This window comes from Neoarius graeffei, chromosome 7, assembly GCF_027579695.1.
Source record: "Neoarius graeffei isolate fNeoGra1 chromosome 7, fNeoGra1.pri, whole genome shotgun sequence".
NCBI classification, from domain to species: domain Eukaryota; kingdom Metazoa; phylum Chordata; class Actinopteri; order Siluriformes; family Ariidae; genus Neoarius; species Neoarius graeffei.
In genome coordinates this window covers 60,264,481-60,374,712 of record NC_083575.1, presented here as the reverse complement: position 1 = coordinate 60,374,712, position 110,232 = coordinate 60,264,481, and the positions used below count along the sequence as shown (strand labels likewise).

Below are 110,232 nucleotides of genomic sequence, written 5' to 3'. Positions count from 1 at the left end.
CAAAGTGGCCTATATAACTCGTCAAAACTGCAGTACGAGTATATCATTTACAACTGGTTTATTGATATACGGACCAGATATTATGATTATATGAATATTGCAAAGTACATGTTTGGAACTGGAATTACAAATGATGCAGATGTGCTGAATTTAAGTTTTTTCCCCTTCTTCAGTGATTGAATTACTTGTATTGCTTGTCACGAGACAGGCCTCATGGTGGTTACTGCGCATGTGCTTTCCTGTGTACTTTTTTCTTTTCACTAATATCTTTTAGACGGGTTTATATATAACACACAGTCGGGCCACTAATCTCTAAATCGGTATTTCTGTGGTTATATAAGAGTTATTGTAAGAGCTGAATGTATCTATATAACTTGCATTTTAAGGCGAATCAAAATCTGGTTTGAACTGCAACAGCGCGGCCACTTTTCACCACGTCTTCTGTTTCACCCGAACTTTATTACGGACACACACAAGAAAGCACATCATGCTGAAGAGTTAGCTGATACTGTAGATTAAACGTTGCACAGATGTCTGAAAACCGAACCGACTCAGAAAGAGAAAGCGGGGTTGTGTTGGGCTTTTTAGAGGAGGCAGAGCCTTGGCAGTTCGTTAGCGCTCAGTTTCCCAGTAAAGTCGGCGGGAGGCCCGCCTGGCTAAGCCAGCTGAATCTACCAACCGTTGCCGAGCTCGTGTGTGAGAAATGTCAGCTTCCGACAGTGTTTCTTTTACAGGTTTATGCCCCTATTATCGGACAAGAGCGGAGTTTTCACAGGACACTGTACGTGTTCTGCTGCAAGACACCGGAGTGTTACACTGCAAACGACAACCAGTGTTTGAAAGGTAATGCTACTTTGACAGGGAAACCGGAACACGGCAGGTTGCTGCTGAAAACAGTGCCGGGAAATATTGTTTAAAGCAAAACCACAGAAGAACCAACCACCAGGTAGATGGTTCTTTTAATTAAACAATAATTTCGCACTAGTTAATGGAAATTCTGGCTTCTTCGTGTGTGGTTTATTTGGCAGACCATTTCGGCTCTTTTCAGTGAGTCAGATCATTTTCTTAGCTCACCGACATGAGTCGACTCTTTCGGATCCCAAAGGGCTCACTGCCATTGTCCTAACCATAAGAGAGCGATTTCAGGGTGGTGTAGTGGTTAGCACGGTCACAGCAAGAAGGTTCTGGGTTCGAACCCAGCGGCCGGCAAGGGCCTTTCTGTGTGGAGTTTGCATGTTCTCCCCGTGTCTGCGTGGGTTTCCTCTGGGTGCTCCGGTTTCCCCCACAGTCCATAGACATGCGGTTGGGTTAATATGGGACGGCCTTGGGCTGAAGTGCCCTTGAGCGAGGCACCGGACTCCCGACTGCTGCTAGCATGGCTGCCCACTGCTCTGGGTATGCGTGTTTTCACTGCTTCAGATGGATTAAATGCAGAGAGGAAATTTCACAAGTGTGTGATGAATAAAGTTGTGCTTTCTTTCTTTAACTGTTTAATTAAATCTCTACCATAACTGCGTTAATTAATCTGCAGACTGTTCAAATCCTTGTCAGTTTAAATCTGTACAGTAATAATGGATAGCTGGATAACTTTTGTATCCAAACTTTCCACTCAAACTTTTTTTTAAAATTATTGAAAAAAACTCATCTCTCATCTGTAGCCGCTTTATCCTGTTCTACAGGGTTGCAGGCAAGTTGGAGCCTATCCCAGCTGACTACGGGCGAAAGGCGGGGTACACCCTGGACAAGTCGCCAGGTCATCACAGGGCTGACACAGACAACCATTCACATTCACACCTACGGTCAATTTAGAGTCACCAGTTAACCTAACCTGCATGTCTTTGGACTGTGGGGGAAACCAGAGCACCCGGAGGAAACCCATGCGGACACGGGGAGAACATGCAAACTCCACACAGAAAGGCCCTCGTCGGCCACGGGGCTCGAACCCGGATCTTCTTGCCGTGAGGCGACAGCGCTAACCACTACACCACCGTGCCACCTTATTGAAAACTTTTAGACTTAATTTGAGGTGTGAATTAAGACCATGTAATTCAAATGACTACTCACAGGTTTATGAGCACTAACTCTAAAAGCTCACAAAACATCAAATATGAGTGATGAACTATTGCCATTTCCACCACTGTAATAAAATAAACACATGATCCCCTTAGTTATGCTTCCTGGACCTTCCTTTGAGAATCATGGCTATAAAGAATATTTAACACTTTTAAGTGTGTTAATTCATTTGAACCATTATCACTTTCTGATCTTGCATAGGTTGTCCTAATATAATGAATCACCTTTCTGCAGTGTATAGAAGCCAGTTACCAAGGAAAAATGACTTCTATCCCTATGATCCTCCCGCTGATGAAGAGCCTGCCACCAATGCAGATGATGAGCATATACTAGGATCAGGAGTGAAACTGTGCAGGCTATGTGGCTGCGCTGGACACAAAGCATGTTCTCGCTGTCATAGCGTCACATACTGCAGCAAAGAGCATCAAACCATTGACTGGAAACAGCGTCACAAGAAAGAATGCAGTAGTGAACGTGAGCACTGAAAGATGATCATATCCCAGGAATTCAGATCTTGTATTCATTGCATAGAGACAGCCATTATACTTAACCTTGTGTTCTTTTTCTTTATAACATTTTGACCAATAGCTTCTTCTGCTGTAAATATGTTTCTGTTTCCTGAGTGGGAGTTGGTAACAGAACCTGAAGAATTCTCAGTCATGGAGGACAAGCCACCCGATTCAAATTCTCTCGTGCAAGCAAATAGTGTTTCTTCAGGTAATTATTTATTTACAAACAAAATTTGGATAAGCGAGATATTTGGTTGCAGTGCTGACCTCTTCCACAGATTTGGAGGAGAGTGAGTTAGAGTCCATGGCTCTCCATGAATCACAGGACAGCAAAATGTTTCAGAAATTTAAGGAGCGCATAGCTACAGAGCCACATCAGGTCAGTAGTAATTAAGAATATAGCCTATAAATCCATATTTAATAAACGAAGCTGGGCTAGTTAAAGGTGGGCAGGACATATTTCAGCATAAAACAGGGGTATACTAGCCAACTAAGTTAACCCAATGTGCCCCCCCCAAAAAAGACAAATCGAGGCTTTTTTTTTTTTTAAAGGTCTTGCGATATTGCAGAGAAGGATCTCCACTTTGGGTGTCATCTGAACATGTGCCCAGCAAAGAAGACATTCCGAAATGCTCATGTGGCACCAACAGAATCTTTGAATTTCAGGTAACCCCCCCCAGAATTTATCATCCTTAGCTTAAGTGCGTGTCCTTGTCTTTGTTTATAGATAGCTTTAGCATTGTAAGAGCTAAATTTAACTTTGGATAATGTTAATTATTCATAAGAATATTAGTTGTGCCTTTATTACATCAGCTCCCTGAACAAGGATGCAATTATTATAAACCGTGAATCAAATTAGAATGTATTTTTCAGATCATGCCTCAGTTGCTTAACCACCTAAAGGTGGACAAACCAGATGCCAGCATAGACTGGGGGACACTGGCCATCTACACATGTGCTGCCAGCTGTGACCAAGGCAACAACTATTCAGCAGAGTTCATCTGGAAACAAGACTTCTCAAAGGATCAGGCAGTTTAACTACCACATAGTATATACACTAACTCTGGCAACAGTGTTACTTGTCATTTGTCACTGTGCTGAAAATAAAATCTCTTTACACCACAGAATTAAGCACATCAATTAAGGGATGCTGATGTATCACAGCACAAAGATCATCGATAAACGGTCGAGCAAGCATCACACTGAACACTCTCCTAGTTAAGATGCTCTTAGCAGTAAGAGGCTTTTGGGAAGCCCACCCCTGGTTGGTTCAAGTAGCAAGAAGAAAAAACAAGTATTAATGGTGGATGAACCAACTCAAAAAACAAAACCCACACCACAGACACAGTATACAAAGCAAAGAGATGGGAAATATTTATTTGCTTGTTTCAAAGCAAATTAACAACTGATGCAAAAAAGTTACGTTAGCAGGGCTTCAGAGGTTGAATATAACTCATATAATGAATATGTATATATCTCTACACCAAATCACAGTCCAGGCTCTCTGCCATTCAAAAAACTTTATGAATAGACAAAGGTCTACAGTGACTTGTGCACTTGGCTAAAAGTAGAGCAAAACTATTGGTTATCAATCTGCACCATGTATTTGGAGTGCCAACAGTAACATGGATGCAAACGTTATTATATTCATTATAAGAGTTAGGCGGAAGACTTGCAACACTTCAGTGAATTACAATGAAATTACAGAAGCAGCTCTCATCATACTGCACATCTGCTTTAACAAAATAAGCAAAGCCCAGCATATCAAAAAACTTCAAATGATCTGTGCACATTACCACATATAGCTTCCTTTGTGGACAAATGGACTTGAACTGATCCAGACACATTAATGGTGTAACATTTAACACTTTAAATCCAACACTCCCCCCATCTTGATAGTATGGTACTTCTAGAAATGAGCCTAAAATAACCTGCCTGCTCATTAAAGGAATGTGCATAATGTTTAAAAAAAATACAGATGGTAAAACCATTAAAAGATTCTGGTAAAATTGTGGACCAACAGCCACAAACCAGCTGAATTTAAAAAAGAAAGAAAAAAAAGAATAAAAGTAATTTCCATTCACTACCTGTGAATAAAATAGTATTTACATAAACAAAAACTAAGAGAATGGATGTCCTAGTAAACTCCGTTCCCTCAAACAAATACAATAAGAAAGTTGCAGGTAATCAGGATTATGGTGCCTTTCTGAATCCTTTTAAGATAGGGTATATATTTTCAAATGCTTCATAGATTTCACCCCTCACCTTTGCACCTGAGACAGAAAAGCATTACATTAACAGCTGCTAAGCATAGCTGTATCTTGATGTATATTTAAAAAAAAAAAAAACCTTACCTGTGAGTACAACTTTGCCTGAAACAAATATTAAAAGCACAATTCTGGGCTTAATCATTCTGTAGATTAAACCAGGGAATAACTCTGGCTCGTAACTGAAAAATAAGCATTTTGCAAGATATCAGTCACAAGCAGAAAAATGGGCTCACCAGAGAAAAATCAAGTACTCTAAAAAATTTACCACACAATACTTTTCATGACAATGAGACATACCTGCTGAACTGCTGATGGGTGAGAACCAGGCCCTCCAGTCGAATTGGGAACTTGACATCACAACTTCCAACCATGTTCTGAATCTTGAAGTCTAGAAACTTGGCTGGGAAACCGAGTTTTTGCACTACTCTTGCATATTTCCTGGCAGCCAGACGAGACTGCTCCTCACTGGGGGGACATGAAACAAACACACCTGTAGCTTTTCTGAGCCGTTGGCAGCAAGGTTTGATGGTAACAAGGTACATTTGCTAACATGCAATAAAATGTGTAGGAGGTTTATTAGGACAAAGTCATCCCTCCCCACCAGAATGAGAATCCTCAGGTTTGGTTGAAACTGTGGTCTATGGTGTTCCTATAAGATTAGGAACTTGAGGTCATAGAGCATGCTCAAATGCACTCATCATAAATCCAAATGTGCATCAAGTGTGTATAATTGGAGGTTTTAAAAATTCCCCCCCATTTACAGATATTTTTACAATACAGATTAAACAAATGCTTGCATACCATACAGGTGAGTGCAGAAGTTTGCAACCTGTAATACCTGGTTTGAAAACGGAAAATACAGACTACCTTCATTTTAAGATTTAGCTACAAAACTTGCATCCTGAAGAGAAAAAGAAATTCTAAATATATGGCAGAAAAACACGGTTTTTGCTTCTCTTTCCATTTGTCCTAAGGCATGGAAACTTTTGCCTTCAGCTGCATTAGCTATTCAACTCAGCAGCAGGACCTCCCTGTGCACTTGCATTCAATACACCCTTAGATAGACATAGATTGAAACAGATACTCTTAAGGAATTTCATTTTATTATTCTTTTTTTTTTTAAGATATTTTTTTGGGCTTTTTGCACCTTTATTGGATAGGACAGTGTAGAGACAGGAAATGAGCAGGAGAGAGAGAGACGGGGAGGGATCGGGAAATGACCTCGGGTCGGAATCGAACCCGGGTCCCCGGATCCATGGTATGACGCCCCATCCACCTGAGCCACGACGCCCCCTTCATTTTATTATTCTAGCCATACTCTTCAGTCCAGTACATCTTTTTCCACAAACAATATTTTCACTGTGTGTTAATGCTGAATGCAGGTTAAAGAAAAGAAGTGTGAAGTCAAGCCAACTTTATTGTCAAATATGCTATACATGCTTGACATACAGCACAGATGAAATTTCAGTCCTCTCTGACCCACGGCGCAAACAGGCAATGCAATAAATAAAAATAGAATAATTGAAAAACAATATATCAAGAGTATAAACACTAGATAAGAACTAGACAGACTAAACACATATATAGAGCAGGTAAACATGAAATAAGCAGTATAAAACAATAAATTAATAGCTGTTAAGGTGAGGTAGTGCGGAATAGTGCAAATGAGCGAAGCAAAGTGAAATGTGCAGACCCTGAGTTCAGTGTGTGAATGAACATTGAGAGAGTGCACGCGCGTGTTTGGGGGGGGGGGGGACAACTGTGAAGGTGACATGTCAGATGCTGAAGGGGGGGCAGGGGGGTGTGCGGGCAGAATCTGTGGCAGGGGGGAGGAGGGGCAGAACAGGGAGGGAGTTGAGCCTCCTGACCACCTGGTGAAAGAAACCATCCTTGAGCCTGCTGGTTTTGGCCCGGAGACTCCGCAGTCTCCTCCCCGACAGCAGCAGACTGAAGAGGCTGCGAGATGGGTGGGTAGGGTTACCTGCAATCCTGATGGCTTTGCGGGTGAGGCAGGAGTTATAGATTTCCATAAGAGAAAGGAGAGAGAGAGAGAGACACACCAATGATCCTCTCAGCTGCTCTCACGATGCGCTGCAGTCTTGCAGCAGGACACTGCAGGTGCCGTACCACACGGTGACGCAGCTGGTCAGGATGTTCTCGATGGTGCCTCTGTAGAGAGTGTGTGCATGATGGGGGCCGGGACTCTTGCTCTCCTCAGTTTGCAGAGGAAGTACAGACGCTGTTGGGCTTTTTTGGCCAGTGATGCGGTGTTGTTGCTCCAGGACAGGTCTTCAGAGATGTGCACACCCAGAAACTTGGTGCTGCTCACCCTCTCCACTGCAGCACCGTCGACAGTTAGTGGAGCATGCTGGGTGTGCGCTCTCCTGAAGTCCACAACAATCTCCTTCGTCTTCTCCATGTTCAGGCAGAGATTGTTGTCCTTGCACCACATAGCCAAGCGGCTCACCTCACTCCTGTAGATCGTCTCATTGCCATTGTTGAGACCCACCACAGTCATGTCATCCACAAACTTAATGAGATTAGAGTTGGATGTTGGTGTGCAGTCATGGGTCAGCAGAGTGAAGAGGAGGGGGCTCAGCACACATCCTTGGGGGGCCCCCCGTGTTCAATGTGATGGTGCTGGAGGAGTTGCTGCCGACCCGTACAGCCTGTGGTCTCCCTGTCAGGAAGTCCAGCAGCCAGTTGCACAGGGAGGTGTTGAGTCCCAGCTGGTCCAGTTTATGAATGAGCTGCTGAGGAATGATTGTGTTGAATGCTGAGCTAAAGTCTATGAACAGCATTCTGACATACGAGTCTTTTGTCTCCAGGTGGGTGAGGGCAGTGGAGATGGCATCATCGGTCGAACGGTTGGACAGATATGCAAACTGGAAAGGGTCCAGGGCAGGGGGGAGGGCAGACTTGATATGCTACATGACTAGCCACTCAAAGCACTTCATGAGGATGGGAGTGAGTGCGACAGGGCGGTAGTCATTGAAGCAGGAGGGAGACGGCTTCTTCGGGACCAGGATGATGGTGGCTTTGAGGCACGTGGGGACAACAGCCTGGCTGAACAAGATGTTGAAGATGTCTGTAAAGACATCTGTGAGCTCCTCGGCACAGTCTCTCAGGACACGAACAGGAATGTTATCAGGACCCGGGGCTTTCCATGCATTTGTCGTCCTGAGAGCTCTCCTCACGCTGTCTGGGGACAGCGTCAACACCTGGTCGCCAGGAGGTAGTGGGGTCTTCTGTGCCGTGGTGCTGTTATCTGCCTCAAAGCAAGCAAAGAAGTAGTTCAACTGATTCAGCAGAGAGGTGGAGTTATCACAGGTCTGCGGCGAGGGCTTGTAGTCCGTGATGGTCTGAATCCCCCACCACAGGTTCCTGGTGTCTCTGCTGTCATTGAAGTAGTCAGCAATGTTCCTGGAATACTGTCTCTTGTAGGCCGACGTAGATTATTATGGTAAAGTGCCTCATAAATAACGTGAAGAGTATATCTCTACATGATAAAAAAGATCAATGTTTTTTTGCTATAAAATGAAAATGTTCTACTAAAAATACACTTTTGCTAGTTAGTAAATTGAACTTGAAAGTGGTCGATTTCATTTACGGTTGCCATAGCGATGAACACGCTTTAGCCAATCAAATTGCGCCTAAGCCATCAGCTCGGTACATCCAAGATGGCAGCGCCCAACTCTGGGTGTGCGTGCCATGTTATCAACTTGGACAACGAGCCCATCATATCCTTTTCAGATACCTCATGGAAAAAATTATCCGAATGTATGGATACTTGGGCAGCTCTAGATGGCCCTGAAAAATTGTTAGCAGTCAATTTCGACAGCCTTTCACGTACCAGTGCTGGCTATCATCGCCGCTGTTACCAAAAGTTTACCGACAAGAGACGACTTGAACAAGCAATAAGAAGACGAGAAAAAGGCTGCTCGCGGACAATACAAGATCATGAAGCTCCCATGCCTTCTCCTCCGAAACTATTAAGATCGGTATTAAAATCATCAGCCGAGAGACGTTCAAAACACGTTCTACCACACGAATGCATAATCTGTTGTAAAAACAAAACTACTCTGGACAAAACAAGTCGAAAATGGAAGAAAGAAAAGTTGGTAATGTGTGAGACCGACGCTGCAAAACTTTTGCAGGCGGCCAAACTGAAGAAAGACAAAAGAATATTAATACAGGTAAATATTTTTTGTTATCATCGAGTCATTCCACGCCTATACGTATGCAATAAGTCTTTTGAAATGAGTTCAAATATCAGTTTTAATATTGGTAAATGTGAAGTGAGTCTTGCAGTGTGTCAGTTGCAAATGTAAAAAGTCTTTTTGTGACTCTGCCAGATGTTCTTGCAGGAAGGCTGAAATTGAATGTTCCGATCTGTGTCACTGTGAAAGTTGCAGCAATCGTCATGTTACTCAGTGTGACAGTGATGATAGTGAGGAGGAGTCATAAACCAAATGAGAAACATTGTGCAGAAAGTTATGTAGACTCATTTATGAATGTACAAAGGATTTAATAATGCAAATCCCTGTGTTAGGGATCAGTGTTTTGTACATCATTGAACTTTGAGCATGGTTTCATTTAAACTGGTTCAAAATTTGCAAGTGTTAATAATGTTTTATATTGCAGTGTAATTTAAAATGTAAAACATAATTAACTGTTTCAAGAAAAACAGTTGTAGTTGTTCATTATCACTGTATGTTTTGTAAATGAGAATTTCTTTCCATACTGATGGAATACCTTTTCTCATAAATTTCATTTTTACACAGACGGTATTCATTTTTAAATCTATTTTATTGCATAGTGAAAGGCAGTTGTGAGGAGAACATTTTATTTTTAGAAAGAGGAAGGTCTGCTGATTAAATTGATATATAGATATTGTAGTCACCAAAAAAATGAGGCCATTGAAAAATTTAGGCACAAATACAGCTTCGGCCCACGGTCTATTGGCCACCCTGATGCCTCGTGACAGGTTGGCCCTAGCTGTCTTCAGGCCCACCTCGTCCCCAGCTCTGAAGGCGGCGTTCCGAGCCCTCAGGAGCCTGTGGACTTCCCCTGTCAACCATGGCTTCTGACTGGCCCGAATAGAGATAGTTTTGGTGACTAATGTCGTCCATGCACTTCCTCATGTAGGCAGTGACGGTCTCCGTGTACTCCTGGAGATCTGTGATGGTGTTGTAGGTGGCCGCCTGTCTGAACATGCTCCAGTCAGTGGTGGAAAAACAGTCCTGGAGTGCCTCTGAGGACCCCTCTGGCCACACACATCTGCTTTGTAGCTGGTTTGGTGACTTTAACCAGCGGCCTGTATGCTGGCATTAGCATAACAGTGGAGTGATCCGAGGCCCCAAGGTGGGGGAGGGCTTTGTAGGCATCTTTATGCATGGTGTAAACATTGTCCAGAGTATTGTTTCCACATGTGGGAAAGTTGATATGTCCATAGGAGTTTTGGAAACACACTCTTGGGGTTTGCATGGTTGAAATCCCCAGCCAGGATGAGGAAAGCATCTGGGTGGGCTGTCTGCTGCTCACTGACGCTTCACTCCTGTTATTGGAGCTGGGAGGGATGTATATTGCTACCAGCAAGATGGCTGTAAATTCCCTCAGCAGGTAGAATGGCCAGCACTTAATTATAAACTCCACCAGTGGTGAGCAGTGTTTGCAGACCACGACAGCGTCACGGCACCAGGCATCACTGATGTAAACACAGAGTCCTCAGCCGCGAGTCTCCCCCCCGACTAGTGCTCTGTCTGACCGGTAGCATGTTAGCTGGGCTAGCTGAATGGCACAGTCCGGGACGGTATCGTTCAGCCATGTTTCCACAAACATGAGGATACAACACTCACAGACCTAGATGAGCGGAGCAGGCGGACATAATCCAGCTTGTTGTCCAGCGAGCGTACGTTGCCCAGAGTGATGGTAGGGATAGCCGGCCGGTGAGGGCTAGCCGCTAGCCTAGCCCGGATACCTCCGCGCTTGCCCCTCTTCTGCTTCCGCATGTTCTGCCTGTGGCACCTCCACTATAGGCTGGATGCAGGAATGGGGGTCAGTGGTTGAGCAGGCCTCCGGAGCAAACCGTAGTCGCATAGCACTTCCGTGTCCGCTGGATTTATATCCGTGAATATAATTCTGCGGATGTCGAGCAGAAACTCACGGGAGTATGTGCGCCTTAAGACTGATGGACGCAACAAAGATGAACAGATACACACTGTTTTAAAACACAAAAAAACCCACGAAAACACCGTTCTGTCGGGACGGAGAGGCGCTGCTGCGTGTACGCGCCGCCATCTTGCAGATATTTATGCAAAGGTCACTTTATGTACTGATAAGGTGGTGTGATGTCCCACTGACACATTTAACTATACGGAATTGGGACAAAACCCAACCAATGACATTGTTTTGGCCCTTCACTCAGCTTGATTTAAACCTGATGCGCATAGTTTGTTAGGGGTCCCCTAGGGGCCACAGAGTCCGTGGAATCACACATATAGAGGGACCCAGTAATTTGGCTTAAAATGATCATACATTATGTACTTTTGGCCATATAGGTACCTGACCATCTCATTCACACACGCTTGAACATCCCATTCAACACATAGTCCCTCTTTGCTGCTATAATAACCTCCCATCTTCTGGGAAGGCATTCCACTAGAGTTTGTAATGTGGCTGTGAGGATTTCAGTCACAAGTGCACTGGTGAAGTGAGGAGAGGAACTGATGTTCATGAAGAAAATTTAGCATGCATTCAGGAGTTCCAATATGTCTCAAAAGTGTTCAGTGGGGTTTAGCATCAGGGTTCTGTGCAGCTAACCAGAGTTCATCCACTCCAGCCTTGGCAAACCATGTCTTCATGGACCTTGGATTGCACATGTGTGCAGTGTCATGCTGGAACACGTCTGGGCTAGGTCCTTTAGTTCCAGTGAACAGAAATCTTAAATGCTAGAGTATACAAAAAGATTCTAGAAAATTGTGCGCCTTCAACTTTTTTTGGCAGCACGTTTGGGAAGACCCACATATACATGTATAATGATCAGGTGTCCATAAACTCTGTTACTAAGTAGTGCAGATTTTGTCATTGGTTTGAATAAATTCTGGGTGTTTCAAATCATATGAACTCACTCTATAACATAATTGGATAATATTTGATACAAAATTTCATCTTCACTTGTTAAAATACCCAAATGAACAAGATTTCATCCTTACCTCTTAGCTCCCGTGCAGACCATCTTGCCTGAACTGAAAATCAGAGCAGTAGTTCTGGGCTCTCGTATCCTCATGATGACGGCCGCAAAACGCTGAAAGTAAGAAATCACTTATTTTATGTAAAACCAGACATAACAGCATATTTTAGATATGGTAAGCCATCATTTAATATACTGTGAAATCATTTAATTTAAAAACAAAATGGTAATGCTCATTTCCACACCCTCAATTACAGTACAACGATTTTTCCCTGCTTCTAACGCAACCGACCCAAGAAACAGTACCTGCTGACTCGAAACTAAACAACTGCTCAAGGGCAGTTGTTAAAGTCAGTCAATTATTTTATACAATATGCAACATTTAGTTCCAAACTACAACAGTAACAATAAAAAGTGCAGAATGAGCAAGACAATTACATTTAACTATAGTTAAGTTTTATAATTGTGGCATCTCTAAAAGCATGAAATATAGATCTGGAGCTTAATTTACAAAAGCCACCTGTTACATATACATTACAGTACAAGGAAATCATTTTCCACATATCTTGGCTTGTTAGGTCAGAGTATAAGGTCAGCCATGATATGGCACCCATAGAGCAGATAGTAAACAAGTATGTGTGGGATAACTGACCATTACTTTAACAGTCAGTTTGTAAGATAGTGCAACAAACGGACTGGAGTTTTTGTTTTAACACAGAAAAGAGAAGGACGTAAAAGTGGGGAGAAAGTACTACCTTAGGATTATATTCAGCATTCCTGGCTCGCAGTGCTATTGTCTTCAGGTCGAGTTTGCATCCCAAGTTCACAGTTGACACAATATTTCTTTAGAATTAATAAAAACACAGGCGAAATGAATTACTACCAGTGAAGGAACAGACTAACAAGATCAGATACAACACACATGCTGTGTACATAAGACAAATTCCTAGTACAACGAGAACTCAAGAGGCAGAACTCACTGTAGTTGAGGAACGATGCCAGAGCTTTCTGAAGCAGGTGTGGCAGGAGTAATGGGGGTCATGGGTGTTAGAGGGGTTGTGTAGAGAGGGGTGTTTCCTGGAAGTGCTGTGGTGGTGGAAACTGCTTGTGAGTGATAAAGCTGAGGAGTCTGGCCTGATGTTCCCACTATCCCACCCTGCTGTTGAGAAGCCGCCTGCTGCTGTTGTTGTTGTTGCTGCTGCTGTTGTCTCTGTTGCTCCTCCAAGAGTGACAGGCTATTGGTGTTCTGTACTGGCTGTGGTGTAAGCCCTGTACCATATGGCATCATAGGGCTAAACATGGAGATACCAGGCGTCATAGCCCCCTACAAACAAAAGGAACAAAAGGCTTATCTGAGAAATAAGAAATGAGACATTTTTCCTCACTTTAAACAAATTGAGACAGTTATTTAGGAAAAAAGACATTTTGGAAATGGAAATTCAGAGATTTCAAGATTTTTTTTTTTAGGTAAACATTCCAGCATACTGCTCACCTGAGGTGATGCAAGGCTTTGCGGAAATGGAGGCAAGCTGTTGTTCTGCTCCATGTTGTCCAGTTATGAAGCCAACAACAGATGAACGATATCAGCGCAGGTGGAACCAGAGACTGAGTTTAGATGTCCAACAGCATTTAGTGAGGAGCCCTTCAAAAACCAGCACATTTATGAGTCATCAGCTCTAGCTAAAGGATCAACTAAAAATGTTTAAAACTATGCAGAACTACTATTGGATTGCCAAAAATCAGTCATCACTACCTTGTTAACCATAGCAGCGTAAATAGATTGGGTTAATATGGGATGGCCTTGGGCTAAGGTGCCCTTGTTAATATGGGATGGCCTTGGGCTAAGGTGCCACCTAACTCCCAACTGCTCCCCCTGGAGCTGTTAGCATGGCTGCCCACTGCTCTGGGTATGCGTGGGTGCTCATTGCTCACCTGTGTGCCTTCACTGCTTCAGATGGGTTAAATGCAGAGAGGAATTTCACAAGTATGTCATGAATTTAAAAAAAAAAATATATATATATATATATATATGCATGCTTTCTTTCTTTAAAAATACACAATACAAGAAGGGTTCGAGTAAACAACTTCCTATCACCGGAATCAGAGAGCCAAAACACTGGACCAGTAACAAGCCAGACTATTGTCTGTTGGACTATTTACAGATGAATGTGTGTGACAGACTCATAACACACATCTTGCATGTTAAGAAAGGACACAACTTGCCAAGCCAGCATCATGCTGATATTTCACATAGGACATTACTTTAAAAAAAAAAAAAAGCACAGACTCTACCAAGTTGATGTCAGTTGTTTTTGTGGCTACTGCCTCATATAGAGGCAGTAGCCACTGTCATTGTACTTTAAGACTGCAACAATTGCGGACTGTGCATAAGCATTACAAATAACCAGAACGGTGAATCGTGATCTCATGTTATCGTGTTGTAAGAATGAATGCGTGGCAGCGGGGGCATGGCCGAGTGTCAGTTTGTGAATGGAGGGCGGGGTCAGGGAAGGTGAGTGGCCAAGGTCGCCACACGTCAATTAATACTAATATTTATTTATATTGTGTGTGTGTGTGTGTGTGTGTGTGTGTGTGTATTTCTTGCAGTGATTGGGTATAAGAGGAGTAGGAGAGCAGAGGAGTGCTGGTTGGGACCAGAATACAACAGTGTGTCTGTATCCTAGAACGCCTGTTTCTAAGCTGAAAAGCAACCATAATAAACGTGTTTGAAGACAAGAAACTGCCTGCCGTACTTGTGTACTACACCCATATCAGGGAAACTTTCACAGTGGTGCTGAAACCCACGAGTACAGAAGGGAGCCCATCCATGGAGTCCTCGCTGTTCAAGGACCTTGTTCATGCCCTCGCCACAGCACAGCAGACCCAGCATCAAGCACTGATCGCCCTCCAGAAGGAGGGGGAACAACACTTCGAGGCCTTGATACTGGCCCAGCAAGAAGACCGCCAGGTGTCCTGACACCTGCTTGTGTCAGTGGGTCCTCGAGCGCCACCGCAGCAGACCCTCCCCACCTCACCCTAATAAAGATGGGTCCGCACAACGATCCAGAAGCCTTCCTCACCCTCTTCGAGCAACCAGCCGAAGTGTGGGGTTGGCTGGTCGAGCAGCGTCCCCACTTCCGCTACTGAACGGTGAGGCGCAGCTCACCGCACTGCAGCTCCCTGCCGACAGCTGGCTCATATACGCCGACTTAAAGCAAGCCATTCTACAGCGAGTCGGCTGCTCCCCAGAACAACAGTGTCAGCGCTTCTGGGCGCCGAGGTTGGAGGTGGTCAGCCGGCCATTCGCGTTCAGCCAACAACTCCGGGACACCTGCCGGCAGCGGCTGAGGGCAGACGACCGCGACGCCGAGGGAATTATTGACCTGGTGACAGTAGAACAGCTCATCATGCGACTTCTGGAAGGAATAGCAGAATAGGTCCAGTGTCATCACCCAGCATCGCTGGAACAAGCCCTCGAGCTGGAAGAGGACCACATGGCAGCAGTTCTGACGGCAGGAAGACACGTTTCCTCTTCTCCCCCCCCCCGTCCTCACCCTGTTCCACCACCGCAGAGATGGGGGCCAGCTCCCCCCCAGCCGGCCCGACGCACCCGTGGTGTCCTCCCGTTTTTCCCTTTTGTGTCTTCTCCCCCTCAGGTGAGTGACATCCATAACACTGGTGCAGAGGGAGAGCCTGGGCCGGCGTGCTGGTGCTGCGGGGAGCTGGGACATCTACAAAGTCAGTGCTCCACGATGGAGGTGGGAGCGGTGGTCCGGGTCCCCGACGTGCCAGAAACCGCCCTCGATCGGGCCAGAGCACATCATATACCGGTAAGTGTACAAGGGGATGCGCATCACACCTTGGTGGATTCCAGCTGTAACCAGACCTCCAGCCACCAAAGCCTGGTGCAAGGTGAGGCACTGGGGAGAGCACAAGTGGTGAAGGTATTGTGTGCGCACGGGGATGTTCACAACTACCCTTTAATGTCCATCCACATTCTATTGCGGGGAGAAAAGCATAGAGTAAAGGCGGCGGTTAATCCTTGTCTCACCCACTCACTGATTTTGGGGACTGATTGGCCAGGGTTTAAAGAATTAATGGAATGTGTAATAAGTGGGTCCTGCATCAACATGTCCCAGGAAGATCTTGGTCTGGCATTGGCTGGGGAAGCCGTCACAGAGCCATCTAGGTCAGCACCATGTCAGGGCAACACGAGGAGCAGCCCGCCCCCCTCTCTCAGGATTCCCTTGAGGATTTCCCGTTAGAGCAGTCTCAAGACAAGACTCTGCAGCATGCATTTGACCAAGTGAGAGTAACTGATAGTCAAATTCACCAGCCAAGCGCGACCCTGGCCTTCCCCTATTTTGCCACTGTTAAGGATAGATTGTACCGAGTGACGCAAGACACTCAAACTGATGAACAAACAACTCTGTTATTAATCCCAAAAGAGCCGTAGGGAACTTGTATTCCACGCGGCTCACTTTAATCCCACGGCAAGATAAAACACTAGCCCGAATAATGGCCTGGTTCTATTGGCCAGGGATTCGCAGGGATGTCCGTCAGTGGTGTGCGGCATGCCGCGAATGCCAATTAGTAAATCCCACGGCCACTCCAAAAGCGCCCTTGCACCGTCTCCCTCTAATCAAGACACCTTTTGAAAGAAATGAGATGGATCTCGTCAGGCCCTTAGACCAGGCAGCACGGGGATATCGCTTTATTTTAGTTCTGGTGGACTATGCAATGCGATATCTGAAAGCTGTGCCTCTCCGCAATATCTCAGCACACAGTATTGCGGAAGCACTCTTCCGTATTTTCTCCCGGGTCAGGATTCTGAAAGAAATCCTGACAGACCAAGGCACTACATTTGTGTCACACACACTGCGCGAACTGTACGGGTTACTGGGAATTCAGCCGCACCAGTGTCCATCACCCACAAACGGATGGCTTAGTGGAACGGTTTTATCAGACACTCAAAAACTTAATTTGGAAATTTGTAAGTGAGAATGCACGTAATTGCGATAAATGGCTCGAGCCCATTATTTGCAGTTCGAGAGGTCCCACAAGCCTCCACAGGTTTTTCACCATTTGAGTTATTATATAGGCGTAAGCCACGTGGCCTTTTGGACGTGCTACGTGAAAACCGGGAGGGAACTTTGCCTAGCAAGAATTAAATTCAATACGTTCTCAACCTGCACACAAAAAACTCCACACACTCACTCAACCCAGGAGAATTTGCGGCAGGCACAAGAAGGTCAAGTCTGACTGTATGACGGGGCACACGCCTTAGAGTTCACACAGGGAGACAAAACCCTCGTATTATTGCCCACATCAAGCTCCAAATTAAATCGCCAAGTGGCAAGGGCCTTTTGAGGTCACATGGTGAGTTGGAGACATCAACTATGAGGTGAGGCGAATGGACAGGGGTGGGGCATTGTAAATTTACCACCGCAATCTGTTAAAATGCTAGAATGAGGAGATCCCTGTGGCGTTGGTGTCAGTAGTCCCAAAGAAGGCGGAGCTGGGGCCAGAAGTACAAAAATAAATAAATAAAAATAATTTTAAAAAAAATCTCCAGCCACTCCGGTCCCTTGTGGAGACCACCTCTCACCAGCCCAACTCACAGAGGTGGCAAAGTTGCAGAGGGAATTTTCCGACATGTTCTCACCCCTGCCTGGCTGCACCCACCTCATAGAACACCACATTGAAATGTCCCCGGGGTGGTGGCGCGGAGCCACCCTTACCATTTGCCCGAACACATACCCAAAAAAAAAAAGGGTGGTCCAGGATGAACTCAAGGCCATGCTTGAAATGGGCATAATCAAGGATTCCCACAGTGACTGGAGCAGCCCGGTGGTCCTGGTTCCCAAGACTGATGGGTCAGTCCAGTTCTGTGTGGACTATAGAAAGGTCAATGCGGTGTCTAAATTTGACATATCCAATGCCTTGCATTGACGAGCTGCTCAATTGATTAGGTCCTGCTCATTTTTACTCGACACTGGATCTAACAAAGGGATATTGGCAGATCCCCTTGACTCCTATCCCGAGAGAAAACAGCCTTTTCCACACCATTTGGGTTACACCAACTCATCCTGCTTCCTTTTGGGTTATTTGGGGCTCCCACGACGTTCCAGCAGCTCATAGACAGAATTCTCCGCCCTCAAGCCGCCTACCTCAACGACATCATTATCTATAGCAATGATTGGCTACAGCGCCTATAACCCCGATTCCAAAAAAGTTGGGACAAAGTACAAATTGTAAATAAAAACGGAATGCAATAATTTACAAATCTCAAAAACTGATATTGTATTCACAATAGAACATAGACAACATATCAAATGTCGAAAGTGAGACATTTTGAAATTTCATGCCAAATATTGGCTCATTTGAAATTTCATGACAGCAACACATCTCAAAAAAGTTGGAATAGGGACAATAATGCCGCATTTCCACTACAAACGCGGCTGAGTCGGGCTGAGCCGTGCCGTGCTGAGTCGGGCTGAGCGGGGCTGTTGGAGTTGCATTTCGACTACAACCGCGCTGAACCGTGCTGGCTGGAAGTGGGTGGACACATTGGGTGGAGTTAGCGAAAGTGGGTGGACGTCACGTGATGTCATTAAGCAGCGCAAACAGTGACATCAGTGAGCTTTTAAGCGGTAGTCTCACGACCCGAATAGTAAACAATAAACATGGAGGACATGGAGTCGTTAGTGTTGCTGGTCTTGGTGCTGTGGCTTGTTGTCACCGACAACGCCAACAGATACTGGCAAGAGCGTATAGATGAGGCGAGGCGCATAAGGCTTCAGAAATTCTCGTAATTCGTAATTCTTCTCCTTCTTCCGGGTTTACGGTGTTTACAGATCCCAGCGCGCTCGCGGGGCGTGTGTGGGCATGTGAGGACACTCCTCCTCACCAATCAGTGCACAGGGGAGTGTCTGCTCACGCCCCTAGCCTCACTCGGCACGGTTTGGCTCGCTTCAGCCCCACTCCAAAACGGTGCGAGTTTTAGGGGCTAAGCAGGGCTGAAGCGAGCTGAGTCGTGCTGGTTTTTGGTAGTCGAAACGCGAGCCGTGTCGGGCTGAAGTGAGCTGAAGCGAGCTGAAAAAGGGTAGTGGAAAAGGGCCATATGAGGCTGGAAAAGTTAAAGGTACAAAAAAGGAACAGCTGGAGGACCAAATTGCAACTCATTAGGTCAATTGGCAATAGGTCATTAGCATGACTGGGTATAAAAAGAGCATCTTGGAGTGGCAGCGGCTCTCAGAAGTAAAGATGGGAAGAGGATCACCAATCCCCCTAATTCTGCGCCGACAAATAGTGGAGCAATATCAGAAAGGAGTTCGACAGTGTAAAATTGCAAAGAGTTTGAACATGTCATCTACAGTGCATAATATCAAAAGATTCAGAGAATCTGGAAGAATCTCTGTGCGTAAGGGTCAAGGCTGGAAAACCATACTGGGTGCCCATGATCTTCAGGCCCTTAGACGGCACTGCATCACATACAGGCATGCTTCTGTATTGGAAATCACAAAATGGGCTCAGGAATATTTCCAGAGAACATTATCTGTGAACACAATTCACCGTGCCATCCGCCATTGCCAGCTAAAACTCTATGGTTCAAAGAAGAAGCCGTATCTAAACATGATCCAGAAGCGCAGACGTCTTCTCTGGGCCAAGGCTCATTTAAAATGGACTGTGGCAAAGTGGAAAACTGTTCTGTGGTCAGACAAATCAAAATTTGAAGTTCTTTATGGAAATCAGGGACGCCGTGTCATTCGGACTAAAGAGGAGAAGGATGACCTGAGTTATTATCAGCGCTCAGTTCAGAAGCCTGCATCTCTGATGGTATGGGGTTGCATTAGTGCGTGTGGCATGGGCAGCTTATACATCTGGAAAGACACCATCAATGCTGAAAGGTATATCCAGGTTCTAGAGCAACATATGCTCCCATCCAGACGACGTCTCTTTCAGGGAAGACCTTGCATTTACCAACATGACAATGCCAAACCACATACTGCATCAATTACAGCATCATGGCTGCATAGAAGGAGGGTCCAGGTACTGAACTGGCCAGCCTGCAGTCCAGATCTTTCACCCATAGAAAACATTTGGCGCATTATAAAATGGAAGATACGACAAAAAAAAAAAAAAGACCCAAGAGAGTTGAGCAACCAGAATCCTACATTAGACAAGAATGGGTTAACATTCCTATCCCTAAACTTGAGCAACTTGTCTCCTCAGTCCCCAGACATTTACAGACTGTTGTAAAAAGAGGGGATGTCTCACAGTGGTAAACATGGCCTTGTCCCAACTTTGAGAGGTGTTGTCATGAAATTTAAAAATCACCTAATTTCTCTCTTTAAATGATACATTTTCTCAGTTTAAACATTTATGTCATCTATGTTCTTTTCTGAATAAAATATGGAATTTTGAAACTTCCACATCATTGCATTCCATTTTTATTTACAATTTGTACTTTGTCCCAACTTTTTTGGAATCGGGGTTGTAGAACACCTTAGGGCTGTCCTAAAGTTGGTGAGGGGTGCGGATCTCACTGCTAACCCGAGAAAGTGCGCAATTGGACGGGTGGAAGTTTGGTATCTGGGTTTCCACTTGGGTCATGGGCAGGTGCGTCCCCAAATTAACAAGACTGCAGCGATTGCAGCCTGCCCAAGACCAAAAAGGGGTTGAGACAGTTCCCGGGGCTGGCTGGCTGGCTACTATCATAGGTTCATACCTAATTATTCGGACGTCACCAGCCTGCTGACTGATCTCACTAAAAAGGGAGCACCAGATCTGGTCCAGTGGACAGAGCAATGCCAACAGACTTTCTCTAAAGGTAAAAGCTGCACTGTGTGGGGGGCCCACTTTTACATTCCCCTAACTTCTCTCCCCTTTATTTACAGACAGACACATCAGACAGGGGGCTGGGGGCCATTCTGTCCCAGAAGATGGAGGGCGAGGAACGACCTGTGTTGTACATTAGCCGCAAGCTGTCGATGCATGAAAGCAAAGCCAGCATGATCGGGAAGGAATGTCTGGCTATCAAGTGGGCGGTCCTCGCCCTCAGATACTACCTGCTGGGACGTCCTTTCACCCTCTGTTCCGACCACACGCCCCATGGCCTGAGTCGAGCAGTGGGGGTATGTGGCAGCAGTTTGTGAATGGAGGGCGGGGTCAGGGAAGGTGAGTGGCCAAGTCGTTACACCTGTCGTTAATTAACGTGTGTGTTTCTTGCAGTGATTGAGTACAAGAGGATTAGGAGAGCAGAGGAGTGTTGGTTGGGACCAGAACACAACTGTGTGTGTTTGTGTCCTAGAGTGCCTGTTTCTAAGCTGAAAAACAACCATAATAAATGTGTGGTTGAACACAAGCAACCGCCTGCTGTACTTCTGTACTCCACCTACATCAGGGAAACTTTCAGAGTGTAACAATAGCGCAATGCATATGCGCAGTAGCCACATGTACCCATAGGGTACCTACTTTTCATTTTTCAAGATAAATGTGAATGGAAAAAAAAAGTATATACTTAAAGGCAGGTTAGGTAATCTTGGAAAAAACAGCAAGAGTAAGATAGATTTTGAAAGTATCCAACCACCTCCCTTCAAAGCCATTCTTCCAAAACATGAACTGCCTGACTATTGCTGGTGGAAAGAGCACACGCGTTGGGGAGGAGCATAGCATTTTCATATCCAATTACCTCACGTCTCATTCAGATGCAATCGTGAGTTGGCCTAGTGGTTAGCATGTCCACCTCCTGCTCAGGAGATCGCGAGTTCTACTCACGGTCGGGTCATACCAAAAACCATTACAAAAATGGTACCTATTGCTGTCTGGCAAGGCACGCTGCAATACAGATGCGAGTGGGGAGTCAAACTCTCGTGGTTACCAGAGGACTAGCCCCCCACTATAACCCTGGCTGTATCCTTGACTTGCAAGTGACGTCGAAGCAAAATAAAGGGTATTCACACGGCAACTTTTACTCCGGTGTAGCACCGGGGCTGCCCCGGTAGAGCATTCACACGGTACAAAGTTATACCAGTGTAGCCCCTGAAAGCTGCAAATCTAACCCTGCTCGGGAGGTGGTTTAAGAAATTTACTCCGGAGTAAATGCTAGTTTGCAGGGCAGCACCGATATAAAATGGGACGTCTGAACACTACAGGGGTAAACTCACTACGCGTGAGGAGAGTTGATTACATACGGGCATTGCATAATTTGCATCCTGGTATTTTGCGCTTCCAAAATGGCAAATACCAACAACAGAACTGCGTGTCTTCCAGTGTTGCCAGGTTGGGCGGTTTTAAGTGCATTTTGGCAGATTTTAACATATTTTGGGCTGGAAAACGTCAGCAGTATCTGGCAACACTGGTGTCTTCATCCACGTTGTTTTCCCGGCGCTTGGTGATGCCGTGACAACCGGGAAAAGGAAGCACTTTTTTTTCTTTTTTTTCACCTTTATTGGATAGGACAGTGTAGAGACAGGAAATGAGTGGGAGAGAGAGACGGGGAGGGATCGGGAAATGACCTCAGGCCGGAACCGAACCCAGGTCCCCGGATTTATGGTATGGCACCTTATTCACCTGAGCCACGACGCCCCCCGAAAGGAAGCACATTTTCACGCATGCGCATATTTCATTTCCGCATTATTACTATCGGATAGCACGGTCGCAAAAACTGCCGTGTGAACGCAAGTGGGGCTGCACCGGTGCTAACACGCTTCTCTCTAGTAAGCAGGTTTGTGACGTGTGAACGCGCCACAAAATTTACACCGGTGTAAGACATATCGCAACAAAATGCATCGATGCAAATGTCTGCCGTGTGAACACCCCTATAGAAACCTGGATGTCGACCGGGTGGATTTACAAATACAGGGTCAAGTGACATTCCCTACAGCACAGTCACTGCTTTAAGCGTTCTTTTAGCTGTGTTGTATATGGTTGTGGTCACAATAGTACTCTTGACCGTGGCACATTTTGATTTTTTAGAATTCCATCCGTGATTCAGAAAGAGGGTGAGGAAACCCTGAGGCTTAGTACAGAGGAGACGAGGGGATCGGGACACTTCGTCCAATAGTTAAGACGTTTCATCCAAAGCCTTTTTCATATACACTATCAATTATTTTACATTTCAGGTATTCTGATGTTCGTGAACGAAAGCCCCGCGAGAGCACTGCTCAGCGCCTAAAGATTAAACGTGATCCAGCCAGCTTTAAAAGTTAATAACTTGGCCAACAGAGCTCACAGTGAAGACAAATTTTACAGGCACCTCCCTCCAAGCCTCCCTCTTCGAAAGAGCATGCTCTCAGGTCGGTAAGACCGTGCCTCAGCCCGGGATTCGCAAACGAAGCCCCCGTGAAAGCACTGCTCAGCACCTAAAGATTTAATATGATCCAGCCGGAAACACAGACATGCAAGCAAGCAGCCTGCAACAACAAGGGAGTTAACTCATCCCAGGGTCAGCAAGTGACACGGGCTGACGTGGTTACCCCCCCTTAGTACGCTCTTTAGTGTTGAAGCGCATGTACTACAGCACTCATTTGCTTCATAAAACTGTTTTACTTCAGTCAAATTCCATTAAGAATTCCTCCTTTTTTCAAACAAACAAATACCTGAAATATAAAATAATTGACAGTACGTATAAAAAAACGCTTTGGACAAAATTGACCTGTATTCTTACTCAATGGTCGGTAGAAGCGTCTTATTTTCAGAAAAGTCTGACTTTTTAAGTAATATGGGTCAAAACCACACAGCTATCTTTGTTCGATTGTTCAAATCATGGTAATACTCAGAAAATTCAGCATTGTTTACAGACATGCTTTCAGCGGCTGCCATCCTAGTTGCTTTGTATATCCACCATCATGACACACGCTCATGACGTAGCACATTTTGATCACGTGGTTGCAAGTCATCTATAGCTGTGAGGCCGAGAACTATGGAAACGGAGATTGGTACCGCTCAATGAGCCCGACTGCATGGCGTGGGACAGACTTAACTTTCATTCAGGTTGAAGAAAACACCTAGCATCATCATCATAATTAATGTAAACAATGGCTATTGTTAGTATTCACAGCTGTCCACAAGCTCGCTAGCTTTAGCAATACGCCTACCCAACCTTGAAGTCTCCAGTCATGCATATTTTCAGAATCATGTTTACTGGCCAAGAACATTAACACACGTACGGTATTTGGTTCCAGCAGCTCTATATCTATCTGTAATCTAAATATCTATAATAAACACTAATATACAATATCTAGATTATGCATAAAAATATCTATAATACACTAATACAGTATACATTATAAAAATGTATGCTATCAACAATATAAAAACAGTACACTCATTTTCATTCCAAATGAAACGATTGGACTTTTTACAGCCCTGTGACTGCCACAGATGACTTTTTTTTTTTAAATATTGCCAGCATTTGATTTATTCATTTCTGGTCAGGATGTAAAGAGAATTTCAAGAAAAAAAACCCAAATGTTTCGAAAAATGACCAACCTTGCTTTATAGACCCCTTCGCAGTAAACGTCATTCATACGTAAGCGGAAATTGCATGCGCACCCTGGACTCAAAAAAGACTCAGCGATGCCTAGTTGTGTTGTCGGGTGTCAGAATCGTAGCAGTGATGGGGTTAAAATGTACAGAATTCCAGCAGGATCTCACCCATTCCAAAAAAATTGCCGACGTCTATGACTACAAGCCATCAAACATGTAGACTGGGATGAAAGCACTATCAAAAATGTGCGGGTTTGCAGTGCCCACTTCATCACAGGTAAGATCAGGCTATTTATTAAATCTTTCTTTTTTATTCTTTCTAGTCTTCGTTTATTGATGTAGCAAAATACTCTGGTAACGTTTGTCTGATTAGCTGGGTCATAGTTACACAATGTAATGAATATTGTTAGCATGTTAACTTAGCTTTGCATGCAATTTTGTTTGTAGGAGAGGTCTCGCTTGACTCAAGCAGTCCAGATTTTGTGCCATCATTATTTGTGTATTCCGAAAATCACAATTTTAAAGCAAGGATGGAAAGGTAAAATTGTGTGTCCTCACTCTAAATGCCAACTTACGTTGACTGCTCTAACCTAGCTCCCGCCCCGTTCAGTTTCATTTCTGGTCTCTGCCTCTCGCTTTTTACGCAGCTCTGATTTCTCTTAGCTGCACTCTTTACACTATCATTCCTTTCATGCCATTACCTCCTGCAAATTGCTGTTTAGTGTTGGTATTTGCTGTTGTAGCTAAAGCCACATTGCCCTCACATCACTGGCATAATTTGATTACAACAAAATGAATATGAATGTCTCATTGTTAATCAAGTTGTACATGCCCGCACATAACAATCATATGCGTCTAAAGACTTGTAGGCACGAAGTTTTTCCTGGGTGTACACTGAAATCTTGTCAATAAGGTATGAGTATATATCTGGCCATTGTATACCAGGGAACTTACTAACATTGTCCGTCCACTCTTTAATTAAATACAGATCCGGTAGGCGATGTCCACTTGTTAGAGTTAACTTATTTATGTAGCATTCTCGATCTTGTAACGACAATTGTTTTGCATAATCTGACAGCTCATAATGCCGGTCTATGGGCAGCGCCATTGTTTCTGAGTCCAGGCTGCGTGCGCATCCTAGCAACGGTCGGTTTGTTTACAAACATGCGAAGGGGTCCATTTTTATATATATGTGATTCCACACTTATGGGTACTGAAATGGGGACATGAACTTATTTTTAAAAATTCACCTAAAACCATTTCTTTTTTTTACCATCAGGTCACAAAACATGTAATCTTTAATGAATGATATGTTAAAAGATAACTTTAATTTTCTGAGATGTAATAAAAACATTTATATGCCAAAGTCAGAACGTAACAGAAGTGTTGTGGACATATACATTCTCAATTTTAACAATGTAGAATTACTTTTTGAAACATAGGAAGGTGATGTTTTAGCAAATATAATTAATAAACATGTGTAGTAGAATAAACATACACATTGTTTCAATAAGATTAACATGGTATATAGCTAGATTGTAATTAATTTGTAACAGACGCGAGATGGACAATCGTAACAGAAGTAATGTAACAGACATCATTTTGGAACTCATAGGCTTGACTTTGGCATATAAATATGTTTTTATTACATCTCAGAAAATTAAAGTTATCTTTTAACATATCATTCATTAAAGATTACATGTTTTGCGACCTGATGGTAAAAAAAAAGAAATGGTTTTAGGTGAATTTTTAAAAATAAGTTCATGTCCCCATTTCAGTACCCATAAGCGTGGAATCACTCATTCATATATATATATATATATATATATATATATATATATATATATATATATATATATATATAAAAAAATGGACCCCTTCGCATGTTTGTAAACAAACCGACACACACACACCTCATTCCCTCTTCAATAAATACACAATAACAGACATTTATTCATTCACCGAGAGTGGAATAAGTATAGTGCTGTACAAGATATAATTTTACCCTGATGCTGGTGCTAACGGAGAAACGTAATCGTTGACTACGAACGAAACGAGAAAATCTGTCCATCGTTTGCTTCTTTTTTTTTTAAACCAGTTTAGACTGAAAAGTGAGAACAGGAATGTGAAGACAGTAAACTTATAAAAATCAACCAAAACGCGCAATGCACAGAAAAAAACTATTTCGCTTCCAAAAAAAAGAACCACTGATTTAGTCCAGAAACTGACTAAAATAAGCAATTACAACAGGATTAAATATTATACCCGCTATGCCTTAAAGTTAAATGTAGCGGCAGCAAACTGGAAATTAAGTGAATGATTACTACTGGCGCCCAGTATTCTGGTTTTAGCTAATGAGGGGGAGGGGAGAGAAGACAACGGTTCGCATCCGTTAACAAAAGCAAATCTGGCGGCAAATATATCAGTCTATGTGCTAATAACGCTAATGGTATAACGTCGTGAGACACCCAGCCTCAGGAAAATCTCACCGGTTTAAGTCAAATCTAGCTACCCTTAGCAAAAGCCCGCTATGCTAATATTAGCCTATCACCGCCAGCAACACGCGCCTTAATAAACATTCCCAGAAATATGTTATGCTGGAAAAAAAATGAATACACAATATACATGAACTACTCATATTAGTAATCTAAAATTACCTCGTCTCAGACTAGGCGCAAAACCATGAACCTTTACAACCAATTCCGCCTGCTCACTAAACTACTTCCGGCGCTTTAACTTCCCTGGGTCCCATGATACCTTGCACGGATTGGGAACACTTCCGGTAAAATGTAAACAATCGAAGTTTTACCTATAGTTTGCGACGAGTGTGCAACCTCTAAGGCAAGGATGAATATCAACCAATAAAATTAAGGATTATTTAATGAAATACTGGTACAGTAATAAACAAATATTAAATATTAAAATATAGCAAGAATTTGATACTTGAATGATTAGTAACCATATTCTTGATTAATGTCCAACTGTGCTCTATCTATTATTGAATTTTTAATATTTTTACATTAAAATTGTTATTATTATATTTGCAGATTCTGCTCGCAGATCGGGACTTTTCTCCACACTGAAGGTTAAAGGGTAAAATTGTTTTACACAATCATCTCTTTTTAATATATTTGTATATGTAAATACTTTATCTAGAAGTTTTCTAAGACTTAATTTATCTAGAAGTTCTCTCTTTTTTCTATTCTATTCTCTGTTTATCCTATAATGATGCTACTGGATTTTAATTTCCCTGAGGGAACCCTCCCAAAGGGATCAATAAAGTTCTATCTAATCTAATCTAAGACATGTTTCATGCCTGAATTTTGCTTCTTTACCATTGCATTGCAGCCATGAGACTGTAAATTATAGCTACCCGTTTGGTATTGTTAATATATGTATTATATTTTAAGTACACTCTCAAAACTGAATTATTTATTTTTAAAATATAGTAAGGTTATAAATGTCCACACCTGCTACATTTTTACATATAGATGTCCATCATGGTTGTGGTGTGTGTTTACAAACAACAACAATTTCACACCTGTAGGCTGTTTTTCAATATCTTTGCTCAGGTGTTGAGAGGTCACTCAGCCAACACTGAAAAGGGCAAACTGTGAAGCACATGCACAGAGACTGCATACAGCATGGCCGCTGTGGGCACTTGGTCCTTCTCCCTCCCTGCTGTAGAAAAAATGCGGTGCATGATTCTCGCTGGACAGAGTTCCACTGATGTTGTAGAGAATGCAATTGCAGGTAAATAAAATGCCACATATATGCATTTTAAGTATAGCATCAGAAGAAATGTAAGTCTCAGTCCATTCCCTTCTTGGAGTGAGAGATGTGGAGTCATTTTACTTGTGGATAGATAAAGTGAATATTAGTATTAAATTGTTTGAAAAACTTTTCACTAGTGCTGTTATGAAGTTTCTCAGAACAACTGAGGCTCACTTTATTTAACTGTAGAAAAATCACCATCTATATTGGGACAGTACATTATTATTTTTCAGATGTTGAGAATGACGTGCAGACAGGCCGTCATATAGTTGGAAGAGGAGGCTTCCCCAATAACCAGGGAATAGTTGAATGTGATGCAGCAATCATGGAAGGTGTGCCTGGGAGATTTGGGGCAGTAGCTGCATTGCGTGGGTAAAGAGAAACATGCTGAATCATATTTCAGGCTCAAATGGCTTTATGTACATCTGAATATATTATGTTTATTACACTTTGTCTGTTTTTTCTTCATGTAGGGTGTTTTGGCATACTATTAAAACATTGTTCATGCTACTGAAATGTAAAAGTAATTCTATCCATTGTTATTGCAGCAAAATTCTATTTTTTATTGCAATACATAAATGAACTTTATCGATCATGTGTGTTTTTTTGTTGTCAGGGTAGGGCAGCCATGTCGGGTAGCACGCCAAGTAATGGAGAGAAGTCCTCACAGCTTTTTAGTTGGTGAAGGAGCTGAAGCTTTTGCACAGGAACAGGGTTTTACCATTGAGCCCAACAACAATATGCTCTCAGACCAGACAGCCACTGCGTATCAGGTACTCACACACTGTCAGTTACAATGTCAGTGGATCTTGAGGTTAGGGACTGAGCCCAATGCTGTTCACCAATACAAAGGCCAATACTACAACCATTTTATTTTGTCCTTTTTGTTTATTTAATGTACACCTTAAGGAATTTCTTGAAAAGGGGAAACAAGTCAAAGGCCATGATACTATCAGTAAGTATGAATCAGAGCTCTTTTTATTTTTTCATGCTTCAGTCATTGAAGAGGCATACAAAGAGGCACAAATTGATTCGGTTGTTTTAGTTTAATATTAACTTTATTAATAGATTATTAATAGACTTTCATATTAATATTTATTAATAGATTATTATTATTATTATTATTATTATTATTATTATTATTATTGACGTCTCATAGACATCTGAATTCTACCTGTAAATAATTTGGACATGGTTTTATGCTTTACAGAGCTAATTATTGTAATATTTTGAGGATTTTATGATTTGTTGTGCTCATGCTGGTTCGTAGCAATAGATCATCTCCATTATCATAACCCATCATATCCTGCTCCATTCAGTTGCATTTTCTCCGTAGTACATTTGCAGTCAGAAGTTTACATGTACTCATCATGGACCTGAATGTCATGGAAATATTGTGCTTTCAATAATTTCTTTGAACTGTTCTTTTTCTGGGGAAGAATGATTGTACAACATATATCTTGAATAGAAAAAAAACAGAATTTGGTGCACAAGTTTTAATTGATTTGGGTTTTTTTTTTTAACTCAATACAGGGTCAAAATTATACATAGATGTTAAAAAATATACACACACCCACTTAGATTGATTTAATAGTACTGAAAGTCCCAAATTGTCTTTTAACTTGCCAAAGCCAATGCCACTTAACTTCCTGATAGTGATCATTACTGACTACAGCTGTTAGTTTCTCTGTGCCAACATAAACAGGGTTTGTTTGACAAGGACAAGTTATTGGGAGGTGTAGCCACTTTGCCAAGGTCTGGAAGAAGCCTCAAACTGTCTCCCTCAGCTGAGAAGAAATTGTTTCAGATGATCAGGAATAACCCAACAACCACCAAAGCACAGGCCTGCCATAAACTGGAAACTGCTGGAAAACCAGTGTCACTGTCTACAGTCAAGCGAGTTTTACATCACCATAGATTGAGGGGCTGCCATCCAAGACAGAAGCCCCTGCTCCAAAATTGACACCTTCAGGCTTGACTAAAGTTTGCATCTAACTACATGGACAAAGAAAAAACCTTCTGGAGGAAAGTTTTATGGTCAGATAAGACAAAGATTGAGTTGCTTGACCACAATGGCCAGAGAGAGATATGTTTGGAGGAATAAAGGTGAAGCATTGAACCCCAAGAACACTGAACCAACTTTTAAGTAACTGTGTTAAGCATGGTTAAACAAACTGGATGGAATTATGAAGGAGGACTGCCTCAGAATTCTTGAGCATAACCTCAAACCATCAGCTAGATGGGTTGAACTTGGACACAGTTGGGTGTTCCAACAGGACAATGACCCCAAACATATCAAAGCTGGTTGTGGAATGGATAAAGCAGGCTAACATTAAGCTTTTGGAATGACCTTCCCAAAGTGACCTCAACCCTATTGAACGTATTTGGACTGTGCTTAAAAGTCAGGTCCATGTCAGGAAACTAAAAAATTAATTTAACTTTACTATTTCTGCCAAGAGTATCCAACTAGAATTCTGCCAGAAGTTTGTTAATGGATACCAAAAGCATCTGGTGAAGGTGAAACGTGCTAAGAGACATTTAATCAAATATTAGGTGTGCTGTATGCATTGTTGAATGTTTGTATAATATATGGATGGATGGATGGATGGATGGATGGATGGATGGATGGATGGATGGATTATACACATATGTATGTACAAAGCTTGAACTTTGGACTTCAAATCAATAAAATGAAAACTGAAGTGCAAGTCATCAGCAAGGAACCTCAGCAGTTAAACATCAGTGTCAGTGGGGAAAAACTTACCCAGGTTGAGAGGTTCACCTATCTAGGAGGAACAATAATTCCATCTGGACCATGCACTGATGAAATACATATCCACATTGAAAAAGCCTTAGGAGCCTTCCAATCTCTCAATAAAATTTGGTCCTCTAAGGATGTATGTTGCTCAACAAAAATAGAGCTGTACAAAACACTAGTGCTATGTATCCTGCTATTTGGTGCAGAAACGGGCACTAAAAAAGATAGATGAAAACAGACTACCGTAAAATCCCAAATAATAGCCCGGGCGATTATTTGTCTCAATCACGTAAGAGACCCGGCGCGTATTAGAGACTAGGCGGCTATTTGGAACAGGCGATTAATTCCTTCTTCACAAACACCTTCCCCAAAATCTACCTCAAAACGGGGAAAAAAATCATTCTCAGATAGGCCTACTTTTAACCAGTATAACTTACAGTTTGTTTAGAGTTAGATTACAGATAGCACGGTGCCGACTTCGGGGAATTTTGAAGACGCAGAATGCATCTTCGCATGGCACAGTCGGGGTGGATAAAGGATAAATCACACACCTTTTCCTGTTAATGACTAGTTAAGCGCATGCTTTACAAAATAATCAAGAAACCACACCATTGTCTGTGCGCAGCACTGTGATTTAATTACTCTGCAAAGTTATGGTCACTTGCTATCACCCTCACCCATGCAGCCTCCACCCTTTGCGCTTCGCGATGTCTGTCAATCTGAAATTGCATGGAGGGCGCGACGTTGAAGCAACATAATTAGGGTGCGAAGTGTCAAACCAAAGGGTTTTTTCTTATGCTGAAAAATAAGTGACCTGCAGTGGCTACATACTGTCATCTTGCATCACGTTTCTCTCCAAGACGTCTCCCTATTTGGCGGATATGAGCCTATTCCCCGAGTGAGTTGGTACGGTGGCTCGACCCCGTAGAAAACTTAAAGTTCGGATGAAAGTTAGTTGAATAGGTTACTGACTTGTAGGCCTACATGTTGCCTGCCTGACGCGTGCTTCTGCCCAACTTGCACGACAGATTACTTGTTGAAAAGGCCCCTTGGATTAGATTGGCCGCGAGCAGACTGAAATGCATGTTAGAACGCTCTCACCTTTTTTGTAAAGCGTCTTCCAGATCCGAATGGGTAAGGGCAAGTGAAATGGTATAAGGTCTTTAATAAAACTCAGTGTGTGCTTTGACGCATGCATTCGGCAATTTAGGTCGTTTAACAGAAGCAGCAGTCCAACCTTGGAAACCCGCAGTCCTCAATGTCACCACACACGCTGGCTTTCGTTGGGTATACCCAAAGGGGTGGCTAAGACATCTGTCAAAAGTTACGGAGTTGCATTCCTCAAGAAATATTACGGTAGACCAAGATTATAACATTGAAATGGCATGTTTATTATCACATAACAAAATGTTGTAAACAGTATTATAGAAATAATTTCATTCATTCATTCATTCATTCATATTGTTTCGGTAGAAAACTATGCAATGCAAAATCGTTTAAACACCAGAAAACCAGAAAAGTGCTGGGCCTCAAGATTCTAGATAGAACGTTCGGACGCTTTTTTTTTTTTTTTTTAGACCCCGGCGAGTATTCGGAACCAGCCTTTATTTGTCACAACACACGCGTACACCCGGCCGTTAAAGGGAACTCGGCGGTTAATTGGAACTCGGCTATTATTTGGTATTTTACGGTACATACTTTTGAGATGACCTGCCTCAGAAAAATCATGGGGGTGACCAGACTTGACAGAATATGAAATATCACTATATGGAAATCCCTGAATATTGAACAGACAGTTATTGATAGAGTGGCTAATAAAAGACTGAGATATTTTGGCCACATTAACTGAATGCTACCAACTAGGTACCCAAAAATAGTGATGCTTGGCAGTATACATGGCAACCGGCCTAGAGGAAGACCAGCAAAGAAATAGATGAATTGTGTCAAGGCAGACTGTACCACCAGAAACCTTGACTCCCTTACCCAAGCTACAAGGCTAACTCAAGATAGGAAGACCTGGAAAACCATCGTGAGGCAAAAGCCATCACATATCCCAGCAATGGTGTGGACAGCTTAGTAAAGTAGTAAGTAGTAAAGTAAACATAATTTTGACCCTGTTTTGATTTCAGAAAACCCAAAATAAATTAAAACTTGTGCACCAAATTCTTATTTTTTATTTTCTATTAAAGATGTATGTTGTACAGTCATTCTGCCCCAGAATAAAAATAGACCAAGGAAATAACTGAAAGCCCGATATTGCCATGTCATCCATGCCCATGATGAGTCTATATAAACTTCTGACCACAACTGTACATTAACAAACTTTTATTTTACAGCATTTAGTTAATACTGATTCTGCTTCCAGAGACAAATGTGTGTGAGACCACAAAGCAGACCAGAGAAGAGTAAGGCTGTCTTGTATTTACCTGCAGGTCTTATTGCTTTGGATCTTACAGGAAACATAACTGTTGGTGAGAACAAGTTACCTTAATGTTTGTATTTTTTAAACTAGAATACAATCCTGAAGGAAACACACACTGCTTGCAATGACCTGAAAATAATGGCGGAATAAAAGAAGAAATGAAGGAAAAACAGGGAAGACTGAAGGAAAGAATTGAAAGAAATAAAGTGACAGAGGGACAGACAGAGAAGCAGAGAGAATGAGAGAAAATGAGAACAAATAATTAGTTTTTATTCTATTACAGTGAGCTGATATTGAGAGAACAAAATATAAAATGGTGCCTTGTTTAAGTGACCCAGTCAATTTCTGAAAAAGTAATAGATATGCAGATGAAAATACGAGTAATGTCTAATCTCAGCAGATGAAATGCATCCAAGTAGGACACAGGATGATACAATGGTCATTTTTTAATCCAAACTAGATCTGAGAATCAACTGTGTTACCTTAATTACCTTATTACTGAATTATTGGTTTATTGAGGTTGTAGAGGTCAGAAGAAAACCTGGATATCCTGGACAGCATATTTTTCATTGTGGACAATAAGGAATGGGACCATTTTTATGTGTGCATAATGTACTAATATGGTTCTAATAAATTGTTAAGGTGTTTCTACATCAGGAAAACCCTTCAAGGCTCCAGGGCGAGTGGGAGACTCTCCACTTCCTGGTTGTGGCCTCTATGCTGACTACACAGTAAGCCTTCCATCTTGCAGTGCTGCAGAAATATTACAATGCATTTTTATAGTGCATCATTTATTTTTATGGCAAGAGGTGGCTCCATCAACCAAGAACAAGCTAGTTAAATATCAACTTGCATTAGTGATATGTATATTACATCAATATAGTTTACAGTTTTGAGAATAAGAGAATTAAAATAATAAGTATGACTTTAATATTTCTTTCTATACTTTAGGTAGGTGCTGCAGCAGGTTGGTACTCTAATTCTTTATCTTTTCAGATTAATATACAGTATGACTATAATCATTCAAAATAATACACATCACTATATATTATCCAGGATTGTGTAAGAAGGCTACAAAAATGAATTAGATTGTTTTAGTATTGAGTATTGTACTAGAATGTTGAAGTTCTTTGTCTAACCCAGCTTCAGGTGATGGGGACAAAATCATGTGCTACTGTCCTAGCTTTCAAATTGTACAGTTGATGAGACAGGTATGTAATCAGTACTTTAAAAAATGTATTAGCTAATAATTAATTTATACTTTTATGTTTATCTTTATAAGGAATAATAGGTGAGAGATCTGTTGTAAACCCATAATATAATTTAATATAATATTAATATACATTGTGTCTTGCATGCCTATTTTTTTGTCTACTGCATTCATGTGTTGGTAGGAAAGGAAAATTTATTTAAAAGACCATGTCAGCACATTATTAATGTGTTTTTACCTGCAGAGACAGAAAAACTGTTGCAAATTCTCCAAAAAGCATGGAACAACACACCAGCTAATTTCTTTGAATCCTGCACCCAAGTGTCCCAAAGAGAATTTATGCAGTTTTAAACACAACCAATACATTTTTATTGGTTATTTTAATGTTTACTCAGTATGAGGATTATCTTGGTACTTATAAACTTTGCATTTCATTATTTTTGTCATCTTCATTTTGCAGAATTTCTTTAGGTGTGACTAGGACTTTTGCACAATACTGTATATTGGATGTACAGTAGATTGGTTCTAAAGCTCCCTTTGTTTCTTGTCCTTGCCTACAAGGGTTTGTCTCCTAAAGAAGCCTGTTGTTCTGTCCTTGCTGATATAAGAAAAAGAACAGGAGAAGACAAATGCTTTGAGATTGGGCTTATTGCCTTAAACCTAAAGGTAATTAATTATATTTTCTACCACAGTCTGCATCAGTTAGGTCCATAATTGGACATGTTTGTATGTTTTAAGGGAATGTTCCATAAGTATATCCCTTATTTTATATACAGATACAGAGCAGAAATATGATCACATAAGTACACACACATAAAAGCCTCTAACAACAATCTTACTACGTACGCTACTTACTACATAGCTTAATGGAAAACAAATAGGAAATATATTAGGGATTGTTATTGCTTGTCCTTGTAATTTGTCATATTTTTATGTGCCACCATACAGTGACATCTGTAAGGTGATATGTAATTGCTAAACAACAGTCGTGTTCTTGCAGGGAGAGGTTGGTGCAGCTTCCTCGGTGGAATTCCCATATACTTTCTGGAACCAGGGAATGGATTCGGTGGAAAAACATGTCCTTTCTTATTGACGTTCCTCTTCTTTCTCAGTAGTATAAACTTTCAAATATACAATTTCAAGAGATAAAAAAATCTTGAATTCGCATTATGTTTTGGACAGCAGTATGAATTATATCATTGTAATCTATATACATAATTGCTACTGTATTGAAGTATTTAGAAATGGATTTCATTGTATAATTTAATTTGTTAATATAATTTGGTATTTTATTATTATATGCCTTTTTTTGGTTTTTTATGTTATGGTTGTGGGCTATAGTTACAGGGGGTTACTCATCATAAAGATTAAGAATATTATTTGATTCTTATTGTAATATTAAAGGAATAATCTATCTGACTCAGGATTTCCTCTCTCATACATACACGCACATTATTGATCAGCGATTCATATTTACACCAGTCTATGCCACGTTTCACTAATGACGTAATTTTTACCTCTTATGATAGAGGGCAGGATTGCAGTAGGAGCGAGTGAGACGGCCTAACAACTATGAACTTATTACCAATTCTTTGCAGTGTAGGGAATTGTAGTTTTTAGGTTTTGCATTTTCGAACTGTATACGTTCTGATTCTTGTCAAATAGAACTACTACTTCCGGGAAGCCAGGCCAGCGGTGGGTGACGCAGTGTGTTTGAAGAGTCGCTATTTCCTGGTTGAACAGTCAGCCATTTTGGGTTTCAAACGAGGAGCCTCTGATCTGAGGGAGTAGCTAGCTGGGTTTTTTTTTTTAACCGGAGGAGGCTTATTGTTTCTACTTCGTTTAAACCCGACCGTAGTGTTATATAAGAAGAGGAGTTACTTTCACAGTACCAACTCCACGATGAATCCTGAATAGTAAGTGGATTAATCACGGAATAATCTGCTAGCTCTTACCCAGCTAGCGTTAGCAAATTTTTCACCAGTAGTCAGGTTTGACAGCTAGCCAGGTTGACTATCTACTAGTTCTCTGTCAGCAGAGGCGGTTTGCTTGGCCGTGTCAAAATGAGACCTTTTAGCTTGTTGATCGTTATATTATTGCTTTTATCTCTGGGGACGTTTACGTTTAGTTTTCTTCATTAACTAGCAGTCGATTATTAGCCGTTTGGGTTGACTAGCCGTTTAACCTCAACGTTTGGTAGCTAACTGTTCATGTATTCAGCTAACTGTTCCAGTGAAAGGCTTGGTGGTGTAATTTGATTCAATATGTAACGCTGGCTAGTTGTTCAGATAATCAAGACAATTAACTCAGTTTATATAATGGTTTATATTGTACATTTTCTGTTTCCACACTTTCACTGAATAACTTGTTTAACGCACTCCAGCTGGATAGTTACTTTTTGTAACCCTTTGACATACAGGGTTCATCTTAGGTTGCGTACAACTAAATGTAAACTTGTAGAGTTAAAAAAATGGTTATATGTCTCATACTTGATTTAAGTTGTTTATTGAAGCCAGACAGCAGAATATAGAGTTCTTACCCAGGATTGTGTAGCTTATACTTTCTCTGCACTTTTATCATCCATGCATTTGGGTCAGTTTATAAGGGAGCAACCTTAATTGCGGTTATGGATGTACCGAAATGATTAAGTAGAGCAGTAAATACAAACTATTGCAGACCAAATTCCTTGTGGTCTGTAGAATGAAGTAAAAAAAAAAAATTATTACTGATTAAACCACATTTTATGTTTCAGATATGAGTTGTTCCTACACTAGTGCTTAAATAAACATAAATGAAAAGAGTAGAGGCTGTGGGCTGTTGCTTCGTTTGCTGTAGACCACAGATTAGCCTTGTAGTGCTTTATGCTGCGTTTCATTATTTTTTTTTTTACACACACTCCTGTCATAACCATTGTCCCAGTTTTGTCTAGATATTGTTCCCAGTGTTTGTGAATCCATCAGTCTTTTATACAGCTTAGAAAAATAAGTGCAGGTTTAGGAACGGAAGTCGCCCTTCCTCTGCTCAGCTGTGTGTTAGTCATGCGCAGATCACGTGCCAGATGACGCGGCTCTTACAAACCTTTATGCTAAATGCTGAACAACTGGAAAGACACTTGCCTTCAGGATGTGCTGCCTACAGTTTGCACTGTACCACTGTCTAGTAACATCATTCAAATGAAAGATTTGAGCATGCATTTTGCTTGTATTACCACCACCGTCTTGCTTATCTCTTAGTTCTTTTGGCACGGTTTATTTGAAGAGGCATGCTTCCATAAAGTGTACAGTAGATATTACCCAGGATTGTGTAGCCTAGATATTTTTCTTTCCTCAGATCATCATGTAAACCACACGGTCTAATAAAGCTAGCTTGCATGGATCAAGCTAAGTTAATGTTGCCGTTTAGGGAGTAGGGATGCATCAAAATTCAATGCTAATGTTCCTTATCAGCAGACATTGTGCTAGTCTGGTATGTGCTTACAAAACTGTATACAAGTTCAGCGTTCATAGGACTTTGATTACTAGATGATTCCACAACAACAAATTGATTACCTCTGAGAACTGCTGTTGTACAGAATAGAAAGAGCAGGTTTACTGAATGTCAGACCTTTTTAAGAGTAATTTGTTAAATTTTCTCCAAATTTCCTATATTATGATGGGCTAATCATTCATTTTGAAATGTGACCGTAACATGCCTTGTGATGTAAAGATTTCTAAAATTCATTTTCAGAAAACTGCCTAAAATATACTGAGATGTTTTGTCCTGGTTGTCAGTGTAGAACACAGCAGCAGTTATCAGCTTTCGCCAGCCTAATGAGGAGAGTATGACTCAAATTTATTGCAAAAGATTGGGCAAGAACGTACTAGGCCTCTCAGCTAAACCAATGAAATATCCCAGAGCAGGAGGATGAGTGGATACAAGCATACTTCCTTTGCTTTGGTTTGTTGGGGCGCTGAAAAACAATTTCCAAACCACCGGCCCTCAGCACAGAAAACATTCTACAACCCAACGTTTCTAGTTTTCACAGATATTGACCATGTTTCACATACAGTTCCAGTCAGAAGTTTGGAGACACCTATTCACTCGTAGGCTTTTCTGTATTTTGACTTTTTTTAATATTGTAGGACAATACTGAAGACATCAAAACTATGAAATAACGTGGCACACATGGAATTATGTGGTAAACAAAAGTGTTAAGCAAAAATGTATTTTATATGCTAGATTCTTCAAAGTAGCTGCCGTTTACCTTGACACTGCGCACACTTGGCATTATCTTGACCAGCTTCATGAGGTAGTCACCTGGAATGCTTTTCAATTAACGTGTGTACCTCGTCAGAAGTTAATTAGTGCAATTTCTTGCCGCCTTATGTGTTTGAGATGAAATGGTAAGTAAACATGCAGTGAATAGCTCTATTTCACAACTGTAGTAATCCATATGTCAAGAACCGCTCAACTAAGTAAAGAGACATGACATCCATCATTACTTTAAGACATGAAGTGACTTTTTGTTTTGTTTTAAATAACTAATTAAAAAACAAACTTGAATTACGTGAGTCCAAACTTTTTACTGGTACTGTACCTCACTTTGCTGTTTTGAATGCAGGTGTGTATGGCTTATGTCCATCACAGAATATTTTATAAGCAAACGTACAAACCAAACACAATCTGAGAGCGGGTTGTTGGAGTACATACAGCACTGTGCAAAAATATGAGGCACATGAAGAGATGCTGTAGAGCAAAGATGCCTTTAAGTATAATGAAATTAAGCGTTTCTACATAAATACTATAAAGAGCAGTAAACAGTAATTATTGAAACCAAGTCAGTATTTGATGTGATGACTCTGCTTAAAAAAAAAAATTCCAGTAAAATGTGTGCAGTTTTATAATGAAATTATCTGATAAGATTCACTGAGCATGTTGCAGAACCAGTCGCAGTTTTTCTGGACACTTTTACGGTCTCATTTGCTTCTTATTTTTGCAGCAAAACCCAGCAGCCTTCATCATGTTTTTGTCTGAAAAGTGTGTCTTGCATAATATTCTGCTTTCTTTACTGATATACAAACATTTAATTTTGTGCTGGAAAACCAATGTTTAGAAATCTAAAATGTTTTTGCACTGACATGATAATGTAGAAGTCACAAAATTAAAATCTGAGTTTGTACTTAAAAGGGGGGGGGCTGAGACTTTTGCACAGTACTGTGTATATGTAGAGGATGTACAACAGCACGTGCCTAATATGTTCAGTAATATGCACAAAACTGTAAATTGTATTACTTTGATTAAATACTTTTGAGTCTGCAAGATTGTGCTCAACACATAATGGTAGTTAAAACAGGGAATAAAGTGATGGAAAAAGAATAATTGTGTGTATATAGTGATTTATATAGTGTTATTTTTATATATATTATATATGTTACATATATAATGAGATGTATATATGTGAGAGATATAACATTACACGCGCCCGTAATGACTGATATGGTTTGACTTGTGTATATACAAAATACTCTGTCAGAAATGAAGGCCACATCAAGGTTCATGATCTGTTTACAGGAAGTATAGTTAGGTTGGTGTTTTTGTTTATCATTTATCGCGAAGGAAGTGATGTTTGAGGACTGTGGAATTTTCACCAAGTTTGGTGCTTTAGTAAACTTTAACCTTACCTCAATTTCATTTTGATTTGCTTGTTTGTGCCTCAATTTAATTATCAATAACATGAACATTTAATTAGATATCTTGTGCAGAAACTGAGCATGCTGCATCTGTTTCTCATCATTCAGTTGCATCTCTCTCTCTTGTCTCATGAATACAAAGCAGGGGAAGCTAGCCAAGCACTCTACATCAAACACAAGAATGCAGATCCTTACACTGAAAGTGAACATGTGGCTCAGCCAATTATTCTGGCTGTCTCAATCAGATGGAAGTGGAAACACTATGAAGAAGTGTTTAGAGGCTTGAGCACGGCAAGCTTAAATTCCCCCTCTGAGGAATCCTTAATCTGCTTACTCAAGTTTCCCTCACATCAAACTCCACAAGCACTGAACCAGCCATTGTAACGCTGTATAAGTTGCTATAGTCACTATAAATAATGAAATTAGAGTATGTCATGCTTTAGTGTTTCTCTGAAGAGTCTAAACTTTAGTCCTTGCATTTCTCTCCAGATTTATTTTTCAAACCTGAGTAATCGTTATGGATTATGGGCAGCGTGTTTTGCAGTAATGGTGGAATAAATAGCAGATAATTATTTCTCATTTTGTATGAAATTGGCTAACTGCATCATAAATTAAGTAACATGACGATACAAGAAATTCAAAACCCTCATTAAGGCTAAACATTTAATAATTTTGGCACTCTCATCTGGCAGCATACAGTGGATATCAAGTGTACACGCCCCCTTAAAATGATTTTTTAAATTTTATTTATTTTTACATCAGAAAAGCTGAGACCACGATAGATTATTTTAAAACTTTTCCCACCTATAACCTGTACAATTCAATTGAAAAACAAACAAATCTGTCCGGGGGGGGGAATAAAAAATGTACAATAAGCTGGTTGCACAAGTGTGCACACCCTTAAACTAATACTTTGTTGAAGTAGCTTTTGATTTAATTACAGCATTCAGTCTTTTTGGGTACACCCCTGCCATCAATTAAAATGACTCTGATTACTGTATCTGAATGCTGTAATGAAATCAAAAGGTGCTTCAGCAAAGTATTAGTTTAAGGGTGTGCACGCTTATGCAACCATCTTATTGTACATTTATGTTTTCAATTGAATTGTACAGGTTATAGGTGTCACATTTAAAGGTGGAAAAAGTTTTGAAATTATTTATCATGGTCTCTGTTTTTTCTGGTGTGTGGGGTTTTTTTTTTTTTAAAAAGACATTTCAATGGGGTGTCGACACTTTTTTTTTTTTTTTTTTTTTTTTTTTTTAAATAATATCCACTGTAGTACGGCATATCTGACCTACTCATGAAATTATGCAATAACAGCTGTATTTATGCATCTTGAATCAAGGATATTTGACGAGTATCTGTACATCTGTGATTGTTTTTTAACCTGTGAAGATGCCTTCTTATTTCAACAGTAGATCCAAATCCAGACGTTCTTCTTAAAATAATACATTAATCATGTTAGATATTGGGCTCAGCGGTGCAGGGGTTAACATGGTCTCCTCACAGCAATCGGGGTCTGGGTGTGAGCCTACTGGTCGACTGGAGCCTTTCTGTGCTGAGTTTGCATGTTCTCCCTGTGCCTGTGTGGGTTTTCTCCATGTGTACCGGTCTCCTTCGACAGTCCAAAGACTTGCAGATTAGGTGAACTGGCTACTCTAAATTGCCCACCGGTGTGAATGCGAGCGTGAAAGGCTGTTTGTTATCCCAATGACAGGCTGGTGGCCTGTCCAAGGTATACCCCGCCTCTGCCGAAGTCAGCTGGGGTTGGCTCCAGCTCCCCAATTTCCCCTCAGTGGATAAGTGGTATAGATGACACTGAATGTTAAATAATTTGAGTTTATAATCCTGATATGATGTATTAATAATACTGATGTATGATCCTGTGAAGTAATTATTACAGCACTGATGTACTGTATTAAACCCCTGACTTGGTGATCCAGCAGGTAGTGTGCTGCTGTTTGGTTAATTGACACTAGTGTAGCTGAAAGGAAGTCTCACAGAGGCGTTTACATCAAGCCTTCCTATCACAAGGGCCACACCTAGACAATTCTCAGGCATGTCTAATCAGTCAGTTCAGCTGGTGTTTCGTACAGTGTTCTATCATGTGTATAAATTGTATTTTGTGTGTGGTTTTTTCTTTTTTTTTCTTCTCTACTATTTCTTAATCCTACATTCCCTGAGATGTTAACTACACTAGAAAGTGTCGTACCACAAGCCACTAACATTACCTGTTATCAAACCTTGCCAAAGAAGCAGCAATGTGATACACGCTGCATCTTTGTAACTTAATCCCGTTTAGCTGTAACTAAAGTATATCAAAATATCTCAGTCTTAGTGTCTAATTCTTTTTGTCGCTCTCTTCTCAATAGTGACTATTTATTCAAGCTGCTTTTGATTGGGGACTCCGGTGTTGGAAAGTCGTGTCTTCTCCTCCGATTTGCGGTAAGTGCTTACTTCTAGTTCAGGTATAAAACCGAAGTGATGTATTTGTCGGTGAGGCTCAGCTGAGTTTGATGTGTATTCACAGTATAAGGGACATTCACGTTACTGTTCAGTTCCAGTTTTTGTTGAGATCAAATTGTTCAATCCTGATGGTTTACACTGGTGTTTGGGAGTGACTTGTGTGCCATTAATGCTAATGGGCATCTGGCAGAAAGCCCCACATGAGCACTTTTTTTTTTTTTTTTTTAAACTCTGTCATGGCACATTCTCACATTTAACTGCTCTCCCTGAACCCTAACAGTCATATTTGGGATATAGTTATCATAGCAGTAAAACGAATGTGGCATTTCACTAGCTGTTTATGATTAGGGTGAGAAGGTGGTGTGTGTGTGTGGTTTTGTTTTGTTTTTAAAGGCCAGATGTGTATCTTTTGCTGTTGTTGCATCTATAACTGGCAGTAGTCCCATTTAAGCAGCAGCTGGCATATTGCTGATGTTTGGTGATAGACAGCCACATATACAGCGAAGTGTAATTTGGGAAGCAATGCATAAATCCCTGTTTGACTGTAAGCATAATGAGACAGTGTTATGTGATTGAGGACCACCTAACCACTTTTTAGACAGATGACCTAAATCGTTTGGTTTTTTTTGGGGGGGGGGAAGAGACATGATATTCTGTGGTCTAAAACTTTTCTGTATGTTGTCTCGTATCCTTTTTCATGTTGGTTTTTAAGTCATTTGGTGCACTGTTTGTTGATGTCAGGAATATGTGACAAGAACGTGGACAAAAAGCAGCATGACAACAGGTTGTGGTGATGAGTGGTCCTGGAGCAATGAAGACATGTTTTCTCCTCCCCCCCATCAGTTTTTGACGTTAACATCGCTGCCCTACTAAATATAGGCCTGTCGGCTTACTGGAAATGTGAATATGCAAGCAAATGTGACCAAATGTAACAATAGTCTGAACAAAGTCAGTCAGATGCCTTGCTGTGTGAAAAAAGGAGCTGAAATGTGTGTTCACTCAGCTCACCAATCTGTTACCTTTAGACAAAAATATGAAATGTGGTATGCTTGGATTATACTTCCTAATACTCATTTGTTTGTTTAATTATTTTCAATTTTTTTTTCCAGGATGACACATACACAGAAAGCTACATTAGCACTATTGGTGTGGACTTCAAAATAAGAACTATAGAATTAGATGGAAAGACCATCAAACTTCAAATTGTAAGTCTCCTTCAGATTACACTTATATTGACATGATTTAATTATTTATCCATGTATATGGTTTATATGCTGGAGTAGACAAAATGGTTACATATTACGATCTATGGATATTTTATGCAGAGCAGCTCTGATATCAGGTGTCTGTTTCTGCAGTGTATAGATTTCAAACACTTGTCTTCCTTCTTATTCTTGACCCCCCCCCCCCCCCCCCCCCCCGGTTCTTTACAGTGGGACACAGCAGGGCAGGAGAGGTTTCGCACAATCACGTCGAGCTACTACAGAGGAGCACACGGCATTATTGTAGTCTACGATGTTACAGACCAGGTAGTTACAACTGTTAAGACTGCCAGATGCTGTAGCTGTTTTCTAAAGTCTCTCCTTGTTTATGAAAAGCTGTAAGCTGATGCCAGTTGCCCTCTTCATAATGTTGATCTTTCTTTCTTTAGGAGTCCTTCAATAATGTTAAACAGTGGCTACAGGAGATAGATCGCTATGCCAGTGAAAATGTAAACAAGTTATTGGTTGGCAACAAGTGTGATTTAACAACAAAAAAAGTGGTGGACTACACAACGGCAAAGGTAAAAATGCCTTTTTTTTGGGGGGGGTCACTGTACATTAACACTTGTTTACGCTGTAAATTTATATTATACTACAGTGCTTTTGAATTTTCAGTTCTGGCTAGGAGTTGATTCTCAACATCAGCTATTCTATAATAAACTATTTAAATAATAAAAACAAATTAATATTTGTCATTATTTGACAAAGAAACATGGAATCATTGTGTTGAAAGTTTCTGTAAGGAGACATGTATTAATCATTTATGGAAAGAATCTCCAGTGTCGGTATTTTGTAACAGGTAACACTGTTCCTTTGTCTTCAGGACAGAGGACTGTTTTTTCCGGTTTCTTCAGTAACATGGCGAGCTGCGTCTTTTGCCTTCAAGAACAAGGAAAAGACTGTTAAAAGCTGCTAGAAATGAAAAATAATAACTGGAGCTAACTAGTCTCATGAACATGCCACATTAAATGTTAATGAAACACTCATCAGTTTAAGAAAAATAAATTGTTGACATTGCTGTGGTATAAAAGGAATAAAGCACTCCATGATATGCTGTTAAAGGAAGTCACTTGGATGTAACTCTCTAAATGACACCATCCTGTCATTATTTTCCTATAACAGCATGCCCCAAGTGGTGTTTGTTTTTTTAAAAACATATGCCCTTTTTTATTCAAGGACTTTTTAAAAACAAATCCACTATTCTATAGGTTACTGTGTAGGAACTAAAAGGTCTTTGTCTTTCTCCAGGAATTTGCAGACTCCCTTGGAATCCCTTTCCTGGAAACTAGTGCTAAGAACGCCACCAATGTGGAACAGGCCTTCATGACCATGGCTGCTGAGATCAAGAAGCGAATGGGACCTGGAGCAACAGCTGGAGGCACGGAGAAGTCCAACGTGAAGATTCAGAGCACTCCGGTGAAGCCTACGCCTTGGGGCTGCTGCTGAGGGCGCCATGCTTCTCTACCAAAAAGTCCCAGAATCCCAAACAAGAAGGCCCAAGAATACCAGAGAACTAGACCACTTATTTCCACAGAGACAAGGGTGAGATCAAGAGACAGGAAACAACTTAAGTTGCCTAAATTGTACTGTATGTAGCCGCACTACCAACAAAACCATAGAAGAATCAACAACCTTCCTGGGTCTCTCCCCCCTTCCCCCCTTAAACATGCTAACAGGTCAGATATTTGGTAATGGTCTGGGGCTACATTGAATCCCCCTCCCTAAAACCAGACAGATTTCATTTTCACACAGCTGTGTGTCTGTGTGCAGGTTTCTAAGGAATATTGTGTGTGTTTCTCACTGCATTTCACTGCATTCCTTCTCCAGGGCTACTGTGGTCAAAATACAATGACTCCATTTTTTTTCCCCCTCTCTTTTGGTTTCTTATATTTTCTGTGTCGATTACTTTACTGTTAATATCAGCATGTGTAGATTTTTGTCCCCATATACGGTGATTTGCCAATCTGCATTTTAACCAACTGCACAACAGTGGCTCTCCAATGTCAAAAATGTTTAGTGAAATATATGTACATATACATTATGTATATATATGTAAGATTGAATTGCCAGTTCTGTAGAAATTAAGACATTATCTGGGTAGATTTACTTTTAAATCTTTTGTATTTACTTTGTGGCTGCAGACTTGTACTTTTGTTGCGCTACATGTAACATTTAACAAACAAGTAAAAATAAATATTGTACCACCACACTGTACAATATCAGGTATGTTTGCAATTCTTGATAGAACATGTAGAGACCGTGTATGTGTTTTGATTATTTATTCAACATTCATATGGGAAAAGAAATATTGTTCCTAATGTAATCTAAAATCAGTTTCAAGTTAGCCGTTACCTGTGGAATATCTTGCAAGTGGCCCAACTGCATATAAAACACTGTTCTCATTTTTCATAATAAAAACAACTGAAGTCTGCTTTGATTGAGCGTATTAACAGTATATAGCACGTAGGTTTGTATTGCCTGATGCCCAAGTATACATTTTTGACCTTTGCTAGATTTTGACTTAGCGTTGTGTGGGAACATGTATAGCCTATGAAAAGGGTTGTTTTGCGGTTATTAGAGATAGTATCTTGGGTATTCTTTAAGAACTGGATATATGCTCCAAACAAGATATCGTACCTTTTGAAACTCCTCAAAATGTTTCATTTTATTCAGTATCAATTGTTTTTAAATTAACATTTAAAATCCTTATACTGCCAAACGAACATGGTTTTAAAAAGTAGAAAAAAAATCAGGTATAGTCAAATTTTATATATACCACATGCCATTTAAAAGCACAAGAACAGAAAAATTGGTTGTACAAATTCTCTTTTTGATAGAAAACTTCAACCAAGACAATTCTTAAAGTCCATAATCTAAAACAGTTATTCTTTATTTGAAAAGTGTCTATTAAAAAAAGTTCTAAAGAGACTGCAAGTTGTAATATCATACATAATATTATTTAGGACTTGGATCACAGAGCTTAAAAAGGCACACACTGCAGCTTGGACAGCAGTGTACGGTGTCCCTTTTTTGCTTGAGTAGAAATTAAAGCTGCAGGGCTGCTACTGAGAACCAGAGAGCTCTTATTAAAACTTAATGAATAACCCTAATAACCTGAGATCCTGATGTGTACCAGGACAGAAGAGCACTTCACTGTAATATAAAGTGTTGCAAAATAATACCATCATGACATGGAGTGACCTTTTTGGTAATATCAGAGCAATATATAGTACATGTAACTGAACATATGAGACGAATGTGCAAAATTAAAAGTGCATCTGTGGTAATAGTATAACATGATAGTGCTTCAAAGTAAATATTTAAAAGTGTAAAGCACAACAAACCATAAATGCAATTATGGTGAGATGTCATGTACAATTAGTGATCTGTATTATTAACCATAACTGTACAATACCTGAAGTGTTAAATACCTCAACCACTTAGAATTACTGCTTTGCTTCAGATTTTTTACACAACTCATGCTGTAGCATCTGCACATAAAAGTCCTGTAAGGCATTTGAGGACACATGTACGCTGAACTTTACTGATCCTGACTGCTGAATGATGTCTCTTCTGTTGGGAAAGAAAATTAAGGTTTGTAGTACAATATCCCAGTAAAAGCAGGTAATGGCTTTCTATAATGGCATCCATTTAACATGTAAATTAATACCAAATAAACATTCCGTATAAAAAGACGCACTTTATAATTGTCACAATATAATTTTTCTGATATATTTGAGCACATTCTGCAGTGATTCGTCAAGGCAAACAAACATTTAACAAACGTTTCAATATTTTGAGTTCAGGTCTAACAAAAGTTTAAGTAAGTATTTCTTACCCGTGTCATCCTGAGAGCTTGGTTCAGTGAGACAATCCATGGTGGATAGGATTGAGGAAAAGAGGTGCTCTGAATGAGTCTCCAGTGCATGGGACTGCCTTTCTATCAATGTCAGTGTATCCTTCAGAACTGGATACACAAAGGAGTAAAAGAATATATGACAAGTTATTATTTAAACAGAATGATAGGTGGATGTACTGTAATAACAATGCTAGCTTTAATATACTGTATGTACATATTTGCAGTGCAAAGTTACAACAGATTGGTGGCGATATGAAATTACAAGGGAATGGAACAAAAACAGTACTGCCTTTATATTATGCGTTCATGGTCTTATTTTCCACAAGGGAATGGAACAAAAACAGTACTGCCTTTATATTATGCGTTCATGGTCTTATTTTCCAACTAGATTGCTGTGGTATTGGGTTACAGTGTACTACAGTATTTGTTCACAACACAGGAAAAATGAGCCAGTGTTTTTGAAAAGTAAAGAAGAAAGTGCTTTAACAGCACTTTGAACCTTCTGAAGGCTCAGTAACATGATACGGCTCTTCTTTCCAGGTAAAAAAAAAAACGTCCATGATGAACAATTTTGGGAAGTGAATGATGACGTAGAGGCATGCATTCCATTTGATAACCTTTAGGACTTTTTTTTTAAAGACATGCCCATTAGGGCAAGCTATTAACTATCAATAACACTTGTTTGTTACAACAGTCAGACTGTCCAGCCTATGACACAGTAGCTAAATGAATTCTAATGAAATATTTCAATTATAAAATGCGCTAATAATCAGTGGTACATTGGTAATAGCACCTAGTCCATTATATGATCAAAATGTTAAATGTTTGATAATGTTATTTTATTGCAAAGATGTTGTACTAGCCCCTCCTTGAATCACCACCTTAACGTGGTGGAGGGGTTTGAGTGCCTCAGGGATTCTAGGAGCTATGTTGTCGGGGCATCTGCCCCTGGTAGGGTCTCCCAAGGCAAACAGGTCCTAAATGAGAGGTCAGAGCGGTTCAAAATTACCCTTATGAAAGGAAAAACAGGTATCCGAGTACCCTCGCCTGGACCAGGGATACCGGGGCCCCACCCTGGAGCCAGGCCTGGGGGAGGGGCTTGTCGGCAAACACCTGGTGGCTGGGTCTATGTCCGTGAGGCCCGGCCGGGCCCAGCCCGAATGAGCGACACGGAACCATTCTCCTGTGGACCCATCACCCGCAGGAGGTGCCGTAAGGGTCCGGTACACTGTGGATCGGGTGGCAGCCAAAGGCGGAGGCGCTGGCATACTGAGCCCCAGCTGACAAAATTGGCTTTTGGGACATGGAATGTCATCTCTCTGGTGGGAAAGGAGCCTGGGCTTGTGCGTGAGGTTGAGCAGTACCGACTAGACATAGTTGGGCTCACCTCAACGCATAGCTTGGGATCTGGAACCAATTTCCTGGAGAGGGGTTGGACTCTCTTCTATGCTGGAGTTGCCAAGGGTGAGCAGCGCCGGGCAGGGGTGGGGCTATTGGTAGCCCCTCAGTTCAGCGCGCTAACATCGGAGTTCTCCCCAGTGAATGAGAGGGTCGTTTCCCAGCGCCTTTGGGTCAGGGAACGGTCTCTGACTGTCATTTGCGCTTATGCGCCAAATAGTAGTTCAGAGTACCCAGCCTTCTTGGAGTCCTTCAGTGGAGTGCTAGACAGTGCACTACAAGGGGACTCCATTGTTTTACTGGGGGACTTCAATGCTCACGTGGGCAATGACGGTGAGACCTGGAGGGGTGTGATTGGGAGGAACGGCCTGCCCAATCTGAACCCAAGTGGTGTTCAGTTATTGGACTTCTGTGCCATGCATGGTTTGGCCATAACGAACACCATGTTTGAGCATAAGGGTGTCCATAAGTGCACGTGGCACAAGGACACCCTAGGTTGTAGATCGATGATTGACTTTATCATCATTTCATCTGATCTACGACCGTACAGTATGTCTTGGACACTTGGGCGAAGAGAGGAGCAGAGCTGTCAACTGATCACTACCTGATGGCGAGCTGGATCAGATGGTGGGGTAGGAGGCCGGACAGACCTGGCAGGCCCAAACGTGTAGTGAGGGTATGCTGGGAACGTCTGGCGGAGGCTCCTATCCATCAGATCTTCAACTGCCACATCCAGCAGGGATTCAACTGCATACCGGGGGAGGATGGGGACATTGAGTCTGAGTGGACCATGTTCCAGACCTCTGTTGCTGAGGTGGCTGTGCAGAGCTGTGGCTGCAAGGTTGTTGGTGCCTGTCATGGTGGTAATCCCCGAACCCGGTGGTGGACACCTGCAGTGAGGGGAGCCATCAAGCTGAAGGAGGAGTCCTATCGGGCTTGAAGGAGTCCTGGCCGGGCTCCGGGGGTGGATGAGATTCGTCTTGAGTTCCTGAAGGCACTGGATGTTGCTGTCTCCAGAGGCAGCTGACAGATACCGACAGGCCAAGCGGAATGCGGCTCTGGCAGTCACTGAAGCAAAAACTCGGGTGTGGGAGGAGTTCGATGAGGCCATGGAAAGTGACTTTCAGTTGGTCTCGAAGAGATTCTGGCAAACCGTCCAGCACCTCAGGAAGGGGAAGCAGTGCTCTGTCCCTACTGTTTACAGTGAGGATGGAATGCTGTTGACCTCAACTGGGGACATCATCCGACTGTGGAAGGAATATTTTGAGTATCTCCTCAATCCCACCTTCATGTTGTCCGAGGAGGATGCAGAGTCTGAGGGTGCTTAGGAGGACTCGCCCATCACAGGGGCTGAGGTTGCCGAGGTGGTTAAAAAGCTCCTCGTTGGCCGGGCTCCGGGGGTGGATGAGATTCGTCTTGAGTTCCTGAAGGCACTGGATGTTGCTGGGCTGTCTTGGCTGACACACCTCTTCAACATTACGTGGAGGTCGGGGACAGTGCCTCTGGATTGGCAGACTGGGGTGGTGGTCACCCTTTTTAAAAAGGGGGACTGGAGAGTGTGTTCCAACTATAGGGGGATCACACTTCTCAGCCTCCCTGTGAAAGCCTATGCTGGGGTGCTGGAGAGGAGAGTCTGGTCAATAGTCGAACCTCGGATTCAGGAAGAACAATGCGGTTTTCGTCCTGGTCGTGGAACACTGGACCAGCTCTTTACCCTTGCAAGGGTACTGGAGGGTGCATGGGAGCTTGCCCAACCAGTCTACATGTGTTTTGTGGACCTGGAAAAGGCTAACAATCATGTCCCTCGTGGTGCCCTGTGGGGGGTGCTTCGGCAGTATGGGGTTCAGGGCTCACTACTGCAGGCCATTCAGATCCTATGTGACTGGAGTAGGAGTTTGGTTCGCATTGCTGGCAGTAAGTCGGACTCGTTCCCGGTGCATGCTGGACTCTGCCAGGGCTGTCCTTTGTCGCCGGTTCTGTTCATAACTTTTATGGACAGAATTTCTAGCCGCAGCCAAGGGGCGGAGGGTGTCTGGTTTGGTGGCATCAGGATCACGTCTCTGCTTTTTGCAGATGATGTGGTCCTGTTGGCTTCATCAATCTGTGACTTACAGCATGTGCTGGGATGGTCTGCAGCCGAGTGTGAAGTGGCTGGGATGGGATCAGCACCTCCAAGTCCGTGGCCATGGCGCTCAGCCGGAAACAGGTGGAGTGCCTACTCCGGGTCAGGGGGGAGTTGCTACCTCAAGTGGAGGAGTTTAAGTATCTTGGGGTTTTGTTCACGAGTGAGGGGGAGCGGGAGTTGGACAGACGGATCGGGGCAGCGTCAGCAGTGATGCGGACACTAAACCGGTCTGTTGTGGTAAAGACAGAGCTGAGCCAAAAGGCAAAGCTCTCAATTTACTGGTCCATCTACGTTCCCACTCTCACCTATGGTCACGAGCTATAGGTAGTGACTGAAAGAATGAGATTGCGAATACAAGCGGTAGAAATGAGTTTTCTCTGCAGGGTGGCTGGGCTCTCCCTTAGAGACAAGGTGAGAAGCTTGGTCATTCGGGAGAGACTCAGAGTAGAACCGCTGCTCCTCCACATCGAAGGACTCAGTTGAGGTGGTTTGGGCACCTTATGAGGATTCCCCCTGGACGCCTCCCAAGGGAGGTTTTCTGGGCATGCCCCACTGGGAGGAGACCCCGGGGCAGACCCAGGACACACTGGAGAGATTACATCTCTCGGCTGGCCTGGGAATGCTTCAGTATTCCCCTGGAAGAGCTAGTGGAGGTGGCCGGGGAGAGGGAAGTCTGGGCTGCTCTGCTTAGGCTGCTACCCCCGCAACCCAGATCCGGATAAGCGGTCGAAGATGGATGGATGTTGCACTAGTGTGATAATTCAATATGCAAATTCTAAACTGACTATGGATTTATACATGTCCAGCTTTACTGAAAATCACTGGTTAATTTAATTTTCTATGCAAGGAATTTCAAGATAATTTATATATTTTTCAGTTTACTGAAGTGACTAATGTAAGTAGGATCATATTCAAAAAGTCACTGATGCTTAAAAAAGTGATGTTTTAAATTATTTACAAGGTCATAATACAGACTTGTTTTAGGGAAAAAAAACTCGGAAAAACAAGACTCATGGAAAAAAAAACCTTAAACTTTTGTGAAAATCAGAGTATGGCTACCCAAGTCTGTGCTTTAAACATGACCACACAATATATACACATTTAATCCATGATCCATAATTTAGGCACATCTTTGAGCAAGCAAATATACCTACAGGGTGTAACAAACATAAGGTGAAAGGTGGAGACAGTAAAAGTGTCATATTTGGTAACTGAACAAATTCTGAAAAAATAAATGAATGAATGAATGAATAAATAAAATAAGTGTAATAAATGCCTAATAACATATATATTAACAAAACAAGGGACAGACATAAAACATGCAATTACACATTTAATTAGTCTCTTAAAACATATAAGTAATAATGAATATTAATAGAATATTATGTCACTACCAGGGATTATATCCATCATAGAGACTCACAGGGAGAGGCTGAGTTCATATAGCACAAAAGCATCTCTCCAGTCTGGAGGACAGATGCAGTAAGTGGCTTGTGGGCTTGGATATCCTCCTGAAAACTCTGGAAATAATTTATTTGTTGATAGTAAAAATTATTATTCGGAATTGTTTGCAATAAATCAGACAATGCATACATCCAGGTATCTTATACACTGTTCCCTTACACACTTGAGCAAGGCACCTAACCCCCATCTGCTCCCCAGGCTACTCTGGGTATGTTGTACGTCGCTCTGGAAAAGAGCGTCTGCTAAATGCCTGGAATGTAATGTTCATAGTACTGACCTTACAGTCAGCCAGAGATGCTTTAACACTCTCAATTTCCAATGAAGGAGGGGAAAGAACATCCATTTTCTTCACCACCTTGTGCAACCACTGAATCAGTTTTTCTAAATTTAAGCAGAAAGTCTAACAAGAAATAATAGAAGTTACATTAGCTTTCATGTCACGGAGTAAATTCAGTCCATCAGAAAGTTTCAACTCACTTGTAAGTGCTGCAAGAGGGATTCCTGGGTCTCTTCCGCCCCCTCATTAGTCCCTGTCTTCCTCTTAAACTCATACAAAGACATTCCACTCAGCTGATCCATAATGGCTTCCACATGCCTCAGGTTGTCTCTTGTTACCTGATGGGTGATTACCTGCACTCCAGTATCTACTCCCTTCATCTTCTCTGTGAGAGGAAGTTCTTCAGCAGACTTTTGCACACAAGAGACCTCAGCTGCCTGTTTCTCCACTTGTACTGATGAAGATCTAACAGAGATACTCTCCCTCTGCAGAGACTCCCAGTTGGAGGGGACTGGCTGACTTATCTGTGCTGTGATGTCTTTTAGTTTCTGAGAAAGTTCCTGAATCTCATGTAGCTGTTCAGGCAACTGGAGAAACTCCTCATCCCACTTGCCAAGTGACCCCGGACGGGGTAAGATACTTGTGGACCTGATAAAGGTCGGAGCAGACCTGGATGTGGAAAAGACGCCAGATTTCTTATAGTGAAAGCTGTCTTTCCCCTCACAATCCAGACTTTCCAATGATAAACCCATCTGCTCCAGTGAGGAATTCAGGCTTTTGATATCTGATGACTTGGAATGTTCCAGTTTCCTCAGATTCGGACTTTGAAATCCAAACGTTTGACTAGAAGCTGGACCAGATCTATCCTGCCTCATTCCAGAAACAGGTTGGTCCAAAAAAGAAAGACTAGAAGAGCTGAGAAAGCTGTCCACTTCAATGCCAGAGTCTTGTAAAGGTTGGTCAGTTCTCAAGCTGTGTTTGTTTGAACTCCATGCATTGGTCATGTTGGGCCTTAGAGGGTATGTATAATCCAGAAGGGTCTGATAATCCTTGTCAGGATCCCAGCTGGGAGACTTGCGGTCTGGAGAGGGTGGTAAGGTACTGGGGATAGCACAGGCCCAGTAAGTGGTTTGATAATGGGACATTCGTTTAGGTTCAGACGAGCAGCTCTTGTTGTTACTCAATGCGAAACCAGTATTAAGAAGAGAGTGTCTCTCTTGCTTGTATGCTCTTGTGTTTGCCCTTTGGGAGGTATGAGTTTGGGAAGTGTACGAGTGAGGAAAAATCCGCTGGGTGGAAGTCCACTTAGGGCTTAATGGTACTGTAAGGCTCAAATCATCTAAAGGGGAACTACAAAGGCTCCTAGTTTCAACTTTGCTTGCTGAAAGAACAGGGCTGAAATTAGGTTCCTCATGAGAAGAACATAGCCTGAGCTCTGACAAATTCAAAGAGGCATTAAGGTCTTCTTTGGTTGCTGAAAGAGAAGAAGCAACGATCTGGGGATCACTTGTGCTGTCCAACATGTTAGAATCCGTCCCTTCATCTTGTGTTTGACAATTGGCCACATTGCTCGTTTGAACCTGTGAAATTAAATAAAATAAGATTTTAATACGTTGCTGTAAAATTATAATTTACACAGAATTCCTATGCTATATCAGTGCACTATAATACTGTGTGCATAAATGTCATTTTCTCCTCAGCTTTTAGTCACAATGTTTCTCCATAACAATACACATACCAAGTTGCAAATTTCTAGATATACACAATCGGGTCAATAATTCTTAGCAACATAAAAAAACAAATCCACAAGCATTAGATCCTTGCTTAATCAACTTTAAAACCATTATCAACTTACCCTTTCTGAGTACTCATGTGCGAGAGGATTCTTCAGGATTGAAATCTGGTGATCTGTTGAGATCAGTGGCTTTCGGGCAGTATACAAGCGTCTGCTTGTCATGTACCTAGAAGCAGGTGCCATGGTAACAGTTTTTTTGCTAGCAGCATTCTCTCTGCCAAAGTCCTTAGCATCCTGTCCATGCAGTGATCTTGATCTGCCACTGGCTTCATGTATGAGGTGTCTTGTGTAGCCACTGCGAATAAATGCTGGGATCCTGCTTTTACGCCTCTCATAGCTCCTCTGCTCCATCTGAGACAAGGTGTCTGATAAAGCTCAGTCAATTCCCAGAGACAAAGGAACACATCGAAACCCTGGTATGCCCCATTTGTACTGATGAACTGTCAAAATAAGGTTATCAAAAGTAAAGAGTCAACGTCACCTGTCAACGTCATCTGTATGCTTCAAAAGTACCATTATGCAGAAGCACAGAGTGAAGTTGTAAATCCACAGGACATTGTGTGTGAAATGCAAAATGAGTTTAGTTAAATGTAATGACGCGGCTGCTACTTGATATGGCTCAGTAAACTCAGAGAGTACATGTTCAGGCTTGCATGTTATTCAAGATTAACTTTGCTTTTTGTACACTGCCAGAATCTACCAATAATGTTCCAGGAAACCAAAGCAGAAGACAATATAAAGAGAAAGTCTGAAGACAAATATAAATTAACAACTATAAAACATAAACATTAAAAATAATAAATTTCATGCAGAATCAATCAAATGCATATATCCACTGTAAGTACTGCATATATCTATCTCCATCAAATCCAACTTCGGTACATATAGATTGAATTAAAACCCTGTAGCAGATAGAAATGCTTGTGGAAGACTACTCTTGCCATTTTCCTGCTTGTTTGGCTGTCATTTCAAGTACTTCTGGTTTCCATGGTGAACGACAGAAGATGGCTTGTCTAAAAAGCTGCTCACATACTGAGTGCAACACATTGCTTAAAACTCCAGTGTACATCGATTCAAAACCTCACTGTGTTTTTCAGGACCAAGTGCTGCCAAAAGACAAATGGAACCTGGCATTACTGTACTTTATGTTTTAACATACAGTGGTCGTTTTGCACTAAATAAAATTTTATTTTTTTTAATATATATATATATATATATATATATATATATATACACACACACACACACGGTGGTGTAGTGGTTAGCGCTGTCGCCTCACAGCAAGAAGGTCCGGGTTCGATCCCCGTGGCCGGCGAGGGCCTTTCTGTGCGGAGTTTGCATGTTCTGCCCGTGTCCGCGTGGGTTTCCTCCGGGTGCTCCGGTTTCCCCCACAGTCCAAAGACATGCAGGTTAGGTTAACTGGTGACTCTAAATTGACCGTAGGTGTGAGTGTGAATGGTTGTCTGTGTCTATGTGTCAGCCCTGTGATGACCTGGCGACTTGTCCAGGGTGTACCCCGCCTCTCGCCCGTAGTCAGCTGGGATAGGCTCCAGCTTGCCTGCGACCCTGTAGAAGGATAAAGCGGCTAGAGATAATGAGATGAGATATATATACACACACTTTTGGTAGTCAGTCTGCTGTAAAATAATGTGTCGGATTTATTGTAATCGTCACACAGTGAGTAAGACTGCTGCATTGTATGTTCAATTCTGAGCTACCTGTGTGGAATTTCTGTGCATGTTCTCCCCGTGTCCATGTTGGTTTCCTCTGTGTTCTCTAGCTCCCTCCCACATCACAAAAACAAGGTGTTAGGTGGATCGGCTATGATAAATTTTTAGTAGTTGTGAACGAACATGTGAATGTGTGTGTATACTGTTATTCCATCCCAGCTTTCTTTGTGCTCAGTGTTCCTGGGATAGGCTCCGTTTCCACTGTGACCAGGATAAAATGGCTGCAGAAGATGAATGAATGAATCTTTCCTATGTACAATACTGGCGCTTGCACTACACCCCCTCCCCACACTACCCCCCTGAGACAATGCATGCACTTCTCTTTATTATTTCTATTTTCACTTTAATTTTACTTCCATTTTTATATTTAGGACTTTGAATCTTTTTTACTGCTAATCTGTTAAACTCCTGTAGGGCTCCAATGCTGAGAGACTTGTTTCTGGTTCTTATCTCGTCCAACACATTTCACTGTAAGTAGACCCTGTATTAACATACATCTCATCTCATCTCATCTCATAATCTCTAGCTGCTTTATCCTTCTACAGGGTTGCAGGCAAGCTGGAGCCTATCCCAGCTGACTACGGGCGAAAGGCGGGGTTCACCCTGGACAAGTCGCCAGGTCATCACAGGGCTGACACATAGACACAGACAACCATTCACACTCACATTCACACCTATGGTCAATTTAGAGTCACCAGTTAACCTAACCTGCATGTCTTTGGACTGTGGGGGAAACCGGAGCACCCGGGGGAAACCCACGCGGACACGGGGAGAACATGCAAACTCCACACAGAAATGCCCTCGTCGGCCATGGGGCTCGAACCCAGACCTTCTTGCTGTGAGGTGACAGTGTTAACCACTACGCCACCGTGCCGCCCTGTATTAACATACATATGACCAATAAAACTGAACTGAACTGAATGGAATAGATATTTGGTAAAATTTAAAATGGCCTACAAGTATGTCAAAGAGTGAGACCCTGATTTGACTCTGTGAGACCCTAACAGTGGAAACATAAATGTGAAACTTTAATCGCGGTATGTTGGTTGTAATAACTCTCATGATGATGCTGTGAGATGTTTCTGTAGAGTATACACACCTACCACAAGCTACTCTTTCACATATGCCGCTTTTCCACTACAAACGCGGCTGAGTCGGGCTGAGCCGTGCCGTGCTGAGTCGAGCTGAGCGGGGCTGTTGGTGTTGCATTTCGACTACAACCGCGCTGAACCGTGCTGGCTGGAAGTGGGTGGACACATTGGGTGGAGTTAGCGAAAGTGGGTGGACGTCAGGTGATGTCGTTAAGCAGCGCAAACAGTGACATCAGTGGTTTATAGTAGAGATAGTTTACACCCAGACTCACACTCCATTTCGGTAGGTGGCGGTAATGCTTCCAAAAAGTTGTTTGCCAACCGCCAATTAAAAGAAGAAGAAGAAGAAGAAGAAGTGACATCAGTGAGCTTCTAAGCGGTAGTCTCACGACCCGAATAGTAAACAATAAACATGGAGGACATGAAGTCGTTAGTGTTGCTGGTCTTGGTGCTGTGGCTTGTTGTCACCGACAACGCGGACAGATACTGGCAAGAGCGTATAGATGAGGCGAGGCGCATAAGGCTTCAGAAATTCTCGTAATTCGGAATTCTTCTCCTTCCGGGTTTGCGGTGTTTACAGATCCCGGCGCGCTCGCGGGGCGTGTGTGGGCATGTGAGGACACTCCTCCTCACCAATCAGTGCACAGGGGAGTGTCTGCTCATGCCCCCAACCTCACTCGGCTCGCTTTGGCTCGCTTCAGCCCTACTCCAAAACGGTGCGAGTTTTAGGGGCTAAGCAGGGCTGAAGCGAGCTGAGTCGTGCTGGTTTTTGGTAGTCGAAACGCGAGCCGTGTCGGGCTGAAGTGAGCTGAAGCGAGCTGAAGTGAGCTGAAAAAGGGTAGTGGAAAAGGGCCAATAGAGGCCTGAGTGTTTGAACACCACCACATAGCAACTATGGACTGACAGCACTGAACTAAAATGCAGGGCAGCAAGAATACAGCAAAATCCCCTGCGCTGTATTACCTCTTACAGTGTTTATATGTGTGTTCTCTTGGACTTAATCCAGCACGGTGTCTCCCATAACCCAGTACGGAAAGAATGAACCAGAACGGGACGGTACATTACAATAACGTTACGTTTTCTAAATATTCAGAGGTTTCATACTTAACATCTTGTACTCGCACGTATCACTGTCATGTATTCTTTCATTATCCAGTATTATTATATCCCATCACATTGTATTAACGTTATATTCACAATATTTTCAATCGAAATTTATCTAAAAGCCCGGAACTCTAATGCCGCTTTTCCACTACAAACGCGGCTGAGTCGGGCTGAGCCGTGCCGTGCTGAGTCGGGCTGAGCGGGGCTGTTGGAGTTGCATTTCGACTACAACCGTGCTGAACCGTGCTGGCTGGAAGTGGGTGGACACATTGGGTGGAGTTAGCGAAAGTGGGTGGACGTCAGGTGATGTCGTTAAGCAGCGCAAACAGTGACATCAGTGATCTTTTAAGCGGTAGTCTCACGCCCCGAATAGTAAACAATAAACATGGAGGACATGGAGTCGTTAGTGTTGCTGGTCTTGGTTCTGTGGCTTGTTGTCACCGACAACGCCAACAGATACTGGCAAGAGCGTATAGATGAGGCGAGGCGCATAAGGCTTCAGAAATTCTCGTAATTCGTAATTCTTCTCCTTCCGGGTTTGCGGTGTTTACAGATCCCAGCGCGCTCGCGGGGCGTGTGTGGGCATGTGAGGACACTCCTCCTCACCAATCAGTGCACAGGGGAGTGTCTGCTCACGCCCCCAGCCTCACTCGGCTCGGTTTGGCTCGCTTCAGCCCCACTCCAAAACGGTGCGAGTTTTAGGGGCTAAGCAGGGCTGAAGCGAGCTGAGTCGTGCTGGTTTTTGGTAGTCGAAACGCGAGCCGTGTCGGGCTGAAGTGAGCTGAAGCGAGCTGAAGTGAGCTGAAAAAGGGTAGTGGAAAAGGGCCATAAAAGCCCGGAACTCCAATTACGGAATATACCTCGGAGTGACATCAAAAAGAAGTCCTGTGTGGCGGAACGAGCGCCATCCTGTTGGGATGGGTTCTCACTGGATAGTTGTCTCCACTTTTCACTGTCACGATGGAGATGTTGATGTGTTAGACAGTGGAGGAGGCAACTATCTCAGGCTAACATGTTTAAGAAGTGTGGCTCAGTTTGCAAGACCAGTGTCATCAATGTCACTAGTTTTGAAATTTGTAAATGTTCAATCCCAACCTGATACTAATTCCTGTGGTGTATTTGCCATAGCAAACTGTGTCAGTATTTTACATGCCATTGACCCATGTACTGTCGAGTATGATGTTAGATCATGAGAGAGCACTTACATACTTGTATGCAAAACAAACTCTTTACCATTTGTATTTTATGTGCAATGAATGTAAAATGTGGTTTCACACTGATTGTGAAAACGTGGGTCATAAAACAGAAGCACAGATCAAAAAAGATAAAAACTTGAAATGGATACAATGTCAGCTGAAGAAACGAAAAGGTAGCGGTAGGGGAAGAGGAAAGAAATTGTAAAATAGATGATAAATAGTAGTTAAGTTGTATGTTTTGACAATAAAACAACTAAACAATATATTTGGTTTTTCTTCTAACTTTATTTATCATATGTGACAGGACGGGTTCATTTATAAAGGCGGGATGACTAATGTAAGTACCGATTAATAAACTGGTAGACGTGACGGATGTCTCTGTGAAACTGGAACAAAAAAGGTAAGATTATGCATTATGTAAATAAATGTCACAAAAATGGTATTGCAGGACGGAACACTTGTTATACATGGGACGGAACAGCATATAAAAACCCGGAAGGCAAATATAAGAACGGTGGTGTAATGGTTAGCACTGTCGCCTCACAGCAAGAAGGTTTGGGGTTCGAGCCCATCGGCCCTCTCTGCGTGGAGTTTGCATGTTCTCCCCGTGTCTGCGTGGGTTTCCTCTGGGAGCTCCGGTTTCCCCCACAGTTCAAAGACATGCAATTAGGTTAACATGGGGCAGCCTTGGACTGAAGTGTCCTTGAGCAAGGTACCTAACCTGTAACTGCTCCCCGGGCGCTGTAGTATGGCTGCCCACTGCTCTGGGTATGTATGTGTGCTCACTTGTATGTGCTCACTGCTTCAGATAGGTTAAATGCAGAGGATGAATTTCACTGTGCTTGAGTGTGCATGTCACAAATAAAGGCTTCTTCTAAGAAAATACATGACACTACATTAAAATACGTGACGGTACTGTTCCGTCCCGTACCGGGTTATGGGAGATCCAATCCAGCACTTAGATTTTGCAGTGCATAAATCAGTGCAGGATAACTCAATGGCTTAGACACTGACCAATCAAAGCAGTTGTAAAAATCAGTATTTCAGATCAATGAATTTGTTCAGTAGGTCTAGCTATGACCTGTATTTATAACGAATTAGTCCTGAAGCTCCTACATGCCCACTGGTTTGAGTAGAATAGTTTGGAAACTTTTAAACACTTAACCAATCAGACATTCATCATTTAGACCTGATACAAGCTTTTCAACATAAAGCATAAAGAAGCAGAAAGGCAAAAGCTTTCTGAGACCAGTAATAGCTCTGAAGCTGGCAGTGGTACACTACCGTTCAAAAGTTTGGGGTCACCCAGACAATTTTGTGTTTTCTATGAAAAGTCACACTTTTATTTACCACCATAAGTTGTAAAATGAATAGAAAATATAGTCAAGACATTTTTCTGGCCATTTTGAGCATTTAATCGACCCCACAAATGTGATGCTCCAGAAACTCAATCTGCTCAAAGGAAGGTCAGTTTTATAGCTTCTCTAAAGAGCTCAACTGTTTTCAGCTGTGCTAACATGATTGTACAAGGGTTTTCTAATCATCCATTAGCCTTCTGAGGCAATGAGCAAACACATTGTACCATTAGAACACTGGAGTGAGAGTTGCTGGAAATGGGCCTCTATACACCTATGGAGATATTGCACCAAAAACCAGACATTTAGTAGAATTTAGCTAGAATAGTCATTTACCACATTAGCAATGTATAGAGTGTATTTCTGATTAGTTTAAAGTGATCTTCATTGAAAAGAACAGTGCTTTTTTTTCAAAAATAAGGACATTTCAAAGTGACCCCAAACTTTTGAACGGTAGTGTACATCATAAATAGACGGAGTTGATGAAATTGAAATGCAATTTAATTGTAGATATTATCTGTAAAGGACAAATGACTAAAGGGTTAACAAAGGAACATCTTTTGTACCTTTATGTAACCGAGAAAAGCTGTCATTTCTCACCACCAGCAACGAACTACTGAGTTATTGGTGTCGACAGCTAGGTTTTGGGTTGTTTTACAATCAGGGCACAAAGTTTGTGTCACAGGGGTCCAAAATTCAAATTGATTCATACTGGTTCTTGTACCAGTTTTTAAGTGAAGGACAAGTTAAAGAACAGATTTCAGGTAATTTTTTGATATGTGTGTATGGTAGTTTTGTGTAATCTGCTATAAGATGAGAGAAACAAATGAAGTGATTCTTGGAGAGGACTTTTTTTTTTTTTGACAATTCATAATCCACTACTTCCATAGTGCTTTTAAATACAAGGCTGTAAGCTTTGTGTTAGTTGTCTCTAATATTTATGTCCCAATATCTTGACCACATTTTAGGATGAAAATAATCATTTTAGATATGTTATTTTATATTGAAAAATTAGCTGTCTCGGAGAGGACTTTTTTTTTGACACAATTACATACTAATTTGATCAAAATAGTCTGAAAACTTACTGGCATTCAACATTAAAACTTAACTATGTTTCCAATGATATGGAACCAAATATGTGTTTTATGGTATAAAGAATGATTTAAGTGCATCCCTTTTGGAGCTACCTGTGGTCAAAAAAGCACTTTTTCTAAATGACACGAGTAATTTTGCTAAATATGACACATATTGCCATACATTCACCAAAAATAACGTTATCACCAAATTTTTTTTTTTTTTGCATGGTAAATAGAGCTATCACAGGGCTACAATAAACAACCAAGTTTATTTAGTCAAGCCTTTTGATATTGAAGATAATAAGTGTTACATGTGATTTTTAGCTTGCGTACCCTGATTGTAAAACAACCTTCTTATATAACGTAGCCTCATTTGAATGAGTGTAAACTTGCACCGAGTCTAAATGTTAAAATCACAAAGACAATCTTCGATGTTAGTAGGCAGCCATTTTATGTCGGCTTATAATTCAGTGTAAATACCTTTTTCCCCAGATGTAGCGCAGAAGCTGTTTAAAAAGCTTGGTGTATATTAAATTCACACATATATATAGTGCAGAGTGAAATGCTGAGCGGTGAAAATACGGTTAAGTCCGAGAGTAAAACGGTTTCTATTAAAGGCAAAGCGGAAGAGCCCGAGGCAGGCAGCCAATGGGAAGCTGATGTTCAGCCTTCTCCACCGGGCGGCTACAGCAGAGCAACCGCAGAAGTTCCTCTTCTGTATTATTATACAGTGGTGCTTGAAAGTTTGTGAACCCTTTAGAATTTTCTATATTTCTGCATAAATATGACCTAAAACATCATCAGATTTTCACACAAGTCCTGAAAGTAGATGAAGAGAACCCAGTTAAACAAATGAGACCAAAATATTATACTTGGTCATTTATTTATTGAGGAAAATGATCCAATATCTGTGAGTGGCAAAAGTATGTGAACCTCTAGGATTAGCAGTTAATCTGAAGGTGAAATTAGAGTCAGGTGTTTTCAATCAATGGGATGACAATCAGGTGTGAGTGGGCACCCTGTTTTATTTAAAGAACAGGGATCTATCAAAGTCTGATCTTCACAACACATGTTTGTGGAAGTGTATCATGGCACGAACAATGGAGATTTCTGGGAACCTCAGAAAAAGCGTTGTTGATGCTCATCAGGCTGGAAAAGGTTACAAAACCATCTCTAAAGAGTTTGGACTCCACCAATCCACAGTCAGACAGATTGTGTACAAATGGAGGAAATTCAAGACCATTGTTACCCTGCCCAGGAGTGGTCAACCAACAAAGATCACTCCAAGAGCAAGGCGTGTAATAGTCAGCGAGGTCACAAAGGACCCCAGGGTAACTTCTAAGCAACTGAAGGCCTCTCTCACATTGGCTAATGTTAATGTTCATGAGTCCACCATCAGGAGAACACTGAACAACAATGGTGTGCATGGCAGGGTTACAAAAAGAAAGCCACTGCTCTCCAAAAAGAACATTGCTGCTCATCTGCAGTTTGCTAAAGATCATGTGGACAAGCCAGAAGGCTATTGGAAAAATGTTTTGTGGACAGATGAGACCAAAATAGAATTTTTTGGTTTAAATGAGAAGCATTATATTTGGAGAAAGGAAAACACTGGATTCCAGCATAAGAACCTTATCCCACCTGTGAAACATGGTGGTGGTAGTTTCATGGTTTGGGCCTGTTTTGCTGCTGGGCCAGGACAGCTTGCCATCATTGATGGAACAATGAATTATGAATTATACCAGCAAATTCTAAAGGAAAATGTCAGGACATCTGTCCATGAACTGAACCTCAAGAGAAGGTGGGTCATGCAGCAAGACAACGACCCTAAGCTCACAAGTTGTTCTACTAAAGAATGGTTAAAGAAGAATAAAGTTAATGTTTTGGAATGGCCAAGTCAAAGTCCTGACCTTAATCCAATCAAAATGTTGTGGAAGGACCTGAAGCGAGCAGTTCATGTGAGGAAACCCACCAACATCCCAGAGTTGAAGCTGTTCTGTACAGAGGAATGGGCTAAAATTCCTCCAAGCTGGTGTGCAGGACTGATCAACAGTTACCGGAAATGTTTAGTTGCAGTTATTGCTGCACCAGATCCTGAAAGCAAAGGTTCACATACTTTTGCCACTCACAGATATGTAATATTGGATCATTTTCCTCAATAAATAAATGACCAAATATAATATTTTTGTCTCATTTGTTTAACTGGGTTCTCTTTATCTACTTTTAGGACTTGTGTGAAAATCTGATGATGTTTTGGGTCATATTTATGCAGAAATATAGAAAATTCTAAAGGGTTCTCAAACTTTCAAGCACCACTGTATGCCAGTAAGGTGCAGTGGCCTGCATAAACTTGTGTGCGATCTGTGTGAGAACACAGAGAAAGTCTGAATATTAATATGAATTCATATTTTAAAACCCCATACTGAATATCATAAATAGAATTTCACCCAGAGGCGGCACAGTGGTGTAGTGGTTACTATCGCCTCACAGCAAGAAGGTCCTCGGTTTGAGTCCAGCATCCGGCGAGGGCCTTTCTGTGTGGAGTTTGCATGTTCTCCTTGGGTTTGCGTAGGTTTCCTCCGGGTGCTCCGGTTTCCCCCAAAGACATGCTTGTTAGGCTAATTGGTGGCTCTAAATTGACCGTAGGTGTGAATGGTTGTTTGTCTCTGTGTCAGCCCTGCGATGACCTGGTGACTTGTCCAGGGTGTACCCCACCTCTCGCCCATAGTCACCTGGGATAGGCTCCAGCTTGCCTGCGACCCTGTAGAACAGGATAAGCGGCTACAGATAATGGATGGACGGATGTGCATTTAGTGTAGCCAACCTTTAAACAAGCTCTAAGGTACATAACTGGAACATAATTTACTTTTAGAGTAAAGCTACACTACAGAGGGTGTACCTTAGAGTAAAGAAAAGATAGGGGAGAAAAGATAGGGGACAGCAGGGAGACTTGGAACAGTTTGTATTCCCATAAATTAATTTTAACCAGTCAGGTTTTAGATTACATCAGAAGTTAGATGTTGCACCTCAGAGTAACCTACGTCCTTTGGAGCCACAAAGCTGGACACTGCAGTAAGGTTTGTGCCATTAAATATTTCTGTCAACCAAAACTTGTATTTTCTATTTCGCCTATACATCCATTCTGTGGTGTAATGTACGCTGCTGAATTCTGGATTTGTTAGGAATTGAAGTATGTAGCCTATTGTAACCATATACAGTATTATTTATTCTATTTAAATTCTGCCGGGGAAACATTTAAGGATTTGTTTTCAAAATGGCCGAATGGGGAGAGTTGGGACAGTTCATGTTACAGTTTTTTTTTCTTGTGATTTATAAATATAAAATTGCTTCATGGGGTGGCGTAGTGGTTAGCGCTGTCGCCTCACAGCAAGAAGGTCCTGGGTTCGAGCCCTGTGGCCGGCGAGGGCCTTTCTGTGCGGAGTTTGCATGTTGTCCATGTGGGTTTCCCCCACAGTCCAAAGACATGCAGGTTAGGTTAACTGGTGACTCTAAATTGACTGTAGGTGTGAATGGTTGTCTGTGTCTATGTGTCAGCCCTGTGATGACCTGGTGACTTGTCCAGGGTGTACCCCGCCTTTTGCCCGTAGTCAGCTGGGATAGGCTCCAGCTTGCCTGCGACCCTGTAGAAGGATAAAGCGGCTAGAGATAATGAGATGAAAAATGTGGGAGTGTACCTGCATGAGAATTCAGCTTATTTCATTCCTTCTTAAGAACAGAACTGTTTGGTCTAGGCAGATTTTGGGTAAACTGACATTTTTCTATTGCTGTACCAGCACTTTGTTCATACAGTTCATGTTACAAGTTTTGATCATAAATAAAAATTTAACATGTAGGCCTAGGCATTTTACTTTTGTTCCATGTCTCCCCACAAAAAATAATGACAGAAAAAGTGAAACCTGAAGGCCAGTATATGTGACAAGCTGAGAAACTAATGTTGTGGTAAAAGGGTATAGTAAATACTATCGAATGCAATATGAATGTGACACTGCAAAGAATTTCACACAATATACAAAAGCTTAAAACATGTCCCAAGTCTCCCCGCTCTCCCCTACTAATGTTACAACAGGTGTCTGCTTGAGCATACCACTCCAGAGACAAGGAATGGTACTTTTTCCCTTGAGAATGTGTCTATCCACACATGAACTGCATTATATTTATACTGACATACTGGGACATACAAACACATTTCATGTTTTTATGGTTTCCACATATGAAAATCTGAAACCACTTATCAAAGCTTTTTTTTTTTTTTTAAACTGTTAGGGAATATTCAACCTGTTTGCAACACCATAAAAAAGGCAGGCCACTTTGCTCTTCATTTAATGACAGACATATCACAGCAGAGAAATCAATAGTAGTCACAAAGTCACAGTTTTAAGACTAATTATTGTATGTACCGTTAATGTTGTACTGGTCTCAATAATGCAATATTAACATATACACTGGTGTTAACTTGTATTAACCAGCCAATATCAGTCTTTAACAATTTGGCAGCCAGTGTCATTAGCATGTAGATTAAAGTAAATATTTAACAAATTTTGTATAAAATTAACAAAAAATTATGTAAAATCACAATTTCAGTTATCTTCTCAATACATTTAAAATTAATAGCTCAATGACCCTTTAAACTTAATTACTTCACAGTTAGTTGCAAATCAGTACTGAAATGTAAACAAATAACAGATTTTATTTTGGCTATCAGTGGTTTTAAAACTGAATGTTTAAGTCAATGGTAACATCTGAACCTAAGTGTAAGGGAAAACGGAGACTGAGATTTATTGAGACTGACAGTACTTTCACATTTATACCACTGGGAGTCACTACAGTATCGTACTATTGTACCATTTCTGTAACATATAATAATTACGTAAAGTGCATAATTATGCTTATTTCCCCAGAAATCAGTGAAATCATGCACCAGAAGTCATATTCAGATCATTTGCAAAGCAGTCCCCATCAAATCTCTGTCTCTAGACCGGAACTTAATTGGCCTGTGACAAGACATTAAGCCATCAGGGAAACAAATATTTACAGCACATGTTTTCTTATCCATCTTCAAAATAGTTAATGTTTCACAGGTGAAATAAAGACACAGCAAATACATAGAGCCAGTCAAAGAGGTCAGTCTGTAAATGATTCTCTTCACTATCTTTAACAACAACTCAAAACAGGAAATATTCACCCTTTTAGACATGTATAAAAATGGAAATTTTTTCACAAAAGAGAGATTAATTAATTAAAAAAAAACCTTTTGGCACAATAAAAATGATATGAATGTAACCTCACTGATCATTTCATTCTCATTCATTCTATTATGCTAATACCACAAAACAAATACAAAGTAAGTTTCAACACTTCTATACGGGAGATACGGCACATATTCCCAGATTTTAGAAAGGAATATGCAAGGATCGAGTGGAAATGCTTTAAATCGATAAACTGCTTTCACTGGTTAGAAGATAGCAATTTTAGAACACGGACTCCATGCCATCCTTTTCATCAGCAGAGCTATTTGAGCAGTCATCGCCCAGCTTTTGGTGGGTGACTAGAGGCGAGGTCTCCTCTTCAGCCTGGACATTAGCCACAGCTTCCACTTGAACCTCCTTTAGCTCTTCCTCTTCCTGCTGCATGTCAAAATGTATTTGCTTTTTTATCTCCTGCTCATTTATATGGTGCAAGATCCCAGCACCCAAGGCATCACCTTCCACATTTACCACAGTGGTGGTACGGTCCCTGGAAAAAAATATGCACGCACACCAATATATAAATAACTTGCTACTAAATTCTCAAGCATGTGTTATGTCACATGATATTTAAAGGTCATAAGACATCACACTGAAAAATCTCACACATAAATCAGTCTGTAAAATAAGAAAATTGTGTATATTGCAAATGTATTTTCAGATGTGATATGGTTAACAATAAATTATAATTAGAAAAAAAAGTCACTGCAGTCAATCAGAGAGAATAATGAGAAGTAGAGAATAATTAACTTTATGTAATACACTATAGCTTACACAATCCAATCCACAGCCAGCATTAGTGACAGGTCATTGGTAGGCAGGCCAATTGCTTCCAAAATAATCGCGATGGTGATTATTCCTCCTGCTGGAATACCCGCTGCTCCAACACTGGATGCTGTAGCTGTCACGCTGTAAGAAGGATAGAAAAATCTCTTTTACTTTCATTCTCTCCATGGAGGAGCAACGGTTAAGATTCTGTCCTACTGACTGGCAACTTGAGTTCAAAAATCCTAGGACTGCTGATGAGCCACTGTTGGGTCCTTAAGCCTCAGCTGCTTGGACTGTATCCTATCTCAATTTTAATCCACTTTTGGAATAAATAAATAAATAAGAATAAATATAAATCAATGCCGGCGGCACGGTGGTGTAGTGGTTAGCGCTGTCGCCTCACAGCAAGAAGGTCCTGGGTTCGAGCCCCGGGGCCGGCGAGGGCCTTTCTGTGTGGAGTTTGCATGTTCTCCCCGTGTCCGCGTGGGTTTCCTCCGGGTGCTCCGGTTTCCCCCACAGTCCAAAGACATGCAGGTTAGGTTAACTGGTGACTCTAAATTGACCGTAGGTGTGAATGTGAGTGTGAATGGCTGTCTGTGTCTATGTGTCAGCCCTGTGATGACCTGGCGACTTGTCCAGGGTGTACCCCGCCTTTCGCCCGTAGTCAGCTGGGATAGGCTCCAGCTTGCCTGCGACCCTGTGGAACAGGATAAAGCGGCTAGAGATAATGAGATGAGATGAGATAAATCAATGCCTATCTTCCCTTTTCATTGTAGCTCTCTGACAGATAGCAGGAGTTAAAGAAACTGAGAAGCATGAGGGTTCCTGTGCTAGTAAATTTAGATCACTCTTAATAGCACTGGGTTGGCATAAGACGGAGTCTGCATGGGTTGTTTTAACTCCCGGGATAGGAATGCTGCCTAGAACACATTCTCCGTCTATTAATATGCCTGGTTACTCTGTCAGAAGCTGTGACTACAGTAATGTACTCACAGAATAGTGAAGATCTGGCCTGCATTGAGCTCCACATTGTTGAGTTGGGCAATGAACACAGCAGCAACACACTGGAAGACAGCGGCTCCATCCATGTTTACAGTAGCTCCGATTGGCAGGATAAAACGGCTGATCCTTTTGTCCACACCATTGTTCTCCTCAACACATTTAATCATCGAGGGCAGTGTTGCTGAGCTGGGAAAGCAGGAATAACAAGTCAAAATGAAAAGAAGGCCAGATGAGAGATGAGTAGTACTTTATCAGAAATAGAGAAATAGAGTATATGGTCAAATAAACTTACAATGCTACCTTATAATTAGATAGAAGTTTTCTATTTAGATTAAACATTTAAAGGAAGTATTTAATGCAACAGGACCTAGAGCACAACACGGAATAACTACAATAGTTAAAACAGCTCTGTCCTCTGCAAACAGATCAAGTACACATTGTAGGGAATTACCTGGAGCAGGTAGCGAAGGCTGTGGTGAAAGGTGTGATTAGACCAGAGAGGAAGGTGAAGGGATTTTTGCGGGTGAGACCAAAGTAGATAAGAGGTAAGATAATGCCACCATGGATAACATGGCCCAGGACTGAGGCAAAGATGTATTTTCCTAAGCTGGTAACAAGCAGAACCACATCCTCCATCTCCACAATCTTACTGCCTACCAGGAACATAATGCCAACTGGTACATACCTGTAAGACACAATATTATACTGCATGTAACAGGACAGGATGTACAAAACCAAATCCAAAAACATGTCTGAAGATTCTCAGTCATCCAGGTCATAGTAAACTGTGGGTGGTAAAAGAGAGCAACTGGACTTGCTTGAAGATTCTTGAAGACGTTTCACCTCTCATCCGAAAGGCTTCTTCAGTTCTGTCTGACTAATAGGGAGTATCAGGTATTTATCCTCTCATGGATGAAAAGCATTCCTAAGGTGTCGTTGAGTCATCCTTAGGAACATAACGGACAAGGAGGATAACAGGAACAAACGCAAGAACATTGTCATTCCCTACATTTCTGGTCTATCTGAGAAACTCAGGAGGATCTTCTACAAACACAACATTCTGGTACATTTCAGACCCAGTAACACCCTGAAGCAGAAACTGGTCCACCCTAAGGACAGAATAGCCAGACACAAACAGGACAGCGTAGTGTATGCAATTCAGTGCAGTGAGGATTGCACGGACTCGTATATTGGGGAAACAAAACAACTGCTTCACAGGTGCATGGCTCAACACAGGAGAGCCAGTTCCTCAGGCCAGGACTCTGCTGTCTATCTTCATCTTAACATCAAAGGACACTCATTTCAGGATTGCAATGTACACATTTTAGCCAGAGAGGATCGTTGGTATGAGCGAGGAGTTAAAGAAGCCATTTTTGTCAACCTGGAATGGCCATCACTGAACAGAGGTGGGGGTCTAAGGCCCTGTCCACACGGCAATGGATTCAGGTGACTCCGATACAATTGCTTATCATTTAGGCCTGGCGTCCACACGGCACGGGCGTTTTGGGTGCCCAAAACGCAATCTTTTTGAGAACGGGTTCCAGAGTGAAAAGATCTGGCAACGTTGCCGTTGTGAAGTCGTCCGGATGAGTAGAACGGATTTGTTTACGATGACGTCACAACCACATGACTGTGAGTGCTTCACGCCGGGTAGAAGTGTAACGAACTCGATGCGAGTTGTCAACAAATCCTATAACTTGGTTCATGAAACACGCTTACAAAATATTTTCACTGTGAATATTTATTGTGTAATGGTGCAAAGTGAGAGAGAGAGAGACTCTGCCCTTAGGGCAGAGTCAATCCCGCCAGCAAAAATAGGGAAAAAAAGGAGCGATCTCACCTCTTCAGATGTTGGTTTAAGTCCGACAATACATTCCTCAAAAAGGGCGTAGAAGAGCAAATTAATCCATCAACGTGTAGCATTCAATTTATTCCGGACCATTAAAGACGCCGCCTTCCGCGTAGAATCATACGTCATCCTCGCCGCCATATTGGATAGGTCAAAGCGGAGAATAAAGATTCATGTGCTGCGTTTAACTGTACCAACAGGTTTACCGTCCAAACGAGATCACATGGGATTACCTTTCACAGGTGAGAAACAACAAATTAATCCATCAACGTATAGCATTCAATTTATTCCGGACCATTAAAGACGTCGCCTGGTCCAGGGCAGCAGCCTGGTGAGGGGACAAGGGGGGAAGCCCCCCGAAGCTCCTGGGTTCTGGGGTTTTCTGACTTAAAAATTGTACTAAAATGGCAAGCAAACACACAAGAAAAAACTTGTCATGATTAACAAATTCAAGCCAATTTAATGGTCAACATGCAACTCTGACACACACTCTCTCGCTCACTCTCACACACACACACACTCTCGCTCACACACTCTCTCTCGCTCACACACTCTCTCTCGCTCACACACTCTCTCTCGCTCACACACTCTCTCTCGCTCACACACTCTCACTCTCGCTCACACACTCTCACTCTCGCTCACACACTCTCACTCTCGCTCACACACTCTCACTCTCGCTCACACACTCTCACTCTCGCTCACACACTCTCACTCTCGCTCACACACTCTCACTCTCGCTCACACACTCTCACTCTCGCTCACACACTCTCACTCTCGCTCACACACTCTCACTCTCGCTCACACACTCTCTCACACACACACACTCACACACACACACTCTCTCACACACACACACACACTCTCTCACACACACACACACTCTCTCACACACACACACACACACACTCTCTCACACACACACACACTCTCGCTCACTCACACACACTCTCGCTCACTCACACACACTCTCGCTCACTCACACACACTCTCGCTCACTCACACACACACTCTCTCTCACTCACACACACACTCTCTCTCACTCACACACTCTCTCTCTCACTCACACACTCTCTCTCTCACTCACACACTCTCTCTCTCACTCACACTCTCTCTCTCACTCACTCACACACTCTCTCTCTCACTCACACACTCTCTCTCTCTCTCACACACACTCTCTCTCTCTCTCTCTCTCACACACACTCTCTCTCTCACACACACACACTCTCTCTCTCACCCCAAAGAACCAGCACAAGCAGGGCCCGCTAGCCCCGCGCCTTGTGACGTAATTCGCCCCGAGGCGAGTCGCGGTTTTTCTCCAACCATTCCCAGCAGAACTTTTTTTTCACTATTCTGTCGATTTCTTTAACTCGATTTGCATCTTTACGCTCGATCACGGAGGCTGCCATCTTTCAACTCTTTGTTTGAAGCGAGCTTACGTACAGCTATCTAACAAGCGCGTTCATTGGTTGTTACAGAGCGATGAGCCAATCACGTACCTCGTTTCATCTCATTGACGTAATTACGTCATTTACGCAATTACGTCATTGAGATGAAACGAGGTACGTGATTGGCTCATCGCTCTGTAACAACCAATGAACGCGCTTGTTAGATAGCTGTACGTAAGCTCGCTTCAAACAAAGAGTTGAAAGATGGCAGCCTCCGTGATCGAGGCGGAAAGATGCAAATCCAAGGCTGCCATCTTTCAAACAAAGTCGGAACGAATAGGATACGAATGTGGATGAGGGAAAAATCGGAAAAAACATTTTTCATCAAGTTTTGAGGTGAAAAAAGCGGAATTCCGCGAATTCATGGAAAAATCACATCCCTGTTAGCTGCGTTTAACTGTACCAACAGGTTTGCCGTCCAAACGAGATCACATGGGATTACCTTTCACAGGTGAGACTGGAAAAATACTTTTCATTGTATTTGGTCATTATAATGTAATTTTACAAACAGATTTTCCTGACTTTGTGGCTAATATGAAGTCTCGCGCATAATAGTTTATGCGCATGCGTCCTTACTTCTTCTATTGTTCTGGTGTCTCCGAAGGGACCGTCTTACAGCGCCCCTAGAGGTGTGGCATGTGTATTGCATCGTTTTCAGCAAGCGTTGCGTTGCCATATGGACCTGATATTTTACTGATCGTTGCCCATTTGGACGCGATATATTTTTAAATAACATCTCGTTGCCGTTGTCGTGTGGATGTAGCCTAAGACACCATTTATCAGCCACCTACAATGCAGTCCTTGACAAACTTCCCAGACAACTGAATGCTAGGGCTGGGAATCGATCCAGATTTCCTGGATCGATTTGATTCCGATTCATAAGGTCACGATCCGATTCGATATTGATCTACTTAGATATTGCTGGATTGTCACTTTAAAGTAAAAACTGTCCCTACTGACAGGAACAGCCCGTGTGTTTGTGCATGTATCTGTGTATGTGTAAGAGGGACACAGAGAGAGAGAAGAGTCAAGGATTTAAAGGATTTATTTTGGAATGAGGCGGCACGGTGGTGTAGTGGTTAGCGCTGTCGCCTCACAGCAAGAAGGTCCTGGGTTCGAGCCCCGGGGCCGGCGAGGGCCTTTCTGTGTGGAGTTTGCATGTTGTCCGCGTGGGTTTCCTCTGGGTGCTCCGGTTTCCCCCACAGTCCAAAGACATGCAGGTTAGGTTAACTGGTGACTCTAAATTGACCGTAGGTGTGAATGGTTGTCTGTGTCTATGTGTCAGCCCTGTGATGACCTGGCGACTTGTTCAGGGTGTACCCTGCCTTTTGCCCATAGTCAGCTGGGATAGGCTCCAGCTTGCCTGCGACCCTGTAGAACAGGGGTGTCAAACCTGATCCATAAAGGGCCTTGTGGCTGCAGGTTTTCATTCCAGCCATGCAGCAGCACACCTGACTTAGCTCATTCAATCAACTGAACTGTCTTCACACAGTCAAATACTTGCAGCCACACCCACCCTTGATTAAAGGGTGGGTGTGTCAGTTGATTGAATAAGCCAAATCAGGGTGCTGCTGCATGGCTGGAATGAAAACCTGCAGCCACACGGCCCTTTATGGATCAGGTTTGACACCCCTGCTGTAGAAGGATAAAGCGGCTAGAGATGATGAGATGAGATTTTGGAATGAAAAAAAATCCAGGTTTTATTTGAATTCTAAATCAAAACCATGACATTCGGTGGCCCTCTTTTGGTTGAATAACATACCCATGGCAGGGTTTCTGACCACAAAGAAAAAAAAGCACCTCAGCAACCACAGCAATTGTGTAAGAAATGATGCTTGACTGATAAGTCTCAGAGTGTAACCATGACAGTTGGTGGCCATCTTTTGGTTGATTATATTTTACCTCTATGTGGCACAGTTTGCACACTGCTTTTGTTCTGTCGACTTCGTCTCTGTCCTCGTAACGTTTGAATCCAAAGTAATGCCATACATCAGCTTTCAGGCCAGGCGGTGATTTTAGCTGTGCAGCTTCAGCCATCTCGCGTTCTTAAGTTTCGGTTTCGTTTGCCGGCACCCGCTTTTTATAGCGGTCCTTGTGCAGTCGAGAAAATAGTGCCTATAGCCACCTGGAAGAGATCGATCCACACATTTTTGAATCGATCTCGTATTTTTTGAACGTGAATGGATATCGGATCGTGGATCAATCTTTTGAACCCAGCCCTACTGAATGCACACCAAAACCCAGCTGTTTTCAGTGACTCACAGGAGGACAGACCCCATGTTTACATTAGACCGTATCAGCGGATCATCAGATTAATGTTTTTAAAACGATTAGTGTGCACACAGCTACACCAATACACGATTTGCGTGCACACAGCAACACCAATACACAGATACGCTCGGCTCCGCAGGCATCCTGCGCTCCAAGGCCCAATCCCAATTCTAATTTCTACCCCTACCCCTCCGCCTTCCCCTCCGCCTTCCCCTTGGCCCTTCCCCTTGAAACTGAGCTACAAGGGATAGGGCTTGAAATTCAACCCTTACGTATTGGGATAGCCCTTCAACGATCGCATACGTCATCGCGTACCTCCGTCAGCGTTTACGTTAGCAAAACGCGATGCGTCATTGGCTGCGACCAGCCGCTACAGTCAGAGCCAGAGGCAGAAATCTCTGCTGGCAGGGTGTAATTTGTTAACTAACACCACTGAATGGGATATCTTTGGCGCTTCGTGCACCACATCCGACAGAATGAGGTGTCAGAACACTCATGTAAACAATAAAAGCGAGAATAACAGAACAAAACGTACGCAGTAAAGCAACCGAAAACAATACTCACTCCCAAAGCTTTTTAGCAGCAGCTTGGATTTCAGAAATCGCTGCTCATTCTCAGCTCGAAAGCGAATCAAGCGGCGTGTTTCCTCTGGATAACAACTTAAAACACGTAAATAATGGAGAAAATACATTTATGACAATCTTTCGCCGCGGGAACCGCCATCTTTCTGAAATCCGCATGAAATCTCGCTGAAATCCGCATGGCATTGTGGGAAATCACTCAAACCCCTTCGTTCGGAGTCTGCTCCAGGAAAATCTCCGTTTGGAGGGGTACAGAAGCCCTACGCCTTCCCCTCCCCCTCCGCGTTAACTGGGATTGGGATACCCCTACCCCTTCACGTGAACGCGCAAAATGGAGGGGAAGGGCTAAGGGGTTGGTCCAAGGGGTGAAATGGGATTCGGCCCAAATCACTCCGCCCTGAACAGCGAGTGCCCTCTGGAGGGTGCGCACTCCGGCCCTGTGCAGCTCACAGAGCGCGCGAGTGAAGTGCACAAGCTGTGATTCGGGACTGAGCCGCTGTGTGTGTGATCCCAGCGCATATCACTTACCACTTGCAAGTGGAAGGATGGCAAGCCTAAAGACAATCATAACTACACAATGGGCAGTATTTGCATCAGTATTTGCAGTATTTTCATACTTTTATACTCTTTAATGAAAGGTGATACAAGGCGGAAGTCCGCGCCGTTTTTCAGCAGTCGCGTCACATGACCAACGCCAGCGAATCAGGAAGGTGGATGTCACAGTGACGTTGTCCAATGACGACGCCAGCTAGAGCTCAGCACAGCGTATCTGCGTATTCTCAATGTTTACACAGCACCGGAGCTGACACGATCTGGATTGAATACGTGGACCCTGGCGGATTCCCGTTTCACGGCGTTTCCAGGCGGTTTAATGTAAACGGACAGTGCATCCGCGAAGAAAACGAGACAGATACGGTCTAATGTAAACTTGGCCAGAGAGAACCAACAACCACTGATCACCCCAACGACTCTAGGCTGTTCACACCCAGCCCCCAGTGACCCACACCAACAGGATGACTCAACGGCACCTTAGGGTTGCTTTTCATCCATGAGAGGATAAATACCTGATACTCCCTATTAGTCAGACAGAACTGAAGAAGCCTTTCGGATGAGAGGTGAAACATCTTCAAGAATCTTCAAGCAAGTCCAGTTGCTCTCTTTTACTACCCACACATCCAAAAAAATCGGGACGCTGTGTAAAATGTAAATAAAAACAATACAATGCTTTGCAAATCTTTTTTGGTCTTTTTCCAAATGAATACAATACAAAGATGAGATATTTAATGTTCAGACTGTTAAGCTTTTTTTTTTTTGCAAATATACACTCATTCTGAATTTGATGCCTGCAACAAGTTCCCAAAACATTGGGACAGGGGCATGTTTACCAGTGTGTTACACCATTTTTAACACTCAATAAGCGCTTGGGAACCGAGGACACTAATTGTTTAAATTTTGAAAGTGAAATTCTTCCCATTCTTGCTTGATCTAGGACTTCAGTTGCTCAACAGTTTGGGCTCTCTGTTGATGTATTTTGCGTTTCATAATGCACCACGGCGGCACGGTGGTGTAGTGGTTAGCGCTGTAGCCTCACAGCAAGAAGGTCTGGGTTCGAGCCCCGTGGCCGACGAGGACCTTTCTGTGTGGAGTTTGCATGTTCTTCCCGTGTCCGCGTGGGTTTCCTCCGGGTGCTCCGGTTTCCCCCACAGTCCAAAGACATGCAGGTTAGGTTAACTGGTGACTCTAAATTGACCGTAGATGTGAGTGTGAATGGTTGTCTGTGTCTATGTGTCAGCCCTGTGATGACCTGGCGACTTGTCCAGGATGTACCCTGCCTTTCGCCCGTAGTCAGCTGGGCTCCAGCTTGCCTGCGACCCTGTAGAACAGGATAAAGCAGCTAGAGATAATGAGATGAGATGAGATAATGCACCACACATTTTCAATGGGAGGCAGGCAGGCCAGTTTAGCACCTGCATTCTTTTACTAAGAAGCCACGTTATTGTAATAATGTGCAGAATGTGGTTTGGCATTGTCTTGCTGGAATAAGCAGGGACTAGAGCTGGGGCAATGCAAAAATTACGTTGACACAAAATTTGCGTGCCGATGCGTCAGACCCAAAACAAAGATGCCGGCACCGGAGAGTAGTAGTGATGCGAGTGGCTCTTCAGAGTTTCAAACGTGCAAGGCACGCACTCGTTCGTCAAAGGTATGGGAATACTTCAATTTGAAAGGAGGAAGTGATTCAGTAATTTGTCGTCTCTGCAAGACAGAATCACATCAACGCCATCTGAAAGGCTTTTTTCAGTTGCTGGAAACATTATTACTAAAAAAAGGGGCAAGCCTGACTCCTGAGCATGTTGAAATGCTCACATTCCTCCACTCCAATGCATGACTGCATCTTAGGCTGCTGGGCCATAGAAGGTTCACGCTGCACGCGTGTAAAGAAAAGTGGACAAACGTAGCATGACTTGCTCTGGGCCACAGAACGGCGTTCACGTTGCACGCTGCACACTTCACGCGTGAAGCGTGAAATGAACATGCACACTTTTTTCTAGGCGTGAAGACGGAAATTCCAGTCAATGCATGCGGTCACCGCCGCGCCAGCCAATCAGAATGGGTCTAGGGAGATAACGCTATGCTTTCAGGGGAAAACTTCAGAAAAAATATAATTGAATGGTATAATTGAAAAATAGTTCTTCATCGGGATTGTCAAGCAGATTATAGAATGTTCGGTGAAATTCACCACGGGTTTCTCTCAGAAGGAAGTGTTCTCGGCTCCAAATTCTGTTCCTTTTTCTCTTCCTCTGTCTCAGTAAAAGCAGAATGAGGCAATCGTCATCATCCGAAGAGTCCATATTGTTGGTTACTCGGTCAAAGTAGAACAGACGCAACACGTGAACATCCAAGCATGAAGTTTAATGGCCCAGGGTCCGGTTCTTCACGTGAACGTGTAGCGTGCAGCGTGAACCCTCTATGGCCCAGCAGCCTTATCTTGAATGACACGCACACACACACACACACATACATACATATATATAAGTGGCAGAGTGTAAGTTGTTATTTGCATGTGAATGAAGATGCACTTTTTTCAGTAAGCTAGGCCTGTGTGTTAAACATAAATGTTAAACTCTGTTGGTTGTGGAAATGATGGGCTGCCAGCTGCAACTGCAAGCTGGAAAAACACTTTCTGTATTAACCTAAAGCCCCCAAATTTACATTAGTTACTGTAGGCTATTCTTTCAATTTCTCTACGAAAGTATCCTGGGTGACCTTTTTATTTTTTACTGAATGCTAGACATCAGAATGCATTATTTTGCACTTCTAGACTCTTACTTGAATTGTATTTTGGAATTTTGAGTTTAAGAAAAAAGGTGAGTGGCAGACTGTATTACTACAAGTTGTTATTTTCATCTGAATAAATAATTAAGATGCACTATTTTCTGTAAGCTAGACCTATGTTTTCAACATAAATGTTAAATTCTGTTGGTTCAGAAAGGACACCATGATGAGCTGCTGGCTCCTACTGCCGCGATTTTTGTTTTTATTTTGTTGTTGTTTTTGGAAAAACACTTACTGTATTAGCTTAAAGCCCTCAAGTTTACATTAGTTACTGTATTCTTTCGATTGCTCTAAGAAAGTATTCTGGGTGACCTCTTTATTTTATATTGAACGCTACCTCAGACACAGAATACATAATTTTGCACTTATATATTCTTACTTGAATTTTATTTTGGAATTTTGAGTTTAAGAGCAATAAACATGCATTGCAATGTTAAGGAATTTGTGTTTTTTCATTCAGACATGTAAAATCAACATGTATAAATGGCTATATAAGTGAAGTAATGGGGAAATAATCGTTAATCGAAATCGAATAAAAAAAAAAATCATTAGATTAATCAATGCATTGATAAAATAATTGCTAGATTAATCGTTTTAAAAAATAATAATTTTGCCCAGCCCTAGCAGGGACATCCCTGAATAAGATGTTATCTGGATGGCAGCATATGTTGCTCTAAAACCTGTATGTACCTTTCAGCATTAATGGTCCCTTCACAGATGTGCGAGTTACCCATGCCATTGGCACTAACACACCCCAATATCAAGATCATCACAGATAATGGGTTTTGAACTTTGTATTAGTAACAATCTGGACAGTCCTTTTTTTCTTTAGCCCAGTGGACACAATGTCCATGATTTCCAAAAACAATTTGGAATGTAGACTCGTCAGACCACAGCACACTTTTCCACTTTGCGTCAGTCCATCTCAGATGAGTTTGGGCCCAGAGAATTCAGCTGTGTTTCTGGATGTTGTTGAAATATAGCTTCCATTTTGCATGGTAGAGGCAGTGATTAATTGTGTTTACCAACAATGGTTTTCAGAAGTGTTTGTGCCCATGTAGTGATATCCTTCATATTTTCGACATCACTGCAACTTCTGGCGCCGTCCCAGGCAGCAACCTGCCAGAGACGGTCCTGTCTCCCTTCCTGTTCACACACTATACTTCTGACTTCAGATACTGCTCACAGTCCTGCCACCTGCAGAAGTTTTTGGACGACTCTACCATTGTGGGCTGTATCAGCAGGGGACAGGAGGCTGAGTATAGGAATGTGGTGGACAGGTTTGTGGAGTGGTGCAGACTAAACCACTTGCAACTCAATGTTGCAAAGACTAAGGAGTTGGTGGTAGACTTTAGGAAGCAAAGGACCAGTCTGAGCCCAGTCAACATCGAGGGAACAGAGGTGGACAGTGTGGAGGAATACAGGTTCCTGGGCGTCCACATAGACAGTAAACTAGGCTGGACAAAAAAAACCACAGATGCCCTATAAAAGAAAGGTCAGAGCTGCCTGTATTTTGCTGCTCCTGTCCCAAAATTTTGGAACGTTGCAGACATCAAATTCACACTGAGTGTATATTTACAAAAAACAAAGTTTCAGTTTGAACATTACATATCATTGTATTGTATTCAACTGAATATAAAAGGATTTGCAAATCACTGCATTCTGTTTTTATATACACAGAGTCCTAACTTTTTTGGAATCGGGGTTGTATATCACAGGGCATCTTGCAGCATAGGAAATTATTTACAATTTTTGTTTTACTGAGGTCATTTTAGGAGATAACTCGCTCTAAAATATGTAAGAACTTGTCGGTCATGGAGACAGATTTATATGGAGACGGTGTGTACATCTATGACCCCTTTATTTGCGCAAGGACGCTCAAGCCAAAACAGTGTCAAGCAAACATCCTGCCATAATCAGGAATAAATAAAGGAAAAGACCATGGACACTTTGCAAATGCAATATTTGCTGTAAAGGGCCTCTAAAGTACATTTAAAACATTCTGAAGAGTTTTCACCATACTGTTCAATAAGACATCCAGGCAGTGAAACTGTAAGCTATCCTAACTCAAATCTATCATTAAGAATTAATATTAGAAAATGTTTAGACTGGATCAGTACAGCAGAAGAATGAGGACAGGCTGCTTGCATCCACTGTTATTAAGTTGGTCTTTAATCAGAGGGTTTCACTCACCACATGATCCAAGATACCAGTACCATTGTGGCTTCATTGAAGGCATTAAAGAAACGTATGAGCTCCTCCCCTTCAGCTCCCAACTTTCTCAAGGCCACTCCAAACACCATAGCAAACAGAACCAGGCCAAGAATGTTCATCCCATCTGGTTCTGTTCCCACTGGCACCTGCAACCAGCCAAATCGGTCTTCAGATATCAGCATAGTTCAAGGTACTTATTTACATAAACATCACTGCAAGATAAACTGTCAGCTAACAAAAGTGATCAAAGTAATGTTTATTGAGATATTAAAAGTAAAAAAAAAAAATCAACATTTTAATGTGATTAAAACATGTTTCTGAATGTTATAAAAATGTAGACCTTTATTTCACTTGCCTCCAAGAACTTTTCAGGGCACCTTCTGTTTATTTTGGAATTTAGCTGTTTTTTCTGTTTTCATAACTCCTCTCCTTGGTAGTGTCTTGGTGTCTATTTAGTAATGGTACTCCTAAACTTAATGTTTTTATAAATAAATTCTCCAGCACAGTGAAGGTCAATATTTTTTGTTTAGACGTGACTACTCATAGCAAACTGCATGAGTGAGCCTGAGCTTTTCATGCTTTTTAGTCAGAAGATACCTTAAAGTGCATATTCTGGACCAATTTCGTTTTTGTTTTTTTTATATGAAAGTATGTCCCTTTACACACTCATCCAGAAGGGTAATTTTGCACAAGGCCATCTGTCTACAGCAGAAAAAAATAAAACAAAAAAACACGTCTGGAAAAATCCCAAGGGAGTCTGGAGCCAGAATCATGACGTCACCTGCGGAAGCGCCAGCAGGCTGCGTGAGCTTTGCACGGTTTCAGGGCCCGTTTACACGAGGACGCTGTCGGGTAAAAACGACTAAATATTTTATCGGAAGTGCCTTTCGTCTACACGGGGATGGCGTTTCCGAGGCTGAAAAACGGAAAAAATTGAAAACGCCTTCCAGAGTGGATAAGTTAAAAACAGCCCCTGTTGCATATCCGTCTAAACTACCCAATACGCGAAACTCTGCTCGGATCTGCTCACGTCGGGTACGCGTTTACGTCATACATATGTCATATACTGTACATGCCAGCCCGGGAAGTAAGAAAGTAAGTAAAAAAGTAAGAGCATGTCTGATTACATCGATCCAATGGACCTTCAAGCTGCTCTGGCAGCTTTAATAAACGTCCAGGAGTCCTTCGAACATCTATACCGAATCTGCACATATACCGTTAATGAACAGAGGCGGGTATAGTATGCTCTTACTTTTTTACTTACTTTCTTACTTACCATAGCCAGAGTAGTCAAAGTTTTCCCGGCACAGATGTGCAGATCAGACAAGACGGAAGACGTTGCGCATGCGTGCAGACATAGCGGAGGTCTTTCACAGCACCACCTAGCCGCCTGGGATGCACATCCAATTGAATTCCACACATTTATGCGTCACCGTATAGACGCAGATTTCCTCCTTGAAAACGGTCGTGTAGACACGGAAAAAAGTGAGAATGAAAACAGACTTTTGCGCTTTTGTTTCAGACCGTCCCCGTGTAAAGTGGGCCTCAGTGCACAGCCTGTGTAGACCAAGCGCTCCCATTTCTCTCTCATTGTCCGGTCTTTTGGAAAACGATGAGTACTAATCCCATTAAGATTGGTGTTGCTACACCCTCCTACGATACATCTGTTAACCATTTTAATAATTACGCGGTAACGTTGAAGAAATTTGCAGAAAACCACCAGGTTGTTTTCTCATAAACAAACCAGCGCTGATGTAGGATTCAGAGGGAGGCGTCCCGCAGATGACGAACAGGACAAACCTGTTCATACCCCACCCCCTGAAAATGTTGATTAAATAAACTTGGCTGCATAAAACCCAATGTCTTGACTTTCTTCTTTAAAAACACCGAAATTAACGAGAATTAGCATGTCTCTCTCATCTCATTATCTGTAGCCGCTTTATCCTGTTCTACAGGGTCGCAGGCAAGCTGGAGCCTATCCCAGCTGACTACGGGCGAAAGGCGGGGTACACCCTGGACAAGTCGCCAGGTCATCACAGGGCTGACACAGAGACACAGACAACCATTCACACTCACATTCACACCTACGGTCAATTTAGAGTCACCAGTTAACCTAACCTGCATGTCTTTGAACTGTGGGGGAAACCGGAGCACCCGGAGGAAACCCACGCGGACACGGGGAGAACATGCAAACTCCACACAGAAAGGCCCTCGCCGGCCACGGGGCTCGAACAGTTGTGTAAGTGTGGGTGGAATCAGTGACTTGGAGCTTGGTCCTCTTGTTGACGATAGTCTTAGGCCCTGTCCACACGGCAACGGATTCAGGTGACTCCGATACAATTGCTTATCGTTTAGGCCTGGCGTCCACACGGCACCGGCGTTTTGGGTGCCCAAAACGCAATCTTTTTGAGAACGGGTTCCAGAGTGGAAAGATCTGGCAACGTTGCCGTTGTGAAGTCGTCTGGATGAGTAGAACGGATTTGTTTACGATGACGTCACAACCACATGACTGTGAGTGCTTCACGCCGGGTAGAAGTGTAACGAACTCGATGCGAGTTGTCAACAAATCCTATAACTTGGTTCATGAAACGCGCTTACAAAATATTTTCACTGTGAATATTTATTGTGTAATGGTGCAAAGTGAGAGAGAGAGAGACTCTGCCCTTAGGGCAGAGTCAATCCCGCCAGCAAAAATAGGGAAAAAAAGGAGCGATCTCACCTCTTCAGATGATGGTATAAGTCCTACAATACATTCCTCAAAAAGGGCGTAGAAGAGCAAATTAATCCATCAACGTGTAGCATTCAATTTATTCCGGACCATTAAAGACGCCGCCTTCCGCGTAGAATCATACGTCATCCTCGCCGCCATATTGGATAGGTCAAAGCGGAGAATAAAGATTCATGTGCTGCGTTTAACTGTACCAACAGGTTTACCGTCCAAACGAGATCACATGGGATTACCTTTCACAGGTGATACTGGAAAAATACTTTTAATTGTATTTGGTCATTATAATGTAGTTTTATGAACAGATTTTCCTGACTTTGTGGCTAATATGAAGTCTCGCGCATAATAGTTTATGCGCATGCGTCCTTACTTCTTCTATTGTTCTGGTGTCTCCGAAGGGACCGTCTTACAGTGCCCCTAGAGGTGTGGCATGTGTATTGCATCGTTTTCAGCAAGCGTTGCGTTGCCATATGGACCTGATATTTTACTGATCGTTGCCCATTTGGACGCGATATATTTTTAAATAACATCTTGTTGCCGTTGTCGTGTGGATGTAGCCTTAGACACTGGCCTTTCATTTAAACTTAAGATCTTTTACCCGACTACATACTGTGAATTGCACTGCCAATTCTTGTGATGTGACTGAAAAACCTTTTGTGTCACAGGTCTACTACAGGTTTGCCTCTTTGATGGCAACAGTGCAGAACTTGCTTTTTCATTCACAGGCTCCTTTCCTCCAGGCTCTCCTCAGGCCCCAACACATCTTTTAAATACTAACTAACTGTATTCTAATTATTTTTGTCATGTACATCAAGAGGGATTAATACTGTAGACATTTTGCAATAAAGGTAAAAATAATTCACAGATTTCTTTATTTATTCATAACTTTGTCACTAAAAAAAGCAGCAGCAGGTTTAAACACAGAGCACTGGGAAAACAGCACTTTGTGCGTGCAGAAAAGCCCAAATTACCCTGTATCACGACGGAAAAAAGCCCAAATTCAGAAATACAGGATGTAGCCCGTTCTGTGATGACCTGGCGACTTGTCCAGGGTGTACCCCGCCTTTCGCCCGTAGTCAGCTGGGATAGGCTCCAGCTTGCCTGCGACCCTGTAGAACAGGATAAAGCGGCTCCAGATAATGAGATGAGATGAGGATGTAGCCCAAATTATGTAACTGAAAGGCCTGGTGTGTGTGTGTGTGTGGGGCAGTGATTGAGAACAGGTGTCCATAATTAATACTCAGGTAATGGCAGGCGGTGCGAAACATTGTAGTGTGAAGTAGTGTGAGGTGTGTTATGCAGTAAATGAACGTGCAGGTGATGGAGAACGGGCAGTGGATGTGACACCATGTTTAAACATCATCTGTGTCACTGGCAACTGTGCGTCCTGGCATAATCACTGGGAAGCTATACAGACGTGTCTATTTGGTGATTTTCACAGGTTAACCACTAATAGACAAACAGACAAAATGAGTCCATTAATTCCTTTTGGCTGATCAAGACTCTAAAAAGCCTGCTGCATTGAGCCCTCGACAAAACGTAAAGGCTGAAACTGTTTGGGTGTCCTGTAACAGGCTGTGTTGTCTCTCTTATTGTTCTTTTTAGATAAAAGCTCATTGAAGTGTTATAAGTAGGGGTCGACCGATAATCGGCCTGGCCGATATATCGGGCCGATATTCTGCATTTTTAGGGTTCTCGGTATCCGCCATAATTTCCACCGATATGCCGATAACATGCCTTTTTGCAGCCATTTCGTTCCTAACGTGACTGTCACTGCACGTCCTTTCCTGCACTCGCCTCTCTGAGTTCAAGAACACGCTCCCGCCCACCACAACATCTGATTTGTTTGGCACAAGAGATATAGCCAATCGACACGCGCAGCTAAACACTCTGAACTGTTTCAAGGCGCCCGTATCAAGGTAAGGACACGCTGCTTTTCCCGCAATAAGTCACAAACACACAAGTTGCAAAAGCACAACATCATTATATGTTTACATTCTTCATCTACTACTCGTTAAAATTGTCCATTTGCATCTGTGTAGCCAGGCAAACTTAGCTTACGGAAGGAAGGACTTGAATTAGCCTACAACCAACTAGTCTCGCTGAAACAGCATAACGTAGGCTGCAGTCATTTTTAAATCCCCGTCTGGAAACGTTGTGAATGTGTCAGTAGTTCTACTCGAACAGTAGAATGACAGCCATACAGAGAGGTGGTCAAGGGAAGACGAAATAGAACGTAGTGTTTGTGTTCTGTAGGCTAGCGCAAGCCTACTGGCTATTTGTTATGGTGATGAGTAAACTGACGTGACTCATGCTCAGAAAGCGCACTGCACTTGTTAAGGCCCGGTCCCACTGCACTTACGGATGCAAAGAGGATGTAAAACGTAAAAAAATCTTTGCCATCCGTTGGAAAACGCTATGCATCCGTTGTGTACTCATTGCATACGTGCTTCATACGCTCTATCCATCGAGCATCCGTCCACTGTGATTTCATCCGCGCAAAAAGTTTTGAGCTGCACAAAACTTTTAGAACGGATGAACTTTCCGCCGTGTACGATGTAAATCCGCGACATATACGAGCAACAAACGTTCTATGTCCGTCATCATCCGTTAAACGTCTGCTGTATCCTCTCTGCATCCTCTGGGCATCCTCGCAACTCACATCCGCTGCAGCTGAAAACGGAAAGAGGGAGGAAAGATAAGGTACATGAAACGTCTATTCATCGTTAGTAGCACGGAAATAGAAAGGATGTAAGCGTATGCATCTCGTATATAAAGTATTCAAAACGGACAAAGCGTTTATATCTGGGATGTATCTCGTATATTTAGGATGTCTGGAGTATGTCTAGAGTATGTAGAAGGACACCTAGCGGACAATCGATATTTTGTATAAAAAGGGGGAGAAAATCATCTAGTAGTAGAGATGTATCGATGTAGCCGCCAGCACGTCTTTCCGCTTTATGCTGACGGCGTGCGTGCTGCATCCCTTTATATCCGCGGAGCAGACGCAATTCATACCCCCCGCATGCGCAGTGAACGGTCTGCATCCGATATACATCCGCGCAACATCCCCTTTGTTTCCGTTAGGCGTACGTGATGCATCCCCTTCATCCGCTATGCATCCGCTCTTTCTGCTATGCGTCCGCTTCTCAGTTATCACCGGTAACCCCTTCGGAGCTGTCATCCACTTTCATCCGCTAGGCTTCCTATGAACATGCGTTTAACATCCCCGCTATATACTACCCACGTCCGTTCTTTTCCGTTCTGTTTTCGCAAATTTTCGCCATTTTTGTCCATTTCTGGAGCGGATGAAAACGGATAGCGCCACCCCCGAAATTTTGCTCGTCCGCTGTGTCCTTTTTGCATACGTTTTGTGTCCATCGGCCAGTGGGACCGGGCCTTTAGGTAACTTTATAAAGCGCTATTTGAACATTTAAACAAGCCAGGTGTGACTAGTATTTATAATTCTTGCGCAAGTGATTCTCCTCGCTAGCGCTTCTGATTCAGAAAGCGATATACTCTTAAAGGAGCAGCCGCTCCTAATAGGGAGTGATAGCCTACTTTACTGTATGTTTGATTTTACTTTTTAAAAAATCCTGCAGGCAGCTCTCTACACTTGATTTGTTATTTAAAAACTACTTGAAGTTGGTAAGTCTTACTTAGTTCTTAGTGTAAAAGAATCCAGAGTGTATTTTCATTTATTTTCCACTGAAAATGGTGAGCTGTAATATAGTAGGGAGTGATTTATTTTTTTATTGGTGAATATTTATTTTATTATTTTATTTCTCATTTTATTCTAACTAATGTTTGACTTTATTGTACAAATGCTGCTGGCATCTCCCTGCACAAAATTTCATGTTAAATTTTACAATTAAACATACATTTCATGGATATGAAGGTCTGTGTCAGTGTGTGCTATGTTTAATTTCATGTGAATTATAATGTTTACATTTATCGGTTGCACATATCGGTTATCGGCATCCCAATTCCATAATAATCAGTATCGGTATCGGCCCTGAAAAAAACATATCAGTCGATCCCTAGTTATAAGTAGCACTGGTTTAATAAAATACACCTGATGTATGGACATTTATGAAGGACTGAGAGTTCCATCCATTATCCGTAACCGCTTATCCTGTACAGGGTCACAGGCAAGCTGGAGCCTGTCCCAGCTGACTATGGGCGAGAGGCGGGGTACACCCTGGACAAGTCGCCAGATCATCACAGGGCTGACTGACAGTTCCAATATAAAATAAAATAATTATATACATAACTAAGTTTTAAACAATTATTTTAATGGATAATTAATTAAAATGTTAAATGAAACAATTACATGAAATATATTTTATTCTTAATTTCAACATTTGCTTGATGTTTAAACATGGTGTCACATCCACTGCCCGTTCTCTGCCACCTGCACGTTCAGTTACTGCATAACATGCCTCGCACTACAACTTGCATCAAGCTTTGCACCACCCACCATCGCCTGAGTATTACGTATGGACACCTGTTCTCAAAGCCCTGTTTGTTAACGTTGCCTCATTTACACCTGCCTGCACATCATATGAACTCTGCTCATTTGTTGACTATGCCTTTACTCACTGTTCTGGATTTGTTTGCCTTTTTGAACTTTGATTAGAACACCATTCATCTGTGCTTGTATTATCTTGTTCCATGCCTGGTGTTTGTGACAATAATCTTTGACACTCAGTGAAGTAAAGCCTAAAATCAAGGTATCATAAGCCAGCAATGCAGATGGAGCTGTTCTTTTCAAGGCTGAAAAATCCTGTCCTGTGTCTACCACCAGAATAAGAACAAGAGTTTATAAACTCAATAAACTCTGCATCTAAATAAAATATCACATTTTATTGCTTTAATTCTGACCATCAATTCTCAAAGGATTCTAGGGCAATTTTGTGTGTGCATGATACAAATAATAAATAGTAGTCAAATTATTTTTATGCCATTTTGATTGGCTGAGCGAACTACAAATAATGGTCTGCTCATGCGCATTACAGTGGAAAGCCATTTTGCTGCAAATAATGGCCTGCTTATCAGGGCTCGACATTAACGCTAGTCTGACTGGACGGGACAAGTAATTGTTTGGTCCGGACAAGTCAAATCCACATATGCTTGTCTGACGGGACAAGTTCAATTATTCTCAACTCTTCCGGAGGTTCCGGGGGTCTCTTGCATAGCGGCTCCCCAACGCCCGCAAATTAGATACAACATCCTGGAATCTAGAGTGAGCGAGCAAGAGCGCACAAGAAAGCGAGAGAATGAGAAAGAGTGTGCATTCTGATTGCTCGGTCTTGCTAAGTAGACCAATCAGCGTTTTGTGTGGGTGGGCTTTACGTCTTCTCTCCCGGACCAAGAGTCCATCAGTTCAGTGTATCCAAGAGCATCATGGCAGAGTACCCCAAAAAACAAAACTACATTACATTAATGGCATTTAGCAGATGCTCTATCCAGAGCAACATACAACATACCCAGAGCATCCTGGGGTGCAGTTGGGGGTTACGTGCCTTGCTCAAGGGCACTTCAGCCATTTCTGCTGGTACAGGGACTCGAGCCAGCAACTTTTTAGTCCCAAAGCTGCTTCTCTAACCATTAGGCCATGGCTTCCCCTTCACAAAACTCAAGATTATAATTTTATATACAAAACCCACTTTACCTCAGACTACATGAAAGTGTTCCCTTGCCTAATAGGGGTAAAAATAATGACGGTGTTGCATGCTGTACCGTTTGTAACGGTGACTTTAGCATTGCCCATGGTGGGGTAAACGACTGTAAAAAGACATGTTGAGGTGAGTTTAACACCTAAATAATAGTAATAAGCAGTGTACATAAATATAAGCAGATTATGTATTTTATTGTCACATTTTCTACATATAGGCTGATCTAATTTGGTTTACAGACTAGAAAAAATTACTCAAAGTATTCCATATAACCGCCCCAGACAATATAGTAACAATACCTTATGCTTTTATCTTTTAGGGACCACAACTTTTAGGGATTGTTGAAAATCACCATTTTCAGTGTAAATATTCCAGAGTTACATCAATGAAGTCCCAACAAAATGAGTTCAATCACCTCAGTGATCTGGCTGTGTTATTGTTTACGAAATTCTGGGAAAGGTGAGTACTGTGTGTGTGTGTGTGTGTGTGTGTGTGTGTATACAAATAACTATGTTGTAATATCTAATATATTATTAGATTTTAAATTCACTGAAATTGGAGAAATGGCGATCAAATACCTCAATAAAATAAATATCTATGGTGAATCTTCATTTCATTCAGACTTTTTATTGTATTTTTCTTTTGTATGGTTCACATTAACCATCAAAATTTCGTAAAATATTTTGGGGGAATTTTATGACAGTGCTGAACTCACTTGTGGTTTGTTTTCATTCATAACGTGATTTAGTCACCCTTATCGCGTCCAACTTGTTTTCTTTCGGTGTCTCATCTCATTATCTCTAGCCGCTTTATCCTGTTCTTTTGGTGTCATTTCTTTAAATTAATTTGTACTTCACATTTTCTGGATTAATCAAGATTTAACTTTATTTCCCCCAGAAGATTTGGATTTGGGTGAGTCTGACTCTTAAAACTGCAGATCAGGTAATGGGTTATAACAACACACGCACCATAATGGGGCACTGGATAATTTCGTTTATTGTTACAGGTCAAGTTTGAGTTTTATTGAAAAATTAAAAATCATGAAAACAATGATTATCATCACTATACCTGCTTGTTGATAAACTTTGTTAATCACTTTCCTTTCATTGAACTAGTAAATACATAGTAATAAAAAGGTTATGGTCAGGACAAGTGAAAAATCTTGCTGCTTGTCCGAATGGACAAGTGGATTAAAAAGTTAATGTCGAGCCCTGCTCATGCGAAGTTACTTCACGTTTCTATTTTGAGTTCTATGAAATGGAAATAAAACAGTGATTGCATCTGATTTCTTTGTTATTGTTTGACTCGTCGCATGAACTATAATCAGTATTTAAAAAAAAAAAACCTGAATGATAAAACAATTATTGAACTTGGTTTTCAGCAATTATTTGCCTCTGCCTTCAGTTGCAGGTCATATCACAATTGTAATGCTGAGCAATATAATAATTTTTTTTAACCATACTGTGTAATTACAGTATATATTTAAAATGGAACATTTTCACTAGTTATTTCATGCCCAGGTCCCAAAATACATGATTTAATCACACATCTAACAACAAAAATGAGAAAGATGAAAATTAGTAGTTTAATTACAGCAAATCAGAATGTTGTGTTAAAACAGTATTTTGATAGCATGTCTGTTAACATAACTTGCAGGAAAAAATGGATACCTTCTGATTGAGTACCGTCCCATTTGTTGTGTTTCCCACTGTAATCATCTTGTAGTCTGTAGCATACTACAACAAGAAGAAGAGATTATGGTATAATCAAGAAATATAGTGCTTCAATGGATAGCTGTCAGGTTTGGACATCTTCATGAATCAATTAAATCTCTCCAGAAGTCTACAGAAGCAGCCTTTAAAGCACATCTAAAGAGAACCTGCCAACTGGCGCACACACAGAAAATGACAAGGCTATTCAGAGGCTCCTCTTGCTCAGAAGCTTTTAACTATATTGACTGTGCTCTCCCAGCCTCCCTACATCTCCTGTGTAATATATGAACACTCAATGTGCCATAAACTTTACAGATAAACTAGTCAGAAATAATAATTCTTATTTAATCCTTTCAGGGTGGATAATAATAAGTCTCTCTGCCTACAACCTGACTTTCAGACCAACAAGTCTTTTTTAACAATGAATTAGGATAAATAAGATTTGAGTTTGAAGTGAATTCAATTCAGTTTGACTTTGGTTTTCAGCAAAACAGTAAAGGAGGAAGTATTTTTTTCCTTCTTACATCTCCCTTGCGTTTATATAGTGGCTATTTGAATTTAGGTACGGTTATATTTTTATTAATTTGTTCTGTGTTGTAACTGATCAACTATTATCTGCATGGTTATTTATTAGTTGACTCAGATCTGAGTCAGCGAGCGAACATTGCACATTGCATTTGAATTTAGGTACGGTTATATTTTTATTAATTTGTTCTGTGTTGTAACTGATCAACTATTATCTGCATGATTATTTATTAGTTGACTCAGATCTGAGTCAGCGAGCGAACATTGCACACTCAGCTGTACGCATTCCCCACTGTGCCTGGTGACATTATCTTCCGCCCCAAACACAACCCCGTGACCCTTTCTCCACTTTCCGCAAAACCCACACAAGCCTGAGCAGTCACCCATGTACGATGTCCAAGTAAATTGCGCCAGGTTGCCAGGCATCAGGGAATGGAATACGCCTGCTATGGCAACGACTGGCCAGCTTTTAATGGTGAGAGAAAGCATGAGAGATATTTACTGGGTAAAAAGAAAAAAAAAAAGCTCACACCAGTCAGAGACTCTCTTCATTAAGCATTGTAGGGCTGTTAATATGGAGGAACTGAAGTTTGAAAGTGGTCATAAATACCAAGGCTGAACTGGTGATTCTCATGTGTAGACTTTGTATATATTATTTACAGTTTGAGTTGAACTATTAAAAAGAAAAAAGATACTCACTGAGCGGAAAGCAGCAGCTACCAGGTTAGATGGAAACAAGTTTCTGGAAGAAAAAAACAAGCCACTGTGATGTGTACAATGACAAATACCACTTGTGTCTCTTCTCTGAATTATCACAAGGCAGCAGCACTGTATATAATAGACATGACAAGCTCTCTAAATATTATGTAATTGGGCTGTCACACTGTTTTTCAGTAAAAACAATAACTTGTGATGTACAAGTCTTAAATTATGGCTGAAACATTTACTCATTTTGTCTCAACTGAATCAATGTTCTCAGAATCACATGACATAAGCAGATTAAGCTGGTGACCCAGTAAGTGAGGCCGTTTTCTGTTTTAAACCAATTAATACAGAGAGACACATAATGCTTAAAATTATGTAATTGAACATCACTAAACCTTTCACAAGCCCGGCCAAGAAAAAAAGAAAAAAAAAAAGTCACCATTTGGATTTAAATAAGCAAATACATAAGAGCCTTTGATTGGCTATTTACTGGAGTGATTAATGTATTTCAGCAGGTTACAATTCCTTTAACCCTAACTAATGCAGTGAGTAGCTTCTCATTTCTTAAACAAATATGTTGGAAGACGTATCCCGTGCTCATGGAAAAGATGTTACTGTGTTTCAGAAGGATCAAATTATTGGCCTGCATCAAGCAAAGAAAACAACTAAGTAGATTGTTGAAATTACTGGAATTGGGTTCAGAACTGTCCAACGCATTATTAAACTCTGGAAGAATAGTGGTGAACCATCAACTTCATGGATGATATGTGGCTGTCAGGTACGTGAGGGAGGCAGATGTAAATGCAGAAGTGATGTTTATTTACAGTGCAGTGTATATATACACACACACACACAAGTGTGGAAAACACACACAAAGGCAAACAATCCAAAATGGCAAGAAACGTGAAACAGGCAAAAGGATCAGGCGAGGCGCAAACAGGATATCAGAGGCAAAGCGAGAACTAGAACAAGAAACAGGCACAGGAATCAAGAAACAGGAAATCAGAAACACGGGTAGTAAGGCTCAGTAATGCGTACTGACATAGCGTTATACTTCGCATTGATTGTGCATCAGCACAGTCATTAAATAGGTGCACAGATAGCTCTTTAATAGAGTTCAGGTGCGCATTGTTAACAGCGCGCATGCTGGAGTCCACTCGTTGCGCGCGCAGCCTGAGGTATGCCTTCAGGTGCACGCGCCACAGCGCACAGGACTGACAGAGGCTGGAAAAAGGTCTTGACTGACCACGATCAGAGATCAAGTAAATGCTTGGTGAAACTGAATTGTTAAAAAAAAAAAATAAACAAACAATCAAACAAATCATTTTAGAAATTCAACAGTAGAACTCACAGCTGTGTTTAATAGTGGAAGTAATGGTATTTCCACACTCGCAATGTGATGAGAACTCACAGGATTGGGACTGAACAGCTGTGTGGCCATAAGAAACCCACTTGTTAGTGAGACTAATCAAGAGAAAAGGCTTCAATCTTCTTGGGAGAATAAAGATTAGACCCTGGAGCAATGAAAAAAACGTCATGTGGTTTGATAAGTCCAGATTTACGCTTTTCCTGAGTGATAGGTGTGTCAGGGTAAGAAGGGAAACTCATGAAGCGATGCATCCATCATGTATAGTGGGGGCAGTGGTTAGACCTTGCTTGGAGCCGGTCTAGAATGGAGAAGTAAGACGACTCCTTCCCTCCACTAGTCTGAGGGTTCACCTTGGGCAAGTGATAGGACCCTCTTGCCTCCCTACCTAGGGACACAGGTCCAGACATTGGCAGCAGGATGTCTGATGGTGCAAACGGCAGAAGAGCTCATCCCAAAGCCAATGGCGTGAAAACCAGATGGCATGCAGAGGAGGCCAACGGATGGCATCAACTAGCAAGTGAGTTGCTACTGCGGGGCGACCTCTGCGTCAACAATGTACATTGCACTCATGTACCACATTCTATAAGGCGTTGAGGACCAGAGAGGCAGTCTGGTGGAGGCACAACACCAACTGGCTTTGGAACTGTGCAAGGCATCTTGTTTTGAGGCAGGAGGAAGCCCCTGTGGCGATGGAGTGAATGCGATGGCAGCAGGCTTAAGTAGCTGGGATCTACTAGCAGGAGCTCTGCACACAGGCGGCTCACATTTGATAGTCGTAACTCTAGCTGACCGCTGAGCACCAGCTTGTTGAGGCAGCAATGCGAGTGTCCAGGCAGCCCTCTTTAGAGATAGCACTGCCTGCCCTGGAAAGGGAAGCCCCTAGAAAAGGTGGGGTAAAGAAAGCGTGCTCAGATCACACCTGGCTGGCTAACCGCGGTCACCAGGACTTCACTTGAAGCAGTAGAAACTGCAAGATGAAGATGATAACTGTTGCGACATGGAATGTGCGCACTATGCTAGATGGAGACAACAGACCAGAATGAAGGACTGCGTTGATTGCAAGGGAATTGCAGCTGTTTGGCATTGAGATTGCAGCTCTCCAGGAAACACGTCTTGAGGCACATGGCCAACTCCAAGAAGAGGACTACACCTTCTTCTGGGTTGGCAAGACTGCAGGACCTAGAGAAGCTGGAGCTGCCTTTGTGGTTCACAACACGATTGCCAAGAAGCTGACATCACTTCCCACAGCAATCTCACCCAGGCTCATATCTGTGAGAGTGCTTATTGAGAAAGGGCGATACTTGACTCTGGTGAATGTGTATGCCCCCACGATGACTTACACTGATGAGGAGAAGGAGACCTTTTACCAAGAACTCACTCACATAGTGCTCAAGGTCCCCAGAGAAGACAAGCTCCTAATACTAGGTGATTTCAACGCTCGGGTCGGGACGGACTGGGAAACTTACACGGACATCATGGGCAAGTTTGGCAAGAAGAAAAAGAACTCCAATGGGGAGCTCCTGCTGAACTTCTGTGCACAACAAGAGCTCAGCATTACCAACACGTTTTTCTACCAGCCTGACAAGAACTACTTCACCTGGAAGCACCCACGCTCAAGTCACTACCACTTGCTTGACTATGCCATCACAAGAAAGTTAGACTTGGCAGATGTACTATGCACAAAAGCAATGCGTGGACTAGAGTGTTCTACTGATCACTACCGTGTGAGATGTTAATTCAGAATGAAGATCACTCTGCCTCTCAGGAAAACTCCTGCAAGTGCCAAGCCTAAAAAACTGGACATTAGCAAGCTGGCAGACGCTGAGCACTGTCGAGAACTGATGAGAGCGATAGAAGCTGCATTGGAGAGTGTTCAGCCGGCTGGAGAGGAGGAGGTAGAGCAGCATTGGAAAGCCCTGAAGGAAGCGGTGTACTCTGCAAGCAAGGAAACTCTAGGCCATCCCCACAGAAAGACTCCTGATTGATTCTGGGAGCATGGAAATGAAATTGAGAGGCTCCTAGAAGAGAAGAGGAGCAAGCATCTTCGGCATTTACAGGAGAACTCAGAGGAGCAAGAATGCACTTGCTGAAATCAAGGCCAGGATGCAGAGGGAAGTGAGAGCTCTTAAGAACAACTGGTGGCAGAGGAAAGCAGAGGAATTGCAGCATATGGCTGACAACCATGACTATCATGGACTGTTTGTCGGGTTGAAAGCCATCTATGGACCCAAGAGCAAGGCTGTCGCCTCAGTGAAGTCAGCGGATAGTAGTAAGCTGCTCACAGACCTTCAAGACATCAAGGCCAGATGGAAACAGCATTTCAACAGCCTGCTAAACCAAGAAGGATCTGCACACCCAGATGCATGTCAGCAGCTGGAGAGGAAGCCCACAAGGAATGAGCTGTGTGGGGAAATCAATGTGGAGGAACTCAAGAAAGCTCTGAATACAACAGCAAGTGACAAAGCACCTGGTCTGGATGGTATTTCCTCAGATATCCTGAAAAATGGTGGTGAAAGGCTGTGCGAAGCTCAACTAGACCTGTTCAACAGATGTCTACTCTCTGGTACTGTGCCCCAAGACTTTCGAGATGCTCTAATCATCACCATCTACAAGAGAAAGGGCGACCGTGCAGAGTGCGGAAACCATCGGGGAATATCACTCCTGGCCATACCTCGCAAAGTCCTTGCCAAGATTGTCTTGAACAGACTGAAAATTATTTCGGAAGAAGTTCTCCCTGAATGCCAGTGTGGATTCCGGGCTGGCTGATCCACTGCTGACATGATCTTCACTCTACAGCAGCTCCAAGAGAAGGCAGCAGAGCAGCACCAGCCCTTGTATGTTGTCTTTGTTGACTTCACAAAGGCATTTGACCCCGTCGACCGCACAACCCTCTGGAAGGTTCTCGAAACCTGTGGATGCCCTGGCAAGCTTGTCAACATCAAGCAGTTCCATTATGGAATGAAGGCACAAGTCTCAGTCAGCAGTGAACCCAGTGATGCCTTTGTGGTCAACCATGGTGTGAAAAAAGGGTGTGTACTGGCTCCAACCCTTTTCTTTCTCTGCCAATCCAGAGGCACTGTCCCCGAACTCCACACAATGTTGAAGAGGCGTGTCAGACAAAACAACCCAACAACATCCAGTGCCTTCAGGAACTCAGGATGAATCTCATCCACCCCCAAAGCCCAGCCAAGGAGGAGCTTTTTAACCACCTCGGCAACCTCAGCCCCTGCGATGGGCGAGTCCTCCCAAGCACCCTCAGACTCTGCGTCCTCCTCAGACAACATGAAGGTGGGATTGAGGAGATACTCAAAGTATTCCTTCCACCGTTGGATGATGTCGCCAGTTGAGGTCAACAGCATTCCATCCTCACTGTAAACAGTAGGGACAGAGCACTGTTTTCCTTTCCTGAGCCGCCGGACGGTTTGCCAGAATATCTTTGAGGCCGACCGAAAGGTCACTTTCCATGGCCTCACCGAACTCCTCCCACACCCGAGTTTTTGCTTCAGTGACCACCAGAGCCACATTCCGCTTGGTCCGTCAGTATCTGTCAGCTGCCTCTGGAGACCCACAGGCTAACCAAGACCGATAAGACTCCTTCAGCTTGACGGCTCCCCTCACCACAGGTGTCCACCAGCGGGTTCGGGGATTACCACCATGACAGGCACCAACAACCTTGCAGCCACAGCTCTGCACAGCCGGCTCAGCAATGGAGGTGCGGAACATGGTCCACTCTGACTCAATGTCCCCATCCTCCCCCGATATGCAGTTGAAGCTCTGCTGGATGTGCCAGTTGAAGATCCGACAGACGGGAGCCTCCACCAGACGTTCCCAGCATACCCTCACTACTCGTTTGGGCCTGCCCGGCCTCCTCCCCCGCCATCTGATCCAGCTCGCCACCAGGTAGTGATCAGTTGACAGCTCTGCTCCTCTCTTCACCCGAGTGTCCAAGACATACGGTCGTAGAGCAGATGAAACGACTACAAAGTCAATCAATCATCGATCTGTGGCCTAGGGTGTCCTCGTGCCATGTGCACTTATGGACACCCTTGTGCTCAAACATGGTGTTTTTTATGGGCAAACAATGCATGGCACAGAAGTCCAACAACTGAACACCACTCGGGTTCAGATCAGGCAGGCCGTTCCTCCCAAGCACACCCCTCCAGGTCTCACCGTCATTGCCCACGTGAGCATTGAAGTCCCCCAGTAAAACAATGGAGTCCCCTCATGGTGCACTGTCTCGCACTCCACTCAAGGACTCCAAGAAGGTCGGGTACTCCAAACTACCATTTGGCGCATAAGCACAAATGATAGTCAGAGACCGTTCCCCGACCCGAAGGCACAGGGAAACGACCCTCTCATTCACTGGGGAGAGCTCCGATGTTAGCGCACCAAACTGGGGGGCTACCAGTAGCCTCACCCCTGCCCGGCGGAGCTCACCCTTGGCAACTCCAGCATAGAACAGAGTCCAACCCCTCTCCAGGAAATTGGTTCCAGATCCCAAGCTATGCGTTGAGGTGAGCCCAACTATGTCTAGTCGGTACTGCTCAACCTCACGCACAAGCTCAGGCTCCTTTCCCACCAGAGAGGTGACATTCCATGTCCCAAAAGCCAATTTTGTCAGCCGGGGCTCAGTATGCCAGGACCGCCGCCTTTGGCTGCCACCCGATCCGCAGTGCACCGGACCCTTACGGCACCTCCTGCGGGTGGTGGGTCCACAGGAGAGTGGTTCTGTTTTGCTCATTCGGGCCAGGCCCGGACGGGCCCCACAGACATAGGCCCGACCACCAGGCGTTCGCCAACGAGCCCCTCCCCCAGACCTGGCTCCAGGGTGGGGCCCCGGTATCCCTGGTCCGGGTGAGGGTACTCGGATACCTGTTTTTTCTTTCATAAGGGTCCTTTTTCATTGAGTTAACTATTAAATAAATATACGAAAAAAACATGAATTTTTTTCAATATGTTATGGAATCTTGTATGGATATCGTAATGTTACATTGATGTCACCACATTTTAATCAAATTTAATTCCATTAGGCAAGTGATTACCTAATTTAGTGTCATAAATTAGACACATTTCTGCACCTGTAACATTGTGTGTGTGTGTGTGTGTGTGTGTGTGTGTGTGTGTGTGTGTACGCACGCAGAGAGAGAAAGAAGTTTAGATCTGTGTGTACCTCTCTCTCTGCATGTGCACACATAAGGGAGAACATTACCAACTTGTTATTGTGGATAACAGTTGAAATAATTACGACTGCATGATTGGGTAACAGTGAAATGAGTGGGCACAGGGAACACAGTTACTTCATTTGAGTTTATTTGTTCATTCTTTTGTGTGAACATTTATTCATTTAATTAAAAAACACGCTTGGAATTTAAAAAAAGCCCCAAAATGTAAAATAGCTTCAATTATTAATTACCACATTATATATGTAATACTTAATGATGATTAAAATATGTTTAATATATTGTAACACTTCATATATCTTTTTTTGGGGGGTAAAAAACAAATGCCATGTGACCTCATCGATTGCCTTTAGCAACTACTAATGCCTATATTGGGACGCACATTGCAACGATGCGCTTAAGACTCCTTCTTACAAGTGAGTTCGGGAAAACCACGGACAGAGACAACGTTCATTGCTTAAGAGTGTCTCTCAACTAAAGGGCAAAGTTATCAGGAAACCTATCCCTGATTTCCAAGACAAAAAAAAAAAGACCAAAATAAATTCAAAGCTTTTTTACTTCCTTCATTCTCAAGGCAAAATGCAATCAGGTTGGTATGCCCCAACAGGTATCATATATAAGGCTCTTTATACTCTCCATCTGGTTTTGAAGTATGACAAGTAACACCACCAGTTGTTCCCACACTCATGTGGACTAAAACCCACAGTAACCCATAAGTTTGTTTAGCCAGCTGTATGTTTACTTTTCTTCAATCCAGTGCTTGAATTGTTCATTGGCATGAAACACGTCAAAAAAAAGCAAGCAAGCATTTTTTTTTCAAGCAGGCGCGGTCTCTCCTTTACATTTGCACAAATAAGTAAAGAGCAAACTCAACAGATATCCATCACAACTACACAAATTTTGCCATGAACTTTATTTAAAATCATAACCTAGAAATATGTTTCTGCAACATTTAGTTGCATAGCAAAGTGCTACGATCCAAGGGTTTGCATTTTATATATTATAATTCCTTTGAAATGCTTGTTCAAATGGACCAGACACAGCAAGGAATGCTCTGCTGGCACACCTTCATTATTCACAAGACTAGGTCATGTAATGTTCATTATATTATATGCTCTCGGGGTAGCACGGTGGTGTAGTGGTTAGCACTGCTGCCTCACAGCAATAAGGTTCTGGGTTCAAGCCCAGCGGTTGACGGGGGCTTTTCGTGTGGAGTTTGCATGTTCTCCCTGTGTCTACGTGGGTTTCCTCCGAGTGCTCCAGTTTCCCCCACAGTTCAAAGACATGCGGTTAGGTTAACATGGAGTGGCCCTTGAGTGAGGCACTGAACCCCCAGCTGTTCCCTGGGCACTGTAGCATGACTGCCCACTGCTCTGGGTATGTGTGTGTACTCATTTCTCACGTTCACCACTTGTTCACTGCTTCAGATGGGTTAAATGCAGAGACGAATTTCACACGTGTGATGAAGAAAGTTGTTGTTCTTCTTCAAGAGTCCACAAGGTTGCCCCAGAGTCACATGACCACCAACACATGTGCACAGGTGAGCTTGTTGTCAGAATAATGCAGTTTCCTGATTCTTTTTATGGCTGCCATATAGCATGGATGGGGACATAACTACTGTCTAGTGTTCCCTAAAAGGTGGTCTTTGGAATTGGCATTGAATTGAATACAACCAATGAGGGACACACCATCAACTTCACCAAACCTTTCCCAAATATAGGTTACCAATTCTGGATGTAGATGCCACATCTCAGCCATTTTGCCACTGTTCAGACTTTAGCACATGACAGATGAGTTACTTTCACTGAGGCTAATCTCCTGGGCAGACTCTGTGCAAGGCAGACAGAGGTGCTCATCCTTGTGCCTGATTGTTGATATAGCTGATTGTCAATGATGATGTCTGTGCAAATTAGGGACAATGCTAATGATGTCCAGCCATAGGCTGTTAACCTTCTGAAAAACCCATAGCTCCAACATGCCTATGGAAATCACAACAACCATCAGTCCTAGCAACCTCAGCAGAAGCCAATACCAAACATGGCAGCCTGACTGAATCTGTTGGGCAAGCATAATAAAATCTGCTGCACGATGGGCTAACATGGTGTGTCGCAGTAAATCCAGCCTCATACACGTGTCATACGCTTTATTAATCAGTAGCCAGGGGTGGATTTTGGCTTTAAACAAACAAAAAAAGAACCATGAAAAGTTCATTGGCTCAGAATTTCAAGCATTTCACTCTGAGCAGTGAGGTTAACAGGATCAAAAGGTAGGATCAGGAATACAGCGTTCACAAGACCTAAAAACAGAAAATATTGACCTTTCACAGTTCTGGAGCAGGACTGAAAACATATCAGGTTTAGACATAACACTATCAACAGGGACTGGGAATAGAGAATAGGGATATTGAAAACAATCATTCATACAGACACAAAATCGACACAGAAAGGTGGGGTTTACATTAGACCGTATCAGCGGATCATCAGATTAACGTTTTTAAAAACGATTAGCGTGCACACAGCAACGCCAATACACGATTCGCGTGCACACAGCAATGCCAATACACAGATACGCTAATCACATGACTAATTAGACGGCACGCAAGTTGAAATGTGTAAATTTCTCCTCAGCGGCTCGGCTCCGCAGGCATCCTGCGCTCCAAATCACTCCGCCCTGAACAGCGAGTGCCCTCTGGAGGGTGCGCACTCACTCCGGCCCTGCGCAGCTCACAGAGCACGCGAGTGAAGCGCACGAGCAGTGATTCGGGACTGAGCCGCTGTGTGTGTGATCCCAGTGCATATCGGGCATGCGCAAGTCACTCACCACTTGCAAGTGGAAGGATGGCAAGCCTAAAGACAATCATAACTACACAATGGGCAGTATTTGCATCAGTATTTGCAGTATTTTCATACTTTTATACTCTTTAATGAAAGGTGATACAAGGCGGAAGTCCGCGCCGTTTTTCAGCAGTCGCGTCACATGACTAACGCCAGCGAATCAGGAAGGTGGATGTCACAGTGATGTTGTCCAATGACAACGTCAGCTAGAGCTCAGCACAGCGTATCCTCAATGTTTACACAGCACCGGACCAGACACGAACTGGGTTGAATACGTGGGCCCTGGCGGATTCCCGTTTCCCGGCGTTTTAATGTGAACGGACAGTGCATCCGCGAAGAAAATGAGACAGATACGGTCTAATGTAAACTTGGCCAAAGACACCACCAAGCAGGGGTGTTTAACTGCCTCTTCAGATCCATCGTGAAGCTAATGTGGTTTTCCCAAACAACATAGTAGCCAAAGTAGCCATTTAGTTCATTCTTAACTTACAATGGACCTGGATCACTCTTTCACAACAGTGACTACGTTTACATGCACATCCAAATCGAGCTGCTGTCGGTAATCGAGCTGAAGGTCCCAGCAGGGTGCCAGAGAAATCCAATCCTACATGCACACAATGAAATCGGGCTATTGTGTGAGGTGCATTGTGCACCCGAGCCACAGGTGGCGCAACATGCCCCATCGTGTTGGTACACTTCCGGTTGTCGTCATGAAGAAGAGCTATTCAAGCGTGTAAACAAAGTTATCAGTTCCGTGTTCTCCATTGCGCGTTTTTCTGCCATCCATGAATTTTAATATATTCAACTCCTTAAGCTGAATGAGCATGAACTCTGTCTCCTCATTGCTCCAGAAGTGCACGTTTCTGCTTGCCTGTGGCAGTGGGGGCGTGGTCAAGCGCCGGTCTGTGACAGGAGGGCGGAGCCAGGGAAGGTGAGTGGCAGAATCACTTCACCTGACGGTAATTAACCTGTGTTTGTGTGTCTTCCCAGTAACCGCGCCCTATTTAAGGAGGCAGAGGGAGAGCAGAGGGGACAGCTCATCCCGGGACTAGAACACAGCGCGCGCGCGCGCGTGTGTGTGTGTGTGTTTTTCTCTCAAGAATAAAAGTAGGCTGTTAAACTGAAAAGTCTGACAATAAAAAGCCTATTAGTACCAGAAGCTTTGTCCTGCCGTCCTCTGTGCTCCACCCACACTTCAGAGAGCTCTACATCGCCATTTTCTCTTCTTCGTTTGTTCCTCCTGACCTCTTCTGCTGCTCGCTACTTCTGTTGTCATGCCGACCGAGGCTGTTGTGTTTCCCGCTTGTGGTCTCGTCACTCGTCACTTCCGGAAGTAGCTTGACAACTAGCTCGATAGGGTATACATGCACAAAGTAGCTCGGCAGAAATCGCATAAACTAGGTCGTGTAGCTCGATTCCGAGAAATCAAGTTCGGTTCAATTTCAGCCGAATTAAGGTGTATACATGGCATTTTGAACTTCGATTTCAGTCGAGCAACGGCAGAAATTCGATTCCCTCTATGTGCATGTAAACGTAGTGAGTGAGTGTCTCCTCACAGTTGAATACACAGAATGCACATGCGCCTCCGAGGGACTCTCACAGGCCCTGTCCACACGGCAACGGATTCAGGTGAATCTGATAAAATTGTTTATCGTTTCGGCCTGGCGTCCACACGGCACCGGCGTTTTGGGTGCCCCAAAACGAAATCTTTTGAGAACGGGTTCCAGAGTGGAAAAATCTGGCAACGGCGCCGTTGCGAAGTCATCTGGATGAGTAGAACGGATTTGTTTACGATGACGTCACAACCACATGACTGTGAGTGCTTCACACCGGGTAGAAGTGTAACAAACTCGATGCGAGTTGTCAACAAATAAAAAGGAAAAAAAGGGGAAAAAAAAGGAGCGATCTCACCTCTTCAGATGTTGGTTTAAGTCCGACAATACATTCCTCAAAAAGGGCGTAGAAGAACAAAGTAATCCATCAACGTGTAGCATTCAATTTATTCCGGACCATTAAAGAATTCTGGAGGATATCAGAATGTTGGCGGCTTCCATCTATCCCCATTCTTTCCTCTCTCTCTCTCCATCTACCCCCATTCATTCCTCTTTCCGCGTCTCCATTCAAAAAACGAGCAGAAGGTGTGTGCGTGTGACAGTGACAGGGTGAGTGACACGGAAGAAGCTAGGCTCATACTCACCCTGAATTTCTCTTAAAGTGAAGGCAGAAGAACGTTCAGCGCCTGGCCAGGCTTTCTATGTATTAATTTACATAGACGTTTTAATATGAAATTTAAATAAGTGTCTTAGACAATAGATACTATTTTACGCTACTGATTAATAATCAAAACTTTATGTGGCTGATGCTACAGAAGGGGTTTATGCGCATGCGTAAACCCCTTCTTCTATTGTTCTGATGTCTCCGACGGGACTGTCTTACAGCGCACCTAGAGGTGTGGCATGTGTATTGCATCGTTTTCAGCAAGCGTTGCATTGCCATATATACCTGAAATTTTAGTGATCCGTTGCCCATGTGGACACGATATTTAAAAAAAAAAAATCTCGTTGCCGTTGTCGTGTGGATGTAGCCACAGTCAACAGGCGGAGACTGGTGTTGAATCTGCTGCTTGTGTTAAATTATTTTTCTTGTTCATTGCAAGTACATCAAGTTAATTATTAAATAAATATACGCAAAATATTATGAATACATTTCAATATGTTATTATGTATGGATATCACAATGTCACATTGATATCACCACATTTTAATTCCATTAGTCAAGTGATTATCTCATTTAGTGTCATAAATGAGACAAATTTCTGTACTTCTAACATTGTGTGTGTGTGTGTGTGTGTGTGAGTGTGTGTGTGAGAGAGAGAGTGTTGGTTTTGATCTGTGTGTACCAAAAGAAGTTGACTTGACAAAGCATGATCTAGGAATGCAGAGCTCTGCTGCTGAACAGATTCTGCCTCACGGATATGTGAGTGAGCCTGCCTCAGTCACTGACACATGCCAAACATATCTCTCTCTCTCACACACACACACACACACACACACACACACACACACACACATATATAAAATGGTGAAATGCATGAGCACAAGGAAACATTTACTTAATTATTTAGTTTACTATTTGCCCATTTTTTCATGTGAATGTTTGTTCATTTAATTAAAAAAAACACACTTGGAATAAAAAAAAAAATGTTGTCCAAAAAGATAAAATAGTCTCTATTATTAATTACCACATTATATATGTAATGTTTAATGATGATACAATATCTCATCTCATCTCATTATCTGTAGCCGCTTTATCCTGTTCTACAGGGTTGCAGGCAAGCTGGAGCCTATCCCAGCTGACTACAGGCGAAAGGCGGGGTACACCCTGGACAAGTCGCCAGGTCATCACAGGGCTGACATATAGACACAGACAACCATTCACACTCACATTCACACCTACGGTCAATTTAGAGTCACCAGTTAACCTAACCTGCATGTCTTTGGACTGTGGGGGAAACCGGAGCACCCGGAGGAAACCCACGCGGACACGGGGAGAACATGCAAACTCCACACAGAAAGGTCCTCGCCGGCTACAGGGCTCAAACCCGGACCTTCTTGCTGTGAGGCGACAGCGCTAACCACTACACCACCGTGCCGCCCATGATACAATATATTAACATATTTTAAACACTTTATATTTCATTGGTTTTTGGTTAAAAACGAACACCATGTGACCTCATCGACTGCATTTAGCAACTACTAATGCCGATATTGGGGGTGTGCATTGCAAATAAGCTCTTAGTAATATTGCTCTTAAGACCCCTTCTTACAAGTGAGTTTGGGAAAACCACATACAGAGACGACGTTCATTGCTTAAGAGCATCTTTATACTCGCTCTTTAGCCCTAAAGGGCAACGTGATCAGGAAACCTACCCCAGTGATGTACGAGTAGCTATACCACCTACACCTGTTATGAACATCATTACATCGTAATTGTTTTAATATCTAAAAATGTTGTCTTGATTGTATTGCGGTGTGATTTTTGTCAGGAACCTGCCGTAAACCAGTTTTAACTGAGTCAGGCCTGTTTAACTGTAACTGAAATGTTACTTTTAATCTTTTCCTGTGTAATAAATAAATAAATGGAATGAAATGAAAACACTGCGCCCTAATTGCGCTATAATAATCTTTATAAAAGGTCAACGGAGTCATCATTGCGATTCCATATTTGGAATCGAGACTTCTTTGAGTCACGTATAGCATCATTGGCTAGTGGGTGCTGTGGTGAGGAACACGATTAGCCAATCAGAATCATGCATTTTTCCGTTTCTGCTTTAAAACCAGATTCGGACCGGAGGGATATCGAGAGGACAGCGGGTGAAGTACTGGAGGTGTGCTGCCAGAGGAGAAATATGGGTGGATAAGATATGTAATTTCCCCTATCGCTCGTGTCTTAATTTAATCATGTTCAGTGGAACTGTCGTAAAGATATCTTATGGCAACGTTATTAATATCACCTCCCGCTCGCGCCTCCCCGGCCACGCCCCCCTCAAGCCCCCAAAATTAATTCCTGAGCACGACACTGTCGCCAAAGACGGAAAGAAATGTAACTGAGGAAACCAGAAAAAGTTCTCAGCTTCAAGTAGAATAAACGTCTCTGTGTGTGTGTGTGTGTGTGTGTGTGTGAAAATCAAAAATATAATTTCCATGGTTTTATTTTTAGTATTTTGGCATAAACTTGGGATAATACAGGAACTAATTATGTTTGAACAAACAAATTTAAAAGTCTTTTTGGTTTCTTAATTTCGAATTAAAGTTGTGCTTACTTTTACACTTAACTGTAGTTAATTAAACGGGAGCAGATGAGTTAAAGTAAATACCTCGCCAGGTCCAAGAACGAGTCGACGGTCTCCTTGTTGTTGCTGACGCTCTCCAGCGCCAGGTTGTTGGTGTTGAGAGCTCCAGCGCCAACCCCGGGCTTGATGAGGAAAGCCAGAGCGACCCCGATGGACGAGGCTATGAGCGTGGTGACCAAAAAGTAGGACACGGCGATCCCTCCGAGTTTACCCAGAGAGCGAGTGTCCAGACTGGCGGCGCCTGAGATTAAGCTGCACACAACGAGAGGCAGGATAATCATCTTCAGCATCCTCAGCAGCATCTCACCGGGAAACGCGAAGTAAGTCATCTGCGCTCGCGTCAGGTCCATTTTGCGAACCATCACGCCGAGCCCGACGCCCACAATAACCCCGGACACCGTCAGAATTACTACAAGATTTCTGCGTAAAAACGACATGAACTTATCTTTGCAATTCCTCTTCTCTGATTTGACTAAGACGACAGGAATCATGGTCTCGGACACAGCGTGTCCGTTAATTTCGTTTTTCTTCTCCATGATTAAAAAAGATTGCTGCTTCCTAAATAACGGATATAAGACTTGTCTATTGCCGGGAGAACAGTCAGAAAGCGCGTGTACTGCAGCCCCAGAGAAAGTGTGAGAGTAAGAGCTAGAAAAACCGGACACTACCGGCACGACTCCCGTGTGCGCCAATGGGCAGACAGTTGCTGCGCATGCGCATCCCCCTCTTACACTACATGCCCAAATGATGCAACTTCAGAGACTGTTGCTGTTCAGCAAAGCATTTTTATTGAAATATTAATTGTTTTTAGAAAATGACGCGTAAAGTAACACGTAGCTACTTTGACATTGTTATAATAAGCTTGGCGCAAAGTTCGCATAGCCTATACAGTGTTTAGATTCAATCCAAAAGCCAAATTATGTTAGCTGATGTAATTCATTTAGAATATGAGCAGTGGTTAAATTGGCTTTTGCAAGGAGGGGGAGCCCTTCTTCACTCACAGTGGTCAATATCTCTCAAAACATTTTTATTTATCGCACCATCGGTTTAATACGTACTTTATCAACTTATGGCCTACTTATTTATATCTCACATCAATGCCCATATTGGTAACTTATTAAGCCTAGGTTTCACCATCAATCTACACTGTAATTTGTAAAACTTATTCACAATATTTTATGATTATCCAGGCCCGCCCAGGGAATATGCAGAGCCTTCAGAAGAGGAAAGGAAACCCAGAGTCAAGTGGCCACAAACTGACGACAAGCAGTGGGAGATCTTTGATGAAGACCTAGATAAGATCTTAAGTAACACAATGACAGGAGATATTCATAGGAAACTGTCTACTTTGGCAACACTTGTATATGTAGTTGGGTACGAACGGTTTGGAGTAAAGGAGATAAGAGTTAGAGAGGAAAAACAACAGCAGGTAAATAGGAGACAGCAGGAGATGCAAAATTCGAGGAAGGAAATAAGTACCATCACCAGGCAATATCATACAGCAAATGAAGAAGAGAAACATGGGCTTAGCCAGTTGAAGGACATGTTGAAGGAGCGCAGGAATAATCTTCAAAAAGTAGAAAGGATACGGAAAGCAAGACGGGAAGGAGCAAAGAAGAGGGCCATGTTTGTGGCAAATCCATACAGATTTACGAAGGCAATGTTAGAGGGCATGAAATCTGGAATACTGCAGAGTTCACAAGATGAGGTCGAAAGGCATCTAGCAGAGACTCACAGTGATAATCAGAGACATAACCCATTAGGGCAGTGCAATAGAATAGAGGATGAGCCAGAACCAACAGTGCCGATGAATACAACGGAACCAACATGGAAAGAAGTGACAGAGATTATAAAGAAGGCTAGGTCAGCATCAGCCCCAGGTCCAAATGGCATCCCCTATAAAGTGTATAAGAAATGCCCAAGAATTTTGAAACATCTATGGAAATTCTTAAAAGTAAGTCTGGAGGAAGGGAAAGATACCACCTTGTTGGCAGAAAGCAGAAGGCTGTTTCATCCCAAAGGAGCAAAAATCAGAGCAGATCAACCAGTTTAGAACAATTTCACTGCTGAATGTAGAAGAAAAGATCTTCTCAATATTGGCCAGAAGGATGACAGCATATATGATAAGCAACAGATATGTCAACACTTCAGTACAGAAAGGAGGAGTGCCTGGCTTTTCAGGATGCTTAGAACATACTAGCATTATTACTCAACTGATTCAAGAGGTAAAAAGAAACAAGAAGAACTTGACAGTAGTATGGTTAGATCTTGCCAATGCATACAGGACCATCCCACATATGCTGATCGAAGAAGCGCTCAAACACTATCATATACCCGAGCAGTTTACTGGCCTAATCAGAAGTTATTTCAACGGGATCCATCTGCAGTTTACCACCAGAGATTTCACAACATCTTGGCAGAAATTAGAAAAGGGCATTGTTACTGGATGCACCATTTCAGTAATACTGTTTGTTATGGGTGTTAGGACTTGGACTGTTTTGGCCTCTAGAGGCCGCTGTTATTTCCTTTTCGTGTCTTGTTTATTTTGGCCTCTAGAGGCCGCCACTGTTCCTGTGTTTTGTGTTTTTGTTAATTGCCTGTTAGTCCTAATTATCTTCACCTGTGTCCTTAATTAGTTTGTGTATTTATACCCCTGAGTTCAGTCCTCTTGTCACGGAGTCTTTGTGCTGTTATGTTTATCTCCAGTTTCCTTTGTACTGTGTTTTGTGGATCTTCTGAGCTTTTGCATTTTTGCCTTTTTCTTTTTGAATTATACTCTTTGTTTTTGTTTTTTGTTTTGCCCTGGATTGTATATAGTGTACATAGTATAAATAAACCTTTTGTTACTTTTTCTACTTCCGCCTCACGCCTCTGCATTTGAGTCATTCCCCTGGTGGCCTAGTGGGGGTTTGCTGGATCATCACACCAACGAACCAGGTTCGAATCCCAGCAAAACCCTAACAATGGGGATGAATATGATTATAAAGGCAGGAGAAAGAGAAACAAGAGGTCCCAAAACTTCAAATAACATCAGACAGCCACCAAACAGAGGGTTTATGGATGATCTTACCATCACTACAGAAACCCATGTGCAAGCCAGATGGATTCTAGGTGCATTGGAAGAAGCAGTGGCATGGGCGAGAATGGCCTTCAAACCCAGGAAATCAAGATCCCTGATTATAAGAAAAGGAAAGACAACACAACAGTTCCAGCTATCAGTTCAGGGCAAAAACATTCCATCTATTACTGGCAATCCAATCAAGTGCCTTGGGAAATGGTATGATGAAACATTAGGGGACAAGAATAACATCAGGAGGATAGAACAGCAAGTCGCCGAGGGCATGCGGAATATTGACAA

The 110,232-nt window shown here is 42.5% G+C and overlaps 6 protein-coding genes across 12 annotated transcripts; 3 read left to right on the top strand and 3 right to left on the bottom strand.

Annotated features, from left to right (window-relative positions):
- Positions 1–257: 257 nt before the first annotated feature.
- pdcd2 (programmed cell death 2) lies at positions 258–3,709 on the top strand. Its single transcript, XM_060924787.1, has 6 exons — positions 258–843; positions 2,308–2,547; positions 2,662–2,790; positions 2,861–2,961; positions 3,135–3,248; positions 3,456–3,709. The coding sequence occupies exons 1-6, from the start codon at positions 531–533 to the stop codon at positions 3,618–3,620; spliced, it is 1,062 nt and encodes a 353-aa protein (XP_060780770.1). The 5' UTR covers positions 258–530; the 3' UTR covers positions 3,621–3,709.
- Positions 3,710–3,932: 223 nt separating this feature from the next.
- tbp (TATA box binding protein) lies at positions 3,933–27,279 on the bottom strand. 2 transcript variants are annotated; one of them, XM_060924785.1, is made up of 8 exons: positions 27,194–27,279; positions 13,537–13,686; positions 13,025–13,368; positions 12,800–12,887; positions 12,067–12,158; positions 5,150–5,317; positions 4,937–5,031; positions 3,933–4,855 (listed from the first exon to the last, which is right to left on the bottom strand). In XM_060924785.1, exons 2-8 carry the CDS (start codon positions 13,588–13,590, stop codon positions 4,776–4,778), a joined length of 921 nt encoding a protein of 306 aa, XP_060780768.1. In that variant the 5' UTR covers positions 13,591–13,686; positions 27,194–27,279; the 3' UTR covers positions 3,933–4,775. The 2 variants fall into 2 exon arrangements, with proteins under 2 accessions (XP_060780768.1, XP_060780769.1); XM_060924786.1 differs by having other exon boundaries at positions 4,937–4,954.
- A 59-nt stretch (positions 27,280–27,338) lies between these two features.
- On the top strand, positions 27,339–36,042 carry zgc:153169 (uncharacterized protein LOC767799 homolog). Its single transcript, XM_060924784.1, has 12 exons — positions 27,339–27,428; positions 27,584–27,629; positions 28,109–28,289; positions 28,544–28,682; positions 28,927–29,083; positions 29,220–29,265; positions 33,501–33,539; positions 34,133–34,221; positions 34,442–34,457; positions 34,634–34,701; positions 35,262–35,366; positions 35,701–36,042. The coding sequence occupies exons 3-12, from the start codon at positions 28,181–28,183 to the stop codon at positions 35,791–35,793; spliced, it is 861 nt and encodes a 286-aa protein (XP_060780767.1). The 5' UTR covers positions 27,339–27,428; positions 27,584–27,629; positions 28,109–28,180; the 3' UTR covers positions 35,794–36,042.
- A 397-nt stretch (positions 36,043–36,439) lies between these two features.
- Positions 36,440–46,528, top strand: rab1ab (RAB1A, member RAS oncogene family b). The gene is made up of 6 exons (XM_060926155.1): positions 36,440–36,616; positions 42,742–42,814; positions 43,945–44,040; positions 44,269–44,364; positions 44,487–44,618; positions 45,346–46,528. Exons 1-6 carry the CDS (start codon positions 36,603–36,605, stop codon positions 45,541–45,543), a joined length of 609 nt encoding a protein of 202 aa, XP_060782138.1. The 5' UTR covers positions 36,440–36,602; the 3' UTR covers positions 45,544–46,528.
- On the bottom strand, positions 44,260–63,227 carry cep68 (centrosomal protein 68). Of its 6 annotated transcripts, none has more exons than XR_009655071.1 (8): positions 63,048–63,227; positions 55,076–55,455; positions 53,421–54,800; positions 53,221–53,343; positions 52,903–52,999; positions 47,936–48,064; positions 47,513–47,670; positions 44,260–44,976 (listed from the first exon to the last, which is right to left on the bottom strand). XR_009655071.1 is itself a non-coding variant. In XM_060926151.1 (8 exons), the coding sequence occupies exons 3-8, from the start codon at positions 55,364–55,366 to the stop codon at positions 47,639–47,641; spliced, it is 2,052 nt and encodes a 683-aa protein (XP_060782134.1). In that variant the 5' UTR covers positions 55,367–55,455; positions 57,845–57,984; positions 63,048–63,227; the 3' UTR covers positions 46,967–47,638. The 6 variants fall into 6 exon arrangements, 5 of the variants coding, with proteins under 5 accessions (XP_060782134.1, XP_060782132.1, XP_060782133.1 ...); XM_060926151.1 differs by lacking the exon at positions 44,260–44,976 and adding an exon at positions 57,845–57,984 and having other exon boundaries at positions 46,967–47,670; XM_060926149.1 differs by lacking the exon at positions 44,260–44,976 and having other exon boundaries at positions 46,967–47,670.
- A 3,662-nt stretch (positions 63,228–66,889) lies between these two features.
- slc1a4 (solute carrier family 1 member 4) lies at positions 66,890–107,525 on the bottom strand. The gene is made up of 8 exons (XM_060926148.1): positions 106,899–107,525; positions 92,634–92,676; positions 91,368–91,433; positions 81,274–81,440; positions 70,050–70,283; positions 69,590–69,784; positions 68,603–68,737; positions 66,890–68,318 (listed from the first exon to the last, which is right to left on the bottom strand). The coding sequence occupies exons 1-8, from the start codon at positions 107,408–107,410 to the stop codon at positions 68,054–68,056; spliced, it is 1,617 nt and encodes a 538-aa protein (XP_060782131.1). The 5' UTR covers positions 107,411–107,525; the 3' UTR covers positions 66,890–68,053.
- Between the last annotated feature and the right edge of the window lie 2,707 nt (positions 107,526–110,232).

What these genes read in the sequence shown, in the direction of transcription:
- slc1a4 (XM_060926148.1), bottom strand. Translation starts at nt 107,410, where the DNA reads ATGGAGAAGAAAAACGAAATTAACGGACACGCTGTGTCCGAGACCATG. An exon ending in GGACGGTACTCAATCAGAAG is followed by an intron (nt 81,441 to 91,367) that starts GTATCCATTTTT and finishes GGCTGGTTGCAG; the next exon opens with GTGCCAGTGGGAACAGAACC. An exon ending in CTGGTATCTTGGATCATGTG is followed by an intron (nt 70,284 to 81,273) that starts GTGAGTGAAACC and finishes TGTGTCTTACAG; the next exon opens with GTATGTACCAGTTGGCATTA.
- tbp (XM_060924785.1), bottom strand. Translation starts at nt 13,590, where the DNA reads ATGGAGCAGAACAACAGCTTGCCTCCATTTCCGCAAAGCCTTGCATCA. An exon ending in GGCATCGTTCCTCAACTACA is followed by an intron (nt 12,888 to 13,024) that starts GTGAGTTCTGCC and finishes TTAATTCTAAAG; the next exon opens with AAATATTGTGTCAACTGTGA. An exon ending in ATGCTGAATATAATCCTAAG is followed by an intron (nt 12,159 to 12,799) that starts GTAGTACTTTCT and finishes TCTTACTTTCAG; the next exon opens with CGTTTTGCGGCCGTCATCAT.
- cep68 (XM_060926151.1), bottom strand. Translation starts at nt 55,366, where the DNA reads ATGGAGCAGAGGAGCTATGAGAGGCGTAAAAGCAGGATCCCAGCATTT. An exon ending in CCCTCTTGCAGCACTTACAA is followed by an intron (nt 53,344 to 53,420) that starts GTGAGTTGAAAC and finishes ATTTCTTGTTAG; the next exon opens with ACTTTCTGCTTAAATTTAGA. An exon ending in AAGCTCTCAGGATGACACGG is followed by an intron (nt 47,671 to 47,935) that starts GTAAGAAATACT and finishes CTTTCCCAACAG; the next exon opens with AAGAGACATCATTCAGCAGT.
- rab1ab (XM_060926155.1), top strand. An exon ending in TCTACGATGTTACAGACCAG is followed by an intron (nt 44,365 to 44,486) that starts GTAGTTACAACT and finishes TTCTTTCTTTAG; the next exon opens with GAGTCCTTCAATAATGTTAA. An exon ending in TGGACTACACAACGGCAAAG is followed by an intron (nt 44,619 to 45,345) that starts GTAAAAATGCCT and finishes GTCTTTCTCCAG; the next exon opens with GAATTTGCAGACTCCCTTGG.
- pdcd2 (XM_060924787.1), top strand. Translation starts at nt 531, where the DNA reads ATGTCTGAAAACCGAACCGACTCAGAAAGAGAAAGCGGGGTTGTGTTG. An exon ending in GAAAGAATGCAGTAGTGAAC is followed by an intron (nt 2,548 to 2,661) that starts GTGAGCACTGAA and finishes TTTGACCAATAG; the next exon opens with CTTCTTCTGCTGTAAATATG. An exon ending in TAGCTACAGAGCCACATCAG is followed by an intron (nt 2,962 to 3,134) that starts GTCAGTAGTAAT and finishes TTTTTTTTAAAG; the next exon opens with GTCTTGCGATATTGCAGAGA.
- zgc:153169 (XM_060924784.1), top strand. Translation starts at nt 28,181, where the DNA reads ATGGCCGCTGTGGGCACTTGGTCCTTCTCCCTCCCTGCTGTAGAAAAA. An exon ending in TGTAGAGAATGCAATTGCAG is followed by an intron (nt 28,290 to 28,543) that starts GTAAATAAAATG and finishes ATTATTTTTCAG; the next exon opens with ATGTTGAGAATGACGTGCAG. An exon ending in CAAAGGCCATGATACTATCA is followed by an intron (nt 29,266 to 33,500) that starts GTAAGTATGAAT and finishes ATTTACCTGCAG; the next exon opens with GTCTTATTGCTTTGGATCTT.